Source organism: Labrus mixtus, chromosome 3, assembly GCF_963584025.1.
Source record: "Labrus mixtus chromosome 3, fLabMix1.1, whole genome shotgun sequence".
In the NCBI taxonomy this organism is placed as follows: domain Eukaryota; kingdom Metazoa; phylum Chordata; class Actinopteri; order Labriformes; family Labridae; genus Labrus; species Labrus mixtus.
The window spans coordinates 14,299,105-14,419,909 of NC_083614.1; the positions used below are offsets into that span (position 1 = coordinate 14,299,105).

The window sequence follows — 120,805 nt, forward strand, 5'->3', positions numbered from 1 at the left end:
TGCTGTGACAGACGATGAGCGTTGTCAGTGAGTGCCTGACAAACTAAACTTATTTCAAAATGTCTTTTGTGAATGTGAGGTGATTTCAATGTAAATACTGATGATTTTCAAATGCTTTCAGATGCCTTCATCTTTATTTTTTGGGCCTCATAACTGCTGTGTCACAAGGCCAACAAAGCCCTCTCTTTAGCTGTACTTGAAAGGATTCAAATGTACTAACATCTGTACTGTAGACTTTGTGTTATGATGTGCCTCAGTCGTCTCGTGCTTTAAAGATGCACTTTGTGGCCTAAAAAAAACAATGTAATAAAATCTGCAAGAATGATGTAAATGTTGAAGAAAAGGTTTGCCTGAGATTATGCAAGCAATGCTTCTAAATTATAGTCTTGGCCATATGAAAAGATTTAACACTGTATAATATGCATGTGTGTAAAATCCTGTGATGTAGGAATAATCTGTATTGATTTAATACCCAACACATTCTACATATGAAATATTGTATGTAGCATAATGTAGATAATACAAGTATTAAATCTTGATCCAGGTGGCCACAATGAAGACAAAATACACAAACATTGCCCATTTTTGCAGATTAATTCATAAAATGTGCATTTCTATCATTCTTTCACATCTGTTTCAGGTGGAAACATTACGAACTCTAAGATTACTGATCGGATCAATAACTTGATCATGTAAAAGAGCAGCCTCAGAAAGTAAAATGTTTTGATCTCCTTTCAGAATGATAGAGTAAATGTAGCTTACAGAGAATGAGTTTGTGCTGTATCCAAGTGACATGTCATTATGTTACTCTGTGTTTGTGTCTGATGTAAATGTGGGGAACTGTTAGAACATTGTCATGTTTAACAACGTCTCACAGACATCATACTGCATTATTGATTGTACATTACCCTGGGTGACATTGATTCTCTCTGATGTCTTCCATCTGTTGTAGCAGGAGGACAGAGGAGGAAGAAGTTTTATTTTTGTAAAGCATAACTGTGTTACCTGCCTGCCTTGTTTTGCACTATTCAATGGTTTTAGTATATCATGTGATCTATGTTTAGGAATAGATTTGTTCTCCTTAAATGTGTTTTGTCTTTTGTTGTAAAGGAGGACCACTGATGTTTTGCAGCTGTCTAGCGATTAGTAAAGGATGAACAGGCAAAATGTTGTGCAAGAAAATTGGACCCTGTTTCTAAAGAGCCGCCTCTTAGTTCTGCTTTATCATCATTTCTTTTATTTTGCCTTTCTCATGCATAAATGTTAAAAAAAAAAAGCTTGAATTTGAGTCCCTTTGCAGTCACGTGTGGCTGTTTCCACACCAATAAACTAAACCTGAGCCTCTCTCATACGGTATGTAACCCTTTCTGCAGCTTGTCATTCTTTGGAAATGTTCCTTTGATGTGTGTTTGCTGTATTTAGTGCCTATTCTTCAACAAATGTTTAAAAGAAATCCAGAAATGCAACGTGTAGCCTTTCAAGATTTAGTTATAGTTTACAGGTTTAAAATATCAGTCACAACTTATATTACAAGCAATGTCTGCATAGAAGTGACCAATTAAATCTTAGTAATTTCACAATAAAAGCACAATATTTAGATTATTACAAATGATCTGCCTCCATGTATTTTCTGTATAATGTTGCCTCAGATTGCAATGTGAAGGGTTCTTTGGATTGATATGATTGGCTCTGTCTTGTAAAAAATAACTGAATAAACTGTCCCTCCTATTGAATTGAAAGTTTTATTTTTATTTCATACGAACTTTGCACTCAAACAAGGGGACCATTGGTCTTGATGTCCTGATTCACACTTAATGACCTACAGATGGCCCAGCGATCGTGGTGGGTGTGGCCTTCTGGGAAAAAAAGGGCGACAGCTTTTGTCAGCATCTGAGCAATGTTCAGACGGGGTTGTGGTGTGATTATTGCAAATGAGCATAAATCAATGCTGCTTCTAAAAAAGGTGTTTGAAGAAAAAAATATGCAATGCTGCTCCAAAATATTTCAGGAAGTCGATATGGACAGACATATTTATCTTAATTAATGGTGTTGCTGTTATCTATGTTGCAGATATATGATTATTGATTCTTACATTTGAAATATTAATGTATATGTAGTAAGAGCCTCATATTCATGCATGTGTAAACGAACAGCTGATTGCAAGTGAGTTTGTCACAATTTTATTAACAGCAGTTTAGAAAAACAAAAACTTTAGTATTGAAGGGTTACCTTTTCTTATTTATTATGCAGTCACCATTATTATTTTTGCTCCTTTTCAACCGTCTAATTTGTCAAAAACAAGTGAGGCAACATTAGTTATTGCACTGAACTGCAATAAATGCTGAAATAAATCAGGTTGTTTGTTCCACCTTACTGCCATGACAGCTGAAAATATGTGCTTTGAAAAAAGTTTTAACGACTCGGTCTGGATTTATGAAGGTAATATTAATTCAGAATGTAAAAGGACATCCAAAACACAAGATGACAAATCAACTAAGTTCAAAATGATAGTTTTGCCTTTAAGAGCTTTACATCTGTTTAACATATCACAGTCTGGCACCTCGTTCGTCTTGACTGGTCAAATTCCCACTTCCTGTGGTCCCTTCAATTCTCCATCTCTCCACAAGATGTCCTCAGACGCCCCCTCCGTCCCTATCCCCACCCACCTGCTCTCATGGTATCTTTCCTCCTCTTTTCAACCTCACTTCAAACTGGACAATTTCCTGTGTCTAGTTTAATCCTGGTTTGAGTTTCAGAGTTTTGTTGAGTCCCGGACCTGCCTGCCTACATATGAGCTTGTTTTCCATTACCTGCTACCATACCTGCCTCTATTAGATCATTCATTAATTGTACAAGTATGGCTGTAACCATCTGCATTTGGGTTCCTCACTACTTGCCTATAGTACAAAAAAAATGGGTGAAGCAAGAATAGCTTCTGCCTCCTTGAATGAACGTCCTGTGACATCCACATAGACACAAGATGATAACGTGAGTCATTTGTCACACCTTTCTCTCTTAAAACACTTCAACTAACAGAGAGAGACCCTTAAGGCTGTCTCGTGTCCCCTGACGTCTGTGACAGGATTCATATTACAGATGGACACGTAGACATGCTGGTCACACGCTGTGTATAAGCAATGAACTTTACATCGTGTGATTTACCATCACACATTTTGGTACCAGTCTAACCTACTACATATGATCCAAAAAGTATTTTTTTTATTCTTCATAATAACTTTAACTTGAACCTCAGCTGTTACATAGTCATAGTTTAAAACATGCACCATGCAGATAGTCGGTTTCCATCTAATTTTAGGCTCCTTCTTGCTGGCTCACTGCCCTCCTGACCTACACATGAAAGTTTACCATGGTGGTCAGCATATTTGTTCAAAGTGTGCTTGTCAGTATGAAGTTATGAAGGAGAATTGATTGAACACCTTTGGGGTGATTATAAAAGTACACCTGTGAAATCCAAGTCAGTATTATTGATATATATCCCACTATCACATATCACACATTAACATTCTGTACGGCATACTTCTTAGACCCTGCTGTACTTAAATTGGGTAAAATGTTAGATATTTGTTAGTCTGTATTTTTTCATTAGCCTAGGCTTCTAAATACTATAACCTACTTCTTCTTACAACTTCACTAAATTTAATAGGAAACTATTGTACCTTACATTTCATTTTTTTGTTAACAGTTAATATTTTATTTTTAGCCAAAAATATTCTTAGAAAATACCAGTTCATAAAATATGATGTTATTAGGCAGGAACAAAAGCCTTCACAACACAGCTACGTGTTTAAAATTATTTAAATTGGCTCCACATAAAAATGTATTTTCCATACATTATTAAACCCTAAATACTAAATACAGGTTAACTATCTGATTTCAATTATATAATAAAACCATGAAAAGAGAACTGCTTATTAGGAGCAATAAGTTAAACTTACATTTTGATTAGCATTAACATATTAATATTTATGTTTATAATAGTCTTGTATAATTGTGAACTAGGACCTCCTCATAAGGTAATGCAATTACATTTTATTTATTAAGTGCCATAGACTATAAATGTGTCCACCAAGATAAAATGGTATTTTTTCTTTTACAACTATTGATACACTCTTTACTCAACTTTTTATCTGATTACAATAACAATTGTTCTGGCTCTCTAGTTTCCACATATTCTATAAATCAAGTAAATAGTGATCAGAGGAGATTGCTGTTCTAGCACACTTCTACTGATGTATATTTATCATCTTAATATCTCTAGACTCCATGTTAAGCCCTGTTGCAATAAGTAAGTTGGTTTACTGGTAGACATCAGTACAGAACAGAACAGAACTGTAATCTAATGTATCAATAGGAGACCATCAGAGGTCGTTTTCCACAGTTAGATGGTCATCAGGTGGATTAACTGCTTAATGGAAAAGTATGCGTCGCTGTGATTGACAAGAGCAGCTGCTGTGAAATATGTAAATGTGTGAAAGTTCGCGGGCTGTGATTGGCTGGTGTCAGGTGCTCTGCCGGCACTGATCGGCTGCTGGAAGGAGGTCCGTAGCTTGAGTTGTAAAGATCACGAATACGTCCCAATGGCACGTCCGACCCACCACGAGTACGCCCTTTAGTTGTGATGCGTGAGAGATGACGTCACATGACGTATGTTGGATATAAATTGCAGACCCTCTGGCTCAGAGTGAATGAAACAGGAGAGAGAAACGTGAGCCACTTACATCTCCTCTTTTCGACTTTCTGAAACGTTTGTATCTTTCACACTTGTGTCCTCGGCTTTGGGTAAAAACACTCTTGACAGTTTCTTCGGCTGAAGTTGAGCAGGACTCGCAACAAAGCAACAAAAAGATGAAGTACATTATAGGAATTGGCGGGTAAGTTTATTTTATTTTCATCAATCATCATCGTTTTTGCGAAAACTTTGCTTACACAGTCACTGTCCATCTTAAGTGTAAGTTTGTCATTTAGGATGAAGGAGCTGATAGTTGAGGAGATGCATGTTGTTATAATAAAGCTGTGATCCTGTGTAGTGTTATGTTCCTGTGATCATGGGACATACTAGAGGATATGGGTAAATACGATATTTACATGTAATGGTCTCTGCCTGGTTGTTAGTCACGTTTTATTAGAAGCCCGCCAGAAATCATCAACACTGGACTGTTAACCCGGTTTAAAGTCACATCCGGTTTGGCAAGTTTGTTGCGGGTTTGTTGCCATAAATCAGGCGGGACATTTGAAATTCACCGCCAGACTGAATTCAAAAGTGGAGGGAAATTCAACTTAAGTTCAATAAGAAACTAAATAAAGCTGACTGTTTAAACCATATTGTTTCTATTGTCATTCATATTGGGAGATGACACAATTAAATTAAATTATTTTTGTTTTAAATCAGAGCCAAGCGCCTTGTATTCAGGACATTTTCTTAATTATAGAGGTGCAACTTGAAATCTCACACTACAAACTATTTCATTCAACATTTTACTTTGTTAAAGCAAATCTATCTGACTATTTTCACCAGATAAAATCTAAAATCTATTGAATGTAAACAAAGGGCGCCACTTTTCCTCTTGAGAACAACTTGTAGGAGTGACATTTATCTCATCAAAAACATTTAGTTTTCAACTGTAAAAAAAAAAATATATATATATAAACAATCTTTATTTTGACACTTTTGCCTTTTTGTTGACAGAGTCACCAATGGTGGCAAAACCACCCTGACAAATAAGTTGATCAAGACTTTGCCCAACTGTTGTGTTATTCATCAAGATGACTTTTTCAAGGTGAGTTTTAGCTGTAGTGGAGAATCTGTTTATTTGTGATATTGTTACCTCCTCCTGTAATGAGCACTGCATGTAAGCAAAGTAAGCTCCCTTCACACATGCTGTGTTCATCACACTGTATGAACTGCCTTAATGTCTATGTAGAATAGTTTGTTACTTAATTGCGTAAGTCCATTTCCTCTCTTGTATCCTTCTTATTTCTTTTATATTGATAGTCTCTATGTACTGCGATAGCTTTTTTAACACATTCTGAAACAAACTCTTCTACAACTCAAGTGTTAGAATTATCCTTTTCCCCCCACTTTTATTAAACCTGTGTACCTTTCGAAATTGTTTGCCCTCTATGTGCATGCCCTTTGCTATTTGTGTTCTCCTTTGTCTACTGTGTGTACTCTTTTGGCTGTGTTACTCTGGCATGTGAGTGGGAACTGCAAGTGTTCAGAGCTGTGAGGTTGCAGCAATATTTTATTGGTGACTGTTATTTCAGAAACCTGATCAGATAGAAGTCGGGGAGGACGGCTTTAAACAATGGGATGGTAAGACTTCACTGAAGACTGCCAATGACTCATTGTTTTATTGTCATAAACCAACACCCTCAAACATTAGATGCATTACATACATTTAACAAGCACACCATTCAAGAACAAAAAAAATCACACTAAAACCTCCCGTAACTGGGAGAAAAATACAAAACACATTTGCATTTTTTTCATGTTCTCTATGTGTATCCATTCTAATTCCCTGTTTCTTTTCTATCATGTGCCTTTCTATTAATCTCGCCCTGCAGTGATCACAGCCTTGGATATGGAGGCCATGACCAACACCGTGAAAGGCTGGATTGAAAACCCAGTGAAGTTTGCCCGCTCCCATGGCGTCACTCTGTCTTCTCCTTCTGACAGGTCTAACCCTGAAGAACAGACCCACATTCTCATTGTGGAGGGCTTCCTGCTCTACAACTACCCGTGGGTTTTTAATCATTAACTTTGTTTGACTTTCAGTTTCTGTCTCACCCTACACTGTACGTCTGGATATAAAACGTGTTAATTAAGATAGGTGATTAGTTGTTGCAAACCCGCACTGTAAGCACATGTTGGTCTAGAATTGTCAGTCATGGTCTCGTGAGTCCAGCTAATTCTAGGAAATTCATAATAACAAACTTTGGCTGGGTGTTGTTATTTCTGTACTGTCACGTGATGACGCTGCATGCTTACCACTGGCAGAGCGGGTCCTGCAGATAGAGATAAGAGTTTCAGCAGAAAGAGGCTCTCTGAGTTGTCCTTAAAGCTAGATGCGAGGTGATAGGAATGAATGCCAAGTACACTGCAGAGAAACAGATAATCCATAGTTGCATGACTTGGCTCCGTTACTCTTGTAACATGTGACCTTGTTCATCACCTTTAGGCCTCTCCTGGATGTGTTCAACAAGAGCTACTACATCACGATTCCCTATGAAGAGTGCAAGAGAAGGAGAAGGTAAGGCTGACGTGAATACAAGTGTTTATATAAAGTTTTTAGCTTTTTATATTCTAATCATTTCTTTGTCGGCATGACTCATTTCAAAGAGTGTGTTATTATTTTTCAGTACAAGACAGTACACTGTGCCTGACCCCCCCGGCCTGTTCGATGGCCATGTATGGCCAATGTACCTGAAGCACAGGAGAGCAATGGAGGAATGTGGTTTAAGTATTGGTATGTTACATCTTAGAGCCTATTTCTCGTTAATGTCAATGCATACATGTCACATCACTGTTCAGTTGACAGCAGTGTCTTCTTCTTTTGGTCATCTTTATAATTTTATGTCGTCTGTTGCAGAGTGCCTGGATGGTTTAAAGCACAAAGAGGAGATCTACAACCAAGTGTATGAGGACATTCAGAACAACCTACTCAATCGTTTATAGGTAAGACGACCAATTACGTTTGTAAATGCTCTAATTTTACCGATATTAAAAACGTTTTTTTTTTTTTTCAATATTATAAAGTACAAAAACATATCTGAAGTGTTTTTCTTTTCTGTTTTTCTTGCAGCAGGAGGACTCCTCTCATCCTTGTACAGATTTTGTAAATAGTCCCAAGGATTCTTTTTTACGATGTTTCCTTTTTTTAAACATTTTATTCTGTTTGTAAATGGAGCAACTCAACTTTAATTTATAATTGTCTCTTTTTTTTAATTTTTTTTTTATCATCTTCAGATGATCAATATTTTTGTTTTTACTGTTTTAAAAAGTGGTTGTTGAAACAATGACTAGTATGTTACTGTTATATAAAACTGCTGCCTTATACTGGACCACTTGTTGCATTTTCTTAAGAATAAATTCATTAGTTACTGTTGATCAACAGTAAATCAAAAATCTCAGTTTTGTGTTTTCAATTTTGAAAAACGTACATTTTGTTGAACCCCAAAATACACTTTAATGCCTATAAACCAACCGACATGTTCCTGTTGTGTCCTTCTCCTAAACTTGAACTAATCTTTCTCTCGTGCTGAGAAATTGACATATTTTGAGGGTAAATAGTTAGGGACTGATATGAGGTTTTTGGGGCTGATACTGATGGGGGGGAGGGGAAAAATCAGATGCCGATATCTTTCTTAGATCTATGTCCTATCTGTCCAGACAGAAAGATATACACATTTATTACTGTGATATCTGTGATCAAATTAGCCGACACCGATAGTCACTGGATATGCTAATACTGGCCAATATCAGCTGGACAATTTCCTGGTCAGGTTCTAGAAATAGTTAACTAACTCTCTCTCTCTCTATATATATATATATATGTATGTTCTGACAACCATCAGGCTTTAATGTTAGCTAACACAACATGAGGAAATTGAACTTTCTCCTATGACATTAGGAACATTTTATGGGACTTCCACTGTACCTTCAATGTTTTATGATTCAGAATCATTTTATGCATTATATCAAAACAAAAGGTGTTGTGTGTTTAGAGTTGAAGTGACTGGTTGGTGTTCATGGACTCAGGACATTTATGCAGGCTCTGATTTTTCTTGGCTCATCTAACATTCTTTCTTGTTTCTTGCTGTTTGAAACGGCCTTTTGTTTCCTGGTTGGGATTTTTACGACACTCAAACTATATTAGAATTCCTAACATACAAATCTTATTGTCTTTAAAAGATGAAGCACTCAGACCTTTCTTAAGATAACTTTCAGAAAAGGCTGCTGTTATTGCACTTAGACACTCTAACTCATGGCAGAAACTAGTTTAATCCACAACCTGTTCAATCCTTTTCTCTAAATACTTTAAAACAATCTTTAAAGGATTGTTCCTTTAGGCTGAACTACTTTCATCTGAGGCAAGCTTAATGTCTTAGTGGGATCATGAGTAAACATTGTTGATTATTTTAATGAGAACCAGACAAAAATGCAAAAGACAAATAAGGAAGATAGTAATCAGAGCCGGTTTTGTAAATACTACAGTTGGAAAAAGACTGAGCCTAAGTGGATTAGATGTCTAACGAATCTAACTTGACATTTAACAGTTTGAACATCATTATTAAAATACTAGAAACAAAGCAGATAAACAATCCATATGAACCACTTTCTCACATCTATTTTAGAACCAGGAGAGGCCTACCCAGTTAATTCCCTGGAGAGATTTCTTTTTTAAACTATGTAGCTCTAAAATAGTTTCCCTCACTTGCCTCGAGTACAAGCATGAGTAGGTCAAAGCCTAACCACATGATTTAGGTTATTAGCACTTGATTTAAAGGTTACAGCACCTGCTGATATCACCTTACAGGTTCATTTCTAATTTCCTCCTGGGGAACACCTTGTGTCTTGTGAACAGTAGTTTTCTAAATAAAGGAGAAGTCATAGGGGCTCCTTATTTCCACTGACGGCAAACAAAAGCTCTTATATTAGATGAGCAAGAACTAAATCAGCCCAGACTTTACCTGCTCGCCCAAAGTATGTATGGTTAGGGATATTTTTGAGTCCCAGCAGGACTACAGCAGGACTTCAGGGAACAGTTGCAACAATTCCCTGAGTTCCTTCCGGCATCAACTGTCGTGTGTGTACTGTGTGAATGGAGCGACAAGGTGACTGTTGTGACGCTCTAACAGGTGGACGTGCATTGTGAATGACACTAGCCTGGACTCCCGGTGCATAAGTGACCGCAGCATGTGTGGTGGCTGTGAAAGCACGTACATTTGGATCTGTCCATAGAGGACGAACATAAAGAAACAAAAGAAAGACTCCAGAGAAAAGATTTCTGTGTTTTAGGTCATCATTTCATTATGTAAAAGAAAAAAACATTATGTGTTTGTGTGCATGGTTTGCATACATCAAATGCTGCACTTTTGAACTGTGTGAAACAGAGGCTGCATTAAACTGCTTCACAGGAAAAACAAATCCAGTCTAGACATTTTCCTCCTCAAACCTGACCTCATTACTCACAGCACGCGACTGTGTGACTGCAACACGTCCGTCAGCAGTGTGGCTCTGTTTGAAGTCACTTACATACGTCACAGTAACATTGTTCCAGTGAGGACGTAGACTATTTTCTGTTTTTATGATGTGAGTGTTTGCATATGTACGCGCATGCAGAACATTTCAATGTAACTCTGCAGGAACATTCTAGATTTTATATCTCTTAAATACTTTTTGTGAACAGAGGACCAGCTGACTTTCACCTCATGAGGGATTCACTTGCAAGACTGAAAGAAAGGAGACAATGTGAAATTGGGTTAAAACAAGAGAACATTGAAAATTATACATAGGCCTACAGTATTCGGAGAAAATCAGAGGAAAGTAATATGACCTTTATTTGGATTCACAAATGTCTTGGATTCCTGTCACAGGATACTGAAGTCTTTTTGAGGAATGATAAAATATTGCAATGTAATGCAAAGGTATTCTGAGGGAATGTTAAATATTAGGAGTTGCAAAAGCATTGCTTAGGAACACAAACGTGGCCCTAAAGAAATTCTAGGCATGACCACCATTTGATGGTTCGTTAATTATCAATAACCATCAACAATAATAAATGGTGTTCCGAGTCATATGTTGTGTGTCCTTAGCTTTGTCACATTTTCTAAACTTAATTTCTGACTGTTTTCTGTGGAGACCTCAGATACCTTCAGATCAGCTAAATGTAAACAGTTAAAAAACTGAAAACAAGCATTTCAAAAATGAAACATGCATTTACTGTATTAACTTTCAGTGGAAAAAAAACCATTTAACAATTAACTCTCAAAAACACTCAAATAAATTACGAATTTTCAGGGAAACTCAAAACTATTGCAAGGGAATGCCAAAGTGTTGTGATTTAACACAATAAAGAAAGTCTCGCTGTGACCCCTTTGGGTCTGCCTCTTTAACCTCCCAAACAATTTAGAGTGAAAAAAAAAAGCCAGTGCTCATTCATAGTGACAAATCCCACATGTTGGAAGAGAGTCCTGCTGGTTTAAATCATGTGTCAACAAGTTACGGAAGTGTCACTGTCTCAGTGATCTCAAATGTTCACACTACAGGGGAAACCCAACTTGCTGGAGAAATGACACCATGACATCCAGCAGCCTGCCTGTGCAAACTAGACCTGAACCATGTAATAAGTCCCAACACTTACACAAATCCTAGACCTGTCTCTCAGACTCACTCCTGGTTTTATTTCACCACAAATTGCCCATTGACTGCAGGTGTCTGTGGGTGTATTTAAGGGCAGTTGGTGTGGTGTTGGTACATGAGCAGAGACAGGAAGTTTTTAGACACTTTTAATCCCTTGATTACCTTCCAGTCTGCCTGCACATCCAGTAACTGTGACAGAGTATAAATGGAACAAAATAAGTCATCATGATGATGTGTCCTGGGCTACTTTTGCGACCTCTGAGTGTAGTGTTCTTGCTTTTGTTTTATTGTGTAGTTGTTGCTGGATACCAAAAGGGGGAATTGAAAATCTTATTTGAGATTTTTAAAACAGGTTTTGATCATAAATTATTTTAATGTCTCTCTCCAAAACAATTGTTTGGCCTTTATTTTTTTAACAATCATAGGCTATCATTTGCTTTGGCGATATTGTCACATGCAATGCCAACGAAGCTTACTGGATTTAATTATATAGACTGTCTAATTTAAATACGTCTTCTCACTCGTGTCACACATAGATTTGAAGGGATTTAGTCGTATGAGTTTTTAAATAACGGGACTTTGTTGGGTTTCACACAGCAAAGCTTGTGATATTAAGTGTTGGCATCGTTGGGGAAATTATATGGGCTTTTATTTGAGTAAATATTCTTATCATGAAAGACTTGCATGGGTTTTATATTCATAAAGTCTTTGAAGGTAAAGTGACTTCAAAGTTATTGGATCCGTGAACACACCCTCCTGTGAAACAGCAGCAGGTTATCTTATCTCTGAATTTCCTTATCTTCGTATTTGTTTCATCTGTGTTCAAAGCTGAACGTGACGGCCAGTGACGTGCTGTCTCGCGCATCAGTCACGAGTTAAAATTGTTCCGATTGGCGCGCATCACAAGAGTGCTGAGTTAGTGATGGGTCACCACTGCCACCATGTGGTGGAGAGGTCGACTGTGCCTCAGTGTGGGGATTCAATAGATTTATCACACCCCCTTACAGTGGCCAGTGAAGCTTTGCAAGTCAATAATGGTCTTTAAATGCATAACAACTGGCAACCTGATCTTTATGTCGAAATGTAAATTAAATGGATCTAAGCAAATTCAGACTGTTTTTGATGTTTCTGAAATTGTTCAGAGCACAGTTAACGACTAACCCCCTCCCTCTCTCTTCCTCTCGCTCTCTCTCTCTCTCTCTCTCTCTCTCTCTCGCTTACACACACACACACACACACACACACACACACACACACACACACACACACACACACACACACTTTTTCTTTACGGTGATGTTGTACGTAACCGTAACGTCAGAGTCATCCAAAACGCCCCATCACCATGTCAAACTCAAATGTTCGTCTTTAATGAGTTAGTGTTAAAGTTCATCCGATAGAGCAACCATCACTTTCAGCCATGGAGAAGTTTTTACTGCTGACTTTCCTCTTATATGTTCTGATATGTTTGGGTACCGGTCAGCACCATTTACGCGCACGTGTTGGACCGTGGAGTCAGCGGTTCCAGTGGGAGAATAACGGGCAGGTGTACAGTTTACTTAGCACTGGGACTCAGTATCGTTTGCCTTCACAGACCAGGAGACGCACTCAGCTCTTACTGACGACTAAAAACAACTTGAACCGACTTCACCCTCCTGTTGCGATTGGCAGATCCAGCAGGACCAGATCTGGAGACGCAACAGGAGGTCAGTCTCAACGAAACGACATCATTCAAATGGACGCGTCTGTTCTTGGTGCTGATGCGGGTCAGTATTTGCTCGCCTCGGGACGGCAGGGGACACACGCTCAGTCCCCGCTGCGCGTCTCGACCACAGGTGCTGCGTCTGTGGGACACCATTCACACCAGGCGTCTAACAACAGCGCTGCCTCTTTCACCTCCATCCAGGAGTTCTCCGGCAGTGGAATCCCACGAGGAGGCAGAATCACACCTGGAGATGACGCTAGCTCACAACCGGCCACCGTGTCGGCGGTAAGATCACCGGAGTTTACGCGCAGCCGGGTAGGTAGGCTAAGATCCGAGAGCTCGGATTCTACTGCTCGGGCACCTGGCACAGCTGGATGGGTCGATATGGCTGAGGATAGTGGAACTAACTTAGGTGTCGCTCACAGTGTGCAAAGAGCGCAGTCATTGACCAGAATACCACCGGAGACAAATGTTTCCCCCACAGCGCTCTCCAGTAACGCCGTAGAAGTACACTTTCCTCCTGCAAGAACGGATACAGCACGGACTGAAACGAGTGACCCACGAGACCCGCACAGCATTCATCACAGGAACTCGGTTTTCTATGACGTTTACCCAGCAGACCGCAGAAACAGGATCACTGTGCGCCCTCCACCTGCAGCCGGCTACGGCACCAGGTTCTTCCACAATGGTAAGAAGAACACAGGAGTTAAAATAACGACATGAAAAGCAATATTTCTAACAGAGTCTCAGTGTAAAACCCAAGATATTAGTAACACCCTTTAGTCATACCAAGCTCTAAATGCAGCTCATTATTTGTGAAATCCCTTTGGAGCATACAAAATGCTTCCTTAATGCATTTCAAATTTAAGTAGGCTAGTCAATTCTCCCATCGAGATAATGTTTCTAGAGTGCCTCTGGTTTATCTAGCTTAATAGTGTGAATGCAATGCATTGGCTGGATGAAGTGTTAATGTATTTATCACTTACACCTTTGAGTAAATGTACAAATGTATTCAAAATGAATACAGCTAAAAATGTATGATTTCAAATGAACTCAAGTATCAGGAGTATTATTAGAAGAACTTCTTACACATGATTCCCCCATATTCATCAGTAACCCTGCAGTCTTTTATTAACTAAATATTTTAAATTCTATCTTATCTATTCAGACGTAGATAATGTTCTATACTTTAATAGATACAGATGAGAAACACACTTTTCTGATGATGTTTGTATGCATGCTCACATAAAAACAAAATGATGGCCCATCGTTAATACACAATGTGTCTTCTCCAAATGCCTCTGAGAAAAAAAACAAGTAAAAAGCTTTCATATATTTTTTCTACAGACACTGAAACAGATGAAGCTCCTACTTGTTAACTGCCCGCTCCTATAGTGTAATGTCAACAACACCCCTGAATTTCTGGTAAACCCTTGTATGCATTTCCGCTAACTTGAAGTTGTGGATTCATTCTCTACAGGTCTCCCAGACTTGGTTCCTGACCCTTACTACATCCAGGCTGCCTCGTACATCCAGAGAGTGCAGATGTACGCACTCCGATGTGCTGCTGAGGAGAAATGTCTGTCCAGGTGAGCTTATTTATTTAACATCAAACCATATACAGTCTATCAAGTCAAGACTGTTGAATGAACTCTGATATTTACTGACGATGTCAAATATTAAGTCAAATGCTAACAATCTAGTTTATAAATGTCATTAGACACAAAAATCAATTGAGTTTACATATCAAAGAAGTAGAGAAGGTATCATTTAGGAAACCTTTGAGGTTGCCACATTAGGATGTGTGTTGGTCTCAGTCCCATTTGGAAGCTGTATATCTGAGTGACAAAGGGGCTTGACACAGATCTGGCAACCTCCCGAGATTCTCTCCTCTGATCTGAGCAGCAACTCTGCCAAGTAAAAGAAGCTCTGAAATGAAAGGAGAGGATTCCTGAGGTGACGTTCTGAAGCAAGACCAAAAACCACCTTCTAGACTTGTGTACGTAGTAAATCAACATTATGTAAACCGCTCAGGGAGGAAGAGATGGAGTTCAGTGTGCAGTGAAGTGTGTGTGGAGGATAATGTGATGGAAAGATACCACAAACAAAAAGGTTATACAAGTCATCTCCAGCGGTGCACTCAGTGGTTTAGTAAAGATACTCGAGGTTAACTTGGCTCATTCCCTTCCCGTTTCCCTTTTTCTGTCAGGTCTGCGTATCATCCGAGTGTGAGGGACCTGGACTACAGAGTCCTGCTACGCTTCCCGCAGCGAGTCAAGAACCAGGGAACAGCAGACTTCCTCCCAATGAAGCCCAGACATGAGTGGGAATGGCACAGCTGTCACCAGTGAGTTCAGTGCTTTTATTCAGGACCAGATCAGCCAGTCAATGCACAATAATCTACAGAGGTCTGTTTTTGTTTATCTCCCAGATCCACTTAATCGTACTTCTGAAATTATGTAAGTTTATCATAAGAAGTATTGCCAAATTATGATAAATTAAGATACTTATACTGATCTACACACTAACATGTTTTTTGCAAAGGTGTTGACAAAAGCACAACGTGTGAACATTAGCAGTCGCGTTGTAATAAAGACTGCAAACAAATCAAGCATTTATACACAACACTGTATATTACAATGATGAGGCATATAAGGGCCCGGAATGTAACAACGACCCTAAATGTTATTGCAAAAGTAATAAAACCCTAAATGTAATAACTGGTCGATAATGTAACAAGATGCTGAGCCCAAAATGTGATAACTTTTTGCCTAAATATTTTTCCCCTAATTGTGTAATAATTTTGTTAAATCATAGAGTGAGTCAATAATTTATGGATTAAAGGGCCTATTGCTTCAATGTAGAGTGTAGTATCATACACAAATGCCTCCGTCCGTATACATATATATATATATATATATATATATACATATATATATATATATATATATATTCCCTGGACTTGAACTGCTTCAATTTGAATAACACTGGAAGAATGGGACTGTTCTAACACTTTGGACCTTTAGTTTATACATCTATATACAGTCTATGGTATTTATGTATGTTTGATGTTGCCCAAGTTATTTGTAGTCTTCTGTTCTCTAAAAGTGAAGAACGAGTGAAGATAACACACAAGACATCAAGAGGTCAATTATGCAGACATAAAAATAATTCTTTCAACTGTTTTCATAAAAATTGTAATGTGATTATGTATATATGAGGGACGGGGGCATTTGTGTATGATACTGCACTCTACATTGAAGCAATAAGCCCTTATTACAGTATCTGGAGAAAAATATTTAGGCAAAAAGTGATTACGTTTTGGGCTCAGCATCTTGTTTTATTATCGACCAGTTGTTACATTTTGGGTTTTACTACTTTATTTTTATTACATTTCGGGTCATTGTTACATTTCGGGCTCTTACAAGGCAGCATCTGTTATTAACATTGCAGCTTTAGTAATACAATCACAATCAATCACACAAAGCCATGTTCAACGGTTAGATATTTTGTGTTGCTTTAAAAACATGATTGCAAAGCTGAAGATTTGATTAGTTCGCCCTCTCCCCCTATAAACATATGAAAGTTTGCTTTGGCTATGCATAAAACTGAACCCTAGAGTTGCTCGTGGCCAGCTGGCTGTGTGTATGGGTGAATGTGAGGGAAGTTATGAGGCATTATATTTGAATGCAGTTCATTAACAGTCACTCAGCAGTTAAAGAAATACACTTGTCTTTCCTCATACTGAGAGCAAAGTATCTGGATGCCAAATCCTTTTGCAAAAAAAGAACCAATAAGCTCAATAAGCCCCCCCCCCTCCCCCCCAACCAGGACCCACACAAAATATTGCATACATTTTGATCGTTTTCATTGATAAGATCCTATCTGAAAACCCCTACACACTTGTTCTTCTTTCTGTTTCCTTGTAATGTTTTAACATGATTAAATCTGCACCCGCCCACCAGTGATTTAAGACACTAAAGCAGCCTTATTTTGAGACTCATACAGCTTTATCAGCAGCTTTTAGAATGTTGATATTTAAGATAGGAAGTGACTGCATGATTTTTCTAGGAACACAAAAGGATGCACATGGATTATATTATCTTTATATGTGAATAACTTTTTTGTATTTCAGCCACTATATGTTAATATGAACTCAAAATGGTGATTCCCTCAACACATTGAGAGTCTGTCCTTGTGTCTCCAGACATTACCACAGTATGGAGGCCTTCAGTAACTACGACCTGCTGGATATCTCCACTGAGCAGAAGGTCGCTGAGGGACACAAGGCCAGTTTCTGTCTGGAGGACACGTCTTGCGACCCGGGAACACGTAGACGCTTTGCCTGCACTGCTCACACTCAGGTTCATCTTCTTGTGTCCTTTGTTCATCCATTCTTCCATCATTCCGTCCATATTCATACGTCTAATTGTATACCTCTTTATTTAAATAAAAAAAGAAGTAATATTGAATTTTGGAAGATGAATTCTTTCCATTAGCTTCCAGAAGGGTTATTAAGTTTGTGTTTTTTCTGTCAGGGGCTCGGTCCTGGTTGCTATGATACGTATCATGCCAACATCGACTGCCAGTGGATCGACATCACTGATGTCCCACCTGGAAACTACATACTCAAGGTGGGGGTGTAGAACTGCTTCATGAACATGACAAGTTGAAAAATAATCAGACTCATTATAAACTTCAGCAGAGTACTTGGCAGAATATTTTTCAATCATTATCTAATAAAATATTGACATTTATGCTTCTGATGTTTCTCCAGGTTACAGTAAACCCGTCACAGCTGGTCCAGGAGTCGGACTTCTCCAACAACGAGGTGCGCTGCGACATCAGGTACACAGGAAGCTACGTGCAGGCCAGAAACTGCAGAATAACTGGGTAAGTCAATGTTCTAGTGATCTATGTCTTGATAGAAAGAGGTTAAAGGAAAGCTCATCACTGTCTTCTTTTCATTTATTCCACAGAAGCTGACCTGACTGAAGCTCTCCAACAAAAATCTATTTTAATACCTTTTTGTTCGTCTGAATCTGCAGTTGCTACTCTGCGATACAGCTGTTTTACATCCAAATGTCTGCCATTATATAAGTTAATGTTTGTATTTATGCATTTTGATATGATGTAGTTATAGTCAGGCTGGATAGTTGTCATGTTAAGTTATGTTATTTGTTAGAAAATGCTGTACATCATCAGTGGATTTTAAAGCAGCGCATGAGTGTACTGCTTGAGGAAGCATGTTAGCATAGCTCACAAAACTGAAGAAAGAAAGCTATTGTTAGCAAAGCTGTATTAATTAATTGAGTCAAACTGTACGACTGATTTGGTGCTAATTTTGGGGGAAACAGTGGTGCTTTTCTCCCCTGAAATTCATCAGGATTTGACAACATGTGTATTAAAGTGAAGGATTTAAAAGGGCTGCTGAAGTGTAAATAAATACTTTCAGTAATTTACAGAAGTTTAATGTAAGAGTCTCATTATTATGCATCTCACCCTGGCACAACAAGTAGTATTTTGTTATATCTTGTATATATAAGAGAAATGATTGATTGTTTGACATTTTTTTATAATAAAGGGATTTTTTTTGGGGGGGTGGGGGGGCACAAAGGTACCATTGACGACTTGTGCCTTACATTACTTGTTCCAAACAATCACAACTGATGTCATAATTTTACCCAAATATTTCTCAACATGAAGTCATTTAATTGCTTATTTACTATAAACACATGCTGAGGGTCTTGTATGTTATTTTGGAATAGCATACCTCAGAGAAATACCTGAAATGATTCCACTTAGCACGTTAACGTCTCTGGGGAGTGACAGCAGAAGACAGAAGGCTCATACCACTAACCTGTCTGCGTGTTTGTCATGTCGTGTTACGGTGGATGAGTGCTTGAGAAAACATTTCTCTGCCTGTTAATAACCCCATGTGAGGTGTCTGGGAAAGTTTCTCTCTTTTTACATCCTGTCACTAGATTTATGAGGTACACACACTTAGACTAGTGCATTTAAAATAGTATTAATAACCATTAATGAACATAAACAATTCTTTCTTTATGTTCTTTCTCTGCTTTGCTTTTTGCTTTCCAGCATGAATACATTGCTTTATGGGCTTGTGATGTTAAATATAGAGCATGAAGGTAAAACTGTTTTTAACTGTAAGGACTCTGATTTGTTACAGAACTTAAAATCTCTTCCTAGGTTGACGATAGTTAATCAGGATATTATATATTTGTTGTGAATTTAAGTCATTTACAAGATAGTAGGTGGAAACATAGCAATTAGCTGCACATAGAATCCACAGTTCTCCTATTCATGGTCCTTACAAAATGAAAGATTTAAAAAAAAAAAACTGTTTGTGAGCTGAAAATGTAGGCAGGTGGGACCTGAGGGTGCTTGCGTGTATTTCTGTTCCTCTCCTTCTTATGGTAACGCAAGAGAGTGTTTTTTTGCCCTTGTTCAAAGTGAGGCTTTTGTTTTTAAACGCTGTGGGAGTTTTCACCGATTTGTTGGGTTGATGTTGATGAGACCGTCTCCATCTGTTTTTCATACACTTTGGAAGTCCTGTAGTCATGGAGACGAGCAGGGGAAAAGTTTCCGAGTAGAATGATGTTTGCACTGCTTTAACATTAGTGTGCATTTAGTGCTCAAACACACTGAAATAGTGAAAGAGGATGATTTCAGGCTGGAACCAAAGGAGAAATGTGAAAATGCGATTACAAGTAAAAATCCTGCATTCAGAGTCGGACTTAAAAAAAAGAACAGAAGTATACTGGTGTAATGTGTCAAAGTACTGGTTCTGCTGATTATTGCCTTCTGAGAATTGCATATTATTGTTATAATTTCATTAAATATTAAATCAGGATAAGAATGTTTTACTGTATTTACTGGTAAATGTGAAGCAAAATGTGTATATATTTTCACTTCAAAGAGTCACTTGATAAATCATGGAGGGACTGCAAAAGAAAAACACAAAGTTCATCTACACATATTTAACTTTTTCACATTTTCTCTAAGAGGTTAGAACCTTCAAAAAGGGAATATTTGGTCAGCCCATCCCATATTTTTAGGTGAATTAACCTGAAAAGTGTATAAGTAGAGTAAAAAGAAGCGAAAAATGGAAATACAAGCACCTTAAACACAGTACATTAGATCATTTGACTTTCCAGGTAGTCAGATGTGTAAAATGTAAAAGTGTCGAGGATAAAGAAAATCTCCATGCATGCACCTCTTAAATCCACACTACACTGGGTCTAAACTTATTTTACTCGTCCTATTTCCCAAACATGGCCTCTCTGTCTATCCTTCACCTTCTTTGGTTAGAGAGAGTGGAGGTGATCCACTGGCGTGAATCTGAGTGTGACAGAGGGTCAGGGCACAGCCTCCTCCTCCTCCTCCTCCTCCTCCTCCTCCTCCTCCTCCTCCTCCTCCTCCTCTTCAGATGCTGTTTGCTCAGGGCAGGCTGACGTGCTAAGCCTGCAGGGCGTGCAAAGATGTGCAATGCATCCCTGCCTTCCCCCGCTAGAGATGGCGAGGAGGAGAGAAATTCCACAGATCCGCAGACGGCCAGAAAAACCTGAGTGCAAACTGCTGACCTCAGCAGCACCACAGAAACCATGGTATCATGGGCGGATTGTGTGTGAGGCTGTGCCCGGAGAACTTACTGTTTGAGACTCCCAGTCAACAAGAGCCAGAGCCAACAGACGAGACAGTGACACATTATGGCAGCCAGTTTGTTCCTCGTACAGACACACACTGCTACACTGTCAATTGACCCCTTCAACCTCCAGAAGCTCCATTTAAATATGAATTATTCTTTCAAAGATAAATACAAAGAATTACTTTTTTCTTTTGTGAAGCACTTTCTCACACCTTTATTATTTTGTACTTGTTTGTTCTATCACTTCACTAAAGGGGTGCACTAATATTAAAGGTGAAATCAAATCAAACTGAGTATCTAGCCAGATTTATGCCTTATCGGCTTTTTGGGGTCGGAAAAAATACATTATTCACTCATACACATTCTGAGTTCTTCCGCAAATACCAAAAATCTCTACTGTATGCTGTTAATAAATGTATGTTTAGGGAACGATACCAAACAGAGTTCAGAATCTGTCAGAGTATGTTACCTTAGTTTACTTAAAAAGACAAACATTTTGGCACATTTACAATTCAAAAACCTGATTATTAGCTCGGCATGATAACCAGCTAATGTTATTAAAGTGGAACATCAAAACTCTGGCTCTCATAAACAATACAAAGTCACACTTTCTAAAACAACTAGTTGAGTCTAATACACAATTTAGTCGGAAAGTACAATCGATAAGATATGATAAGATATCACACCATACCATATGATGCCATTCAATGCACTTCATTGTCCCCTTGAGGAAATGTGTCTTAGACTCAAATGCTGAAGCTACCGTCAGAGTAGCATCTGTAAATAAATAAAAAAACACATAGTTATCACACATGAGGTTCACATAGTATGGGTTCATTGTCATTTCAGCTGAAAAGTCTGTGGAATTCAGAAGACAGTGTAATATTAATCAACACAATGTCAATGGTAATATAGGTCATCGTCCCTGAGAATAGATGTAACACATTCACACAGAGTATGAACTCACACAACAGCTCTATGAGAGCATAACTAATAATACATATAAAATATATCAACCATGATGATGTTAGTGTTTTCAAAGGTGTTTAATCAACTCTGATATATGAATCTAAACTGACCTAACCACTAACATGCTGAAAAGCTGCATACTGTGTGCGTATAGTCTGAGCTTGCATCATTAGTCAAATAACCTGATGCCAAATCCGTACAAATGTTGTTTCTTTCTCCGTCTGACTATGTAGATTGTATTTACCTGTTGGAAATTGTTTGTTTATAGCAAAGAGCAGAAGTTGTTTTAGTGCGCAGGGTGGAAATGAGAGGACATTTTTCCCCTTCTTGAATGTTTTTTTGACATCCTGAAAAAGGAGACAATGTTTACCTGGGCAGAACGAGGGCTCCCTGACTGAACATTTACACATCATTACAGATTTAACAGCTCTATCTGTTTGAAATAGAAGAATGTGTGCTCAATGAGCCCTGTACTTTTCCTCCCGGAGGGCTTGTGAAAATATTAAAATACTCCACTGGCTGTCTGGGTGGATACATGTTGTTATTAATCCTGTTATTGTATTATTTTTGGGGCAGGGACGCGGCCTGGATGAGGCTGCAAACAGGGAGGAAGGAGGGTGGAGGTGTCCGAGGTGAGGGTGAGTGTAGGGTGACGGGGGCTGACATGTTCTTCAGCTGAAACCCTCGTCTTATAGTTTGTCTGTATTTGGTTCTAAATGCTCGTATTGTTTAACAGGTTTTACACCTGAGTCTCAGACAATCTTCAGGTGTCTCCTCTCGAACAGAACACATGTTTGTGTGTCGGGAGGACGCTTCATGGCTCCAGAGACATATGTCTAAAAACCACATATAAAACACACACAGGAGCAGACACAAGACTGCTTTGTCTCCTCTTGTAAAACATGTTTTTCTCCTGTGAAAAACAGGAATTTTCTGGACTTGTTATTGAGACTGGGAAAACTCATGTTTGCTGAGGCTCACTTATCTTGTGAGGTCGAGTTTTTGCTGAAGAAACTTGTCCTTTCACTCACTACATTTTGTGCAGCCAGCCTGAATACATAAGGCAAATTCTTTAGACACATTTATTTCTTCAAGGTATATAATAAAGATTTGTTTTTTTAAATCTGGGATGGTATTGTTATCATAAAAAATATAGAAACAGTCTCTATAGAGTACTGTTTTACTTGTTAATGAATAATTTGCATGTGTTTCTTTTTTCCAAATATCCAACAAAACATCCCCAGCTAAATCCAGTGTCTTTCTCCAAATAGCGATGGTTTCGATATTTAAGCAAAATATCCAATAACCTCAATGTTTCTACATCTTTTAGGCTGCTTTTCACTAAGCCTATTCTTTATACCAGTGACTTAAACAGAGTAACTGAATACCTTTGTTTATTACAGTGTTTTGTGCACTTTGCATACAGCACAGTAAATCAATTAGTTGAGAAATTTTTTCCAATTTCTACAGAAATATTAACATATTGAGTACTTACTTACTTGTTACTTACTTTGTATTACTTTGTAAGTAAATACTGTACATGGCACATTTAATCATAACAAACCCGACAATATAAGCTTAACATTACCAGACAGCTATATGGCCAAAATCCAAACATCAGGTTTAAATCCTGCTTCTATCTGTTTCTACCCCATGTAGCGGTTAAGGAAAGATGAGACTCCACAGTATATAATGCTTGATGTGGTATATTTCTCAATATATATATATGTATATATTTGGACCATGTAATACTAGATCAAAAACACCTTTTCCTTTTGGGACATTTTGTGGTGAACAAATTGTGTCTTGCACTTTGGGATTAGTGGATCATCATCAGTGTATTGCTGTGAACTCAGTCAATCAAACTGTTATTTCCAGGTCAAACACGTACTTCAATGCTCAGTAAAACTCAGATTAATGAACTATTTATTCACTATATCTATATATAACTATATATTTAGTCGTTCATCCCATCTGCCATCAGACTATTTAATCAGACTCTTTAACAACATCACCACCTCATGCTACACACTGTGTGTGTTTTTAATAACAATAACCCTTTCCTGTGTAGTTACTGTGTAATTTTACATTATTGTATTTTTTTATTTAACTGAGGTAACTATGTTTGATTTTTAACTTCTATTTTTATTTTTAATAATTATATTCCCGTCCCCTGTTTTCTTGAGCTGCTGTAATGCACAAATGTCCCCCATGAGGGATCAATAAAGTTTATCTTTATCTTTAAGTCCTATCCTTTTTTAGAGCAGTAACAACACAAAGACTTAAATATTTGCATGAGGGCGACACCATGCGGTCTTCAGTGGTATCTTCACCTTCTGTCGGTCTGCTCCCACTTTTAAACATCAGTATTTGAAACAGTTGATATATGGGATTCATCAACCATGAATGAATATCGTAGAAACATTTAGAGAATAATTTTATTTATTATCTTCTGTTGGATTTTGTCTTCCGTCGTTGGGTTCGTGACACAAACTGTGACGATGACAATACGCGACGGGATTCCTGCTCAACCGGATCGCAAGAAAGTAGCGACACACATCCCAGGAGGAAGCAGAGATGGAGAGCCAAAACCATTGTTGTTCTGTCCACTTCGTCTTTTTGATCATAATGTCGAGTGCAGCATTTGTCCCGGTCTCTGCTGAGGGGACAAAGACGGTGGAGTTCAACGTGAAACCGGGAGGAGTGGTACACACGTTCACCGAGGGGATTGTAAGTCTTATTCAATATTATTCTCTAATCTTACACTGATCAACTCCGACCGCACAAAATGAAAACAGGTGAATCGTCCACTGCAAGTTAAAAGCTAGTTTAAGGTTGATGTTGTTTACTCGATAATTATACAATAATAAATGTAAAACAAGTATTGTTGGTTATACGAGGTTTGTTTCTTCCGGTTAAGATTGCCACAGTTGATATCTCTTTATTGTTATTGTGTCAAAATAATGTTTACAGTCTAGTCTACGCTCAAAAGTGGAAAAACTACATTCCTCTGGTTACCTGTAGTCGCAGCGTGATGACGACACAGCCCGTGAGAGGCTGACACGTCGATGCCATGGTGCCACAACGGCTCCATTCATTGGCTGACAGATCTTTTTGAACAAACTTTAATAACTTTAATAATTTCTTCCTATAATTTCTTCTATATGAAAATCACAAGTAATACGTGAGGGTTTAAGTTCATTATTCATTTTTAATTAATTAATTAGTCAATCATTTGTTCATAAAATAGCATGACAATAACAGATACCCATCAATACAAACCTCGAAGCAGACATTTTGAGAAGCCATAGCTGTAACAAGTGTTACAGTTAGTGTTAATGGTGAATATGTGTGAACTGGCAGTAATATGAGTAAACATTTAAAACTATCAAATATTATGGAAAGGTACGAGCTCCATTGTTATTCTTTTAACTAATCAAGTGAATTTCTGTGTAGAGCACATTTTAAATCAACAGGACTTGAACTTAAGTGCTTTACAGCTGACACAGTGTTAGACACAATAATGAAAGAACATGTATATGGATTTAAATAAAGGGGATAAGAGATAAAGGTTAAGAAAAGCTTAAGAATGATAAAAGAAACCATAAAGATCAAAGCAAATGAATAGTGGAGCGTTCATCAAAAATCAGGTCTGTCTAAACTAAATAGTGTAAGTAATTCTGACTAAACTGTTTAATGTTTAATTCAAAAGTTTTTAATCACTTTTTCCCACTAAACATGATGTACTAGTACAGGACAGCAACCTGACTTGACTGGCAGACACATGTTATTGATTTCTTTACGCAAAACTGCTATTTGCAGAATGCTTGCCTTTTAAAGCTATAAAAGTTTATGTTTTTGCAGATTTACTAGATATAGCTAATTTGATAAAGGAATCAAATCAACACTAATAGTGGTCAGCAGTCTGTTCCCTGAGTGTGGTTAATTAAAAACTCTTCATTAACACTTTGTTACTCTTATCTTATTACAGAGGGAGTATGAATGCTCATTCACATATGCCTCACAAGGGGGAACCAATGAGGTGAGTCTCTCTCTCTCGCTCTCGCTCACTTGCTCTCTCTCTCTCTCTCTCTCTCTCTCTCGCTCACATACTCTCTCCCTTAGGCTGTTGGTATCATATCATTAATTTAAATGCATAAATATCTTCTTCTGTTTGTTTCTTCAAACAGCAATGGCTAATGAGTGTGGGTCTGAGTGACGATGACAAACTGTTTTCCTGCTCTGTGTGGAGGTGAGGCACACACACACACACACACACACACACACACACACACACACACACACACGAACACGAACAGAGGATGCTAAGCTTTCTGTGCAAACACTCCTCTTAAGCTCAGTGACCCTGATGTTCAGCACATCTTCAGTGAGAATCCTCGCCGTCTGTTTCTCTTTCCACTGAGTCACTCTCTGATTTTAGTTAATCATGACAGTCCCAGAAGAGTGGAGAAGAAAAAAAACTACCCAGCAGAGCTCATGGTTTAAATGTATTCATGTCCGACATTGACTTAATAAGCGAATGAATGAATACAAATGAATTAACGTTGCTGACACTTATTTCTTTGTCCTCTCTACCAGGCCCCAGGGGAAATCGTACCTGTTTTTCACTCAGTTCAAAGCTGAACTGAAGGGAACCAAAATTGAATATGCCAATGCATATGTAAGTATAAAAGAACCAGTATACCTTCAACTATGAGATGCAAATGTTTTCTGCCCACACATGAATTTATTTGTATGTTGTCCACTGATCCTAGTATTTACTGGGGGGCGTTTACTTTCAGTTATTGAGGATTTTAGCTTCTTCAACAAGCAAAGTTGATAAATCTTGAGTTTTAGCACCTAAGCCTTTTCCCAAGATGATTTACAGATGAAATATGTTGGACAGCAAAAAAAGCTCATTTGACTTAGCAGCTTTACAAAGACAAACAACAGTAAAGATTTTCCCTCCAGTTTTAAGAACCCTGTCAGTGTTGAGATAAAGCTCCTCATCGTTGATCCGCGAATAATATCTGAGCATAACATTTCCTGTGTGTGCCAAAATCAAAATACACTTGATGAACATCTTTGCATGGCCAGCAAATAATAAGCCTAACACCTACACACATCCAAATACAGCAGCACATAAATCAGGCTCAGGGAGAAGATTAAAGCAGGATGCTTTCTGTCCTGTAGCTTCTTTACTTTGGCAGCATATGTGATCGTGATGTGAGATAAAAAAACAACTCTCTGATCATGTCTTCAGTGAGAGAAGAAAAACACATCACGCTATAACACCGTTTATTTGAACGTAATGGGCCTGAGTCTTTTGTGAATTAAATGTAAAGTTGGGGATTAGATGAGTTAAAAGTTATTATCATTCATGAAATGAATTAGGTACCACTTAGTGATACTTAGTGATTACAACTTATTATGCTCACTGAGCTGTAAAAAGTCAGTACAACAGCAAATAAATGTGTTCTTTAAATTAAGATAGAGCTACCATTTTTCATCAGATTAGTGGTGTGGTTCAAAGTAAATCAAACGATTTTCTACACACATTGCCAGAGACTGAAGTCTCAAAATAATTGTTTTGGTGTTAGCAGAAATATACCTAACCTAGAGATTTTCCTATATGATCAAACAAAGCACAGAAGAGTTGAAAACACTCCAATTTTTAAAGCTGGAATCAAAGAAAGACAATTTTACATGTCAGTTACAAAAATAGTTGTTGGTATTTTTTTTTTAGAATCAGACCGTATGACTCAACAATTACCTGTTCTTACCTGTTTGAACCAACAAAGTATGGACAACTCATTTTTCCCCATCAAAAAATGACCCTCAGCCCTGTTACCATGTTTTCTTTAAAGTTGTAATTTCTCCTGAATAATAAAAAAATGTTTTTTCAATGTTAGTTATTTTGACTCAGCCCCGAAACACAACACAGACTGTTCCTAATATAGACGTTATTTTAGGAAAACTTACGACCAGCAATAAATTAAAAAATATATATATATTTATTTTTTACACTGAAAATACAGACAGTATCATCACATGCACCCCATGTGTATTTATATGAAGCATACATGTATAAAAAACATTTTGACAGGCATGGGCGGGACACCTCCCCTAATCCATGCGGGGGCTGCGGGGGCATATTTTATGGCCCAGTTTTTATTATATAAAGGCTTTTCTACACACAACTAGATATACCTGACATCAGTGCAGAGTGCACCTGACCGAACATTTTGAATAGAACTGAAACACAGATTCACCTGTCATTTGGACCTGGCTTTTGCTTTACTGCACTTATCCTTCTACTACCACTTAAGTCTCCATGGAAACCCATCATCAGCTCCACATGTACCTGTACATTTGAGATCTTTTATCCCTGATTGAGCTCCAGCCCAGCCAGTCACAACTCTGCAAAACTAAAACAGGGACAGACAGTCAGAGGAAGAGAAACTCTTTATTTCTCCTGGAAGTCAAATTTAAAACGTAGTGTCTTTGCTCATAATGTTTCGATGAAGGTTAATGTCTGGACTCTCTCCGAGTTCAGTCACTTAGCCGAGGTCTGCCGTGTCTGATGTGGTCATCTGTGAATCTGTGAAGTGAAGCACACCTTGACACGCCTCCTTCCCCCAGCAAGGACAATCCTGACACTGTCATTAGTGCGAGCACATGTTTCCTCCTCCTGCTCGTTCGCTGTGCCCTGCAAGTCGAAGACACACACACACACACACACAGAAAATAACTTCACTAAATGATTGGACAAAAATAACCTCACACACACGCAAACAAGCGCACCTGCCACCCCCACACAGCATTTCCTTGACCTTGGCAAGACATCCTCCTACTTTCCTCTCCAATTTGTTGCGAAAAATAGCTGTCTCCTGTGCCGCCTCTCATTCTGTTTTGTTTATTTATTTTATTTTTTCTCCCCCCGTTTCCTCCCCCTCCTCTTCACCGCTGCTGTTTCCAGTCGCAGACAGCGGCAGCAGGACAAAGTGACGTGCCTCTGAAACCGGAGGAATTTACTGTAGGAGACTCAACAGGTGAGAAATTGATTGTATTTCCAAGTGTTCAATCGACTCTCTCTCTGCTTGTGATGTCAATCTCTTGCTCCCTCTCTTCCTCGCTTTCCTCACTCGACCTCCCCCCTCACTTCCATTGAGTTGCCAGTTCCCTGCTGATTTCCCTCTTAAGCACATGCTGCAGCTGTGAGTGGGCTGCCATTTGTCCCTGTAGCATTGTTTGTTGTTTTTCAGTTTTCTGCACAGATCCCCACTGTGGCTTCAGTTCCGGACTATGATTAGCAGGATTTGACAAGTCACACAAAACTTTGCTGTAGCATCAGATCAGACGCTACAGAACAGAGGCTTATTGACTCAAATCCCACAGCTAGCACAGACTTAATGATAATCCCTTCCCTGTGAGACCTCAGGAGAACACGTTCTGTTTGGAATGCAGGGAGAGACTCCTTAACATCACTACAGTGGATCAATTCACACTCACAGTGTTTACAATAAGAAGGTTGAAGAACACCACTAGGGGGCACTGTGTCGTTTTTATACATGCTAAACCTGCCAACCTGCTCTACCTATAGGAAGGAGGTGTATTTGCACCTGCAGATGTCTGTAGGTGTCACCTCCTACAGGCAGACAGATTTGCGTGTTTACAATTTTTTTTAATTTGCACCACCTGCAAGCAATGAAAGCCACATCTGTAGATTGTTGTCACATCTGATAGTTGTGTGTATGTGTGTGTATGCACGTGTGTGAGTGGGTTTAAACGCATGTATTAAAGATCTGGAGCAGCTCTTTTCATTTTTAACAGTTTTCCTTGCCTCTGATATGTGTTCTAAATGTAAAACCTTCATGGTTGACAAATTTGGAGTTAAAAAAGACCTTGTCCTTGTTTTCAACTCAAGGTGGTCTGTCAACAGTTTTTTTGTATGTATGAGAAATTGCTTCTCGGGCTGCAGGACATGTTTTTATATTGCAGTACTGTGAGTTGCCACCGGGGACAAAGGGATATAAAGCCTATAGCTATTTAATACATCTATGGTTTGAACATTTTGAAATCTAATCGTTATAAAAAAGTAGCTGTTACCCTTATTTACTGTAGATATGTAAACAGAAAAACACAACACTTACTATCCGTACGTTTGCAAACAAATGAACAGATCGTAGCTGTTTTGATTCATTCATGAACCAAACTTTTCACACCTACAAACATCAGACTGGTTAGCCTTTTTGATGTTATTAACAGTATAACTGGTAGCCGATCCAGAGCCAGCTAGTGAATGCAGCATCCTTATGTAAATGTACCACCAAGTTCATTGTTAAAATACACAATAGAGCAAGACATGCTCTCTATTCAGCAATATATAAAAATAAAAATATATTCTCGTGAACGAAACGGATACATTTTAGATATATTTAATACCTAAAATATAAAAAACAATCAATAGATTGAGTAGATATGAAATTGCAGGTGAACCATTCATTGTATGCAGGTGGCACTAGCATTGAGGTGGCAGCAGCTGTAACTGTTTTGATGGTGCACATCTACATCGGTCAGTCTGATCTGCTGATCTGTTAGTTTCTGTGTCAGTTAGTGCAGATTTGTCTGGGCCTGCAGGTCTCAAACTGCTGGCTCTGCAGCCCTGAAGACGCCTCTTGCTCTCAGATGATGCTGGCTAGTTTCAGGATCACCAGTGAAGCCGTGTGTCCTTGTCTCTGTCTTAAAACTGTCTGTGATGTAAACTCTCTCTCTACTCTCTCTCTAACCTACAGTGACCCACAACGATGGAAAGTTCAGTGCTCAACTCTCCAAGCTGACTGCCATTGGACGGACACGGCATGACGAGCTGTAGATGGTCAGATAACTGACTTTTTTCCAGTGAAGTTTTTGACCAATCAGAGCACCTTGATGAGCTCTGGGAGGAGCCTCTTGGTTTCAGCTCTTTAGTAAATGAAGGGTGGATTTAGGAGAGAGAATTTCTAGGATGACTTGAAAAACATTGAAAGGGATGATTCTGCTATTGCTGCACTTTGTATGTCAGTACATAAACCATCTGCTATGTTTTAATGAAGGATTTATGAGTGAAAACACTTCATGTGATAAAAAAAAATGCAGCAAGGAATCTGTTGAGTATTCCAATTTTTTACTACATAATGTCCTAGTTAAAATTCTGCCATGAGATAAAGTGCTTCCATCGTTGTTTCTTGGAAACTAAAGCTGTGAGATTTACTGAAAATATAGTTCTGATCCGGTGGGGATGTATGTGAATGTGTAGAGGATTGGTGTCTTAGGGCTTGAGAGTATAGATAACATATTTAGAGTAGGGAGGGATTTATCCATCCTATGTAATCCTGAGAAGAAATTGAGTAATCCTCAACAGCGGCATCACACGGGCAAAAAACAATTACATTTTCCTCAATTTCATTCTGCTCTAGACAGCTGTACGCATGCATTTTATCCCATAAATCACCAATTAGTACCACTTTCATGACTTTCTGTGCTGTTTTTGGTCAGAGGGGATACTTGTTATAGAGCAGGTAGCAGACTCACAAAAAAAAACCCAGATTTACTGTAAACTAAAGATTCTCATTGGATATTTGTTGTTGATCCTTTAAATTAGATTCTTCTGGATACAGTGCAGAAGAAGATACACATATGCTCCTTATCTCAGGATATTTCAGTCACTTTGCAATTTTAATAATAACCCAATATAAATCAAACACAAGGCGTGCACAGGCGTTAAGATCAAAGAGTATTTATGGCAAAGAGATGTCATCCCATATTCTGCAGCCCTTTTTCAAACTTTTACTTTCATCTTTCTGTGCCACATGTGTGGATCAGCGAGGATTGTGCAGTTTTCAGAAGTACATCCCTGTGATTACAGGTCCCCCTCCTCTCCCTGATCCCCTATGTGGCGTATAGGATTGCCTTTATCTTCCTTACATTGATCCAACCCTCTTAGATCCACACAAGTGTCCACAAGATGAGTTCTGGGGATTGATTTCAGATTTGAGGATTTTGCTGATTTGATTCTGAGGTGGGATTACTCACAGAGATTCGTACGTTGTTTGGTCTGGGTTTGGATTCTCTCATCTGTCTGGAGAAGTTCTGCTGAGGAGTTGAGGACATGCTCAGTTTGTTCGTCCCTTTGTCAAAGTCGAGGCTCCCTCTGCGATCACAGCAGGAAAAAAACCCACATCCGATTGCTGACCCAGGATAGAAAAAAAACAAACAAACACAAGAAGTGACTTTTTTTGTACATGTTTTCTCTTTCTTCTTTGCTGTCCTGATTCATGCTGAAATGTGATGGATGTTTCAATAAAGACACAATGGCACTATGTCGGAGATAACTCTCTTTTTTTTTTCCTCTCTCGTAATTTCAGTCATGATCTGATTGAACGTCCCACAGCCTCGCTTAAGGGTAACATTAAAAGAGAGGAGAAATTTGAGCACCAGCATAGAGGTATTTCATATTCTGAAGGAAAGTCAAGGCCAGGCCAAAGTGAACATGGTGGAGGTCTTTTTTTGTATGCCCCTGTCATATCTGTCCTAACAAAAAAAATAGCTATTGTAATTCTAGCACTAATGTATTTCTAAATTAAAGTCAGTTTGCATGCTGTAAAAAAAACAGCCAGTTTTCAGCAGACAAATGAGCCTTAAAATGAAACTTTTAACTAACCCTAACCCTATATTAAAATAAACAATGTGAAAAATGTTCTCTGTAATCACTTCAATTAACGTATATTGTCCTCGGATAAACGTTTTCCATGAGATAAAGAGCTTTCATTGTTTCTTGTTAATTTCGGGGGGAATAAGGCTTTACAGTGAGGATCTGCTAAATCCAGCTGCACATATGGGAATGTATAGCATGTTGACCTTTGAGGGCTTATAGAGAAATAGAGTCCAGAGGGATTTATTCATTTCATGTTAAGCCAAGAGTAAATCAGTAATCGTGATTGTCAGGAAATTATTATCTGTTAGTTTGCATTCTCAGATTTTAGAACGAAACATCATTGTTACCATTGCTTTTCTGTATAATCCAACAATGTCTGTTCCTATTGAACACCTGTATTTCATGTCGAGAAAATCCATTTTGTTGTAGCACTGGTAAGAAGAGCAGAGCTGGTAAAAGCTGTGCCAACAAACTCCCACAGATTAAAACATCCTACTGCAAAGATGTGACCATTTTAGACTCTCATTTCCATTTTTGTGGCCTCGTGTAGAAAAGAATTTGACTCTTTGTTCTCAAGCTGGTTGTTCCATTAAGTAACAAGTGTCTCTAGTACAATAGCTCTTTGTTAACGACCTGTTCAGCCCTCCTCCGAGACTCAGAACTGCAGCTATGCTGTCATTGAGACCCTAAACACATATCACAACTGTTTCCATCTGGTACCAGTAAAGATGTTTACTTCAACTTTTTCCCCTATTGTGCCAAAACCAGGAAGTTAGATACACTTGATGCTGCCAAACACTGGCTTACATTAAAATAGCTTGCATGAAAAAGCCTTGATTAGAGACATTTTGAGACTAGCTAGCAAATAGCCTCCAGAGATGGCTGTGTCTTAATGTCAGTCCAACACAAAAGGCTGAAACACCTTAACAACTATTCAGGGAATTGCAATGCAACATTCGAAACAATGTAACTTTGATAGTCTCTGACTCCATCTCTAGTGCCACTGGCAGTAGACCAGATATAAAAACAAATGTGTACTTGTAACCTTGTTGTCACTGGTTATAAGCCTACCAGTTGCAGTCAGTTTAGCTGCAGACATAGCCATGTGTTATGGCATTTAGCATTCATTTTTGAACACCATATATTTGAATACACATTTATGTTGCACCTCTTTGGAAAAGTCTAAACCCTAAGGACAACTTTTGTTCTACCATCAGGTAAGAATTTCATTTCACCCAATAATTTGTAATGACATGACCAACAACCACAGCTACACTGTGCTACATGTTTAAAGCCAATAAGCAATTGTAGCATAATAGCATACCTAGATGGTGAACATCGCTGAGTCATTGTGAGCTTGGTTGCATGCTAATGTAAGCTTTTTCTGCCTCATTTAGCTGCCAGCATTGCTGTTGAGATTTCCAAGTATGAGTACTCGTAATGTAAAAAAAAATCCCACAAAACACAAAACCAACAATTAAATTATCCTGGGGCAACTCACAAATGTTTTAGTGTATCAGAGCGTTTAGCTGTCCAAAACACTGAAAAACCCATAAGCCAACTACATTTCTGCCTTTGATAACATCTTCCTTCATAAACTACAAACACTACAAACATGTGCACTGTATTTTACTTTGCTAGTTTAAGGAATAGACCTCACCTTGATATAGCGACATATCTTTTGGCTATTTTCATATTTCAATATTTCTGTATTGTAACATTTCAGAATAACTTCAGATAGCCAAGATAACGTGCCATCGATTAGAGGTACTGTTTTATTTCAAGGTGTACTAGTAGACTAGTATGTAGATTTGGTAGTTAAATTTGAAAGTTGGAGAAGTGAAACATTTCTATGTTTTATTTTTTTTAAACTAAATACACAAACTTTATTCAAAGGAGAAAAGGGTCCCTGGAACACTGTTTGGAGCCATAAAGCTAACAGGAAAGTTACACTTTCACTGTTGCGGGCCCACCACCATAACTTCTCGCGCAGCATTTTAAACAGTGTTCCAGGGATCACATTTTCCTCTGAGGACATTTTGTGTTTAGAGTTATGAACATATACCACAGAATCTGTAAATTTTCACATTTCTCTACCATACTCCATAGTGCACCTTTAATAATGCTTGGATTGCAGTTACTGCTTTTTCCTATTTCCTTTTGCAACCACCTGCCCCTGATTTCACCCTCTTTGCGTCTCCTGACATTTTGAGGGGAACAGATGGAGATTGTGGCTGGGTCGGTCAAGCCAGAGGCAGCAAAGGAGATGGGATTTCTGTAACACCAGGGGCCCTGTGAAGGGTACGCCAAACGACCAGCTGCCCCCTGTCTCTTGTTCGGTTAACTTCCTATATGGCCTTGCTTAGTTCTTCATATTTTGCAACCTTTTCTGTCTCAAAATCCCTCACAGATCTCCAGGCCTCTCCCCTCCCCTGCTTGCAAATGTAGCCGAGTTCTTGTTAAATCATCCCGACTGTTGACAGCAATTATCCAGCCCAGACAATGCTGACATATGTGACTGGATGTCCCTGTCTCTTGTTATTATGCAATGATTTAAATTTCCTTCATATTCTATCTAGTTAGGCCTTCTCCTTTGCCCTTTCTGTGGGCAATCTGAGGGAATCTGATAGCCTGTGTGCATAGCAAGTTTCTGTTATCCAGACAGATGTTTTATTGCCCTGTGAAGCCTAAGTACTCAAGAGATTTGTATAGGAGGATGTCCGCAGAGCCAAGCTGTTCATCCTGACATACTCACCCCAAGTTACGTCCTGTAACCTTAGAAACTTGGTCTCAGCTCATCTTGACGAGCCTTAAATCACTCTCCACTCTTGCCGACTTGTGGCTGGTTGTTGTGTATATGGCTTCGTCTCGATCAGCCTCCTGCTCCTGCTGCTGCATTGTCTCACACTGTGGTCGAGAGCAGCCTTCTTTTTTCAGGGTACGGGGGAGCTTTGCGGGGCTCCTTAACTTTCTCTGTTGGATCAGAAAGCCTGTGGTGGGGGTACGGCGGTGGCTTGCGACTTCTACGGCATTGTCCTGTCTGTAGTTTAGCCTCTGAGGTTCTGTGAACGGGGCCTGCTGAGGATGCTCGCCTCTCTCTGTCGGTATCAGAAACAGGTTGAGTTTTTAGGTCTGTGGGTGGGCAGATGGATGGAGATTGGACAGATTGGTTGTCGATTTTTGGCGTCTCATATTCCCCAACTTTGTTCTCTATGATGACAGAAGGGTTGTTGATGGAGGGCGGGGGAGGATTTAGAGACACAGTGGAGGGAGGGGAGACCCTGATAGAGGAGAGAGGTACAGGGGAGTGAGGCTGGGAGGAAGGGCTGTTGGAGTGATGGAGGTTTATGGTCAAAGGGGAAAGACCAGGAGTTGGAGGCCTCACAGGAAGGATTCTTTGGGGAGACATGTTAGGGTCATTTGAGGCATGGTTTTGCAGATGAGGAGGGTTTGATGAAGAAAGACTGCGCCCACCTCGTCTGGGAGAAGACCCCAGACTGCAGGTGAAGCGAAGAGTACGACTTGGGCACAGCAGAGCGTTTGGCGGAGATTGGCTCCTGCTGTAACAATGATCTCTCCTGAGGGTGCCAGATGAGACTGACACTCCTGGCTGGTGTTGTCTCCCTGAAGGTCTCTGATTGGTGCTTCCCACCATGACATCGCCAGAGCTGGAACCTGAACCGGAGCTGCAGTCGCTGGAAGGCTTGTCGCTGTCGTCTCCTTCAGTCCTCCACTGCTCCTCCTCATTCAGATCAATGGATGAGGTGAGATAGTCGATCTGATGCACCACCTGGAAAAGAACACACAAGGACAGATTCATTCATTCAGTCTGGGGATGAATTGAAAAAACGGGATTGGAAAATAGGGAGCTGTGCTGATTTCACCCATGAGTATCAGTTTCAAGAGTTGTATAATGTCGTCTGTGGCTCTGAATGGAGCTTTGTTGTTTGAGAAAATGACCCTGCTGATGTCATGATGATGTCATCAGGGTTACCTCAGCTTGGCAGCAGAAACTTCAAGCTTTTGACCGAAAGCTCTAACCGAAATGGTGTTACAAGGATGAGGATGTTTATCAGGCAGGAAATGTCAAACTGACGACTACTTACACTAACTAAAGTTTATGCGCATGAGTATGTAAAGACTGGCGTTGGCTGTATGGATGCATATGTGAATTATGCAGACGTGTAATTTGTCAAGTTGTGAGTGGGAGCTATGTGTATATATCTGCATCATGGACGTGTATAACAAATAATCCCAAAGTGTGTTCATACATGAACCTCACTGCTTCTTTACTAAAGTTTTTCCCTCCTTGTACATTCACATGACACCCACTGTACTCTCTGCTTGTGCACGCATTTTTTATATTTAACTGTTTTGTGTTTTCACAGAATTCTATTGCCCCCTTTGTTTACATATGCATATGTACATTTATATATTTGTAATTTGTTTAGAGTCTTGAGCCGGATGCATCAGAGTTTCGTTCTACTGTTTACTTGTCTGTAGAGTCTAAACGACAATTAGGGAATCTTGAATCTTAAAACCCTTGCATTATGGGAAATGTTGTTTACAGTTATCACCAGTAAGTCTTTTATCTTGCTTTTGCGATAATTCTTTAGGCTATTTAATCACGTTTTCCACGAGTGTCCACAATAAATGAAAGTGCAGTATACCCAAATGCTGCAGTGCCTTTTATGAACACCTAAAAACTACTGAGCCCAAGGTGACATCTGCAAATGTTTGTATTTTGTTCCACGGTCTAAAAGCAAAAACAGTTCAATTTGAATTCATAAATAAAACACATAAAGCAGCAAACTCTCCCCAATGACAGGCTGAAAGTCTGTGGTCGGATGCTCATCAATGTGAGCTGCGAGAGCTATTTAACATTTAAAGCATTCTTTTAATTAATTTTAAGCACAACGTTTGAAAGGAAAAGGAGAAAAAACACGAATCCAAAAGATTTACTTTGTATACACTGCGTTTACATGATCAGCAGCTTAAACCCCCAGTCAGCGCAGGACAGTCCAACAATAATCCAAAAACCCTTCTTTCAATTTCATTAATCTCAAACAAAATACAAGAAAATATAAACACAACCAATCTTACCCCTGTGGCCTCTACAATAACGCTGATGTGAAATGTTAGAGTGATTTTTCTTCTCTGCATTTGCGTGCCTGCATTTATAATATGGAGCACTCCAGATGTTGACTCTTGTAACAGCGCCTTCTGACCAGTTGTGAAGCTCTAATCTTTAAGTGTGTCACACGAGTTACAACCGAGTGCAATAAAAGCTAAGAAGGGTGGCCTTACTACAGGGAATGTGTCAAATTAATTTAGGTTGGTTCCTCTCTGTGCAAAATGAAAAAAACTCTCACTCTTTACAATGAATCATATACAAGTGTACACCTCTGTGAATGCATATTTAAGTGAGCACGGCAAAAGTGTATGCACAAGTCAGATAAACACATTAATGGTCATACAGACAGTCACACAAACTGTACGTCGAACATGGGCTGAACCATTCCGCGCGCCATACACACACACACACACACACACACACACACACACACGAGCACGAGCACGAGCATGCACGCACACACATGCACACACACGGAGACAGGAGAGATTGGAGAAAATTACACTGGGGAAAATGTTTGACCTATCTCTCCACCTGCTCAGTGTGCACAGATAAATCCTCAGCCCTGCTGGAACAGATGAATTATTGTTTTGTTCTGTGTGTTCAACAACATCCTTGCTGATGTCAAAAGATGACCTGGTTTGTCTTTGCTTCTTTTCTTCTTCTTTTTTTTTTTTTTTAAATTGTAGCTCTTTGCGCCAGGCATTTTCCTTTTACTTTGAAGTGCAGCGTGTGTATGCACATGGAGTGACTGAGCAGGTGCTGCTTGTTAATGTCAGAAATCAGAGGAGATAAAAGAGCAGAGGACCCTGTTTTTTTATCTGTGTTTCCCTGGGTGTTTATTAAAAACAGTGTGTATTGACCCCTCGGGTCTTTGCATATGCTGCTGATGTGCAGGCAGCAGTGCAGATCAGTTGATTTAACTCCTTTGGTTTGACTTTGTTTTTGTTTTCCTTGAAGTTGAGTCATAGCACTGTTTTTGAGTGTGTCAAAATCAGATTTATTCTTCTGTTGTATAAGAGGTCTTTAGTGTTGCTTTAATATTTGTATAGTCTGTCTAGAATGCTTTACAGGCTCTTTCCAATTCCTTTTTATAGCAGTGATTGATTTTTAAATATAACTGAGTGTTGCTGCTCATGCAACAGAATGATAAAACAGGGCTTTGAAATAAATATGCGACCAAAGTCTTCTCGGGTGCCTTATCCTTCTTTGATCTGTCGTCTCTGTTGTGAAAATTTGGGATTTTCTATCGCACTGTCTGAAACTCTCCCTCCTCCTCCTCCTCCTCCTCCTCCTCCTCCTCCTCCTACTCCTCCTCCTCCTTCTCTCCCTTCTTTTTGTGTAGCTCATATGCACTTTCATCAATTTTATATTAATGCTGTCACACAAAACCTTCCCAGCGAGGATGATGAGGTTACTAACTCTGGCTTAGCTGCAACCTCGTAGATGCAGATCAAATTGCGAGAGGCAACATTTTACGTGTCACACTCACTGGACGAGGCAGAAATGCTCGGACATAAATGGATTATAAAGAAAGCATCGGACACTATCCAGCTGTGCCTGGAGCGACATCTGTCCATATAGAGAGAGAGAGAGAGAGTGCAGGAGGAGGAGATGTTAGAGGAGGAGAGACAGAGAGAGTGATAGAGTAGAGAGGCATACTGCTTTGCCTGAAGTCACACAGTATCAGATCAGCAACCTCTGAATGCATCATGCAAATGGGGCATATAGCTATTGTCTCAATCACCCCTATGTAAATGTTTGAGTGCGGGTGGTGTAAATGTTTGGTGACAGATGACAGAGGAGAGTTGGAGAAGCAGTTTGCAGACTCTGGATGATTCTTGCAACCCTGCTGCTGACTTTTTAATGCATGTAAAATTCTGCTGAGGAACGTGCAATGTTATCTACAAGCCCTTAAGGTTTAATAGAGTTAGCATGAACATTTCCTGCATGAGGAAACGTGTAAATTAAATGAGGGAGGATGCAGCAACTTTTCTGATTTTGTTCTGAACTGGTCTATGTGATTTTTCTTATCAGTCTGGGAAAGAAAAATGACATTTTTTTTGCAGGCAAAATGGTTAAATAAACACCTTCTTGTTCTGTCAAAAAAAAAAAAAAATACCCGGATACATTACCTCTCTCATCTCCTGCTGTACATCCCTCAATGCTGTAAGAACCTGCTCCAGATTATCCACCACTCGTTTGATCTGTTTTCGAACCACTTTCCTGCTGCAGCCTCCCTCCGTCTTTTGCGACTCCCCTCCATTCTTCTTCCTGTACTGCACCCACGTCTGATTCTGGCCTAGGATCGAGATATGCTCCAAGCTTTGCCTGGCTTTCCTAGGTCGTTGCAGTGTCGTGGTGCAGCCCAGGCCGCTCTGAGGAACCTCAGTGGAGAAGAGGACTCCATTGAGTGGCCTGTGGAAACCCTCCACAGGTGGTTCCCTCAGGTCTCTCTGGCTCTGCGAGTTCCTGCTCTGCTGTTTGATGTAGCTGAAGCTCGAGGTGAAGCCATGCTGCCTCTCTAAGAGCCCCGGCCTGTCTGTGCCAACCCAACTGGAGGAATGCAGGTCTCTGTGGCGGTAAGTGGTGTTGCTGCTGTAGTCCCATAACTTCTTGCTTCTGTCCTCCGTGCCCATCACCACAGGAACTTTACAGTTTTTCTCTTCAGCAGCAGGCGCAGGTGGTGGTCCTACGAGCGGCCCATATTTCCTAACCTTGGTGCTGGCCCTGTCATTCTGCGGCTGAAGGCTTCCACTGTGGTTCCTCGTGGAGCCCTTGCTTGCATCTCGCGGCGCCTCCTCTGGACTGATCTGGGTGCTTGGGTCTGGTTGCAGTTCTGGAGACTGGTTCCACCTTGCAGGACTGTCTTCCCTCTGCTTTCCCAGACTCCCCTGCAGGATGTTGTGCCCCCTAAGCACCACCGGCAGCATCCTCGCCATCCCCACGCCATTACACCGAAGCTCACCCTTCTTGGCTCGGTCCTTCCCCTGGATGGAGAAGAACCCAATGCCTTTGGCTCTCTCCAGAGGGGTCAGGTTGTTGCGGGCCTCCGAGCCAGATTTGAACTGTCCGTTGAGCCCTATGTCTCCGCTTTGGTGGGGTTTCAGACTATTTCGCAGCCAGGGGATGAAGTGAGGGGTGTGGGGTTTGAAGCCTTTCTGCTCCCCCGGCGCTGGAGCTCTGCTGTCAGAGAACATGGTGATGGATGGTGTCCAGCAGCCTCACAGACGGAAGGAGAAAAAGAAGACGAACAGGAGGACTCCTGGGACACAGAGCTTCATCCTCTTTTTCCATGAATCTTCTCCTGTCTTTTTGATGACACTATCTGACTATATTCAGTCTCCTTTTTCCTTCTCTCTCCCTCTCCAAAACTTTTATCTGCTCCTTCCCCTCCTCATTTCAGATCCCACCCACCAACCCGACTCCCCTTCTTCCACTGAAGCCGTTTTCCGAAAAACCAACCTTTCTCTTATCCCTCCGTTTCTTCTTCTCTTCCCACTATCCTTGCTGTTGTTGTGCTCCTGAGCCCCTCATCCCCTCGTTGGGCTGGTCTCGGAGATGCCTTGGAGGGCCTCTCTCTCTTTCTCTCTCTCTCTCGCTCCGTCTTCTCTCTCCGCCTGCCTGCGTCTCACTGGCTCAGAAGCAGTGGAGGCTTCCTGTCTCTACATCTCTCTCTCGCGCGCGCTCTCTCTCTCTCTCTCTCTCTCTCTCTCCCTGTCTCTCTACCACCCCCCTACACTGCGCTGCGCTGCCTCCTCTCCTGGCTCTTTCTTCCTCCCACTCCCTCTCACTGCTCTAACTCCCTTTCTCTATTACCCTCTTCTCTCCCCATCTCTGTCTCTTCTCAGTGCTACTAGCTGCTCTCATCTTGTCGTCCTTTGGCTTTGCAACTCTCCTTACTTTCTTTTCCTCCCTCGTTCTGTCACTCTCCTTTCCCCCCCACCTCCTATGTGCCCGGCAGAGCAGCTGAACTAGTGTTATTAATCCCCCCCGTTAGCCAATGTATACCCACGTGATCCCCCCCTTGCTTCCTTTCTCATCTGATTACTTCTTCCCCGGCTCAGCCCCTCACAATTAAATGCTGCTTAGGAGTCCAAAGGGGGTTTAGAGGGGAGGATGGCAACGGGAAGGGATGGAGGAGAAATAGTAGGGGGGCACATAATTGCGACCCGCAAGATCAGAGATCAGCACCAGTTTGACAGAAACTATAAGCTGCCTGCCTCTAAACAACAGCCTGCCTGGCACGGCTCTCCCCAGATTATTCTAACTGTCAGCAAATAGTGTCCCGTTACATCCCAGTTGTTTTCCCTGTTTTATTTTCTGCCGCATATCCAACTTCCATTTGTTCCAATTATGCGGAGACAGCTGCTATTTTCGGGTTTCTCATTCAAATTCAAATTCTTGGCTGTCTGGATTAGATTTCTTGTGTCTGACAAGCCCAAAAAATGCCTCCTAGGTGTCTATTTTTTCGCAGCCACTGTGGCTGCTTGGATGGGACCCTCCCTGGCAGCATCTGAAATGAAAAGACAGAAACACAGCCACACAAAAAGCCCTGACAGTTTGCTGTCACTCAGCAGTGAGACATTCAAAGCATCTGTCATTCTGTTAGTCAGCATGGCAATGTATTCCTCTGGTAGTGCCCTATGAAAACACAACTTCATTCACTGACATATTTTTTTTACAATACAGGTAGCAGGGGGGTGGAGAGGAAACAGACAGAGGCTCTGTGTAATCTGCAGGTTTTAAGAAGATTCCTGCCTACATGCTGTCAACGCGTAATGACCGCTAGTCTGGATAGAAAAAGCCTATAAAGAGTGGACGTAATGGAGCAGCCACTATTAATCCTTTAGAGGATTGTTCCTCACGGCATGTGAGTGCTCAGAGCTAAAGACTATTTCTGTACAGTGTTTGGGTCGCTTCTGCATTTAGAGATTTAATATATGTGTATGTCAGTGCTTAAAGGTTTCAAAGGATATGATCATTTAAAACTGAAAATGACTTTGAAATAATGTTTTAATCATTTACATTTAATGGAAGAGCATAGTCTCACACAAAAGTAATAAGTTCCCCACGAGTCTGAAAGAAATGATGAACATTTTTTAAAACGTATACAGACAGAACGTGCAAAAAAACTAAAGACATCAGGTTCAATAATAGCTTAACTTAATGTGTAAATGTTGTTCAGTGTTAGTGCATGTTAACCTGAATGTAGAAGAACTTTAACAATAATAATTATATTGACTATTGTGTATATGAAATGACACCTAAAATATATAGAATGAGAGTCTAAATGAATACAATGAAAATCTGAATACATATAAGGTTAGCTGGAATATATGAAATAAAAGTTTGATAATGTGAAATCTAAGCTTCATGAAATTAAAGATGAAATATAAGGAATGTGAATTTAAATATACAATTTTTTGTTGAATATGTGTAGTGTGTTTCTCCCAGAGGTGTGTCACTATTAGTGAGTCTGCACAGAATCTTGTATCAGCAATCCTGAAGAGACAACTGAAGCCCTTGCAAAACGCTTGCACTGTCCAAAGTAATGCTGCTAACCGTATTCTAAACCGTTATATTGATGTCGAGGTTAATCACCATTTTATGAGTGAAAGTCGCTGGCCAGGCAGTTCCTACTCAGCGGGCAAAACCTCCCACCACACAAGAATCTCACTGTTACCTTATTACTTTGTTGAAAGAGTAGATTATGATTCCCCATGAATGTACATATTCCAACTTTCATTTAACATATGTCTTGCTTCTCATATTTAAACATTCATTTAATAAATTCAATTTAATCAAATGTACTTTCCTAATATTAGGACAGTCATCAGATATACTCCCACTTCATATACATCCAGTATACTGTATATAGTTAGGAAACACATTTAAATAATCTCAGAATGAGAAGGCAATTCCCACTTGGTCTTTTTAACATCTGGCAGGTTAAGCTTGAAAAACAAACAAATAAAACAAACAAAAAACACTTTTTCTTCTCTTTCTCTGTGGGTGTGCATGTTATAGACCTTACATTACATCTCTTTAAAAGATGTTTTCCTTATTCCTTATTTCCATTATTCTCATTTTCATCAAATTTAAATACATCTTAGAGGTCCCCAACACATGTCTGTGAAGTTTCTTGTTGTAAATCCATTCTGATCCTGAATTTGATCATGCCTATAAACTGCTCTATCTCGGGCCTGCTCAGAACAGACTGTTTCTGTGTCTGTACCTTTAAATGCAAATGAGCTGTGTCTGACCACACCCCTCTCTGGAAGGGCGTTGGTGGCTCGAGCTCTTGCTTCATGCCATATTGTTAACGGTGAGTAGGCAGACTCAGAGGGCAGAACAAACACCTATTTGTGGGTGTCACCCACCTTGGGGAGGGGTTACTTCCCTTTGTGATGTCATGAAGGGAAAATCTCCAAACAGCCTATTTGAGCAAACGGTTTCTGAATAGTGGAGCAGGGAAAAGATGGAGAGGATGGACTTTTCTCATAATTAGGGGGTTTGTAGACAGACTAGAGACACATAAGTGTTAGAAAAACATAGTAATGCTTATTTTGCATAATATGTGACCTCTAAATCATCCTGCCCCTTTTTGAGGTCCAGGATTAACACGACAGGGAAACACACACTATCATTGCACAAACATTTAAAGTCAATGTGGAATAATAAGTAGCTGTCACAGTCGCTGTCTGTTCGCTTTTTGGCTGGTTAAACACTTAAGTCCTGCTGTTTTTACTCCTTTTTCTATATTAATGTGATGAATGTGAGACTGATGGATGGGTAAAAATGAACTGATACTATTTCAAAGCTGGAAGAAATCTCCTTTACAGTTAGCTGCAGTGTCTCTTATAACTCCTCTAATGCGGGAGGTGTTTTGTCACCATCATAGATTCAGTATGCTTGGAACAGTTGGTGAAAGGGGGAAGCAAACAGAGCATATGGCCTCATTGTAACCTTGTCCGCTGCCTCCTGTAGAGCTCCCTCACTTGTTTTGAGTCCTGTAACAAACTGACGGCCCATCCAGAAGCAGCGGAGCGTTGCATGCTGGGACTCTACAGCTGTATGAATGTGTGTCTGCTGAACTCTGCTCCCACTGCAGGTACAGTTTCCCGGTTAAATTTCTCCGAGCAGACACAGAGAAAAAGAGAGAGAGGACATCGCTGAACACCTTACATAACTCGGCGGAAAAGATAAATGTTAAAGCAAAGCTTTGAAAGCAAAAGGCCCCATGTCTGTCCAAATGTCCTGTGAAAAATGGCCTTTAGCCACAGTGAGAATGAGTTTGGGCATTTGGTAGCTTTCTATAGCCACCTGGACGGCTACAATTTGCAGTTTCTTAGGGATTACTTGTGTTTGCAACAATGAATTTGGCTCTGTTATGACACAAAGTAAAGTTTCCTGAGAACACATTGTTCATTTTTGTGGCATTAAATATGGAAGCGAGCAGATGCTGTCTTCCCTGAAGTGTCCAGTGTCGCGCTGCTGATAATCCTCAGGGCTTCAGCACTGAGTTGTATGTTTATGTGCGCGCTGCAGTGGTTTTGCCGTCGACTCATATATATATTTTTGTGTTGTTTGCTTTTGGATTCCCCTCCCCTTCTCCTCCTTGAACAACACGTCAGTCAGGTGCTCTCCGAGGACTCGAGAGGGAAAGGAAGAGAGAGTGAGGAGCGGGGACACCAAGAAAGAATAAAAGAGAGGCAGAGAAAAGACAGGAAAAAAGAATTTTGAAAGACTTCTAACTTCCAAAGCTGACTGTCATAGATGTGCTTGCCAGAGGGGAGAGCACCTTTAAGCATACTGGATGAGTAACGATGTGGAGGGACTACAAAAGCAAAGTAATACATAATAAGCAGTGCTTGCTCTGCTCTGCTCTGCCAGCTAACCTACATGAGTTTGGTGCCGAGAGAAAATTTGGAAGTGCTTGAAAGGTCAGCAAAGACCTGGTGTAAAAGGCGCTTCTCCTTAAACGCCTTGCACACACTGTAATAAGATTTAGAAAGCACGGATGTAGCTGTTAGATTGAGATGTCGGCCTTGACACGAACATTTCCATAGAAATGATGAACGAAAACAGACAGTGTGGGTGACTAAATCAAAAACGTGACACAATGTTTTGCGTACTGTGACAAACCATGAGTTTATTCGCAGAATAATTCACTTTCAGGTCATCATCAGAGCATAAAACCTGCTTCTTCTTTATATGCTGCAGCATAAATCAACAAATACATATTGTCTTCTGTCGGCAAAGCTGCAATCATTGAAGTAACTGCAATGGTTTCTTCTTTAGTACTACTCATCTTTTGACTGCAATCACAGGGCTTTTTTCTCTCATTAGAGCTAAAAGGCATTTTAAGCAGCTCAGATGATAAAAGAAAGTCTAGAAATATGGCCGTGTGATGTTGTACCAGTGCAGAGAATAGCCTGCTGTTTGAACACAATGCCCTGTGGTTTGTTTTGTTGCACCACCCAGAACTCAAACATTAGGGTGTTTGAGCCCGTATTGACAGGCGGCCAGACTTTGTAGTGTTATGCCAAAACCAACTGCCTGCATCCTTGCAGGAATGGACCGCGTTAATCCGGCTGGGTTTGTCCTTCCTAAAAGGGTTTTACAGCTACGCAGGAGAATTGCTCCTTTGATCCGGGAGAGGAGTCGCATGCTACAATGCCCCAGCTCAACTTTGTTTACTTCAGGTTAGAGGTCCGTAGCATAAATCATTACTCAGTAAGCTGTGCTTGAGCACAAGTAGAAAGAGTAATGGGGTCCTCTGCATGCTTAATTTTCCCCCCATCTTTGGATGCAGGACAGCTCCTTTGTAGTAACTTCATTATGTCAAAATGATAATTATGCCCCAGTGGAAGCTCGCTTCACCAAATGTATGAAGAGCCCTCAGTCACATCCGCTGATAATCATGTCGTGACTGTCATTTCCAAATTAAAATTTTCAAAAAGTGTTTGAGCGAGACGCACATACACTGCGAAGGAGAAAAATAAGCAAACTGAAATTCTCAACTTTTATCCACCCCTTCATTCCTTTTTATTCAACCTCTTACACAACTCCACAGAAGAAGAAGACAGGCAGAAATGAATCATTTCAGGATGCTGTTTTTTTTGCATTATTTGACATCACAGTTGCATCAAATCAGAACAGGAAGAGGTAAACAGTGAGACGTGACCGGGCTGTGCTCGCATCTCAGTTTAGTCGTAACTCACTCAACTCCAGGGTGCATTCACTAAAAAGAAGAAATGCACGGTGAGATAATGACCATTAGATGATAATTGGGCGCTTGGTACTGCAGAAGCCTTTCAAGTGGGCTGCAGGGAGGATGTGCAGACGTGCTACAGGCCAAATTATCATTCCAAAGTCTGAGGAGAAGCAAAGTCATTGACAGATTAAACTCAAACTGAATTCACTTCGAGTGGTTCTCCTGCTACACTTGCAGCCAAGTTGAATGTTTAATTTTCCAAAAACAGAAGCACAAAGTCTTTTTCCGACTCCCTCATTTCCTGCTCTACCTCTGTGCGTGGCGTGGGCCTGTGGGAAGTGGAAAAACATGACCCATAACTTGAATTGTTTTTCAGTCAGACGGGTTTGTGTTCGCTTTCATGGCTTCCAAACAATGCTGCGAGCAGGAAGAAGGGATTTGGCCGACTTAATCCAGGTCAGACATTCAGTCAGATTACCCTCCTGATCTGGCCGGAAAATTCCAGCATCCAACGTACAGATGGGAAGACACTCAGTGAATGACGGGACAATAAAGATGAGACATTTATTCATTTAAAAAAGTATATTTTTATTATATTTGTTGTGCCTGGATACAATATGGAGACACAAAACAAATAATATGTACATGAGTGAAAATAAAAACAGTTGTCAATTCCCAAAAGTGAAAAGGCAATAAGATACGTAGATTCTTCATTTAAAGGACTTCAGTAAAACAAGTGGGGCTGTTGTAGAGGTTTGTGGTAATGTCTGCAAAGTGTTTCATGCATTTTAAAGCAGGAGAGATTTAAACTAACCCTGAGATGTGGAGGGATTGGAGAAAATGACATCCAAAGACAATTAAAGTCAACTGTTTTTTGGAATTAGGAAAAAGGATTTACTTCAAAGCCTGCCAAAATGGTGCAGTCAGAGTCAAATGGGTCCAACAAATGAGAATACACTCCGGGTAGTAATCGAAGAATTTTAAAGGTGAAGTAAAAAAAAAAAAAAAAACAGCCACCACACCGTTGTCTTCATTATCACCATAAGCAGAGTCATAATTATCAAGTGCATAATGTTTTTTCTTTTATGTTCCCCTGTAAAGAGACTGCATTTTAAGTGACATCAGTCGTCTTTTCTTTGGCAGAGCTGCTGTGGATGGAGTTAAAGTTTCAGCAATCCTATCTGGAAAAGCACAGCGCTTATTACACGGCTCAATTTCCAATTCTCTCACAGGTACGCACACAAACACACACACACACACACACACAAGCGCGCACACACACACACACACACAGAATACGAAATGAGGCCGCAGCACAAAACAATCTCCCAGACAGGCTCGGTGATACAAAAACACATAGACAAAAAAGAAAGACAGCTATTATATGTGAGGTTGGAGAGGGATAGTAGTAACTATTCATATGCTCTTTTATAAGGAAGAAACACGACAACATCTTTCACTCCATTAAAAGTACTTGCATCTCACAAACAGTGATGGTAATCTCCATCACATTACATGAGGCTGCTGTGTGGTGAAATGGAGAGGCTGCTCGACAGTGGCAGGCTTCAGGCCATTATACCACCCTGGAGTGTGGAGCTATAATTGCAGAGGGAGAGTACAATCAGGTACTGTGTTTGTCTCCGCTCTAATCTCTATATATCCTGCCTGGTCCTCTTCATAGAAACAGAGCTGCAGTTTTGGTCCAGCCATTCATCCGACCGCTCACGGGGAGTCTTTTGAGTCCAGATCTGTCAGAATGTGAACCACAGCTTTTGTGCTTTTATGAGTCAACCCGTGGCAATGCTGATAAACCTGAAGCACAGCTGACCCCAGGCGCAAACATCTATCACGATGAGGGTTTCAACTGTACGCGCGCTTTATTCCCCTCAAACTATATGACAACAAGGCAACCTTTGCACCTGCTGTCATATCGTGCTACTTCCCCGCTGTGATTCATTTATAGACTCAAAATAAAGTTTGTCCGAGGAGATAAGCATAGAGCGAGCGAGACATTCGAGTCAACAATCCACAATGAAATTCCTTCATGTTTATGGGCCTTCTCTGACCCAAATACTTGATGTGGCAGCTATAAACCAGTCTATTATAAGGAAAATAGGTTTATAGGTGCCTTCTAAACATAAGCCTGGCCTCTCTACAAAGTGGACTTCAGTGCATGATGGGGAGAGCTGTAAAATGCAGGCTAAGCAGGATTATTTTACTGTTCACATGATGCCATGTATGCAGGGAAGTACAGTACAGCGCTTGTTCAGACTTAAGTGCAATACTACTTATAGAAAAAGAATCAAGAAGAAAAAAAGAACGTCTATATGTCCTTGGGTGTTTGTATAAGACAGAAATTTAGTTTCTTGTCTGTTGCTCGAAAAACCATTAAAAGCACCTTACAGAGATAAAACTGAAGGCCTGTGCCTGGATTCATGTCTTTTTGATTGAGTAAGAGAGCAAGCTTTGTGCCCTTGGAATGAAGATAAAAATATGTTTTTCTAAGGCACAGTTGTCAAGGCTCCTACTCCTGAATATACTGATAAGAGCTTAAAGTTTTACATTCATTCAAAATGAAACATCTGCCGTGGATTAACAACACAAACTGACTTTGGACAAAGTAAAGAGAGTCACAGTGTTACAGTTATGGCTGAAAAAGAACACACAAAAACACAAAACGACAAATGTGTCAAATGTCCATTATTGTCACCTTATAAAAAAGAGAAACCCTGCCCGATGGTTCATGAGGGGGGTGATTAGAGGTAAAGGCGTTCGAAGAAGAGGTCGCCGGGGGTCAGAGGTTCCCCTCGTCGAGCATCTTGTTGACCCCATTACAAATCCTCTGCAGGTGAGCGCGGTAAACCTCCGAGGGCCCGTACAGAGCCGCCAGGAAGTCACAGTCAGCGAAGTGATTGAACACATGGTTGACTCGTGCGTGGCTCTTGGCTGTCAGGTGGCGTTTGATGGCCTGGTGCAGCAGTTCACGGCAATCATTCAAAATGGCGCTCATGACGCGGCGGTCAAAGGTGAACTCGATCTGGTGGAAACTGACCGCCGTCATGGCCAGAGTGTGAACTTTCTTCCTGTGAGACGACAAGAGAGAGGAGAGGCTGTCAGTTTCTAATTCTGACTGGAGCAGCAGAGGGAGGTAAAAATAGAAACTGCTGTCTTATGATTTTCTTTTGAAAAGTTTCCCACCCCCCCCCCCCCCTACACTCTATCAGTTAAAGGATTGTCCTTCACAGCGTTGCATCTCTATGCTAACATAATCACCATTCTCCATACTGTGCACTAATGTCTGCTTCAAATGCCTCCAAGCTGACTTTTTTTTTTTTACTGGGAAATATATAAACTGAATTTCCTTAATTTGCCTCCATCAGCACACAAAAATACACTTGAACTACAGACCTCCTCACATGAAACTCTCCACCAGCTCGAGGCCTGTCATATTCAATGTAACAACACATATACGGCAGAATTTTTCACATGTTTAGAACATTATTTTGTGCCAAGTGCAAGATGATAGGATTGATACTTCGTTCGTGTGTGTAAAATTTAGAGCAAGAACCAGGAGGCAATTAGCCTAGCTTAGCATAAAGACCATAAATGGCTAGCTGGCTTGTTCTAAAGTTCTAGATATATATACCTGCCAATACCTCAACAATATGCAGCTTTCACACAACTTTAGATTTAAGTTAATAGTTACCATAACTTCTAGCTGTGAAGTCGCTTTATTTTAATAGCACAAATGAGCTGCTTTATTATTGTTGTGTCTTTGTTGTGAGTTTTTAGTGTTGAATGGATATAAATATTCATGAAACTGTCAGCACTGTTGTGTATATGTTTTGCCGTTGCTTTATGAGAACTCTTTTAGAACTTTTCACCGAATGGAAGGTATCACATCTGTCTTAAGTTCTCTTTTTTTTATTTCTTCAATATTTACTCACACTGACATTAAAGTTTTTTACACAATGAATTTGTTGTAATATTGCTCATTTCGTAGTTCTAGTATGTAACTTCCTCTAAAACAAAAACTGATATCATTACTGTTCGTGTAGACATTAAACAAACAAGATAAACTCAATTTCTGCTAGCTAGCAGTCACCATCTGTTTTTAAGCTAATGTAAGCTAAGCTAAATGCCTCAGGGCTTTTTTTGTCCATTCACAGAGCACAGGCATGAAACTCTGAATAAAAAGAAGAAGCTGTGCAACAAAAGTATTTTGTGAAAAAAGTTTTAGAACGACTCAACAACGTACCTGAAGTTCTCGACCAGGATCAGCTCCTCGCCGTTGAACTGGTTGTTTCTGTAGAGCACACCCAGTTTCACCACCATCTTGATCAGGTTCTTGATGATCTTCTGCGACTCTTTGCGGTTGCGGGTGTACTCCTTGGTGACACGGTACAGCTCGTCCAGCACCTCGCTGCTGGTGTCGTCGATGAAGAGGTTGGCCATGCTTTTAGTGGCCATCTTGCTCATCAACTTCTTCTGCGCCTGCAGGGCTAAGCTCTTGGTGCTGAAGGAGTCCATGGTCCAGTCTGGTTCAAGATGAGACAGAAAGAGAGGAAAAGTGTTGAGTTAAATGTTCATGAATTTAATGACTGTGGACACATTTCCTTGGTTTTAACTTTTTACAGTGTCTTAATTGGAAGCTGACACTTTCTCATTTTGAGGAAGTAACATAAACACGGTGACGGCCTGCAATGTGTGAGGTTATTATAAATAACATCTACACTAATGCGGTTTAAACTGCAGGGCCAAGAACTGTCCCCTTTATTAGATAATGAGCCGTGGCAGCTGTCAAATTAGTCCCAGCAACCCCCTGGCTCCGAGCCTACAACGTAGTTAGACAACAGCATCATAGCGCTCGCAGGATCAAAGTCAGTTACAGCACGACAATGCAAAGAAGGGACGACGTGATCTAGACGCCTCAAGAAGAGAATGCATCGGGAGATCAAGGTGTGAATGTATGTGTGAAAGAGAGGAGGATGCAGATGGCCCAAAGTCATTCACCACACGCATGTTGCTTGATTTATGTACAACACTGTATCTGAGTGTGTGTCTGTGTGCCAAAGTAGGGTGTATCAGTGAAAGACTGCGCCCACCAGAGAGGCGTATACGGTGGAGGTCACAGGGGTTGACAGCTTTCATAACAACAGCCTATCTCTCCTCTCAAATAAAGGCACGGCCACAGCACGCCACGTCATTTCAGGTAGTGCGTTCTTAAAGCGTTCTCTAGGTCACCCTCCAAAAGTTTTTACATTCTGTCTTTGTGAAAAATAAATGCAACTATTTTCCTCAAGACTCTTTACTTGACCTGACCTTACTCAAACTCCAAGGATAACGTGGGAGAACATGAAAGGAAACAGGCAACAAAAGAAAGATTTGATCAATTTCTAGGATTACTAAGGGAACTGTACTTGCAATCTTAACAGTTTTTCTTGAAGAATAACTTTAAACTATTGTGTAGACAAAAAAAAGCACTGTTAGATATATTTAAGGAACCTTTAAACAATGTTACGAAAATGTTAAAAACTTAAATACTGATCATATGATGTCTGAAATGATGTGCTAGAAGCTCCAGAGGTGATGAGACAACAACGTCAGTAAGTGCAAATGAACAGCTTGAAGTTTGATCGGGAAGAGGTGCTGACAGGCAGTGCACAAAGCACAGCATTAAGTTCTTATCAGCATCAAAACCATCCTAAAATCTTCATTATCAAACAAAACCATTGTCTTCATCATCAATATCATTAAGTGCGTGCTTTGTTGTTTTTTAAAACAACAATTTACAAAAAGAACACAGCATCATGTGTTTACTTCTTGCTTGAAAACTGACAAAAAAAAAGCCCCACTTACCTTTCCTTCCCGGATTTTCTTTCAATTAACTAATCAACCTACTGTTAACCTTATGATAAGATTTATTCCCAACATTCCTGTTGCACTTTAAAGATAATATCTGCATGACAGCGTTATGTTCCCTCTCAAGGTTTAGATTCTGTTACTTTCTATTTCTTTTTGTATAACGTTACAGTGAAAAGAGCACGGAGCCACACCGGCCTATTCCTCCTAACCACTCACCAAAACAACCGGAGTCAGTGTTTCAGACCAGACAAAGCAACAAGAGGACCTGAATATGAATTGTGATTTATCAAAAGAAAGACAAGCGCCTGAAGGATGGAGGCATTTCATCTCGATGTTTTTTGGTAGGAACTGCTTTGTCACACCGGATACTGAAAAAACTGTCAAGAACGGCTCTTCTCCTAATTTCAAAGTGTCCTTTAACCAGGCAAAGTCCTTGTTAGAGTGCAATTAATAACATGGACGTGTTGCTTCTCCTCAGCAACAAAATAGGCCTGTAACTAAGTTTTATTGGCATGATTCATTTACCTGCTACCCCCCCCCCCCCCCACATTTTTTTGAATCAATAAATTGTTTTGTCACTGACATTTGTGAAAAATGCTGCTTTATTTCTCTTCTCTTCAACACCCGCAGACCCAAAACACCAGGATTATTAGTTACTTAGATGTAAAACAAGAAAAAGGGGACGCTGATCTGATAAGACAGTAGTTGTAGTATGTGCATGTTAAATGACCCTGACAACGGATGGTTGTAGATGTATTTCTCCAGATTGACAGATGAGTTGAGGGTTTGTCCCCTTCAGAGTGAAAACAAATCATAAAGATGCCTCTAGAATTCTAGACAGAAAAATGTATATGCCATTTTCCCTTAGTGTGGCATCTGAGGAGTCAGGGATATACTCACCCGACAAGTGGGATACTTGTTTACCACAGGCAGACAAATAAGCAGTCACCAGTCCGATCTTATTTCTTGAGATCCAGGATGGCATTTATTTAGCCCATGGTGCCTGCACAAATATAATTATTTTGTTTTCACTGTGTCCCATTCACATCACAACAGGGGTTTAATCTCGTTACAATATCCCTCCACGTGAAATAATCCTTAAAGCTTTCTTTATGTCTGGCAGTTTCCTTTCCCACGTGACAGCAAATAATAAAAGATCCAAAGCAGGAGAGATTCTATTAGTGCAGCAGACAATATGAACGATGACATATCCCTGCTGGGTGACTTGTGTTTTTATTTGACTTTTTACTGTTGGTACTAGAAGGCAAGTGCGTCTGCTGCTACAGTGTGTGACTTTCATTTCTCTCTCTCTCTCTCTCTCTCTCTGTCTCTCTCCCCCTCTGCAATGCCTCTCCAAGAATATCAATAAGACTCCTTAGAGAGAGTGTCAGCAGGATGCTTCCCAGGGAGGAGACACACGAGAGGAGGGAGAGCAAAGACAAGAGGCAGAGAGATGGAGACACAAAGGGCGGGCGGGTGTGTGTTATAAATCAATCCAGGAACACAGAGCAACATGTAGGTGTTTGAATGAGAGGTCATTTAAACTCTGTGGCATGCTGAATCTAGTTACTCGCTCTTTTTTTTTGCAGGTGCTCAGGTGTTTTTGCTGGATAACTTTTAGATCCCCATCCACCCTTTCCTCATGATTGTTACTCCGAACTTGCCAAGCTGCACTTGTTACAGAAAATCCTGCCCTGATGCAATGTGTGTGAAATGGATAACAAGGAGAAGGACACTAATGATCAGACTGAAAGAAAAAAAAAAAGAAACTTGCATCTTTCTTTTCTGCTTAAGCTGCGACTGAAAACAATCACCATGAGTGCCACCACCCTCTAATCACAGCAGAGGACCTGAAGAGGACAATCGGCCATTGAAAAACACTTAGAGGAAGTCTTCATTCAGCACCCTCTCTTGCTCACTTTCTCGGTGCCCTTGCTGATGGACATGTAAGAGTTTTGAGAAGTGCAAATGGATAATGGGAACATTAAGAAGAGGAACCTCTTTCTCAGATTGGAGGGTGATTTCATAGTGCTCATTAAATTCCTCTCTCTCGTCGGGGACCGGAGCCATCATAGCTGTCAACTCTGTGTCGCCCGCAGACAAACAGCACCAAAAAAAAAAAAAAGAAGAGGAGGAGGAGAAAGGGGAAGAATCAGAAAGGGAGGTGTGTTTTGCTTTCATCCAAACACTTTTAACGCAGCGCCACTAGGAGTGTCTGTCCGAGGATTCACTCAAGGCTGAAAAAGTGACACTTGCACTCCTAAAGATGGAGCGAGATCCTCACTGTGGCTGTCACTTCCACCCCATCCACCCATTTCCCCCAAAGCAGAGAAAACTAAAGGCTGTGAGAAAAGGGGTCCTCAAGGGACAGGTGTTGCAGTGATGAAAAGGTTTTCGATCAAGGAATCTTTTTTTTTTAGGTGACTTTGCAGCATGAGAGCGGTTAGTGCCAAATCTAAATGGCCTGTGAAGTCCTGTGCCCAGGGACAAGCTGGGCCAGCCCTGACACAGCGCCTCCGCAGAATTTATAGGAGGCAAAACATTTAACGGATTTAAGGCAGAACAAGACATGACAGCAGCATACCCTGCTGAGTGTTTTTGCAGAAACATAAAAGCAACAGCCAGCACTGCACACAGGAATCGCACAGACCGACATCTGCATCCCTGATAGGTCTGCTTTGCTGAGCATCTGAAAATGAAAAACAAAGACAGATTGCGGCCGCCGACAGATTCTCGGCATAATTACAGCATTTAGAAGAGCTACAAAATCATCAACTGGCTTAGAAAAAGCCTGCATACATTCACTCACAAAGACGTGAGCTGAGCAAACACAACTCATGGAAATGAAACTGGACCCTGCACAGAGTTGGACGGATGTCTTATAACCCTGGGGGAGCCTGGGTGATGCATTCAGGGACTCCCACACCCTCCTGCAGGTGCAGACAGCCCCGTCTGCCCTGCATGACAGCCCGACTGAGGGATTGAGATCAAAAAGAAGCTGTGATGACGAAGTAATAACCCAGCTGTCCTCTCCAGTCCTTGGAGGATTATTGAAGCTGGGTCAGATGAAGCCGGATAGGCCCTTTATTATCTGGGTTTAATTTGCGTAGTCTCTTTGAGTTTCAGAGCATGCAGAAGCTGACGTCTGCATTGGGGACATTTCAGCCAAAAGCTTTTCCTAATTCATTTGGGAAAAAGGGGAAAATGCGTGGGACGACAACTCCTACTGGCTGTCGCTTTCATTTAGCTGTAAAACAATGTGGCCGTTGTGGAGACCTTCAAGACTAATGCCAGGAAAAAACATCTATAAAAGACATCTATATTTTGTTGATAGCACTGTGTTGAAGACAAGTGTGGTGGATGGAAATGTCGGCCTGACCGGGGAACTGTGAAATGTCTCAGCAACCATTGACTTACAAACCAAAAGTTTTGTAAAGACATTGAATTGCAGTGTTTCCCCTAGGTTTACAGCATTGGGGGGGGGGGGAGAGACAAGGTTCAAGGTAACCCATGAACACCAAGGAATCTTGTTCATGTTACTTTTAATGACAGCTGTCCTTTTCTATCAGAAAGGTATCCTTAAATGACTTATTTCCCTGATTTCAGACTCTATCCACTATCCTATCTCTACAATAAAGGAACAAAAAGCCAAAAAATAAATCTTTAAAAAAAAACAAAAAAAAAACATAGGGGTAGGGGAAACACTGAATTGAAATCACTTTACTGAAATCCACCGGACTAATTTTCTACTTCTTTAAATCCACAATGTGTAGGAATGTAGTTTGGTGTGCTTTGGCGCCCACCAAAGGTGTCTCAGTGCAACTCCACTGTCGTAAGACACACCGTGCTGTTACGCCTCACACTTTTAAATAACATGCATTTGTTCACAAGCAGATGATGTGAAGCCGGCAAAGACGTTGTGAGAAGCTAAACCAACATTTGGACGGACACGGTAGTATTACCAGATTTTGTGAAAATATGACTCTGAGAGCATCTTTACCCCCGTGTTTGCAAACTGTTTGCACATGGAGTATGTGGATGTGTTATAACTTGGGTTAGATACAGTTCTGCACCCGGTAAAGCTGCATGAGAAAATAATACAAACTAATGTAACGTAGCCATCTGTTCTGAATATTATCTGCAGGGATGTACACACTCTGCTTCTTGCTCTGTCACTCCTCACTGTCCTCCTCCTCTTAGCCTCAGCCACACAGAGACGGGCTAACTGACTATTTTTTTGTAACCGAAGGCTTGTGTGTGAAGTCGTGCCATAAAGCCGCATGCACTTCTCGCGAGATGATCTCGGACTTGGCCGAAGCTACACTTTGGACTGAGAGTTAATTGGCATGCGAACACTGTGGAAACCAGTATCGTTGTCACTGTAGACATTACATCAGATGAATAACAACATGTTAGCATTTAAATGTGCAAACGTTAGCATTTAGCTCAAAGCAACACTGTGTTCAAGAACAGCCTCAAATTTGCCGTCTCTTAGCTTTTTTTCGTGTTCTCGTAAAATGTTTCTGGGACTTTTTATCCAAAATTCTTGAAATGAAACAGCAAAGACATTTTGCTGTTTCATTTTAAGTAGCCATGAAACAGCTAGCTTTTAGATATCAAATAAGTATGTGTTTCCTGTAAAAACTTGAATTGTATGAAGAATCAGATGAAGTTTGGCGTTTAGTCATCAGTACTGACTATGAGAATGTTCAAGCACAAACACAGGGATGATGACCCATGACATCTTTCTTGCTCAATGGTCCGTCACATCATGGGGGGACAAATATTTGTGAAAAGAGTTTCATTGGAGGCTGAATGAGTGAAGACGTTTATGTTTGAGGTATTGAGGCATAAAAAGAAGATGAAAGTTGCTGGATAAACTTTGAGAAAACAGAGTGAGAATATGTTCATCAAAATTTCAAAGAGTCAGTGGAGACAAATTAAAATGTCTTGTTTTATCTCTCAAACAGTCCCAAAGCCAAAGATATGGAAATGAAATTCATACAGAAAGAGAGGAGCTTAAAGTCCTCGGATTTGACAAGCAGAAAACGGTATATGGTTGGTTTTCCAAAAATCATTTCCATTTGTTGATTTAATACAATTTCATAAAACCAAAAAGGAGAGGTAGTATATACGTACTGTGCAAAGCTTCAACACTAAATGCATGAATCTATTTAGCATAAGTCCAGCATGATGAGTGTGCGCTAGTTTTCTAAATGTGGGTATTGACCATCCTGAATGCAACCTCTGCATCTGCTGTACTCACATGTGTGTCAATGTAAAGCTGAGGTATGACATGTGAGAAAGAGCCAGAAATTATACACCTGTGGCTTCCACCCACGCTAACCAATGCCATCATGCTTTGAGAGGAAGAAGAGGCCCACAGCACCCGAAATATCCCCACTCTGATACTTCCTGCCAACAGCATGGTGTACACTGATAACAGTCACCATAAAGAGAAAAACCAATGTGGAAAAAAAAAAAAAAACGCGTTTCTTCATGTACTTGGCCGCATCAAGTTTCTAAAAAGGCTTTGGCAGAGATGGTAGAACTTTTCATGACACATCATTTTGCAAGTGATCGGTTGATGGCAGCAGAAAATGTCACGACTTTCATTCTCTTCAGGGATCAGTAGTCACATGGATCGGGGCACTGTGACCCTGACAGAGACGACTCCATCAGCAAAGAAGATCTTCAGTGCTAGAAGATGGAGGCGATTACAGAGAACAGCTCTGTATTTGTAGAGATTGACTGCTCTCGAGCTCTCTGGACAGACATAAATCTTACCCCAATCCTGCACCACACAACACGGGGGGGGGAAAAAACATCCCAATTATCTGCCCTCAACATAAAGTGTGTCCGAAATTACCTCTCATTTTGACAGTTGCCCTTTTCTAATGTGCACTTAACATATTCAGGCAACATCCAGAAGCTTAGTTAACATTTTACATGTAAATGATAAAGATAGTCTTTTACATTTTCTAAGCACACCTTGGTAACTGGGAGGTTCAAGGCACACACCAATCGAACTGAGACGCCATCCGTTTTTTTAAGGGGATGAGTTTCACCATATGCCCTTTTCCCTGTTCCCATGTCTCCTATTTCTACCATGCTTAGGTCTGACAAAAAATATGATCACTGTCTAACACAACCGACTTGTTGACTTGAATAAACTCCATTTTGACATGCTGCCACCACAAAGTAAACATGATGAGCAGCATAAAGGTTGTATTTATTGCAGAGCAGTGGAAGTGGATTTGATGTTGCTGCACTGTGTACACTGTGTGAACATACTGTATTTACCTAGCTGCCTTATGGTTGAACTCCCATGAGTAAAAACTCAATTTTAAAAAACTGTCGCCGTGTGAGAAGCAGGGAGTCTGCAGAACCACTCCCTATACCTAATTTTTTAAACAATTGCAGGCCATGTCAGACATTCTCAGGAAAGCATTTTGTTCATGACTAAAAGCATTTCGGATGTCATTATAACTAATTCTTTAGAGAAAATCTTGAAAGAGAAAACTTCTTCCCTGACAGATCCTGCCCAGCTGCATGATATAATCACTCTCCACTTTGAGAAACAATAGACAATCCTCCTTGTTATATAAGGTACATCCGTGCTTTGTGTGCAGAGAGGACAAGCAAGCACTCAAACGAGCGTTGCTACTGGAACTACTGCACTGTTGGGGAATAAACAGCAGGATTTCAGGACAAGTGAACGCAGCAACTTCATCTTTCATCAAGTTTTGTAGTGCTCGCTTCACTCTTCCTCCTGAGATGTTGTTTAACAGACAAGGTCGTGAAGAGAGCTAGTACTCGGACTGGTGTGCGTTTACAATTATAAATGCCAAGTCGAGTACGTTTGTGTAAGGCTCTTTATTTACACACGCTCATCTAGTTCAGCAGGTCTGACATGCGCGTTATGATTTCATCAGAAAGAGAGCGACGCACATATGTGAGCATGCAGGTTTTGGATTTAATAGTGGATCTTTGTAAGATGTTCTGTCACTCTCATCTTCCCACACAGTCTCTATCTGTGAAGACTTGTGCAGATCTGCTGAGAAAGGAGGCAATCAGTGCTCAGACATCCTGCCTTGTCCTACTCCGTTTTTTTTTTAACAGTTTTCTCAGATCTGCCAGAGCCCTGTGCAAAATTAATAATTAACTCATCGCTATATAATGGATTGCAGATGAATAATTCAGCCTGCCGATTTGGACTAAAATAGACCCGGGGCAAAGAGGAGAAGGCCACGGTGCAACAGGTTAGGCCAGAGATGTGAGATGGGGGGGGGGGGGGGGGAGAGTTCTGGACTCGCAGCACATACAGCGATAGACGGTGTCTTTGAGCTGATGTTGTTAATTCTGCAACGTCAGTGAGTGTTAGGCATGTATATTAAGACTGGGAATACAGGAGCTGATGTGCTGCCTGAGGCTGAGCCAACACAGCACTCACTGACAACATTTGTTGTGGCAATAAAAATGTATCATGCGACAACTTCATCTCTGTGTGCAGAAAGACCAGCGCACCCTGATATATTCAGATTTTCATCAAAATATAATTTGCATCTTAACAGCCCTGCACATAATGCGTGACAAAGACAAGGTGCAAACTGGTGCTACAACTGATGTCTGGGCCTATCACACGTTAATTAAGGCCAACATAAGAGCAGCGACCATTATGACTCATTTTAATCACTTGAAGCCCAGAGAGAGTCATTTGTTAACTCTGTCAATTGAGTGGAAAATATCAGTGTGCGCGGTAGTAATAGCAGGAGGGATGGAGATCAGTGAAAACAGAAGGGGGGCTAATAAAGAGGACAAGACTGAGACTAATTCATAACTCAAGTGGGACCTCAAACGAGTCTGCTCTATTGGCAGATGTCAACACCCCTCAGCCTCTCTGTTTTAAACAATGTCCTGATATTTGCAGGGCAGAAAGCTCTGCTCTTTCAGCCAAGTGCACATGCTCAGAGTGTTTTGGGTTTCCACGGAAACTGGAGGCCACCTGCGTGCTGGGCTGAACTTTGCAGCCCAGTAAAAAGCAGGTCAAACACCTCTCCTGTCTTGTTGGTGAGTTACCATGGATTCTTCTCAGCTGGACTCCACAGTTTCTCTAACATTATGGCTGCATTTCCAGCTCTGCCTGCCCTTAATAACACTACATGGCTGTATTGTTCTTTTCTAAAAGACACACAGGGGCAGGGATATGCAGCACTGATACTATGAAATATATAGTCAAGGCTTACCAGCATCTACTTAATCCAGCTGGACAGTCATTATTATGACTTGTTTTTCAGGTTCACGTCTACTGAAACAATAATAAAGCTGTTGTGAAGCACAAGGCTATGATTAATGGTGAACAGCAAATGCTCATTAAGAGCAGCCAAGGATGAAATCTAAAACAAACTGACTGTAATTGCTCGGTTTCCCTGTATTTCATTTCATTCACACAATATTTTCATTCTGTACCGAAGTCGTCATTTTAAGGCTGTAATTAAGGATTATTTGAATCATCATGAATTTGTTTCCTCTTCTTAACAACAAACTGTCATTCAATAGTTAAAAAAATAAAATAAAATCCCAATCGTAAGCTTACTGTGAGGCCTTCACGTTGTTTGTTTGGTCTGACAAGCATAAGAAACCCCCAAGTGCATCAAATGAACTGATAATGAAGGCATTAGTTATTTTAAGTGGGCCACATACCAAGGTTAGGCATAAAGTGTACTACAAATTGCCAATGATGTAATCAAAGGTCTTCAGCCTAAAGATTTACAGAGTACAGTGATATAAAAGAGAGAAAAAACACATCAAATATAGTGGCTAAAACTGGGAAATGTTTGGCATTTGTGCTTATAAGCTAAAAATAGATTTCTCTGACTGAGTTTTGGCCCCTGCATAAGTTCATGAGGTATCAGCTATGGCAACCCACAACAACAAAGCCACAAAAGAAGCCTCAGCAACTAAAAAAAAAAAAAAAAAGTGGATCCAAAAACGGCAAATCATATCACCACTGATACAGCTAATGCAAGGAGAGAGGCAACTCTGAGTCCTGATCCAGGACCATAATTCATTTGACATGTCTGTTGAGGCCGTGCATGATAATGTGTGCTGCTACCTGCCAGAGCCTCTGCTGCACAGTGGAGCCATTCATCCACAGTCTAGCCTTGTGCTTTACAATGTAAACACAGCAGTGTGTTACAAAACATATCAGTGTTTGCAAAACATATGCTTTCTTCACCCCTTTCAGTCTAGTTTTCAAGACGAAGGCGTTCGGCTGGCGTATCCCGTGATTAACCTTGCAGTTTTATCAGATTTCTTCTTGTTGTTTACACAATCCCTCAGTTTCTTATGAGATGGTTAAGTGGTGTCGTCTTTGTCTTCGTAAAACGCAACATTTGTAACATCTTGTATAAGGAAGTCATTTCTACTAAATTATGGATAGCTTATATCCACTGAATCAAATTGTATCCACAAGTTAACATTCAATTATACTAACTTTATTTAAACTTTATCCAAACACAAAAAAACCAAAACAAATATGTGTAAATGTTGGTGAAAGTGCCTTCTGAGAACATATCGATTTTTCAAGTCATTGGTTTCATGTGATGCCAAATAAGATAAGCTGTTCAGCAACGTTTTCCCTTTCTTATCACTACTTCTTGACCTGCATAGTAAACCTCATAGTTATCCACATCATAGCTTCTTTGGGGGGGGAAGGCCACCTTCTTTGTTTAATTATTGACCTGAATGACACTCCCCCATCTCTTCATAATTAGAATAATAGTAGACTTCAAATAATGTCAGCTAATGAATTGCCTATCACATTAAGTCAACAATTCATCAATCAGTTCCATTACTTTAATAACCATCCATTGTGGTCTACAATGGCACTGTTTAGCATAATAAGCTGGAGCCATTTTGCTGGTAGCTTGCTTTTATAAAAAGCTATATTTGAATCACTGCCTGACTGATAAGCTGGCTGACCGTCACTTCCGCTAACTTTGTACCGACCTAGAAAACTAAACTGAGTCTTGTTTTAAGTATTTTGTCTATTGAACATTCAGGAAAGTTGCTCTATGCTGATACGAGTTACAATTTTAAGGTCCAAAAACATTGAGTGGGGTGTAAGTTTTCAGTGACTATTGGTTATGTTGTTGAGGTGTTTCATTAAAAACCCGCGCGATCGTTAAGATGAACTCACCTTTCTCTCAGCTCAGTGGGACACAGCAGGAGTTGTCAGCCAAAAACAGGACTAGGTAATCTGAGCAAAATCTCTCAGGTCTTCATCCTGGCAGGGCAGGGAAAAGTTGCTTCACAGCATGTTTCTGGTTGTTGGATCTCGATAAGGACACAAACACGTCCTCCCCTCACTGCTGCCTTCTGTTCTGTACCCGCGTATCAGGCACAGATGTTCAATTATTGAAAGAGTGTTTTCTTCCCTCGGCTGTTGTGGGATCGGTTACAAGAGTTTGTTGAAACCCGATTCCTCCTCCTCCTACTTCTACTCGTAAAAAAAAAAAGTTTCAAACTTGAGGGGGGGATCTGGAAATCAACAGATTGATGTTGGGTTGGGCCAATGAAGGAGCAATAAGGGGAGTGGAGTAGTGGTCCAGCCCAATCAGGCCGAAAGAAAGGACCATTTACGGCCAGCACATTCCCTGCCCCCATTAGGGTTTCCAGTAATTATCCTTGTCCAGCTCCCAGTCCCAAGGCTGAGAATTTCCCAGAGGAAACGGTGTTAAGGGAACAATGAACAGGAACTGTGGGGAGCATTTTTTTTCTGTCATTGGCATAAAGATAGGTATATATTGCACTCTTAAGTCGAACATTCATTAAAATATAGGCTACTTAGACTATGTTTTACTTAGGCTACTATTATAAAATTCATTTTAATTTTTCATAATCACATATTCATAGATGCAGAATATAAGTTATGAGAAACGAGGGGAGGGGGATATTTTGTCAGCGGATGTTTTTAGGACACAGGAAGTTTTTCCTCATCTGTGAAATGAGGACACAGGAACTCCCGAGGTCAAAATAGCCCTACATTGTTAACTTAGGCTGAACTCATTTTACAGTATAACAAGTAAAGAGTTTTAGGACAGAAAACCGAGGACACGTTATTTTTTATAAAGTAGGCCTAATTGATGTAATGTACCATACGCCTGACAATATTTAAAACATCGCATATCAATACTTTTATCTTCTATACATCTTTTTATGTTGCTTCAAGTAGGCCTTAATATTTACAGTCCTAATACAACATCAGACAGCTGCAGTGTTGAAATTAAACTGACGCGCCCTCTAGTGGTATAACCTGATAAGTAAAGGTAATGTGTCGTATACATACAGACATACTGACTCATTAGGGACATTATGAAGTGTGCAAAAGTCAGTAAACATGGTCCAGTCTATAATACAAAACATGATTAAATACAATCTGTAATCTTAATTATTGCCCAGTGCTCAAAGTAAAATAAAATAAAAATCTGGATTTTGCAAGATATTGTATAGGATTTTTGTACATAATTACAATTGGATTTATTCTACAAAAGGGTTATTTTGTGAATATATCTGACAAGCAGTTCATCTCTAAAGAATTTTAAGATTATTAAGTATTATTTAGATATATTTATTATTAATTATTATTATTTACATTAATATTTATTTTAAAATCTAATACTTTAACCCCCTGTGCAACACATTTAAATCATATAACTACGGTACTGCATGAAGGAATTAATAATCCCATGCAAATTAACACTGAAGATCCAACCATCCTAGTAAACCTCTAAATCACATTTCCCATTTTCTTTCAGGCATTTAAAGTTGGCGTTCAGTATACAGATATGTAGATACTGTAAACTTGTAGCCAAGCTATGATGTGGTATTTCTTATCAAAATTTGCAGAGTAATAATTTTACATATCTATCTCATTAATCTTATGGGCCCATAACTGTAGCAGGTATATGCAAGCAATTTCACTTACATCACAGATATTTGTAATCCAATTCTTTCTCAAGATGAGCATTTCAGACGCCCAGACTGATTTCTTCCTATCCATGATTGTCATTTCAGATATCCAAGTCATTCTTAGGAGAAAATACATAAATATTGTTGTTTATCGATTGGGCTTTCAATTTCAGATATCTACGACTATGACTTCCTATCTACAATTATCATTTAAGAAATTCTCTATGACATCCTTCCTAGGGTAAATGATGACACTTTTGCCACTTGTGTGTGAACCAGGCTTTTAATTTCATATATCTATAATGTAATTCTTACTTTAGAGAAATTTTAAAAAGCCATTATATATTGTGAACATTTTTAATGTCAAATACATCCACATTTTGTATTATGACTATAAATTAAATTTCATGTAATATTCAAGATTACTTTATGAATCTGTAATTTATTTTTAAATTTTGTATTCCAGAAATTCAAAGTCCTGATTCAAATGTGAATTGTAGATATCGAAAATCTAAACTGACCTATAGTCATAATGAGAAATGTGGATATCTATAATGACATTTTTAATAGTGAAAAATATTATTATTATGGGATGTTTCTTTATCTTTCATTTCTGAATATACAAATTGTACCTAGTATAGTTGTGGATATCCGAAATCTGAGTTTTTCCCAAGAAAATTGTATCGTAGATATATCTTGTATTTTCATCTGGATATGAAGAATGATGCTGGATAGATATTTGACATTGTAAGTTCAATAGCAAAATGTAAATTTTCCTATAAAATGACATGGCGGATTTTTGAAATGATCTTGATGATGATATAATGTCATCGATGTTTGGAATGTGCTTTTTAACTTGGAAAAAATATGTGTGTAGTATAAATCCAGTCTAAATGGATACTTTTTAAAGTCTTAGACATCTTGCATTATAATTTCATCAAAATATTTATCGTGAATATTGTTTTTGACAGTTCTTACGAGTGCACATGTAGTTATGAGTAGGAGAAATACAGTTATGGACACCTGAAATATAATGACTGATAGGAGTAGCAGAAAATAGCAGCTCCAGAAACATACAGAAAAACAGATAACACATATCACAGACAGGACTAGACTTATCTTACTGCAAAAAACATCACAGGTTGCATTAGATCTTTGTATTCTTAACCTCTGAAGTGTCTTTTGCATAAACCATGCATTATACAAAAAATGGTCCTTTACAATTTATATTTGTGTTTTTTATGTTGAACTCAATCTCCCACAATTCTCGGGGCGAAACAGGAAGCTGACGTATATCTGCTACGTGTCAGGAACTACTGTTGTCAACATGGCGGCTCAACAGGGTGATGTTGATGAGCTCTTCGATGTAAAAAATGCCTATTATATTGGCAGTTATCAGCAGTGTATTAACGAGGCTCAAAAGGTGAAGGTAAGTATCAAACTGCGTGAACTTTATGAACTGACATACTGTTAACTCTAAACGTGTGAAGATAACGACATCCTTTAGCAGAAATGCTAAACATGTTAGCAGCTACATTGCTATGAAATACTTCACTTTTTCTTGTTTTAAAAGCCCTCGACGCCAGAAAAGGAGACCGAAAGAGACATGTTTTTGTACAGAGCCTACATTGCCCAGGTAAACCGACGTTTTTAAATCGAAAGCTTACGTGTTTCTTGTCATTAGCCGTAAACTACTGTGTATTTATGTCTGTCAGTGTTATAAGGTTTAATCAGAACTCTTTATACCATGTCCGGTTCTGTGTTGTCATTGCAGAGGAAGTATGCTGTTGTCCTGGATGATATCAAGGCCAACTCATCACCTGAGCTTCAGGCTGTCAGGATGTTTGCAGAGTATCTGTCCAATGAAAGTAAAAGGTAGGATATTGTATTTGAGGTGTAGGTCAACATGAAAGAGGGATGGGGCTGAACGATACCTTAATAATAATAATAATACATTTTACTTAAAGGCGCCTTTCAAAACTCTCAAGGTCACCTTACAGAGCAGAGATATAAACAACAAATTAACATTAAAAACACAAATGTACAGGATGTAAAAGGAGTTATGAGAATGATCAGATTGAATAAGCCAGTTCAAAAAGATGTGTTTTGAGATGAGATTTGAAAATGGAGAGAGAGTCGATATTACGGATTTGTGGTGGGAGGGAGTTCCAGAGGTGGGGGGGGGCAGAGCGGCGGAAGGCCCTGGACCCCATGGTGGACATGGTGCAGTGAGTTGAATGGAGTTACATACACTCCTTTTGTAGAGGTGCCTCATATTGACAAAAAAAGAATATATCTTTGTCCATAACGATAATTGACCATATTTAGCATCCCTCAAAAATGTACAAAAACATTTAAAAGTGTGTTTGTTAAAGTCCTGTATTGTACTAGCTTGCATTTGCTAAGAGTATATTAGATGTGTGTTAATATCAATACAAAAACGTACATAAGAAATACATGTCTTATCTATTAACTTAAAACTGAGTCATTCAAGTAACACAAAAACACTGAAATCATCAGAGTGAGTATTGAGATCAAACAGTGTAGGTGTGCGAAAACCATTTCAAAGTGGCCTTTCAAAGAGCTTTTTAAACCTGGTTAGGCTGGTTGTGTCTCTGATCCAAAGTAGTCAAAAGCTGTTTAAAACCATCTTTCTCGACCGCTTGAATTTGAACTGTATCCTTTGTAATATACTGACAAAGGAGTAGGATTGTGTGATATATACGTATATAATCTAAGATAATATCTTAATTGTTCTAACAATGTGTGAAATGACAATGTCGAGAATGTCATTATTTTCAGTGTACTTTGTTTAATTAGAAAGTATTGGCTTCATCAGAGACAATTATGATTTTTAAAGTCTATTACAGAATACTATACACATACATTATTACTCTGTGGCGGTGCAAAGTTTCTCTGGAGTGTAAAGTCCTTATTCTGTTTTTTTTCCTGGCAGGGATGCAATTGTTGCTGATCTAGAAAAAAAGATGGCCAAGAGTGTGGATGCTGCCAACACTACCTTCCTCCTGATGGCTGCCTCCATCTACTACCATGAGCTGAACAGTGATGCTGCTCTAAGGACTTTGCACCAGGGAGAAAGTCTGGAGTGGTAAGAGAGGATTGAGACTTAGTTTAAGTAGGATTTGGTTTACAATCTTGACAGATTCCAAGTTCAGCAAAAAAAATAAAATAAATGATTACTTATATACTGTATGTGTAAGACATGAACATAATTTGCATGAATTTGCAGTTAAAATGCTACAAATACATTAAGGAAAGTCAATAAGTGTCAGTTCTTGACAAAAACTCTCTGAGGGGTCACTCGGTTTGTAAGGTTGCTGTCCTGTTGAGGACACTAGCCTGTTACTGACTAAATTGACCTGAACATTTGTTTGTTTTTCAGCATGGCCATGAGCATTCAGGTGCTGCTCAGTCTGGATCGTGTTGACCTTGCCAGGTATGGCAAAACACATAAGCAGTGCATGATTTGCATTGAATTGTTGTGTGAGCCTTGTTATTTTACACTCATGTAAAACACCCAGGTGCTTTGTGAATGTGTTTACTGACGTGATGTGACAGTGAACATGTTGTAATCTCTTTTTAAAAAAACCTACAGTAAGGTAACAGGTTAAGTCTGGAATAATTCTAACATAAAAAGAAAAGTAAGCTTATGTTGTCTTTTTGACACGGGACTGTGCTTTCTGATTGACAGGAAAGAGCTGAAGAAGATGCAGGAGCAGGATGAGGACGCTACTCTCACCCAGCTGGCCACAGCCTGGGTTAATATTGCTGTGGTGAGGAGACCAGAGATTATCAATAAACAATATCATGAATTACTCCACACATATTGGATCAAATGGCAGGGGCTGCATGTAGACCAAATCATTTGTTTCCTAAAGGAAATATAGTGTGAAGTCATTTTTTAGTGCGATATAAAGCTCATCTCGCCAAAGAACTTTCAGAGTGCTCTGACTGAGGAGCCCCGTGACACCATTACAAGACAAACGAAAAAAGACAAATAGAAGTCGTCTTGCTCTTTTATTGGCGCCTCAGCGCGATAAGTGCTGCAGAATAGATTCATTCTTGCCTACATATGTTTACATTGTGCTTGTTGATCCAGGGCGGAGAGAAGCTTCAGGATGCTTACTACATTTTCCAGGAGATGTCGGACAAGTATTCATCGACGCTGCTGCTCCTCAACGGGCAGGCAGCCTGTTACATGGCTCAGAACAAGTGGGAGGAGGCTGAGGGAGTGCTGCAGGAGGCACTTGACAAGGTTAGAGGACTACCAGGTTTTAGTTTCTTTTGTCCCTCTTGTTTTTCACCTGTCACACACTATGTTATCTCACTTTGGCGTATATACATGGGATGCTCTCATTGGTTTTTCTGTGAGTCTGGTGATCCATTCACATCTTTAGAATTAAATCCTTAATGTCCTCTCCTTACAAGGTCAAACCCAATGAAGAACTGCATGCACAATAGAGGAGTTGGGGTGTGGTCAATTAAATGTCTAGTATGTCATTTGATATTCTTTACTGTAACACCATTTATTTTTCTGAAACATAAAAAGACCTAAGATGATAGTCTAGTTCCCTATATGTTAATGCCATATCTTGAAGATTATTATAGTTATTAAGAAACGTTTTACATTTAGATAAAGGGCTGTGTAATGCCACACAAGGTCTTAAATATAGTTTAAGGACGTAGCCTTGAGTGAAAACAGTGCAAGTGTACCAGTGTTATGTTGATGTTCTTTTAGTGCCTGTTTGAACTGCTCGTATTGTAGCAGCAGATGGCACCACATACTCTTTCAAAGTCCAAAGTGTTTGCTCATTGTCCTTAAGAAGAGAAGGTTATGAGATCTGGGGGGGGGGATGACGTGCAGGAAGAAGCCGCAGGTTGGACTCTTTCTACCTGCTTGGAGGACTCCGTACATGGGCCGCTAACTTACCTCTAGGCCATCTACGACCCAGATCTGTTTTTCTTTTAATTGCACATGCACTGTTGATGGTGAATTTTAAAACCAGACCTGAGTTGAACAGAATCCAATATGATTTTGTTGAATGGCACAAAAACTAAACAAGTTGTTTAGATAACTGTGGTGAAGCTAAATGTAAATGTTGAGCTTTTTTTTTAACACCCAAACAAAGCTTTGTTGTCCTCCTGCCTAATAGGGCAGGCTATTCATTGATGACTTGATTGGACAGCCCAACACAAAGTTTACTGGTTCAATAGTCACAGGCTGGATATTCAGTCATGTTCTCTTCCATTCAGCAGAAAGAGCAGAACAAGAGTATCATTTCACTTTACACTACTATACTTCAATGGCAACAAAAAAATAAATAACCTGAAAGGATTACCAGAAGTTATAACATAACTCATACTCACATAGACCTATACACGTGTAGCAATGCTTATAATCCATTCATGTGGGGTGTTCAAAGCTATATTTACCACCCTGTTTTCTGCTGTTATTGTGATATGAGAAATCAAAATGATTTAGTTTTTCTTATCAAAAATATTGGACCTGATGAAAGATGCTCAACCAAAGGTTCTCTTCTCTCTTGGTGTTTTGGCTTCTGTGCTCTCTTTGAGAATGACTGACTTGGTTTTTGTCCATCTCTGCTCCCCCCTTTAGGACAGCAGCCACCCTGAGACGTTGATCAACCTCATTGTGCTTACTCAGCACCTGGGCAAAGCTCCTGAGGTGAGACTTTGGACTTTCTGCTGTTAAGGAGGGGCCTCTTTAACATTCATCAGTTAAGCAGTTTCTCAAGACAAACTCATCCTCAGTCAAAAACCGACTTGAAAATCTTTCTCCAATAACACACTGCGCTTGGAGTCCAAGATGCTCTCCTCAGCAATTTTATCTGTGTTTGCTTTGATTAAAGCCGGCGAAAGCATTCAACCAAGCAATTTCTTGATTGCGTTAGTCCTCTATCGTGAAAAGTGTCACCTAAGCATTTCTTCTGGTTTAGTGCTGTGTGTGTGTGTGTTATCCACTCATGAATTCAGAGTTCAAAAGGATAAAGACTCTATCTGTTTTATGTTTGATGGTCTTGATAGTAATGCAATAGAACACTGACCATTGACACTAAAGCATAGTTCAAAAGTTTCTGTGTGATAACAGCTGATTAACACATCATGCCCTCAAGGTTAACTGCAGTTAGATATGAAATTTGAGCAAAATAACCTCTTGGTAGTAGATGGTCACTTATGAATATACTTTGTTTAAGGGAAATGAGAGTTAGACTAAATTAAAGTGTGTCATCCCTTGTCACTTGATATCTTAATCAGCAGCTCTTGTACACATCCGTTGAAGGATATACTGTACTAGGAAGTTTCAAAATGCAAAGCCATAGAGAACGTTTTCTCTGTAACATACATCATATATTAGCCTACATGTCAATTATTAAGCCCACAGCACAACTTTAGTTTCAGTTTGATGATAGTTGGATGTTGCTTAACAGTAATATACATACAAACACATCACCTTCCAACAGAGCCTGTAACACTTGGAAGTAGTGAGAAAAGCACCAACAAAAACTCAAGTGCAGTGCAAAGACAATGAAACATTCCTGTGTATGGTAGAAACTTGTGTTTAAAGTATCCTGATGGACTGGATTTTTCTTTTTGGTTGACAAGCTTTACTAGCATCTTTAAGTCCCTGCCTGTATAGCCGGCTTTAATGGTATGTGTATACGGGGCTTTATGGCTGTTTTCTCTCTCTCCAGTTTTTCCTTTTTAAATGTATGATCCATTACTTCTGTTCACAGGTGACCAATCGCTACCTCTCTCAGCTGAAAGATGCACACAGAGCCCATCCGTTCCTCAAAGACTATTTAGCCAAGGTAACTTCTTGTGCCTGTATTATTTCATGCTTTTGATTCCAAGGGACACCTCAGATCTATGACGGAGGACACTCAGATGTAAAAGATCCACACACTGGTGGACAAACTTTCATAATCTATACTCTGTCATAATTTCATTACTTGGCTCGTTTGTTTTGATGGCTTTGCACAATCCGGTGTGTCCTCGGGATGAGGTCAAGCAGGATGTATCTTTAGCCTTTGTCACACATTTTCTGTAGTTACGCTGGAGCACAGATGTACATAAACATGTTTTAACTGGGTTACAGTGTTACCAAAGACACCATGTGATTTACAGCTGCTCCCATGGTTGGATGTTTTCCTTATGTTTAACTGTTTCCTCTACTCTTTGTTTTGTTGCAGGAGAATGAGTTTGACAGACTAGTGATGCAGTACGCTCCAACTGCTACAGCATAAGACAGCGGCTCTCACTGAGACGTATCTCTGATGGACTTCAGTATAACATCCTGCAGAGTCAACAGTCTCTTTCTCTCTCTGACTTGCAGACCTGTATTTGTTTTGATATTTTTTACCTGTAAGAAAAAGTCGGCTTAATTGAAATTTGGCTGTTTTATTTAAACCAGAACAGAAATTATCATAACTCAGATGCAGAGAAAACATGTCTGCATTTGTATATTCATTCTGTATAGATTTGCATTTCTCTTCTACATAAACACAACTGTTTAATGTAAACATTCCCTTTGAAATAATGATGTCTAATAACTTTGTTGTGTGTTTTTTTCGTGAGGGAAACAGCTCATGCAAACACCATTTAAAACAAATAAACATAAAAGATTATGAAGGTGTTTTGTGTGCTTTCTAAAACATGTAAACGAAATGAAAGAGTCTTACGTGTCATCCTGTATTATAATAATAACTTTATTTATACAGCACCTTTTAAAAACACAGGTTTACAAAGTGCTTTGACAAACAAGAACAAAGCAAACTAAACCAAACACAGAAGAACATAACAAATGCAAAATACTAAAAATAATTAAATACAATTCAACAGAAAAGAACCCAAAGTGCACGATACCCAACAGACCGTCACAAGAACCATGATAAGAACCCAGGCAACACAAGAACCCAACAACACGAGCTGAGACCAAGAGGAACCAAAGATTTAAAAATATGTAAGAAACTAAAAGAGCTGAAGAAAATAAAAAGATAACAGCAATAAGAAGGTAAGAGCAGTAAAAGAAATAGAAACAAGTGGTTAAAGGATCAAAAAAACCCAAACTATAATATTAATACAAATAAAAAGTAAATATAAACATGAAACATAAATAGACTAAGTAAGATAAGATAAGAAATTACCAAGTTAAAACATAAGAGGAGATAAGATGAGCATATTAAGCAATAGTGTGCACTGTCTCTTTAAGTCATCTTTTTTAACCCTTCAGCGGTTCAAGCAGAGGCATACACTGAGCAGAGGGTTCAAATAGAAGATTGCGCCCCTAATTATGTCACGCCCCTGTGATTTTCTCTCTCCTCCTCTCCTCATTGTAACGTACCAGTTGAATCCTATTGAATGCACAGCGCGACTTGTCAAAACGCAGCTTTGAACACGTTTACTTTCTAGTCCAGAGCAGCAGCAGCAGCAGCAGCAGCGGAGGAGAAGAAGAAGAAGAAGAAGAAGAAGAAGAGGCGACGACAGCAGCCTCTTTAAAGGATCATTTTCCTCTTATTTATCCTTTTTTGTCCCCCCCCCCACCCTCTTGACTGGACTAACTTTGATACGTATGAGATTTGCCGGGTTCTCAACAATCTGCTGTGTGGGTACACGGATGTTATATAAGAATAACGGACTGAGATGCGCCCGCTCCTACCTTACAGTATAGCGGCTCAGTAATCGCATGTGGCTGTAAAAGGTGACCGACAACGACACATCTCAAACTGAATTCGCTCATGTATCGCGTGTGTGCTATATTACCTTTTAGGTTAATTTATTCTAATAGCTAGCTAGCTTTGAAGCCACTTGCCAAATGCTGGACCACACGGTATTGTGTGAGCGTCTGATTGAACTTAGCTAGACGGCTAACCAGGACGAGCTGCTGATGAGCCCGTGTGTGCGTAGCGGAATGAAGATCAGAAGAAACCTCCACCATACAGGCGCTAATGGCTCTGATTAACTGTTAAATCCCCGTCTAGTTATTGATTTATCTGATTATCAAATACAGTCACATAGCAGATTTTTTTTTTTTTTGGGCCCCGGTATCATTCATAAAACTATCCTGAAGGCGGAGAATGGGCCCCGTGTCTTAATGTGGACAACAAAGAATTAGGCTACTGAAGAGGTTAAGCTGGTTAGATAAGCTTGTTTTAGCGTTTTTAGTTCGAGCTAACAAGCTGGTTGGCGGATTAGTCGCACAGTCTGGACAGTGCAGCTCCTCGCACTCCCTCTGCCAATCACTTGGTGTATTTTTTTTATTATTTTTTTTTCCTTCTCTTTGCACGTTTTTTTTTTTTTTTTTTTGTTCTATCTGCGCCGCAACCGCAATGGGCAGTGACAGCGGGGAAGCCGCGCCGGTGGAAGTGGAGCCCATGCCGGGATACTTGGACCTCATCACCAGAGCATCCACCGTTATGTATGGCGCATGGAGAGACTGTAGCACATGCGGGCTAGAGCTCTCTAAACGGACTCTCCTGGATAACGCTTACATTACACTGACCGAAATCGCCCTGTTCTTCTTTTGCGCCTTTTTGTGGACGCAGGTCAGACGGGGACTGACAGAAAGTCTGTTTAAGGTGGGTGACACGCGCTCCCAAAACACACTGACACCATTCATTAACGGGTTTAGTAGATTATTCCTCTAATTAGAGCAACAGATCTGCACTAAGTGTGGCCTTCCCTCCCTCAGGAGATGCTGCTGAAGGCACAGCCATGCTCTGAGCTACAGACACAAACTGAAAGTGTGTTGTTGTGAGCATTACACCTTACCAAATATTACATCCAGGTGTTGTTGCAGGTACAGATAGAGTCAGTAAACAACCTTGTTTACCCTTGTTTTGAGCAAACATTTGTCTTGACCAGTTGTAACAAAATACAAATTCTGTCTCAAGAGTATAATATGAGGAATGTCTTAATGTTATCCTTTAATATATATCCAGTTCAACTGAAAGCTCATACAAAGACACCTTCTGTCATTTCATTGCTAAAGACCTAATGAAGTTATGATCCAGCTAATAACATTTAAGACTACACAAACTTAAAACTAAAACCAGAGGACCTTTCTTCATTTTAGTCTTTTTTAGTAATCCTATTCTAGATAACTAATACGGTGTTGAAAGTGAATTTTAACACGTTAATAGTCTGCAGAATATACGAGATATGTCTTTAATCCTTATTTATCGGGATATGTACCGTATGTTGTGAATACAAGCCAAACATACATTTCCATTTCATTCAGATGCTGCAGAAGTTGATACAATCCTTCTTTTTTTTATTGAATACTTTTTGGAACATAGATTCAAAGCGATCAATCATCGTGATACCAGCCTTGTAACACAGTTGTCTATTTTGCACTTAGACATATTCCATAAAGAGGAGAGGTTACCCTGGTTTAAATGTGTGAAATAAATCTCTGTTGTAAACAAATGTATTGATGGATGTAATTCTATTAGCCGGCCATTGCGTTTACATCACATGAATGGCTTTTATTTGAGATATGAGACCATCATGACATTTACATGCACATATCAAGGAGAATAAAGGCCAGCCTTTCTTTAGTCACCTGAGGATGAGCACTTACAAAACTGCAGTGTCTCTAAAAGCATCATCGTACCATCATTCTTACCCTAACAGAGAGAACAGACGCGCAGGCCACGAATGCTCTGATAGACTGGCTCCACGCCCAGGACTCCTATTTTCCCTTTACCCAGCTGCGTCCTGAGTACCTCCACCATAGCAGGGAGGGGCTCCTTCTCCACAGATAGCCTTGAATGTAGCTCATTATTCTGCCATGATTGTGGGTGGGGGTGGAGTGTCTCCACGTGGTGCATGCTCTGATGATGGTGTTACTGTAGTACAATGTAGTCCTGGGCCCCCATGTTTGAAACCAGATGTGGCCTGAAAATGCAAGGAATGAGGCCTGTTTCCCCCCCTGACATCATGTTTGTGGGTCTCTGAGGGTTTCTCTTATGGAACAGTATGGGATGAGCCATATTAATGGCCCAGATACTTTAAAGGCTATGAAGGACGAGGCTGGATTTTTTTTGTACCAGGTGAGGTAACAATAAGTCAGTGTGCCCCCGGTTATTTAGTGCATGTGTAATATCACCTTTACAGTGCTTACAATGATGAAGGGAGGATGGGTTCAGTGTTAGGTCGGCCATGCTCATCGAAAGATGAGGTGTCTCGTCAGAATAATACAACTACATTATCTGAGTTGAGCACAAACTGGTGTTTCCCTGTAAGTAATAATGGTGTGGGTTTGCTCAGTGTTGAAATACACAATTTCAAAAGCTCTGATGTGTGTTGAAGTGGCTTAGCTGTCAAACAGTATGAGCGCAATAAATGACAGCACGGACAATCGTGAGCACAAACACTTAATTAGGTTCAGAGCTCATTAAACTTCATGGACGTTAAATATTGGCTTTGACATGAGGGAACAAAGCACTGTGTAATCTTACCCTGCTATGGTTTTGTACGACGTTGTGTTTTGACATGAGAGGAATGAGTGTTTGCCGTAGTATACTACGAAAACATCCCTTGTGAAGCTCAAAGAATGGTGCGACAGGCATTCATGTATGTCCGTATTCCACATTGGACATCTGTTTTATGTTATCTTCATAATTTGTCAACTGGACCCACTCCTGCTTTAGATGAAGACACTTTGAAGAAACCTTGCTCTCCATACATTGTGACCGTTTTCTGATGTGTAATGGATCCAAGACAAACTGGGGTCAAAGGGCCGCCCCTGTGCAAAGCAGTACGTGGTGGAGCGAGGGGTTTTTGTCATGCTTTGCTGTAGTTCTTTTGCCTGTGTGTACAAGTGAGAGCAGCACATGTTCAGGTGGAACGAGACACAACTTGTTGATAAGACACTTGAGCTTTACTGTTTCATAAGTAAACATCATAACCTCCTAAAACTAAAGCGAGTATGGTCTTTAAGTCAAGCTCACCATTTACCTCCAGAACAGAGGATTGTTTAAAAAAAAAACATAAGCGATCAAACCTAGCAGTCTTAAACATTTCGTGTAGCACGGATGGCTGCGTTCCTTCCTCATTCTTTTTTACTTCTCTCTGCACGCGTAGGTCAAAGCAGTTCATGGGTCTGATGATGTAAATGAGTGCTCATCTGCTGGTTTTGTGAGTTGCATTTACAACCATGCGTGGGTTTGAGGTTTCAGGTGGGTCTGTTTTTTGCATACATTTTGTAAGTCAAAAGCATGCATGTGCAACTTCCTAATAAATTAGTGCGAAGCTTTCGTGGTTAGAACGAGGGAGGGGATAAATAAAACAGAGGTGGAAGGGAGAGAGAGGAGAGAGAGAGAGAGAGCTAGAGGAAGGAAGGAGGGGAGAAGAGAAGTGGGCAGAGAGGGGTTGTGTAGATGGGGCCAAGTGTGCTGACTCAGCAATGCAACAGCCAATCATTAACACAATTTCATACTCACACCCAATAACACGCATATCGTGGTCGAAGAAAATCATCGGTCACACACACATAGCATTGTTTGTCCATTTGAACATTTATAAGAGCACGCATTTTGAAGACGGAAACACTCTCTTTGCTCAGCTGTGGCCAAACCTCTCTAGTAGCAGCAGTTTATTACCACTCTCTTAAATGCCTCCCTTAGCCCCTCACACACTCACACACACACACACACACACACACACACACACACACACTCACACACTCTGAGGCAGTCACTCGAACAGGAGAGCAGCGTTGTGCTTGCCAGGTCCAGCCTCGTTGCAGAGCTTATCTTCCTGCATGGAGCAGCTGAGTAGCACCTCATCCCCTGCTGTTGTTCGAAATGTGAAAGCAGCCTGAGGTTTGACAAGGTCTCCGACCACGTATCCCAGATCACATTCCACTAAGCCCCTGCTCATTGTCTTACATTAGCCGCAGTGAGACACCCGATACTGGATTTGTGGTGAAGGGGAAGTGCTATCCATTCAGCTAAAAGTGCCCACTCAGGTGAAACTTGCTTGTAATTTTGACACAGATTGTGTGCAATTGTAAATGGAGATTGATTATTATGCTCCTCTCCTCTCCTCTCCTCTCCTCACCCCTCCTCTCCTCTCCTCTCCTCACCCCTCCTCTCCTCTCCTCTCCTCTCCTCTCCTCACGTGAGTCGGCTAGATTATTTGTCATCTCATCTTATTGCCACCTGATCTATAGCTTTGTGAGCTTCATTGTGTCATACATCATTAACACAGAGCACATATATTTTCACTATAATGTCAGACCCCCACCCCACCAAACATATTAAATCACAAGTTGTCAAAGTGATAGATACAGTTATACAAGTCCATCATATTTGCTTACATTTACATCACTTTTTGTTACACATGCAGTATTGGGGACGTGTCAGGGCACATGCTTGTGCTGCTGTATATGTATGTTTTAATGAAAACATGGTATAAGTGTTGTTATAATATTTTTTTATCATTTGGAATCGCCTGCTGGCTTAAAGCACTGATGCACTTTTCTGATTGGCTGCCTGCAGTTCTGTTCAGACGTGTACTGCCTTTGGCATCAAGCGGTCCACTTTACATTTTCTACTGAAGGATTTTACTGCTTGCTTGTTTAAGTTTCATGCTTATTTCAATATACCTGCATTTTTTAGTATTTGGACCTGTTATATCTTAACCATTTTGACACGTTATTGCAGTTTGTGTACGCTTGAGTGAACAGCTATTACCAGCATCTGCAAATGTTTGGAAATCAAGCAGGGCATCCGTATGACAGTGAACTTGGCCTTTGCTAGTAAACACCCACTCCAGAATGAAGTAGAAGCTTTATTAAAAGGATTTGCTGATTTATTGAGAAGAAGTTGAAGAAAAACAATCAGAAACGATTCAAGAAATCTGCAGAAATATAGAAAAACAAAAATGCTTTAGTCCCTGTCTTTTATGTTTCCATTATTTTCTCTCTCCTGTTCTTAAGTCTTGAATTTATAACCTTGTTTTTTGGATGTTAGTTGAACATTACATGACAATTAAAGATGTCATCTCATAGTCTAACATCTCATTGCCTAAACAAAAAAAACTATTAGCTGATAAATTGATAATAAAAACAATACATCAGGTGAACACAGAAGAAAATAACCCTTAGAAGTTTTCATAGATTCTCAGCTTTTGAAAAAGGAGTTTGTAAAAGCCTCTAATATACATGTTATAGAAACTGATCCTGGAGTTGCTGTAGACATACAAAGCGGACAGCAGGTCTATAAATTATTCCGCAGAAGGAAGAACAGGGGGGTGGCTGTGCACTCTTTAATACGGTGAATCATAGCCAGAGCAGCCATATGTAGCACCAGCTACAAAGAAGCATCGTGAATCAGCTCTGTTTGCCGACTGTGACAGTCTGACTCTTTTCTGGATAGCAGGAATGCGCTGCGAGGCCTTGACCGCTGCTGTGGCGGCCTCTCAATCTTTCTCTCTTCCTCTCAGTATCTGTCTCACTTACTCACCTCCGGATAGACACAGTGGACAGGCTGTCATGAAACAAGAACACACTGTCAGTGTAGGATTCACACTTGGCAGCTGTCTCTCCTCTCTATAATAGTGAAAGAGAGCAAGTGGTCAAGGGAAACCAAAGTACATTTTTTCCTACGTGCCTATCGTGCTTCGGCGTGTTACGTACATGGGGTGTTTATAATGTTTATAATGTTTTGTCTCTTTATGTCTCTTTACTTTTGTCAAGTGTATGATCTCAGAAGCAATTGGATCAGTTTCACTTTCCCTGTTTTCCCTCTCTCTTGTCTCTAGAAAACTCTGGTACATCTGCATGGACTCACAATGAGAAAGGGTGCACTTTGCTCTGCTAAATGTGGTGTGAATAGTTGTCTTGTTTCTTCCCTCTCTGTCCCCCTCTCCCCTCTCTTTTGGTTTTGGGTTTGCATAGCGACATAGCTAGTTAGCCCAGACCAGAGGATTGAGAGTGTTTTGGATCTTAAGGGGAACAAGCTCACATGTGGCAGTGATTAAAGAACTTGCTCTAAAAAAAATGACTCAAGCTAAAGTGTGACTCAAAGTGACTTCACCTAGCATTCTGTTTGTTTACCCTTCAGGAGGTCTGAAAGCCGTGACATTTTGACAAAGAATGAAAGATATTTTCCAGTGATGATGATTGACGAATGTTTCAGCATCCTGTAAAACTGGCTTCAAAATTCCCACCCAGACATGTTGTGACAAAAGTTCAAGCAACCCTGTGGAATCCAAGCACAATTCTCTATTGAAAGCTAATCTACGGTTGCAGAATGTGTTGAAATTCTTCTAAAAATCAGTCAAAAGGGGCGAACTGCGGCTGTTATAGTACGGGGCTTGGTCACAGACTGTAGTCTGTTTGGCTATAAAGGCCGTCTTCCTGCTGTCAGGATGCGGAGAAGCATTGAAGAAGCGTTCTCACGGATCCAGAATCTCATTCCAGAAGCTACAAGAAACATCAGTCATCAGCACAGTCGCGAGCAATTGGCTGGGTGTAGAGACGTCAGAATAGGGGCAGTTCCTTTTTTATATAAATTTAAAGTAATTTACATCTGGACTACAATTCATTTTAGTGTCAATGTCATAATGAACACAACAAACACAACGCAAAGTCTGCCTGAAACCTGAAAGGATTACAATTAATTTTTGTATACATAATACATAATATGGTAGAAGAATGCTTTATGTTGTAAGAGAAACATGATTCAGCAGTTTGGAATATTTTAGACCTTGAAGAAGCAACGTTTCACAAAGTCAGGCAAACTGTGTAAAACATGATGAACAGCAAAGAACTGTTTAACAAATATGCAAACTATTATTAGTTTTATTTATTCCTACACAAGTCGAAGTTGTGTTAATAATCAAATATGAAAGTGATTTAGGGAACCAAAACCTATTTAACTCAGACTGAGAGTGACCTTTAATTTGTTTTCAAAAACATTTTTCACGGGGCGCCGGCGGCTTGGTGGTTGGTGCGTGCGCCTCATGTGGGGAGGCTGTGGTCCTCCCGACGGGCGACCCGGGTTTTAGGTCCGGCTTGTGGCTCCTTCTCTACTCTTTCTCTCTCCCTCATTTCTGACTCTGTCCACTATCCTTTCTCAAAAGAAAACGTTTTCTACTCATTCTAGTGGGTAAAGATAATATTGAATTGAACATTTCACTATAAAACTGAATGAACGTTAGATATATCCATAGATATGACATGATGTGATACAGATCCAAAGCCCTATGTGTGTGTGCCTTATTTCTTCCTGTGACATACATGTACATGGATGATAGCTTTACATCTATCCAGACGCCCTATCATTATTCAAATCCATTTGATTATTAGTTTGACAGAAATTTGGGACTGCTTAAAAAAAAAAAAAAACTTGCAGCGCGTGGGCAGTTTGAAGTGTATCATCACTCTGCATGCTTTCACTTTTCAACCCATGTGTGCATATTTATCAAAAACAATGAGTCAACATCATTGTGGCCACTTTGGATTCAAAGAAAGACTGCATGACTCACAATTTATAAGTTATAGTCATTCATTCCCTAAAAGATAACAAAGGGGACATAAAGGTAAGTTAGAAAACACATTCTAACATCTCTGCAGTCATCATTGTTTGTCTCTGGATTTGAGCGTATTGGAGAGTTTGGAACTCACTTTAGATTCTCTGTGGGTGGATAATTATGGTGAGCTCATGAACTGTCGACTGTTGATGCATACATAGATTGGCCTGTTGAACACACACACACACACACACACACTTTTATACCAGTATACTCTTTTCAACTGTGTTGCCAAACGGCATGGTTAGTGCATAATGAATGGCAGCCATATGTCTACTGGCTGTCAGCTTGGGAAGGGAGCAGCTTGAGTGAATATCTTAACACTTCATCGAGGCTCTATCATTTCATCTCTTCATTTTAAACTCTCTTTTCTGTTCATTTAACTAATACAGAAAAAAGTAGGATTGTAAAGAGACATACAACAAAGTCAAAAAATATGTTCTAGTGTAATCATAAGACACTTACATAAATAATATGACCCCACATCACGAGCTTGAGCTTTCTTGCTCACAGCAAAATAAATAGAAGTCAATGTACAGCTGCATCCAACAGAGATCTGGCTGCATGCCTTTAGTTTGCTTGAATTTTTATCTGTAGATCATTTCTGTTGTGTGTGAAGTACATGCAGCAGTGTAGCAAAGTAAGGTTTGAACCAGTGGAAAGGACAAATACTATCCTGTGTTGGTGTATAAATGTATTAAATACAAGAAGAACTGTTGAGGAATAAAACACTGGCATGAAAACATTTAGACTTCAGGATAATAAAAGATGAAGCATGGCACAGGAGAGAATAAGTGAGTTGAAAGCGCGGTTCTGTCATTGTGTAACACTCATAAAGACTAATTATTGATACAGGATGGACACACTATATACATAGTAAATAGTAAATGGACATGAGCTGGTATAGGGCTTTTCTAGTCTTCTGACTACTAAAAGCACTTTAACAACGCAGGTCACACCTACCCAATCATTTTTTTGGAGAGAGGACAGTGGATAGAGTCGGGAATCAGGGAGAGAGATAGTTGGAGATGACATGCGGGAAAGGAGCCATAGGTTGGATTCAGACGTGGGTCGCCCGCTCGGAGAACCATAGCCTCCGCACATGGGGCGTGCACACTAACAACTGCGTCACCCGCGCCCCACAGGATGCTCTTTAAAGTGGTCATCAGTATTAACTACTTCCATTCATACACATTCACACACCGCTGACAGCAGCCGGAGCAACTTGGATTTAAGTGTCTTGCCCAAGGACACATCAGACATGTGGCTGAAGGAGCTGGGGATTGAACACTCGACCTTCCGGTTGAGATTTGACCAGCTCTACCACTGAGCCACAGTTGGTGTATCAGTTGGTTATAGGGGCGATAACCGACTGATACACCCAAAGTCCTGCTTAAACATGTTTTAAAAGTAGTGATGTTGGCTTTAAGTTTTAGACAAAGGCTGTTTAAGTGTATTAGAAAGGATTGTTTAGTTTGACAAGCAGGTTTGAGGAGATTGTTTCCGCTAGGATCAACTAATAGGTTAGACCTGCTCCTGCTCTCTGTCTTTCCCTCTCTCACTCACACAAACACATTCTGAAACATATCACATTCATGTTCCCACACAGAGGACAGAACCCTCATTTAAATATATATAAATTTTCTATTTATGTAACAGGAACTGAAACTGTTGCTGGTGATGCATGTTTAATTTGGACTCAACAGGCTACTTGCCGTAAGGACCAGAGGAAGTTGTGAGTTTGATAGGTGCATTAGCTTCTATTAGCGATCAAATCTGTTAAAATCTGTGTTAAAAGGTTTTTCATGATGTAAACACTGAATACATTTGAATCGTAGCCACATTTTTGTCTTTTTTCAAAGCAGGGTGCATGAACATTTGCCTAATCTGCAATGGTGACAGGGCCAGAGCGCACCTAATACAGCCTTTAAAAAAAAGGTGTTTTTACATGCCAGTCAGTCATACACTTTGTGGTCATTTTCTCTCTCGTGCAAGAATGTGGGTGATCATTCAGTTACGTACTTGGTTGCAAATTAGTTTGCTTAAGGACGAGGGTGCCTCTGGTTGTCATGTGCTTAATCAAATCCAGTTCAAATATTCAGTCATCCAGCGTCAGTTCTACAGCTCTGGTGAACTGGCCATCTGGAGAGATGTGACATCTCCTGGTGGATCAGAAATTACAGCAAGACCCATGAAAAACATTGCATGCTGTGTGAAGTGAGCTTCATCCAGATGTGCTTGAATACATTCAGTACATGTTATGACCTCGTTATTTTTGTTGGAATAAAAAAAAACGCTTCTCTGGGTTTATTGCATTAAGCTTCAGAAATTAACTCCTGCAGAAGATTTTAGTGTTCATCCACGTCAAACTGAGTATAATACAGTATAATAGCATCTGAGCAAAATTCATCTGTATTAAACGGTGGTTAATAGGATAGTAGGCTTCCTCACCTCAAAGTTTGACCCAAAAATATGTATCAAGCATGTATAGTTGTTTTATTTCTAAAATAGAAGCCTACTTAAAGCACAGTATTTATTTTAAGGGGTGAGAACTCGAAGGCTTAATTACGGTATTTGGAAGAAAAAACAAATCTGTGGCTATAAAATACAATACAGATGAATAGAAGCTGGCCTAGAAAAGAAAGTGCTGCTACTTTATAGAAACACTGAATATATAAATAAATAATCTTCACCAAGTCACACACTACTTTTCAGTCACAGTGTTTGTCATCTGTTTTTATTTTCTCTTAATGAGGCACGTACCATTTAACAGCTGACTCATCTCAGCATGCGTCCACTGAGGACATCGACAGGAGGTGTGTGTGAGGGGTTCATGACTGATAAAGCTGCCATTACCCAACATTCATGGACTGGAGAGCCATACTGTCTAAGTTAGTAAGGGTGTTACATTATACAAAAATCTCTGTTAGGTACATACTCAGTACAGTAAGGGAAACAAATGCAACACGTTATTTTTTTTCCCTTTATTAGGAGAAGTTGGAACTTCCCTTTTACACATTGTCTTAAGTGCAGCAATGACAGTCAAAAAAGTAAATCTACTTCATTTTAAACGTCATTGCTATTTGTTATGCCTTTGATCTGTTCAGAATCACCAGCTAAAAGGGGAGCTGTGTTTGTTCTGCGTAGTCTTTTTTTTTACTAGTTAGTGAGGTTCACGTTTGTGTTTTGCATCTTCAAATGCTTTAATAAGTTGGATGTTTTGCCAGCAACATATCCGATTGCCGCTGAACAACGTCGGCACACTATTCTCGTCTTGTTAACTTGTCTTTGTCCATTGCTGTATTTCACCAGGAAACTGAAATCTTCCCAAACAGAAGAACTCAGTGATAGTCGGGGGAACTCCGTGCTCTTGCTGCTCTTTTGTTGTGACCGCCATGACATTCTTAGCATGCTGTCTGTGGTGCGTTCCCGCTTTGTGGTCTGTTTGGGAACTGGGATTGATGTAGTTTTGTTACGCACGTAGCGTACAGAAAGTCCTGTACTGTAACGGTCCGGTACGAGTTAGTATGTGCACAGTACAGAAAAACAGGAGCCAGAGATACAGGATGGGGGTTGATGATAATGTAGTGTACAACATAACTGTTTCCCACACTTTGAATCATCTTTATGTGGCTTAAAGTCCACTTGTTTTTTTCTTTTGATTTAGATGTATTTTTTGATTTGTGTTTGGTGAAACCTACACTACTCTGTACATGACCTTCTTAGACAGTATGCAGAATTACATTTCAAATCATTTAAATTGATGATCAATTTGAAAAATGATGTGAGTTAAAAGTAAACTGGCCCCCATGTAAATCCAAAAACACATCAGGACAGATCCCATACTGTGTACAGAAATAAAAACAAATAGATCCCAATGAAATTAGATAACCTTAAACACATTGTCTGGATGAATTAGTCAAATGAAACGAAACACTATTTAGCCTTGTTGACAGGCTACCAAAATAACTCACGTTTAATCAGTCCATAGTTGGGCTTAAACTATTGAAGCATGTGTTAAAAAAGAAGAAGATTCAAAGCAGTAAATGGCAAAAAGCATTTAGCCAGGGCGGACTCACTTTAGAGAATCTGCAAGCAACATTTGCTAACAACAATTCCAACCTTATTTTTCAACGCATCAATGATGTCACGTTACAAAACAGCCATCACATCAAAGTCTCAACATTGTATAATGTTCAGCAGCGAAAGTGCATTCTGTCTCCGTCTGAAGCTAGAGCTTTATCCCCAATGACAGCTGTCCATTCTTAGTGAGATCACAGTCTCTGTTTCAGGAGAGGAAGAGTAGATGGTTAATGGCTCCAATTTTTGATTTAGAGAGGGAAATGGCATTAAGACCGACCTAGAGCTTCAGGAAAGGTCTAGAAAAATATCCCCAAACAATGTTTTATATGAAATAAATCCCTGATAAATAGGCTATAAATACTTGGATATGTACGAGGAGTCCAACACTCGTCCATTTGATGAGCTGTTGTAAATCCAATTTGTCCCCATTAAAGAAGAAAGACGCAGACACAACGGAAGGAAACTGACAGACTACTAGGAGGGAGCGAGTGACGTCTGATTAAGAGAGAGATAGACGTTGGACAGAGCTGAATGATTGAAAAAGGTTGAATGGATTTGCACGTCTTACTGAACAGATGAGCTGTCATCCTGACTCACTGGCCGAGTTAACTTTCTTATGCAACAGGCCAGCAGAGTCAATTCACCTGCTCGGCTCTCTCATTACTCGCTCACAAGGCTTGGGGGGGAGGGGGGAGGGGGGGGGGTTGTAAGGGAGAGAAATAGATGGGATGCAGCTGCAGATGAGGAAGGGGGGGGAAAGGAAATGATGGATGAGGAAGGACTGGAGTGGAAGGAAGATGGAGGTCGTTTTTAGCCACAACAGGGATGTAGGGTTTTGCCAGCGTCCCTGTATGGTTGCTAAGGGAACCACATATTGCCATCAGTCGTTTACACTGCCTCTGTAATTTCCTTTCCTCCTTATATTTAAAGGCCGCTCGTCTCCCTTCTTTAGCGAGAAGAAGCCGACAGTGAAACAGTATCCAGTGATACCCTGAAGTCAGCGAGAGTGTGTCTGTCAGGGAGCGAGGAAGAGAAGAAGGGAGCTGTTGAACGGCCGTAGGTCCCAGCTGAGTGTAATTCAAGGCTCTGTCATTTGTGCGACAGAGGACGAGTGGATTATCTCGGTGTCCTTGACCCACTATACCCCCACTTTGTAGGCTGGCATAGAAAAGTAAAGGGTAGATAGATAGAGTGGGTGGATAGGACACAGTGTGATGGTGGGCTGGCTGGCACACAGAAACAAGAATGTAGGCTGTTATATAATCACTTACAATCTGCATAAAAAACAAAGATTTTGTCCGAGCTGTTTGGTTTTGAAAACTTTAAACCCAGGACCAGAATAAAGTGAAGGGGGGGGGGGGCGGTGTACTTCTGTCCAGGTTGTCATGAGAAGCAAAAACGACCAAGAAATAGTCACGCAACTGCCAACAGCAGATCACCGATGAACTACTGTCACATCAGGTGTTGCAGGGCCCGGACGTGTGCAAATGGAGTAATCAGGAAAATGCTAATTCTAATGTGATTCAGGGTGATAATTCAGAAGAAGCTCTGCGATGACAATGGCAAGCCCACGTTAAATAACAGATCCATTGGAACACAATAGGATGGCAAAACAATGCTTTGCTGTTTACGTCACAATCAGGACATTTTTTCAAACTTGTTTTTTTTTTCTTCATCGCAAGCATCATGCAAACTCAAAGTGTTTACAAGAACTCTACAGCATCAGGACCTGCACCTTTAATAATTGTTGTAACCATATGAAAGTGTAGCAACAACCTTTAGTGGTTACTTCCAACTTGTGCTGTACTCATTTAGCATCAGTTATAATTTAACATTGTAGAGGTTTCTGTTTGTACTCCCTTTGTAAAGTGTTTGTCACCTATTACAGGTGTTTTAAACACAGCTTTTGAATTCAATTTCTAGGTGTAGAGACCAGTGATTTTCCTTACTTACTTCAATATAAAAGAGAGGAAAACTATCTTGTAGCCAACATGGTTAAAGGCTTCCAAATAATTATGTTGCTCTGTTACAGATCCAGTACAAATACATTGTAAACTCTCACCTCCAAACTAACAAAATCAGCATTACTATTATGTCTGTAAAATGGAGCTAATACTCTTCCACTTCCACTGATACTCTGATGTTAAACTGGAGTAAAGAATCCTGTTATGCGTACACATACCTTGGCAATAAAGCTGATTCTGATAACCCAACAGTGTCACTGAGCGTCAGTGTACCTTCAGTGCCATGAATTTAAGATGACACAGATTAAATGAAAGAAAACAGCACATATGTCGTTACATATTCAGAGAGGCAGAGGTGCCAGAAGTGAGGAAGCCAAAATGGTGATGAACAAGTCAGACATGAACTGCAGAGGCACAGCTGGTGTTTGCAGTTACATGTGTCTGCCACTAGTATGTGTCAGCCTTGTGAGTATGCACAATTGTGTGTAGGCTTCTATTTTTCTGTTTATCAGAGAGGGGTGATGTGGTGGAAGACTCAGGGGGTATGCGTTGTACTGACAGCTGGCTTCTATAAATAAATGTCGCAGGCAGGGGGGAGACGTAGGGGTGGGGAGAGAAAGAACGAGGAAGCTGAGAAGGGTGAGAAATTACGTGGGGGTTGAAGGGGGGAGGCAGAGGATGGGTGGGCTGATACAGATGTACTGAGACTGAGACTTGAAAGAATGTGTTGAGTGTCCTGCGCTCCACTGTGCTCTGGTCATGACTTGCTGAACACACACCACATGTCGCCTCAAGTCTCAGCCAATCAACTGCCTCTGCTGGGATCATGTGCCTCCTCCCGTCTGATGCCATCTTTTTCACATCTGAGGCCCACGAAGTCTGTCTCTGTTACATTTTCTCAGTGTTTCTCTGTTAGCTTCCTTCCTTGTCCCGTTTCACACATTTGTGACTCACGGAACCCACAAAACCACACACGAAGAGACAGACAATGAGAAAAGAAATGGATAAAGACATGAAGAGTTGTATATATTTGTGTGTTTCATTTGCATGTAAGACAGCATGGTTTTCTTTTACCTCCATTAATTTGTCATGAAATCCGTCAATGAGCCGTCTCAGATCACATCCTGCAGAGGATCTGCTTGGTAACAACTGACTGAGACGTACTGTGTCACTAGACACTGGCAACTTTCACTTTCCTGCCTCCTGTTACATTTCATTGCCTTTCAGTGGTGTGTGTGTGTGTGTGTGTGTGTGTGTGTGTGTGTGTGTGTGTGTGTGTGTGTTTGTTTCTGAGTGTACATGTGTGTGTGTGTGTGTGTGTGTGTGTGTGTGTGTGTGTGTGTGTGTGTGTGTGTTTGTTTCTGAGTGTACATGTGTGTGTGTGTGTGTGTGTACATGTGTGTGTATGGGGCATTTTGTTTATTAGGCAGTGAGCTGGGTTTGGTTTCCTATCTTGGCACTGAAATGACAAACCGAACACCTACCTGTCTCATTGCCCAGCTGACGTTCCCGTCTTACCCTTTTAAACAATCTTTCTTTACTTCTATTTTTTTTATCTCTCTTACTGCTTTCTTACTGTGTGTGTGTGTGTGTGTGTGTGTGTGTGTGTGTGTGTGTGTGTGTGTGTGTGTGTGTGTGTGTGTGTGTGTGTGTACATTTCCTTGTTCATTTGATTTGAAGAGAGAAAGCAGCAGTGAGGAGTCGGTTGGACTGAGGAGGGAAAGGAGGAAGATAACAGCCTGTTATCAGGCAACATCAGGGCATTCTCTCTGACTTCCTCTATTTCTGCTTGCAAAGCAAACCATAAGCAGACTTGTGAAAGACACATTTCTGAGTTCAGACAGTCACATGCACGTAGTGCTCTGTGGGTTATTTCACACGAATGTCAGGATCGCACAAACAGGAAGGAAGTAAAAATTTCCTGTCACTCAACAGTTCTGGGAGCAGGACAACAGATGGGTCATCTGACACTTTCTATCAAGATCTCGATATAAAACTACTGAATGATTGCACTAATGTTGATAACTATTTTCCCTTTTAGCGTAAAATATGTCGTCATTCTTCCAATCCTTACAGATAAAACAACCTTTGGTTTAACATTACCTGTTTTACAAGGTCATTTGGGGTGTATTATTCTGTGTTGTTTTGTTTACACCGTGCCTTCGCGTCATTTCCACCTGTGTATGTCAATGGAGGCAAGTTCATTACTATGGGAATTTCCGAGATATCAGACTTGTTTGCTAAAGTCCTCCCCTCCGTAATATTGCGGCCCGTAATGTGCCGCGAGTGCGTTAAAAAAATCTCAACTTTTGCAGTGGACTTTAGAGGCAGTGTGCTAGCTTAGCTCAAATGCTGCTAACTAGCTTACAGGCTACGTCCTTCGATTCAGTTGTCGATGTTGATCGTAAAGGGAGTTTGTATGATAAAAAAATGACTTTTTATCTAGTTTTAACTCATTGTGAATCAGAGTAATGTCATTCTGATAAAATATGGTTATACTGTATTTATCATGTCATTTTGATATGAAACACAGTCATCCTCTTTATTAGTATGTGAAAAAAGCCCCGTGGCTTAAGGTAACTTCTATCAGCTTTCTTTCCGTCCATAAAGAAATAAACTTTCTTGCAAAGAGGTCCCAGCTCATTTTTCCTGTCATAAGATGCGGTTTAAATATCCACTTTTTTATTTCCACAAGCAAGTGGATATTTAACATTTTTGGTGTGCTGCCCTGAAATACTCTCAATCATTTTTTGGTTGAGGATTCTGCACCCATATAAGATACTGAGGGTGAGCGCGTGTTTTGATTTACCTTCTGTTTAAAAAATCTACACAATGAAAGACTGCCTTTCTAATCCATCATTCACATAATGGACAACATAAACCCTTCTTAATTTAATTGACACAGTGACCAAATATTTAATCTCGCCTTCGTAGCCACAACAGTGCATTAACAGAATTGTTCGCTTCACCACACAGACTGAACTGAGAGCTCAGTGTAAAACAACACCCTCTGAATTAATCAGGTCTTGTGTCCAAAGGCCTACTACCTGTATACCCAGCCGAATGTCTGAAGAAAACTGTGACCTTAATTCTAACTGTGACTTCCTCTCCTCTGTCTGATTCTTACAGCCTCTAGCACAGTGGTGGAAGCTGCTGCCCAAAGATGCTGCCAAGATGCCCGAGAGCGCATGGAAGCTGGTCTTCTACACCATGTCGTGGTCATATAGCACCTACCTGCTCTTCTTTACCTCCTACTCCTTTTTCCACGACCCACCCTCTGTTTTCTACAGTAAGATACACAAAACTGTGTCTACTCCTTTACATTTCAAAATCATTTTCCAGCATTTAATATGTTCTATAAAATTTGAATTTGCTCCTTTAAATTCATGTGAATTGTTTAAATATGTTTAATAGCAGTTAAATTTTGACTTAGAAAAACTGTTTAATTGTACCATAACTGGACCAGTTTCATACCTAGCCCCTAGGTAGGTGCTAGAGGGGCTAGGTGCGATGGGTGCTGACATATTTATCTGATTAGATCATTTGGAGTCAACACATGCGCAGAGGGAGTCTTGCTAGGGAAAGCTGCATTATTGACATCCCAACCCGTCCTGCAAACCAAAAACATGCATTTCATTTTCCTGTGAAAAATGGGAAAGATCCCTTAGGTGGGTACAGTCCACACAAGAAAAGATCCCTGTTTTTAAAGCAGACGTGGTCTTGTAAAGTTCAACGAGTCTTGTGTTTGTTCTTGTTACTTTTCCTCTTGCCCTTACTTTGCTCATCTGGTAAAGAATGCTACAGGAGCCACATTTGTCAACAAGCCGGGGTAGCTTCATTCTGTAATAATCAACTGGCAAGTTAGAACATTTACCAACCAAATCAGCCACCAGTCTGAAAGACGTTGATATCCACTCAGCACAGTATTTTACCATGCAAGCAATCTAGCTAATGTCAGCAAGCTAAACCAAATCAAGTTCCCTAAATGATTCAGTTAACCTGATAAAACCTACTGACCTTAGTTTTCAGGGAACGTCATTCATTCACATTTGATTTATTTGCTAATTTCAGTGAATGATTCCAACACAACATACAGTACATCATACAATATTTTCTCAAAATGCTTTTACACTGCTCATGAACAAACAGGAGCAGGAAGAAGAAAACGTATAAAACAAGCCCTTACTGTTGTCTTTCACAAATCATATCCAATTAACAAAACCTACTGAAAGAACCAAATCAAATCATCTCAGTGTCAGATTTACTCAATAAATTCATGATTTTCCCATTACTTTCTGTCTTTATACATTACGTACGGCTCCCACATGGAAACGCTAAGTGACACAAATTGTTCACTGCATCACTTAATCAGTGATAGAATTGTGAGTAATGAAGGAATAATGTTGCCAATGTTGAAATGGATATGTAATGGGCCTTCCACTTATAATTCAAGGATGTCTTTCGTAGTCTCTCTGTCTCTTGCATTAGACAAGGAGGTATCAGGTCTCAAGTCAAACTCCATCGCTCTGAGTGGCGCTAGCAAAGGCTGGTTGACAGTGCCAGGTTCATCATCTGCATCACCTCTAATATCTGTCAGTCTGAAATGTGTGTTCAGGCAGTGTAATGTGGCTCTACTATTAAAGAAAGAAAAAGAGAGAAAGAAAGAAGGATGGGAAGTTTAAAAGAGAGGGTAAAAGTTAAAAAAAAATGGAAGGAGTGGGGAGGGGACGTGTTTTTGTATTCTGAAGGAAGAACCGGAAAAAAAGAGCTTTATTCTCTCAGAGAGAATAAACTCTCCAGTTCCCATGCCTCCTCTTGGCAGCTCTTCTGTTGTGATCCATCTAGCAGCCCTGTTCTCAATGTTTAATGACGGAAGGTCCAATCAATAAACATTACACAAGGCCTCTGTAACCTCATCCTGCTAGAGACCAACCGAACTCAAACATTGGTGGAGAAAGTTTCCGTCGAACATCTGATAGGATTCTGAGACATGAGCCAGCCGAGCTGCCTCAACATACATTTGGTCTGTTTTTTCATGGTGGTACTTTTAAATTCTCTTGAGGTTAAACCTGATCCGTCATGCCCCCTCTCCATCCTACCAACCCAGCTGACCCTATACATCTGTTGTTCCCCCTACCCCACTGGAAGTCACTGTAGTGCAGCATATGGGGATACCTGTTGTCCTGTATTTAAATCTACATGGTTTTATAATACTAATGAACCTGCTGTTTAAACTTCTTCATCATTCAGACGAGACAAAATCATAATTACTTTGCCCTGGGCTGGACGCTAGCTGTCTGCCTTTCAATTAATGTGAAGTTTCTCTAAATTAAAGATCAGTGTTTCTATTTTTTAAGTGAGTGAACCTAAAAAAGTTTATTTTTAAATGTCTCCTGAGATCCCTACATTCCACTGAGAACACAGATTATCTGAACAAAAATGTGAAATGAGCATACACTTCATAAAGCTATCAAGGTGTATAGCTCTGCACCACAAAGCGTATTTCACTTAAGGATACAATATTACATTGTATAATCTGTGTTTGGGTTCAGATCTATTCAAGCATCCTTTGTGAAGCTCATATTATGGTGAAGGGCTGATGTCAGCCACCATCTTTGGAAAGTACAAGCACCGTAAACAGAGATGAGCTGTGTTCAGGTAGACTCACTTAAAGGTCACAAAACGCCTGACTTTAAACACATAGTATGCTGCTGAGAGTGCCACCAATAGACTGAGTGTTATTTCAAGTATGGTTGAGTGAAACAGACTGTTGTTACAAAAAGGATGTAGGTCTTCCAAATGAGGCTAAAACAACAAATCAATCAATATCAATAACAACAAAATTGTTCACCAATTTGTTGTGTCATATGATTATTTCCTGTAGATCAGAGCTGTTGACATCACACACAGACAGAGCAGCATCGTATAACAACTGGTCAGCCTAAGCTGTGTTTAATTTTACTCTATGAATAAATATGACTTTGATTGATTCAAATAATGGTGATAAATGAATGATCAATAAGCATTACGAAAAGATAAATGTTCACCCACAACAGCGAAACAAACAAGCCCGTCACATAGTATGGAATCAACTGCATTTCTTTTTATAATCATTTATCTCCCTCGTTCATGATTTAAGCTGAGTAAAGCGTGTTGGTTGATGTTAAAATAAAAAGCTGCATGCATCATTCACTAACCTCTCCACATGTTCTGCCTCTGCCTGTTCAGACTGGAAGAGTGGTATGTCAGTGCCTACAGACATTGCCATAGCCTACCTGATCCAAGGCAGCTTCTACGGCCACTCCATCTACGCAACAGTGTACATGGACGCGTGGAGGAAGGACTCCGCTGTCATGGTGGTGCACCACATCATCACACTGGCACTCATCAGTTTCTCCTACGCCTTCAGGTATTTCATATGGAGTTTCATTTTGTGCATGATAGTTAAAAAGGATCTGTCTTTAACCCTTTGGGCTCTGGATTGGGCAGATATTCTGTCGTCAGGACTTGATTTTAAAATGTCTTTCATTTCATTTAAGTTGTTTTACCAGAACACCAAAAGCAGACTGGTCATTGTAGTCAGTTAACACACTTTGAAATCTCGATCAATGTGCCGTTTCTTAAATAGTTCTGTCCATGTTTCTCTGCACTCTTCGTTTTGGATTGTGTGTTACGCTAAGCTAAATACAAACCTCCATGGGATCACCTTTTTCAAACGCGAGTGGGGATAATGGGACGTCTTTACAAAATGATGAATAGGCTACTGTCAAAATAGCAAAAACAGGCAAATAGTGACGATGCATTTGAACATAGTTTCTATATAAAACAAGACACCAATGTGCTGCACTGAGAGCTCAAAGCTATTGCTCTTGTCTAGCTCTAGCCTTGAGTTGGCTCTTTGGGTAATCAGTGTTTAAAATATACAACACAGAAACGGAAAGAGACAAAGAGCATCAAACCGCTGTAATTAGAGGGAACAGCTGTGTGTTTGTGTGTGTTTGGAGAACTGAAGGGAAGGAAGGTGATCACACTAAAGGAGTTTGTGAACACGCACAATTAATATAAATATATAAACTAACCTACTGCAGGTATGTCCTCACCTTCTATGAATAGGATAATGTAGGGCTGTTTCTTTACATATTCTTTAAACACACACACCCCTCACCACTGCATAGCTGAAGCAGTGTTCTGTAAAGACGTTTTGTCAAGAGAACTTCAAGATAAACGTGAATAATACAACAGCCTGGTTTGGCCTCCACTGTTAAAACATGCATATCAGCTGCATATCAGTCACGGAAAACTTTTTTATTCTATAGTTTCAGAGCACTATTTGCCGTCTGCTTGTGGGAAGCATTCCCCCGTCTGCTGAGTTTTTTTTTTTTTCCAATGTGGGAAAAAAACAAAACAATTTGAGCCTTTGGAAGCCTTAAGCTTGCAGCGTATTGCTCACTTAGCTGAATTAAACCGTGAAGTGGAAGAGCGAATCGCACGACGGGCAGAGTGGTGCTATATAAAGTACAGAGAGGACTTTCAAGACATATATTTCCTGCATGATAATGAATTAAGTGATTAATGTTTTTTGTGCATTTTATTGCTATTAAATGAAGGTTATTTTGCATTCATGGCTATTCAAAGTATATGTTTGGTAGTTTTTCTATATCTCAATAATTCTGGCATGTTAATGTCAAAATTGGCTTTCAAAATAAGAGTTTAGTGTAAACTGTGGGGGGATTTCTTTAGAAAATTAAAAAAAAAAAAAATCTGAATGAAAGAATGCTGAGACAGAAAAATGCCTTCAAAATAAACTGCATCATGTCTTCTCTTTTTCTTTGCTTACTGTATCGGAAGACAAAATCATTTTAATATTTGAAGCTTTACATGTTTTAGAAAGTTAGTTTAATTCTTAGAAATGCACAAACAATCCTTTGACAGATGCCTCATTCAGTGCAAAGTATTTATAAAGACATGCCGTTTGTATTCCCTGCCCTTCAGATACCACAACGTTGGGATTCTGGTGTTGTTCCTCCACGATATCAATGACATCCAGCTGGAGTTCACCAAGCTAAACGTCTACTTAAAGTCCAGGCAGGGAGGATATTACCTGCTCAACGACGTGCTGTCCAACATGGGCTCTGTCAGCTTCAGCATCACTTGGTGAGGCTCACAAACACACTCAAATGTCCCGTATGTTTTCCCTTATAAGTTAAGTGTTGTGTAGCTATGGTAGCTACATATTATCTTCATGTTTCTAGCTGACTCACAAGCACACTGAAGACAAAAAAAAAAAACATGAATGGCATTTTTAGTGTCGGTTGATTTTGGTCTCCATCACTTTCAGGTTTTGGTTCCGTCTCTACTGGTTCCCTCTCAAAGTGCTGTACGCCACATGTGTGTCCAGCCTCCAGTCTGTCCCCAGCATACCCTTCTACTTCTTCTTCAACGCTCTTCTTCTGGCACTGCTACTCATGAACATCTACTGGTTCTTGGTGAGGAAACACTGCTTTGTCTTCATCAAATCAAAGAAGCTGGTTTTATGGTCTGTCTTTATGAAAACTAGTCATCATCTGGAGGGTGTACTACTAAGCAGGATTTCCAGTTATCTGGGTAACTTCAGGGTTCATTTGGGATTTTTAGTACTACGTAGGTGGTCTCACTTCTTACCGGGTAAGATCACCATGGTAACGTATGCTGAACACTTAACCTGCTCTGGAGCTAGTAATGTTTGAATGTGAAAAACCCTCTTGATCATCAGCTTTATCGTGAGAGGGAAGCAAGGAGGGAGACCGCTTTGTCTTCTCTGATTTTACAGATATATTAATTAATATAATCACTGATATCATCCTTCAACAGAGACTGAAAAAAGCACCAGAGCCTTGTAGTTCTGTTTAGAAGATTTAGAATGAAGCGTAATTACCGCTTTGGGTATGTTAAACTTGTTTCTTGGTATAGGCCACTGATCTCTCTCTCTCTTCTCTCCCCGTTCTGTCTAGTTTATCGTGGTCTTTGTGGTGAAGGTGTTAAAGATGAAAGAGGTGAACGACGTCAGGGAGTACGAGGATGAGGACGGCAGCAGGGCGGCAGCGGGACTGCTCAGAGCGCAGAAGGCAGAATCCAATGATGATGATGCTGGACATCACATCTCTGCCCAGGGGTAAGCTTCACCAAAACGTGTTTAATGTGACAGAGAGACCTCAGCACAGGGTGGGAAAATATCAGCAGCCAACTGCTGGCAGATTTTCACTACAAATGTTGAGTTTGTTTTTACTTGGAGAAGGTTTGGCAGGAGACCAGACCAGCAGTTTAAGGTGCTATTTGTAGTCTCCACATTCATAAATCATTGAGTAAGCCTGTTGCAATGTAACAGTTTTTAAGTGTTAAATTCTTATTGTAAAGGCAACACAATGCTGCCAGACTAAAACTATTAAATGAACACAATTAATGTTACATTGAAAATGTTTGAGGCAGACATATTTTTCTATCTTTAAGCTGCAGCCTTTCTATCTGATCTGAGAGACTGTTCAATATAACATCTTTATTAGCCAAATGCTAACTAGTGACAGTGTGGTTGTTACATGTTCACCATCATGGTAAAGTGTGTTAGCATGCTTTTACCTGATAATCAGTGCTGAAACAGTTCAGCTGAGGCTTATGGGAATAGTGTCAGCATCTCGCTTAGCTAAGAGTGTTCTAATAACTTTATTAGTGGTGTATCTACCACTAATAAACAAAATCCTTCCAGAAATTAAAATGAGCTCAATACAAAAAACACTTTCTGAAAAAGAGGAGAACACGCTGAAGTATTTTTATCTGTTCTTTTTTTGGCCAAAGTCTTTGTAGTATGACGGCTTACTTTTTATGGTAATAATCTGGAGGTTTTTTTTTATCAGTGCTGCTGGTATATCTGTATCCTAAAACCTTGAGCTCATTTTCTTAAAATGCCACAGATGCATATACGAAATTTATTTAGCCTATCTATTTTCCGAAAATGCACACATGGCACTTTTCTTTATCGCTGAATTCAATGTATGTTTTGTTCTCTTTTTCAATGTCACTTTAGTTTGGTTGAGCAAAAAGGACAATTTGTTCATTTGTTTTCAGGTATTGTACTGTTGACGATCAGGCCAGCGTCCCTTACTAACCTATCCTAACAGTCAATATTATGATGGTACAAAAATCGAATGTGTTGTGTAACAGGGGTCTCTCTGAATGTGTACGTGAGTTATCAGCGCTCTGTGATATCAAGCTTTGAAGAAAAAAGGCTAAGTTGACTAAAACTGAAGTATATCTTGTTTGTGTTGTCTTTATCTGAGGTCATGGCTTCATCAGTCTTTATCTGAGGAGCTGCCTTTAGTCCCCTCTCTGTCAGATTTCCCTCTATCACCTGATGCTGATTATCACTGCAGCCTTTGACCACCGTCAATGAAGACCCTGAAAGTACAAACTTCTTTTAATTTCTCCTGACAAAAAAAAACAAACAGAGCACTTCTACCCTGTGTTTTTGGGTTAAAATCCATGGATTAGGTAGCTGAAGCAGGGGCAGGCACCCTCTCCCCCCCCCCTGAAACGAGGGGTTGATGAACATTGGAGGAGATCTCCCCCCTGAGCTTGTGTAAGCAGCGGCCCTCACAGGTAGATAGGATCAAAGAGCCTGAGACCATATGGAGATGTGATTATGTGGCTCACCTTATCTGCCTGGCCTTGAACCCTGCAGATATCCCCTCTGCCTGCTAAAGCCTCACATCTGATCACCTCACCTGACAAGCTTACTCTCTCCTCTTCCTGTCCGAGACTCCTTTGCTCTCAGCTGCCTGAACCAATGATGTCCACTCTTTCTCTCTCTCCCTCTCTCTCTCTCTCTCTCTCTCTCTCACAGGAAGCACGTGCAGAATGGGATCACCAAGGAGAAGCATCTATAACAGGCTCTTTGTCTCCACCACCTGGCACGGGGATGCAAGTACAAAGCAAGACAAGACGCCCTCCTCGACTGCTTGTGCCTCAAGGGTGGCTGAAGGGAAGAGTGTCACAAGTAGACAAGAATGGAGAAAAAACAAGTTAGGCTGCGATACATATTTACTCTTTTATTTGTTTTAGGACATTTCATTTCATCACTGATATTTTATTTTTAACATTTTTTTAATTAGAGCACTGTGAATGTTTTTTTCAGGTGACTTTTTGTCTTACTGTCTCTAACTTTACATTTGATAGACTCAGTAGAAACAAACCCGTTTGAGTGAGAGTTGGACTGTGATTGTCAGGTACAGTAGTTAATTGGTGGAGTAATCGTCACTGTCACCCTGAACAGCAGCACTCTGCAGCACCCGGATAAGAAAAAAGGTTCAGGCGTGTAGTGGTTCTGTAGACTGTTAGACCGACTGTAACCTTTAGTTACCTGGTGAAGAAGCAATATGTTGATTTTGAAGGGTGTGTTCGCCGTCAGTGAAATGTTTTTTTTTTTTTTTTTTTTTTTACTCCTTTATCTGCGTTAAAAACTCCGTCCATCCCCTCTGACTCCAGACACGAAGAGAAAAAAAACAAAACATTAGTCACACGGGATACAAAGCTTTGTTCTTAGTTTTCCCTCTCATGGCGACAGCGATGCAGGAGAGCCTGCCTGGTGTTGTCTGATGCTGTTTCACCACATGTATTGATTTCCATATCATTGCACAAGTCAGTGGTGGCGCCCACACAGCTCTGCCCTCGCTGCGTCCATTAGTGGTGTGTGTAGGTACATGTGCGTGCGAGTGCGCGTGCGCGTGCGCGGAGAGAATGGCTGTAGCTGAAGCTTTTAAACTCCTTAGTTTCACAACATTTCACCTCTCACTTTGAATTCTTTTTATCTTTTTACCTGTTCTTCTGACGATCAACTGACATCAGACATTTTGACTTGTATAGACAAATCTTTTTTTTTTCTGTGTTTAGTCTTTCCTCTGTGTCGCAAACATCTGTTGCTGCACTGACATGAAGGCATACAAGCTGATTGCTGGTTTAATGACAGCATATAGCTAGAATTGATTGACTGGGTTTCAGCGTCATCATCATGATTTGATTTGTTAAAACAATAAGGATCTAAATGACATTCTTAACCAGGTCGTGGGTGGTGGTGGCTATCTGGTTCACAGGAAATTGGAACAATAGCCCAGAACTTGTGTAAAGATGAAAAATCCGTATGATAAAAACATTATGTATGCACACATTATGGTATTCAGGAATGCATGATATCGAATGATTTTGGAAATATGCTATGAAATTGTCTTACAAACATTGAAGAAAAAAATCCTCTCGCTATGTAATCATAATGTCTTTATTTACGTCTAAAACAGAAAAGTGATCTTTTCTGTTTAGCAGCAGCGGTGGCCACTGAACACATAATGTTTGTTTTTTTTCTCTGCCAAACGCATACAAACCAGTGTGTGCTCAACCCTTATATGGCTTTTTTTTTGGCTGTATTTAAGATCTATCTCAAGAAACACTTTAAGACGTGAAGGAATTACATGTGGGTCTATTTTTAGTCTCACAAAGCTTCTATTATTTGAACACAATCAATCAATCGATCACTACCGTGAAAAGGGATCTGTTTAATTCAAGTGGTTTCACTGGTTTCCTGTGTGTTTGTGTGTCAGTGGAAACAGCTGCTGCCGCTGTAGAAAATAAGGGACGTTTCTATTCTTCCCACCTTCTCGATCAAATTCAAGCTCTTGTTTCGATGAACAGCATGCTTGTGCTGCTGGAGCAGGCCGCAGATGTCATCAGTCCGTAGAAAAAGCATTTTGTTTTAGTTGTGTCTTCCACTATCCCCTCGTCTGCACTTGGGGGGGGGGAGTACAAACATTTTTTTAAATTTTACATTAACCTATCACTTTTATTGATGTAGTTCAGGTTATTATTGTTGATTTGTTTCTTGTTTTTTGGAATTGCTGCTGTTTTTGTTTTTTGTTTTCCTCTGAGAGCACTGTTGGTTTCCCAGTTGTGTTGTTTTTTTTTCTGCTGTGTGTGATGAGTCGGTGACTGTCTGCTCAGAACAGATGTTTCCAGGGACCAGGGAGAGTTGTGGTGTTCATTACAATCTGGATTTAGTCTCCGATCTCTTCCTTTGAATTTAAGTGCTGGCTCATTTGATAAGACTCCTTTTTACTGTAGTCCTTGACATCTGTACTGTAATAACATGCTTTATCAGACGTGTTACCGTGTGTAATATATCAGAGCCCCATGGCTTACAGGTTTTACTAGCATGGTGTTATAGCAGGACATGTTCTGCAAACTCAACTGTGAGAAAGCATCCATAGTTTGCTTTTATTTGTTGATGACAGGTGACAGGGGAGTGAAGTGTGCAGTAAACCCTCAAAGACCTGTGATCTGAATTAGATGGGACTTCTCCCTGAAGTCTGGTAAGGTACTGTGTGCAAAACATGCACCTTTCAATCCCTCCCACTTTGTCATACTACAATCTGTCCTGTGGTGTGATGTGCGGAAGAGCCACTTTTACAGCCAGCGGCCATTTGACAAAGAAATATCAAACAATAACACATTTCTGAACTTTTTAAACCAGTGTCTATTGTTATTTTGGGAAATGTGGTCAATCAAAAAGCCTTTTATGGCAACGTTTAAATCTTTAATTTGCTACGTGATTACTTTGTCTTCATTTACTTTCATGAACTACCTGCTGCTACAAGCAGGTGTTCACAGGATACTGCTTAATTCTATAAATTAAAAAAAATGTGTATTTATATTAAATTAATCGATTAAAGAATATTTTGCTTTTGGATCAATTTGGCTGATTCCTATTTATACCACATTGGCCCACAGTCTTTGTCATCTTTGAATAAAGTTTTAGATAAATGTGCGGCTCATGAGGCTTAGTTCAGTCAGACAACTCACCTGGCATAGAAGTTGCTGATATTTGATATCCAGGCTCTAACCTCGTCATTTGCATAGGACGAAGTGAGCACACAGGAGATCAGAGAGTGATGAGAAGATGACCAGGCAGTAATGCTGAGCATCAATAGGTTCATCACTTCCTGATTGGATACACTTGATCAGGACAGAGTGATAAATCAAAATAATTAAGCTGTGTTTGAAGCAGCATTGAGAGGGCCTCCTTTGAACCCAGGCTCTAGTGGATATTTGTGTGTAGAGCATAATATAGTCATTGTCTCAACCCTGACCCTTTCACTTCCTGGTTCAGATCGCCGGGCTGCAGGGGATTTTCATACATAACTATCAACACAGACACAATAAGGAGGTGATTAGAGAAAGCAGTGTTTTTAAACTGAGCAGAGAACTGCAAACTTTGCAAAGTGTAGTGCACTTGGGTTGTATGTTGCAAAAAAAAAGGATCTGATATGAATATGGTCTCTGACTCTGTTTGCTTACATAAACAGAACAAAAACAAGATGAGGGAGAGGTGATAAGTGATAAGTCAGCAGCTTTCTCCTCACTCCAGAGGAGGTCTTGGAACATGTGAGTTGTCTATCTAAACTAGGTCTTGGGCGTCGCTCCGTAATGACACACAGGATGTTAGCGTAAGGTTTGATTGTGCTGAACTGTCCACCACAATTATGAGCCAAGTGTTTGTGGGAGCTGGTGACGATGACGAGGAAAGCTGGTAGTGAAGGAGAGCAGAAAAGCTCTGCAGGTATTTCTCATGAATTGCACTGTAATTTATTAGTATTATTTTTATTGTTCATTAGTAGATCAAAAATTAGAAAAAGGGAAGGGAGAATTTTGGAATTTTTATGACTTTCTTGGAAGAATCGGTAACTAAAACTCTTGTTAAGTCAAAGTGCATTTTAATGATGTGTGATTAAGGACCATTGATATGTGCTGTAATTCATACAAATTGACCCTTTTTTTGTCAAACTGAATCTGACCCTTTGGATAAAGACGAATCCTTGCTCTTTTGTTATGCGATTTTAATACCATTCAGCCAATGTTATCATTTCACTTTTTTCCCTTAAAATAAAACATGTCAGTAAACAAAACATTTACTCTGTTTTTTTATTTGACTTTATTTTTTTAAATCACAACTGATATCATTTTCATTGCAAAGATCAAGTGTTGTGGATAAGATGAAACAGAGTTCAGACCGGTGGAGAGTTCATTTCAGTGCACAAACAAAACTGATTCAATAAATTAAAAATGTACCACAAAGTATTTCACTCTTGTAGGTGAATAAAGAAAATCCTGTCATTGGTACTGAGGCGGAGGGTTGGGAGCGTTGGAGGGTTGTTGGGTTGTTGGGTGGGGGGGAATCATGCAGAAAAACAAAAAACATGGAAACATCATTCACCCACAACAAGGCAAGACCAGGGCAGAGATAAGGTCGAGGAAACACTGCAGTATTTATTTAACCAACACCAACATCTTAAGAAATGTAATTACCAAGTGTTTAAGACTTTTCCCCATTCAATTCAAACAAATTCCTGTTATTCCCATTTAAGACATCCAGTGTGTAAATAGTGCAGTGCTGGCTTAACCAGTATCTTCAAACAGTTTTCAAAATCTTTGACTTCAGTTGAATCACATTTTATTACGGTCAGCAAAAAGGTCAAAGTTCAGCTCAACATGTTTTCACTGATAAAAAAAGAGTAAGGGGGAGTTGTATCCCGATGTGTTGGCTTTGAACTCCTGCACACTTTACACACATGTGCTCTGATTTAGCAGAGGGAGACAAAAAAAAACATGTTCGATGTCGGACAACTAACCTACACATGAGCTTTCAGATGGCCTCAACAGCATGACGCTTGAAATCATTACAGGTAAAAAAAAAAAGAAAAGGCGAAGTAGAAATAAGACACACCAGGTCAAACAGCAACAGAACACAATCTTCTGCGACAGAGAAAGGTGACAATGTTAAAAATAGAACAAGAAACAAAAGGGTGAAATCAGGTTTAAATTTCTACAACTATTTTTATATTAAATGCCGAGTAGGGGCGGGGGTGTACAACTATAATTTAGTGAGGATTTCTTTCCATTCATAAAATCACTACCAGGGCAACAGAATCAGGATTATCTAAACACTACTTTACATCTCATTCTGACAACTAGCCTTATTTGTAAACTTGAAATATGTTATTATAGGAGTCATTTTCACTGCATGTTTAAAGGGTCTGTCCCAATACAATACTCACATACTCACCTGTGGATGTTATCGGCCTGTGATCATTTCTTCTCTCCTCAAAGGGTCGGAGTTAAAAAATAATTCTAGCACACACACATTCTAAGAGATGTAGAGCCAGATGAAAGGTCTATTAAAGTGTCACAAGAAGAAGAATGTCCAGATCATCAGGTATTTTGCTTCTCTTTCTTTAACATTATTTAATTGTAGTTTGTTATATACGCATTGCTTAATATCATTATCCTCAATTGTTATTATTCTCTTGAAAGTCAATCAATGCTTTTCATGGATCAGGTGTAGTGGTAAAACTTCACAGACTGTGGATTCAGGAGTTCTCAGTGGAGACACAAATAATAACATGACTGATAACTCTGATAATGTTTTTTTATGAAATGTGGGCATTGTATTAAGACAGACCGATGTATAAACATATCCTTTAACAGAAAAGGAGGGGAACATATCTCAGGTAAAGACATTCGGTTCTTAACTCTGTGTTCAGATTCTCCCTGTAGCTGCCTATGGCCTCACATGAAGCCCGTTTGGCAGAATAATCACTTGTACAGTATACTGAGAGGAAGATGGAAGAGCGAGCGCTGGAACAGCAACATCGGATACTCTCATATCTTAAAAGGTGGGGACAAATTCTAAACATACGTTCCAAGGTAAGGGATCATTACAAATGAATGAAGAAAACATCGGAGTTGAAGACAGGGCAAGTGAAAAATGATTCCTGATTATTCTGGTCCAGCAGACCAAATGGATTCAGTTGGCAGCAGGACAGGATCTGACATCATAGTTTGTGGATCCGGATGAGGGATGTTGAAGTGATTCTGCTGGTTTGAAAACCATCATGACGACAGCAGCTCTGCCCAGCACACGTGTTCTTACTGGCTAAAGTGTCTCGACTGGAGGAAAAGGGTGAGATCTGGAAAACTGTGTTGTACACCTTAATGGGTCTTTGTTTTGGGTTGGGTGATTCTGCGGACGACACTGTACAGGATGCCGAAGTTCTGAAAGAGGAGCGGGAGAGAAGAGGCTGACGGTCTATACAAGAAAACCCCAAAACACATCTGCACACAAACCAACAATGTTCTGTATTGATTTCACACATGTAAACTGTACATATACATTCTACACTCATAAGGCAGGGACACTGTTAATGTTATTCTGATCTCTATTTTTCTCACATTGGAAAATTAAAAACTTATTTTATTTATCTTTCACATATTGTTTTTTTCCTTTTTGAACAAGAGATTATAGATTAATGACAAAATGATGTGTGCTCTGAGGAACACAATGAATATTTTTCTATTACTTTACATTGTACTGCTGCTGCCTTTACAGTATTATGACAGCACAGAGTTGTGCCATGTTCTCTGTGTTACCAACATGTTACTGGGTGTGAACTAGCAGGACCACTGTTGTACCTCTTGAGACCAATTTACAACTAATATAATGAGATCAAGCAGTTTAATAGCATCACTATTATTTATTAAGAAAGTTAAAGTTCAATAAGTCCAACATTTGCATTATTTTTGTTGTATTTGATCTCTCCTCTCCTGAGAGGAAAAAAGAGGCCTTTAAAATGCATGATGCATCACTATATCTAGCAGATAGCCTCGATCTTACTTTGTCTGCTGTTTGGGCCTGAGCATGTAGTGCCAATTAAGTAAAATGCACATAAAAAGCTCCCTACTGTGACAATTTTTTTTGCTCTGATAGCAGCATGGGTACATTTAAAAGAGCTGGACAGCTAAATAAAGATCTAAAAAAATGTGTAAAATATCTGTTCCAGATGCTTTAAACATGAAAACGTAGACAATAATGTATGTGATGTGGTGCATGTGTGAGAGGAGCTACAGCATGAATACACTGACTCACCTGGATGGCCAGATACATCATCCCCAAGTATGCTGCAATGCAGACTGCCAGCAGCAAGTCAAAAATAGCAGGCTTCACTCTGGAGGATGCGATAGAGAAAGAAGCAGAGTTCAAGAGAAGGAAAATAAATGTCAAGAAAGATATTGGTTTTTAAAGTTTTTTTTAGGGTTTTAAAGTTATTTATTAACTTTACAAATGGCTGGGAGGAGCTTTTAACAAAGGTATGTTTAATAAGTGTGAAGTGCGCTAAAGCAACAAGGATGAAGAGGAGTTCTTTACCTGTAAGCATTCATTGTCTGCTTTAGCTGGTCGTAGAATACAAACTCTGGATCCCTGAGGAGGAGCAAGTTAAAAGGCTTTCATTCTGACAGTGTGATAAAGCTGACCAGCATGTGAAATACATTTATATCATCCGAGGAAAAATACAGGACATACCATTTTTGACTTGGTTGAAAATGTTTTTGGTTTTTAAGCATTATGATGAATACATAAAGTTTCCATCTTGAAACTGTACCTCTGCTCACAATATAAGTGCTTCAGTCTCCGTCCTTCTCTTTACCTTTTGTCGGCTTTGACATAGTGTCTCTTGACGTCTTTGAGGTAGTGTCCGAGGTGATACTCCAGAGTGGACACCACACTGCTGTCTTTGTCCACCAGCTGAGCGGCTCGGGGCTGTGCTGTGAGCCAGTCCACCACCGCTGAGAGCTGCTCCTCCTGCACCTGCTGATCGAACAAGACAGGAAAAATAAAAGGTACACAACTATATGAGCACAGCCGCTCTAAAGACCAGCGAGCTGCACACTAAACAGCCACGTGTGGGTCTGTGGAATCCATATATAGTAAAAAATGGATATAGGATATAATAACCACATCAAGCAACACTAAAACACATTCTGAAGTTTTACATGGAGATGTTTCTTAGCAATCAGTAATTGCTAACTAGGGTTTTAAAGATGTGGTTGGTTGGTGGACTGGACAATGTATGGTAAAGTAACAACTCTATAAACAAACAATGTATGGAGATTTATTTTCATCGTACATGTTAAAACAAAAAAAAAAAAAACCTATAACAACTGTCATGATGGTAACTGTAAATGTTTCCTCTGGAATTGGTACAATGAAAAATGAATAACCAGCTCAGCTCTCAAAGTAATTTGTGTTTCAGAGGGATCTAAGATCTGGCCATTAGATTTAATAGTTTAAACGAGAGTGCCCTAGGACTTTTTCTTGCTTTTTTTTTCTTCCTATGACTGCTTGTACCCAAAGAGAACCTCTAACCTACACTTTTTTTTAATTCCTTCCAGGTTGCACTCCTTTCTACATTTCTTGGTAAACGGGCTGTATTTACATCCAGCCTAGTCTTATGACCATTCAAAGTCCTTTTACACTTCATGTCACATTCCCCCATTCACATCAAATTCATACACTGATGGCAGAGGATGCTATTTATCAGTATTAACTGATCTCGTTCATACACATTGACACGCTGCTAACTAGGCCGTTCAGACACTTCAACATGTGGACTGCAGGAGCTAGGATCGAAACGCCTGCCTATCAATTTAAAGACTGCAGACCCTACCAGTTGGCCACAGCTGTCCCCAACTCAACACCACTACTTTATTTCATGCAATACAATACATTTCTACATTTCATCTTCAACATACAGTACTGTAGGTAACGTGAGCATGCATTCATCCATATAAAACAGCTGTTTATCTGTCATATCTGTAGGTTTGATCTTTCACAGATACTTTATTCTTAAACTGAAGTTACAAGAAGTACCTTCAATCACCCATGATTTAACCTCAACCACTGTGATGGGCTTTATGTAGAATAAGACTTAAAGAGAAAAGGCAGCTGGCTATAGAAACTTACCATCTGTTCAGTGAAGATCTTCAGGTCTCCAGGCGCCCCCTGTGTAGACACAGATACAACATGTCACATCAAAACTTCAAATCAGATCAAATATCCATAGTCCATGCACATTCACCATCTGTGTGTTTACCTTCTCAGTGAGGTTGTATATGACACGTGCCAGGGCTTCTGCTACCAACTTGGTGTTCCTGCTGAGTTTCTTCACATCTACATGAGGCCTATAGGACACAAACACAAGCGTGCAGACAGTTAGAGAGGGAACTGAAAATAAAAAGCGAAGAGAAACTAACCTTGAGGAAACCCATTAGAGAGCAAATGCACAAATTTAAGAGAGAAAATAACCTATTGGTTGAGTGTGAAACTATCACAGAACACATGAATGAGCTTAAAGAGATGGAGAGCTCAAGGAATAGAATAAAACGCATGTGGAAAAACAGAGATGAAAAGTGTTTCCCCCACAATAAAAAAAAAGGCTGCAAGTGAATAACCTCACGTTGATTCCACATCTGACTGAAGTGCATGAATACAGTCATATGTGATGTTAAAGTGCACTGGCCACATGACTCCTCTCTTTATGCAGAAGAAGGATTTAACATGATGGAACAGGAACTGGTCTACAACAATACCAACGACATGAGGGAAAATTAGCTTGTTTAGGACAAAAACCCATTTCTTTTGGTGACTAAGAGACTTGCAGTAATGAACCCACCCAGCAGGGGGCTCTCCCGCTCCGTGGCGAGAGGAGGGGGACACTGACCGCACGTCCATGATGCTGGAGCGCTGAGCCAGGCGATGGGATGGCAGGTGGGACAACGTGAAGGCTGGAAGCCGACGGATCCCGAAGCGCTCGTGTTCCCAGGCCAGCATGTCGTCTGCTAGGTTAATTTTCTTGTGGACCATGGAGAACTTGACCTCTGGGTACTGACTGGAGACCACCTGAGAGACCATGGAAGAAAGAAATATAGTCCTTCAGTGTACCATATAATCGAACAAATGCTGCTGTTTCACTCTCTCCAGTTAAAAATTAAAAGCCTTAAAAGAGAATTTTAAAACACATGTATGTTAAACCTCCAGGGCATCTGTAGTACTGAACTGTAAACAAACCTGTACACATGTGTTGGAATTGGTTGAGAAAATATTCAAGTTTATGCGTTAATTACTCACTAAGCTTTCTTTCTTCAGAACTCACATGAAGTGGCTTCAGAAAAAAAAACAAAATCTGCTTTTATAAGACAGACATATTTTAAGATATGTCTCGAGAAAGTATGGATCTATGGATCTGCTGCCCATTAAGTGTGTTCTGACATGTTTTTGTTCAAGATTGTATAGACAGAGACTGTACTTCATGTGAATCAAGTCTTTAGGGTTCTTACCATCTCCAGCTCCTTGAGCAGGGAATACTGAGGAGTTCCCTCTTTAGGGGGTTTGGACACATGGAGGTGCATGGAGTCCCCGTTCCCCAGAGTGTCCAAACACAACACGAAGGCTACGTTGTCCTGCAGCAGACTGGAGTCTGTGGTTAAAGGGAGGGACAGGTATTGATGACATTATTATTATTATTGGAGATGTTGACGAACATGGTAAGGAAAAGGGAATAATAAAACTATTGACATTTATTAATAATATCGCAGGTTGATTGAAAAAAAAAATAGGAAGAATTGTATTTGACATGTGACGTTACCTGTATGGTCAAGATTGTCTTCCAGCCAACGTTTGGTGCCCTGGTAGTTAAACTTTCCTCCTCCAGATACAAAGAACAGCAGGTTGTACCTGAACACACAACATGAGTCACTCATCAGTCAAATTAAGGAAACGATCCCCTGAAGGAGAGTGTTGAATACTTGGATGTGTGGACATGGAAACCAGAGTAGTAACTGTATCAGTTAATATTACTGCTGTTGGTAAATGAAGCGGATGCCTTATCGAACATTGATGAGAAAATGAACATGAGAATATAAAGTCTCTTTCCTATTAAGCACTGCATGAACTCCTCCTTCCACTCAGCTGTTAAAGACATTTAGATAACGAATGAGCCTGTGCTGTATTATTGACAGCTATGAGAGTTTAACAGTCTGTTGAGAGTCTTACAGCCAGCAGAGTGATCATAGTGTGATTTCAGAAAGCTTTTAAGAGTACTGCACTGCTCTTAAAACAAATGTAATGGACATAACAACTAGACTTTATGTTGAGATTAATTCCTCAAGACAAAAATGAAAACCACTTCTTAATTTCATCATACGTACAGTTTAGACAGTCAGAGTGCAGCTAAGAGTTTTATGAATGTGTGGAATAATGGGACATTGTACTTTTTAATGCAGCTACGTGCTAATCAGATTAACTTCTATTTGAGGCTCAATAGTTTCAGTTTCAGTGCTGTGGCCAGAACTCACGCAGCGTGTGTTCTCTTGTAGGTGTAAAGTTTGGAAAAGAGACGAGCCAGCTCTAGTAACATGGACACTCCACTGCCGTTTGAGTCCGCTCCATACGAAAGCCACTGGGAACAACAAGACAGAGAGAGACATTACAGCCAGGTAGCATTACTGTCTTTTCCCTGAATGACAACAAACACTTTGACTCACATGTGAGGACACTCCATGTCTAACTAATCTGTGAGTAAAAATAAAATGTTTCATTAACAGAATCCTGCATACTTTAGCTGATCAACTTTTACCCCAGCTGCCAAATTCCCGTGTTTAAAAAAATAAAAAAATAAAAAATAATCAGCCAGGGCATATTAGTAGGAGAAAAGAAGCATTGAACATACTGGAGCGACACCAAAGGAGTCGTAGTGAGCAACCACAACAATAGTGGGCAAGTCCTCTCCTCCAACGCCAGCCAGACGACCCTGGGGATTAAAAACAGAGGTTTTAGACTACCTTTTAAAAACTGTAGTCAGCGTGTGTGGAGTAAATGTTGGCAGAGCACAGAGGGTTACAGTCACAGCTGACATCCTGACGAGACCTTTGAAGTAAAAACCTCAGTCTTTCACCTTATCCCCCGCAGTCAGACTAAACCTCTTTTTTTTCTGATTAAGCGACAAAGCTCAGATTAGAAAGTCCTTTAGTAAAACTTCACTCATTCCTGCTTTGTTTTGCAACCATTCTGACTCAAACAGTTGGATGCAAAATATAAACAATGACGAAAGCCATCCAAATCTCTTTGTGAAGTGACTATAATATTGTAGCATTCTTGTTAGTCTGAGCATAAAAATTAAAGAGTTACATTCACTCAAATTGAGCATTCATAATCTCCTTGTTAAGACTCTCGTGTTACCATAAATCTAACTCCAATTACCCTGAGAGCAAAACACAGAGCAACTGATGTCCAGTCAGGCCACCAGCCTGGGGTGTGTTTGTGTGTAAAGTATAACTATAGTCTTAAAATTTATTATTTCTGAACTCCATTTGAAATCAGTTTAGAATCCAGTTCTAGTCATTCGGTTCATACAAGTGTTTTTGTTCTGTGATTTTCATTCTCACCCACATGTTCAGAAAACACTAAATATTTTATTAAAGAAATGTATTTAAACAGCCTGCTCTAAAATGCCTTAGTACTTATTTAAAACTGGTGGTTGATTAACAATTTATATTCATTTATAATGGTTAAACCAACAATTACGCCTTAATGTATCAACGCATCAGTTCACATATGATTGGCCGAGACAACAGGGAGGGCCCACTGCCTACTTTGTGCCCTTTAACCTGTTTCTTTAAAATGTAACTTGAGAAAACTTTAGAAACATTATTGAGGGATTAAGTAAATTCATTCAAACAGCATTAGGTTAAACAGGCAAATAGTTCTGATAGCAGTAAACCAGAAACATGTAATCATGAACACAATCTCGTTCAGAACCGGTTTGAGTTTATCTCATCTTCATTCTTGTTGGCTGTGGGAGGAACCTCGACCAGGCGCGCAGAAAGAAAACTATACTAAACTTAAACTAACACAAAAGCAACAATACAGTTTTTAAATCAAGAATATATCTGCTCAAAGTCAACAGCACAAACTTCTATTCTGTCTGATGTTACGGTGAAATCGCCCTGAAACCCTCTGAGGTTATTTATTATTATTATTTTATACATTTCAAACAAGCTTCTAAAGACCAAATAATTAAATGATAAGAACAGTGAGTTTACAATACTGGAGCCTATAATCAGAGAAATCTGGTATCTTGAAGCAGCTTTTTGTTATTCTTTAGATCTTTATGTTCATGTGTCTCAAAGTAACATTTGAATAAGATTGTGTTTATGACTACGACGTTCAGCCTCTCACCTCTAAACTTGTGATGGCCCAGTCACTGATGGCTTTACTCTGCGCTCCACTGGTCACCATCTGGAAGCCGTTAGCTGTGGCCGTATGCAGCAGCACTATTTTAAAACAGAGGAGACAGATCATTATTATTGACTGATTGGCACATTTTAAGGTCATGAAGAGCACTTGTCCAAATCATAAGTGTAATACTAATTTCTGTGTAATAACACAGAAAGTGAGCGAACAGCAGGTACAGTCCAGACAGAATGACTCTCTACCTTCAGCTGCTGATAAGGAGCCCTGTGACGAGGAGGAGGTCAAGGTTTGGGTGTAGATGGACAGCAGCTCATCATCCTCCATGGCAAAGTAGACGGGGACGATGGTCTCAGTAGCTAACATCTCAGGCTCAAGCTCCATGAACTGCTGCACAGGATAAACAAAGAGGATAACATTTTGACAAACACAGAGCATTGTTAACATTGGTATTTGTGAGCATCAGATGGTTTAAAACTGAAAGAAGAAGTCTGATTTAAGTGAGTTTTGTTTTGTTCTGACTGAGATACTGGTGCTTCAGTGCAACATCTACAAGATCAAAAGTTGCATATAAGACCTTTAAATTTTGTAATCAAAGAAATGGTCCTTTAAGATTAATTTGTCCTTGGCCAGAACAAACGAACAAAGACAATTAAAACTAAACAGGTTTGGGGTGATTATGATGAAGGGAACAGCTCTGCAATATAAATAAAGTTTGGCAGGAAGGGATGCTACTCATCTCTTGTACCATCCATGAAGTTTAAAAAAAACCCCAAAAAAACAAAAAACTTGTATGGACAGCCTTAATTTTTCTCCTCATATCTGCTGATGACATTTACATTGATGCATCACCAGGGCCTCTCTCCTGTTTCTCGATGGAGCGACGTGCTTAATAGTTCAGAAAGCAAAGTTATGAACACACAATGAAAGTGGAAAAGAGCGTGGACGAGACTGATTTATAATAACAGAGTGCTTTATTACCTGTACTATGTCCTGGGGAACAGCAGACATGTTCTTGGGCAGGATGATGACAACAGCACCAGCTGACTGTCGCAAGGCTTTCTGGTACTCTTCATAAGAGAAGTCCGCCAGCCGCATGATAACACAGCGGCGACTTAGTACCTCTGCCTCCACAGTACGGGCCTCAGTGTTCAGGATGGCATTTCTGGTACCTGGAAGAGAAAAAACCCACTGCTCATAAACTACTGTATTTTACTGTGTTAATGTCGAGGCTAAAATAGATTGATCACACTCAGATACTTGATACAGTTCAAATAAGATAGGTTTACTTCATCTCTTCAAATTCACTGTCAATACATAATCCATCTAAAGTACCACAGAAAAAGCGTTTACTACACATTAGGTCTACACTCCCTCCCGCCCACTACGCTCTGCCAATGAAAGGCGTCTGGTCCAACCTTCACAACAGGGTCATAAGTCTCTGACTAGACTCTTCTCCTCTGTCGCCCCCCGGTGGTGGAATGAACTTCCAAACTCCTCTGCACCTTTAAGAAAACGCTAAAGACCCAGCTCTTTCATGAATACCTACTAACTTAATGATGATGGTCTCCATATTATTGATGATGATGATGATGGTTGTGACGATGGTTTTTGTTTGATAACGATGACTTATAAGATGGTTTCTATACTGATTAGAGCTCTCGAGAACTGCCGTCAATGTTGTGCTTTGCCTCTGGTCACTTCCTGTCAACACCTGTGTGTCCAATCGGACTCAAAGCTGATCGTTTGCTCTTGACTGACATTGTTCCCCTTTCTCTAGATCCTTGCTTGTGTTGTTCTTATTCTCTGATGTACGTCACTGTGGATAAAAGCGTCTGCTAAGTGAATTGTAGAATTGTACATTATACATAAACTTCATATATATAATATATATAGTGATATCTTATCATGATCATATTGTCAGGAATACTGAGAGATAAAGATCATACTGACATCTGTACACTTTGACAAACGTGACATATTCACAGTTGTTTACATAAATCAATTTATTAAATCTTTATTTAAATCACAGAAAACGTTTTGTGTTTATTTAATTAAAGTTAGACGTATTTTAAAACACTGATCTAAATAAACAATCCATTCTAATAATAACGAAATGGGTAATATATATGTTACATAAGGGACACCACACTCTGCGTTGTTACTTTGATTTACATTAAAGCAGTAATCTTTCTGGTTTGCTTTGAGCTAACTAGACACTGCCTTGTAGCATTGCTATGCTACATCAGGAGCTAGCACGCTAGCTAGCTGTCATTGAAATGTTGCTTCGGTTTACTTAACATTAGCTGGAGACGATAACTCGGGTTAGGGTTAGGGGTAGTTGCAGGCAGAGCTTGACCACGTTCCGGTGAATTTTGAAGTGTTTAACTGTAGTCTCGTATACAAAAAGAGAGCGATATTAGCAGACTTACCGTAGGGCTGCCCCTGCAGGTCGTACTGCTGCATGCGATACACCGTGAACTCATGTGCCGCCTCGGCCGGCAGCGGAGACACCAGGATCAGAACCGCGGGGATAAACACGATGAAGGTGAGGGGAAACGATGATTTAAACATGTTATCAAACACTTCACTAGCCTCCTCAAACATCGTGGCGACTGTTTTCTACGCAAAGCTTGAAGGAAAAAAATACAATATATATTCAGCTGGTCTGCTCTCTCAGCGAGCTATGACAGCCTGGGACCCGGATGTGCTCACCAACCAACCACAGCCCAAGAAAGTGAAGAATATGATCAGGCACAAAATGTGGACAACCCGTAACTCTGGACTGCGGAGTGTATCGCAAATGCAACATACCTGACCTGTTTCTTAAAATGAGTTCAACCCACTGTTATTTTTTGTTTTGTTTTTTAAAATGTGGATTATTTATCCTATAGGCTAATCAAGTATTCAATCAGCGGTCCTTTCAGGGATCTTACAGGACAGCTATATTGAAGTTCCGCATTTTGTTCAAACAACACTGGGTGGCGCTGTTAGTCCAGTATGGCAGAGATCCTCCTTTGATGCAATCATAAAAGTTTATCTGCTACACAGCAATTGCATTTTAACAGCACAGACAAGTTGTTTGGTGTGAGAAAATAATCAAAATAATGATTTCAAATTGTGTACATTTGACAGACATGATGCAGTCTAATTGGATTTCATATCAAATGCTTCCTGGTGTTGTAGGCTACACCATATCATTTTAACATCTTGCATTAGAGCTGAGGCTCATACATCTCAGAATGTCAATTGATCCTTACTCTGCAGTATTTACACATCTGATTTCCTTAAAAAAAATTTAAGTTACACAAGAGAAGTTTAAACAACTCAACTTCTCCTTACAGCCCTTGGCATTGAAAGGATAGATCAATAAGAACAAGACGTTTTCTATTCTATGTGTAACTTTGGGAATGTATAAGAGAGTATCGTCTAAGAGTGACACAATCAAATATGAAACACATCTTCCAAAAGTTTGCACTTGGATTTCTTGTTAGCACTCCTCGGCCATGAGAAATTACATTCGTATAACAAATGTGTCATATTTTGTAATAGTTTGGGTGCTTAAGGTCACATTTTACTCTTGCTGCCGCTTAAGTTGTTCTGTAATCTCTTAGCTATATGGTCTAAAATATCTGTAACCCTTTATTCATTTGTCACATAGCCTATGTTCTGATGACTTATCTATGACTTGGACGCATTATATAAACTAATCCCATCCCATAATATCATTCTTAGAGAATTGAAAACTGTGGCTTTGTAATGGTGCAAATATGGTGCAAAAACTCACTCCCATAACTACACAAAAGATTTATGATCACAGTTTATATAATGAAAAACAGCAGGCCGTATTTCTCTCTCTCTCTCTCTCTCTCTCTCTCTCTCTCTCTCACTCACCTTTTTCCTCCCCACCTGAGGCTGTTTTGCTAAGTGGCAGATTAATGCCACTTATAATGATATGATGTCCTGCCATCCCACTTAATGGACCTTGGCGTCATTATTTCCTGTTGTACGAGTAATCCTTGCCTTGGCTGGTGAGGGAGCAGGCAGCAGACAAACCCCAAAGCAGAGCATGTTGAAACTAAATGTAGTTATTTTACGTAAATGAGATGTTATCATTTTCAGATCAGCTGACATAAATATAAGAGGACGAAAATAGAAAAGAGCAATCACGAGGAAAATATTGTTTTTGTATGGATGGTTGGTGAGCAGCATTCAAGTTACTTCGGTGTCGCCTTGTCTCTAAACATGAACATTTTCTGTGTCACCTATAGTGAAGACTCAAAGGTACTTCCACACTTCCACACACACACACACACACACACACACACACACACACACACGCACACGCACACACACAATGCATGAGCTGTTCAGTGTCCTCATTTCTTTGCAGTGCTCCTGGGAATGTCCTGAATCAGTCCAGCTTTTACTCCTGACCCCCGGCCGCAGAAAAACACTTTCTCTGTGCGACCATACAAAAGGTGCAGTCAGTGTGTGTTCTGGTAAGTACCATGGATTAACGAGAGATTAGCTACCTAGCAGTAAGTAAGCAGTTTCTGTGTAGCATGCCTATGTAAGAATCCCTCCCTCAGTTTGTGGCCCCTTCCCATTCTCAGAGGATGCTGTCATTTTCTCACCACACTCAAGTGTTTAGAGTGCTCAGTGACAAGGTCAGAATTACAGAATACCAAAGATATACTGTGAGAGGCAGCAGTTCCTGGCATCACCGACACCACTATCAGTACACAGTGCTGATATTTTTATTTGAGACCTTTGGAGCGATTCTTCTGAGTCATTCTCTCCTCAAAACACCACCCCTTATAATCCTCTTGTTAATTCACAGAAGCTTAAAAAAACAACAAGGTTCTGCTTGATGGATAAATGTTTGGATGACAGAGAGGCTCCATGATATTGCAGTGTAGTCAGGGGCTACACTATCACAAACATTTTAATCTTTATGAGGCTTCACAATCGATGAATTGATGTACCAAAACGTTACAGGTACTCATTTAGTTCCTGGTAAATATATATACATGTAAAACCAGTGATTTTGTTCTTCAAAACCCCTGAAATTATAATCAAAACGTAAGATAACCTGTAGATTCTCAAGTAATACCACACCAGCCCCCAGTGAATACAACACAATATTTGAAAATAAAAGCATTCCCTTGTAAATGATTGCCAGTTACTGGAACAATTTTGAAACCAGCAATTTTGCTATGCTGCAATTCTTTCCCTTTTTTTGTCAGAGTGATGTTTGTTAAAGGTAAAGCAATAGAGTTGCAGCATAGCTGGATTGGAATATTTTTTTTGAGTAACTGGTTTTTCAATGACACTGAAGTTGATATGATACAAAGGGATGGTGCTTCCAAATTTTTTTTTGGGCCAAGATCTCCAGAATCACAGGAAAACAAAGTGTCTGAATCAGCGATGCCACCATGCAAGTTCATACAAATTGCTTCTAAAAAACAAAAGTAATTGATCTGAGCTGAAAATGTTTGGTGGAGAAGTAACCATTAGACTGTACTTCGATCGACTTCTATTTGAGGACTATCAAATGCAGGACATGTCTTCATGTCAGCGATAACATTCAGACAGTAGCCTTTTGTTTTCAGATTGATTATTATGAGACAATTCTTGTGTTTTAGCATCGCAGTTGCAATGCAGGAATAAAGTAATGCAAGATAAAGAATGACTTATTATTGAATTCTTAAATTACACTGAAAGAGGGAGCTTCAGTCTGAGGGTTTGAACTGTTGTTTTTCTCGTAACATAATCCGCTATGGATCTGGATTGTGTACTCACATGATGGCCGAGTCTCAATACAAGATATGACCATCCTTTTCCTCTCCTCCCCTGCTGATTTACGGTCATTTGTTGCCACAAGTCTGTTGGAGGCAATATCACGCCCTCTTCTTTACGTACCAGGGAATTGATTTAATAATCATTTTCATTAAGGCCGGAGGAAATAAGACAAAGAAAAAGGGAGAGCTTGCTGTATGACAGCCTCTGAGGCCGTCAGCCTCTATGGTTGCGCGGGGCAACAGTCAGATAATGGATGAAGAAGCCTCTTGGAGCCAGCCGTTCCATTAGGTTCTGTTAATGTGGTCAGAGGAGGTTGGCGTGGCTCATCCGCCTTCATATCCACTTTCAGAGACGCTCACTCATGCTATCTCTCTCTCTCTCTCTGTTTGCTCTTTCTCAATTGTCTTGCTTTAACTTCCTCTTGCACCTTTCTGTATATCACTGTGTTTGTTGGTCATGTCTTTCTCTTGCTTATTGTCCTTCTTTGTCTTTGTCTTCTCCACTTTCTTCATGGTTCTTGGCAGAGTTTGAGTTGATTCATTTTGTCATGCTGCTTCAAATTAGTTGGTGTTTTTTTGACTGTATCATCGCAGTCATTGCACAACAAAACAGGGTACATACTGTCTCTGATTGACTATGCTGAGAGATTTGGAGCGATTTCACACTTTTGCAACACAGAATTAGAGGCTTTTTATGCTTTTCGAATGTGATAACATTGTGTGTCGGCAAACTGGGAACTCAAGGCTTGTGAAAGAGGGCTTGCATGGGTCATGACCCACTGTGAGTACTTTGTGAACCGTACATTTAGTGGGAGGAACAGAGAGAAATTCATGAATGAAACCCATGTGTGCACACGTGTGTCACAATCACTTTCTGTATATTGCTGGTAATGTAGGCATCATGCTGGGAGAGGATCTTGACTAATTCTTTTCTGTCCGTATGTCTTTCAAAGGCGCTTCACTCATGTCTCCAAGGACCTTAAAGTTGCAGGTTCACTGTGTGTAATTTTGTCTGATTAAATGTAATTTAGTTTGCACCAGTAGAGTACAAAATGAATTGAAGGGGTCCTGCAATGTCAGTGATTTTAGTTGCCCTAGCTAGAAGGCTCTGAAATTATATTTTTTTATAGCCTATTTCATTTTTTTCATTTTGTGCTGTGTTAATAAATATATTTAATTAAGTATATCTAGTAAGTAAATATAGTTCTTTGTAGAGAAGTAAGCAATAGTGATGTTTAGTTCATCATACATTTGTAATTTGAACTGTTTGAATAGTGTGCAGACTTGTATTGTGTTGGTCATATCCAGGTTGACAAATGAACATCAGAATAATAATTATGTTATGTGTATTATGTGTATATATATGTACATGTATGTACATGTATATGTGTATATATATGTATGTGCATATGTATAGATTATTTTTTTTATTTCTTGCTTTTACGCATTGCCTGTAAAGCACTTTGGTCAGATGAAGCTGTTTTTAAATCTGCTATACAAATAAACTTGATTTGATTTGATCTGATAAAGGTAGAGAATGTATGTTAATTTTCCTAATGTTCAAATTTAAAGCAGCATTGGTTTAGTCTTTTTGGCCAATGGGCAGCAGCATAATAAGCTGTAAACACAAATCTGAAATAATAACCTGTAAGTTGTTGTGATAAATGTATTAGCAGACAGTTGCCTACTTTGTTATGCTCGAGAGGTTTGCTTGCTAATTGTTTTGACATTTGGATTAGAGTTCTGAGCGAGGAGAAGAATAGGAACATTGTGAGGTGTAAAATCATAAGATCAGCTGAAAGTTGATAACTCTGTTTTTTTGTGTGTATGTTGAACGCCTAAATTTGATCTCAGTCTTTCATTTAGCAGAATGGACCTTTAATCAGCTTGGTCTTAAAGTATGCTAAAGCTTGGAGTAATGAGGTTGTTTTTGTTACTGTAAAATGATTAAGGCACTGTTCAACTCTTATATTATTGAAAATGAATTCTAAAAGTCGTCCCTGATGTTTACTCTTTGAGTTAACACTTTCATTGACCTTCCCCTTGTCCATCATGTCTTTGCATCACCACCGGAGTGACCCTGGCGAGGCCTTGCTGGAGCCTCCCCGTCATGTTTTCAACCACCCGGCTGCTGCATCACAATGGACGCCTATGCCTGCTGAGCTCCCTCTGACCTTCTTGCTCACCCAACTCCTTTCTCTCTCTCTCTCTCTCTCCATCCCCCCCAACGTGAGCGGGAAGCTGCCCCTCTGCCAGCCTAATAAATACAAAAACAAATTGCAGCAGGTTAGAAGTATGCAGCGTGGGCTGGAGCTGTTAATGTAATGAACTTGGCTTCATGGAAATATGAGGCAATTAAACTCCCACGGTGCCTCCCTCTGGCATAGACAGACAGGCTCAAGGGGGGGAGTAAGACACCCTGGAGGGGCAGAGAGAGAGAGAGAGTCAAAGGAACAGGGGGGTTGGCAGGGAGAATAGAGCCATTTAGTAGGCCCACAGGAGTAGGAAGTGTGCTGGCTGTGATTGAGCTTAAACACCTATTAGTCATGAGGCGGCAGCATTGGGAGGTCAGGTTGGGCCTACAGGAGCACTGTCCCACCATTGCTCACACTCCACATGTTTGTTTTGGTGGTTAGCCAGCTGGATCAGCCTGATTGCAGACTGATTGCCAGACAGCTTTAAGTTGTTAAGATGTCGAGAAGGCAACATGAATCAAAGCAGGCATAAGTGTTGCAAGTGTTCACTTATTTAAAAGTCCATATCTGTTTGTAATTTAGTTTCTCCAATATGTGTGGGCAAAGAGACTAATTACCAAATAGTAAAACAAAGTAGGCTACTTTACCATCATTTTTACTCTCAATGGAAGGGATACATGTGAAGAAAACCATAGCTTCGCTTAAAGACTGGAAACAGGGGACAGATGTAGCCTGGTTTTACCAAATGTCATTAAAACTGCATCTGAAGGTCACTATTAACCTTCTGTACAGACAAAAATCTGTGTTAATATTACAATTTGTTATCCTATTTGGACTTCTTCTTTGTGAAGAAAACCAAACATCTAGGAAAGACTCCAATGAAGTAGGTGCAAGATCACAAAAAGGTAAAATACAAGACACAGACAAATCCAATAAAGGGGAGCGTTAAAGAAGAAGTCGGGCAAAGTTTGTGATCATCAGGCAGTCAAGCTGTTTTCCTCACTTGCCTCGGTTAGCAAACAGGCTGTATGAAAACGAGTACGCTGTAATGATCAATACCATCGATAGATATGCAGCAATAAAGCAAGAAGTAAATGTGTTTCCCAAAACGTCAAATTGTAGTATATATTTTTGGCTAACGTATATGCACAACCTAAGTACAGATCCACTCAGAACCAAAATCAAGAGCCAGAACCAAACGTGATATGTTGATCTGCTCAAATAAGAGAGGGCCGATCCCTGGGCTTTTACAACATCTGGTTTGTAATTGGCTGTGCTGCTTAAGGATGATGCACAGGCTTTCTTCCATCCTGCCTGCTGCTGGAGGTTTATGAGCAATGTCCAATATCTGCCAGCAGCCAATCACAGCCTGGTTGTTATAGCATATATCTGCCTCCTGAGCCCCATTGC

At 40.0% G+C, this 120,805-nt stretch overlaps 8 protein-coding genes and 1 long non-coding RNA gene across 14 annotated transcripts; 5 read left to right on the forward strand and 4 right to left on the reverse strand.

Annotated features, from left to right (window-relative positions):
* Positions 1-4,691: 4,691 nt before the first annotated feature.
* On the forward strand, positions 4,692-8,151 carry mibp (muscle-specific beta 1 integrin binding protein). 2 transcript variants are annotated; one of them, XM_061032862.1, is made up of 8 exons: positions 4,692-4,892; positions 5,708-5,798; positions 6,286-6,334; positions 6,586-6,760; positions 7,200-7,271; positions 7,381-7,487; positions 7,611-7,696; positions 7,824-8,151. In XM_061032862.1, exons 1-7 carry the CDS (start codon positions 4,867-4,869, stop codon positions 7,694-7,696), a joined length of 606 nt encoding a protein of 201 aa, XP_060888845.1. In that variant the 5' UTR covers positions 4,692-4,866; the 3' UTR covers positions 7,824-8,151. The 2 variants fall into 2 exon arrangements, with proteins under 2 accessions (XP_060888845.1, XP_060888851.1); XM_061032868.1 differs by lacking the exon at positions 6,286-6,334 and having other exon boundaries at positions 4,845-4,892.
* Positions 8,152-12,709: 4,558 nt separating this feature from the next.
* loxl5a (lysyl oxidase-like 5a) lies at positions 12,710-18,668 on the forward strand. The gene is made up of 7 exons (XM_061034995.1): positions 12,710-13,776; positions 14,569-14,677; positions 15,298-15,435; positions 17,296-17,452; positions 17,627-17,722; positions 17,866-17,981; positions 18,068-18,668. The coding sequence occupies exons 1-7, from the start codon at positions 12,804-12,806 to the stop codon at positions 18,072-18,074; spliced, it is 1,596 nt and encodes a 531-aa protein (XP_060890978.1). The 5' UTR covers positions 12,710-12,803; the 3' UTR covers positions 18,075-18,668.
* A 5,523-nt stretch (positions 18,669-24,191) lies between these two features.
* mydgf (myeloid-derived growth factor) lies at positions 24,192-31,285 on the forward strand. The gene is made up of 6 exons (XM_061032874.1): positions 24,192-24,456; positions 25,718-25,768; positions 25,917-25,978; positions 26,326-26,407; positions 28,706-28,778; positions 30,522-31,285. Exons 1-6 carry the CDS (start codon positions 24,304-24,306, stop codon positions 30,599-30,601), a joined length of 501 nt encoding a protein of 166 aa, XP_060888857.1. The 5' UTR covers positions 24,192-24,303; the 3' UTR covers positions 30,602-31,285.
* LOC132959698 (uncharacterized) lies at positions 27,718-31,940 on the reverse strand. The gene is made up of 2 exons (XR_009667072.1): positions 31,801-31,940; positions 27,718-28,435 (listed from the first exon to the last, which is right to left on the reverse strand). It is a non-coding gene; the product is annotated as an uncharacterized LOC132959698 (long non-coding RNA).
* A 3,175-nt stretch (positions 31,941-35,115) lies between these two features.
* On the reverse strand, positions 35,116-41,985 carry LOC132959705 (uncharacterized). Its single transcript, XM_061032890.1, has 2 exons — positions 39,692-41,985; positions 35,116-36,212 (listed from the first exon to the last, which is right to left on the reverse strand). The coding sequence occupies exons 1-2, from the start codon at positions 40,754-40,756 to the stop codon at positions 35,325-35,327; spliced, it is 1,953 nt and encodes a 650-aa protein (XP_060888873.1). The 5' UTR covers positions 40,757-41,985; the 3' UTR covers positions 35,116-35,324.
* Positions 41,986-47,339: 5,354 nt separating this feature from the next.
* Positions 47,340-63,293, reverse strand: tnfaip8l1 (tumor necrosis factor, alpha-induced protein 8-like 1). The gene is made up of 3 exons (XM_061032902.1): positions 62,843-63,293; positions 51,035-51,314; positions 47,340-49,859 (listed from the first exon to the last, which is right to left on the reverse strand). Exons 2-3 carry the CDS (start codon positions 51,304-51,306, stop codon positions 49,571-49,573), a joined length of 561 nt encoding a protein of 186 aa, XP_060888885.1. The 5' UTR covers positions 51,307-51,314; positions 62,843-63,293; the 3' UTR covers positions 47,340-49,570.
* Positions 63,294-65,894: 2,601 nt separating this feature from the next.
* Positions 65,895-72,281, forward strand: cope (COPI coat complex subunit epsilon). The gene is made up of 10 exons (XM_061032913.1): positions 65,895-66,043; positions 66,188-66,250; positions 66,389-66,489; positions 67,571-67,723; positions 68,018-68,071; positions 68,327-68,408; positions 68,735-68,890; positions 70,253-70,321; positions 71,391-71,465; positions 71,847-72,281. Exons 1-10 carry the CDS (start codon positions 65,942-65,944, stop codon positions 71,898-71,900), a joined length of 909 nt encoding a protein of 302 aa, XP_060888896.1. The 5' UTR covers positions 65,895-65,941; the 3' UTR covers positions 71,901-72,281.
* Positions 72,282-73,367: 1,086 nt separating this feature from the next.
* Positions 73,368-102,218, forward strand: cers1 (ceramide synthase 1). Its single transcript, XM_061032956.1, has 7 exons — positions 73,368-74,231; positions 90,372-90,531; positions 93,471-93,651; positions 95,235-95,396; positions 95,581-95,728; positions 96,233-96,393; positions 98,116-102,218. Exons 1-7 carry the CDS (start codon positions 73,983-73,985, stop codon positions 98,156-98,158), a joined length of 1,104 nt encoding a protein of 367 aa, XP_060888939.1. The 5' UTR covers positions 73,368-73,982; the 3' UTR covers positions 98,159-102,218.
* A 343-nt stretch (positions 102,219-102,561) lies between these two features.
* Positions 102,562-114,066, reverse strand: ncln (nicalin). 5 transcript variants are annotated; one of them, XM_061032936.1, is made up of 15 exons: positions 113,829-114,066; positions 112,378-112,568; positions 111,642-111,783; positions 111,385-111,479; positions 109,877-109,957; positions 109,503-109,606; positions 108,794-108,882; positions 108,486-108,625; positions 107,822-108,048; positions 107,243-107,330; positions 107,113-107,151; positions 105,797-105,960; positions 105,517-105,570; positions 105,238-105,316; positions 102,562-104,366 (listed from the first exon to the last, which is right to left on the reverse strand). In XM_061032936.1, the coding sequence occupies exons 1-15, from the start codon at positions 114,001-114,003 to the stop codon at positions 104,304-104,306; spliced, it is 1,731 nt and encodes a 576-aa protein (XP_060888919.1). In that variant the 5' UTR covers positions 114,004-114,066; the 3' UTR covers positions 102,562-104,303. The 5 variants fall into 5 exon arrangements, with proteins under 5 accessions (XP_060888919.1, XP_060888930.1, XP_060888923.1 ...); XM_061032947.1 differs by having other exon boundaries at positions 105,797-105,957; positions 107,870-108,048; positions 111,642-111,786; XM_061032940.1 differs by having other exon boundaries at positions 107,870-108,048; positions 111,642-111,786.
* Between the last annotated feature and the right edge of the window lie 6,739 nt (positions 114,067-120,805).

Bases quoted from the DNA above. Each gene is read 5' to 3' on its own strand.
- tnfaip8l1 (XM_061032902.1), bottom strand. From the start codon at position 51,306: ATGGACTCCTTCAGCACCAAGAGCTTAGCCCTGCAGGCGCAGAAGAAG. The intron at 49,860-51,034 runs GTACGTTGTTGA...GTCGTCTCACAG, and splicing joins ATCCTGGTCGAGAACTTCAG to GAAGAAAGTTCACACTCTGG.
- cope (XM_061032913.1), top strand. From the start codon at position 65,942: ATGGCGGCTCAACAGGGTGATGTTGATGAGCTCTTCGATGTAAAAAAT. The intron at 70,322-71,390 runs GTGAGACTTTGG...TTCTGTTCACAG, and splicing joins ACCTGGGCAAAGCTCCTGAG to GTGACCAATCGCTACCTCTC. The intron at 71,466-71,846 runs GTAACTTCTTGT...GTTTTGTTGCAG, and splicing joins TCAAAGACTATTTAGCCAAG to GAGAATGAGTTTGACAGACT.
- mydgf (XM_061032874.1), top strand. From the start codon at position 24,304: ATGGAGAGCCAAAACCATTGTTGTTCTGTCCACTTCGTCTTTTTGATC. The intron at 24,457-25,717 runs GTAAGTCTTATT...ATCTTATTACAG, and splicing joins ACACGTTCACCGAGGGGATT to AGGGAGTATGAATGCTCATT. The intron at 26,408-28,705 runs GTAAGTATAAAA...TGCTGTTTCCAG, and splicing joins TTGAATATGCCAATGCATAT to TCGCAGACAGCGGCAGCAGG.
- LOC132959705 (XM_061032890.1), bottom strand. From the start codon at position 40,756: ATGTTCTCTGACAGCAGAGCTCCAGCGCCGGGGGAGCAGAAAGGCTTC. The intron at 36,213-39,691 runs GTAATGTATCCG...GTTCTTTTCCAG, and splicing joins TACAGCAGGAGATGAGAGAG to GTGGTGCATCAGATCGACTA.
- mibp (XM_061032862.1), top strand. From the start codon at position 4,867: ATGAAGTACATTATAGGAATTGGCGG. The intron at 4,893-5,707 runs GTAAGTTTATTT...TTTTGTTGACAG, and splicing joins TACATTATAGGAATTGGCGG to AGTCACCAATGGTGGCAAAA. The intron at 6,335-6,585 runs GTAAGACTTCAC...CTCGCCCTGCAG, and splicing joins CGGCTTTAAACAATGGGATG to TGATCACAGCCTTGGATATG.
- ncln (XM_061032921.1), bottom strand. From the start codon at position 114,003: ATGTTTGAGGAGGCTAGTGAAGTGTTTGATAACATGTTTAAATCATCG. The intron at 108,049-108,485 runs GTAAGAACCCTA...ATGGTCTCTCAG, and splicing joins TGCTCAAGGAGCTGGAGATG to GTGGTCTCCAGTCAGTACCC. The intron at 105,317-105,516 runs GTAAAGAACTCC...CGCATCCTCCAG, and splicing joins CAGACAATGAATGCTTACAG to AGTGAAGCCTGCTATTTTTG.
- loxl5a (XM_061034995.1), top strand. From the start codon at position 12,804: ATGGAGAAGTTTTTACTGCTGACTTTCCTCTTATATGTTCTGATATGT. The intron at 13,777-14,568 runs GTAAGAAGAACA...CATTCTCTACAG, and splicing joins CACCAGGTTCTTCCACAATG to GTCTCCCAGACTTGGTTCCT. The intron at 17,453-17,626 runs GTTCATCTTCTT...TTTTTCTGTCAG, and splicing joins CCTGCACTGCTCACACTCAG to GGGCTCGGTCCTGGTTGCTA.
- cers1 (XM_061032956.1), top strand. From the start codon at position 73,983: ATGGGCAGTGACAGCGGGGAAGCCGCGCCGGTGGAAGTGGAGCCCATG. The intron at 74,232-90,371 runs GTGGGTGACACG...TGATTCTTACAG, and splicing joins TGACAGAAAGTCTGTTTAAG to CCTCTAGCACAGTGGTGGAA. The intron at 93,652-95,234 runs GTATTTCATATG...CCTGCCCTTCAG, and splicing joins AGTTTCTCCTACGCCTTCAG to ATACCACAACGTTGGGATTC.